Source organism: Phyllobates terribilis, unplaced genomic scaffold (assembly GCF_046119375.1).
Source record: "Phyllobates terribilis strain yellow unplaced genomic scaffold, ASM4611937v1 Scaffold_2__4_contigs__length_985480577, whole genome shotgun sequence".
Lineage (NCBI taxonomy): Eukaryota > Metazoa > Chordata > Amphibia > Anura > Dendrobatidae > Phyllobates > Phyllobates terribilis.
Genome location: NW_027362762.1, coordinates 947,103,007 through 947,236,744, shown reverse-complemented (window position 1 = coordinate 947,236,744; position 133,738 = coordinate 947,103,007). Strand labels below are relative to the sequence as shown.

General features: G+C 47.1%; 1 protein-coding gene across 4 annotated transcripts; it reads left to right on the top strand.

Annotated features, from left to right (window-relative positions):
- The first annotated feature begins 20,202 nt into the window (after positions 1–20,202).
- Positions 20,203–130,295, top strand: PDZK1 (PDZ domain containing 1). Of its 4 annotated transcripts, none has more exons than XM_073668524.1 (9): positions 20,203–20,301; positions 21,736–21,947; positions 23,775–24,048; positions 24,497–24,633; positions 26,379–26,577; positions 27,819–28,015; positions 28,173–28,406; positions 28,954–29,655; positions 129,843–130,295. In XM_073668524.1, exons 2-9 carry the CDS (start codon positions 21,738–21,740, stop codon positions 129,894–129,896), a joined length of 2,007 nt encoding a protein of 668 aa, XP_073524625.1. In that variant the 5' UTR covers positions 20,203–20,301; positions 21,736–21,737; the 3' UTR covers positions 129,897–130,295. The 4 variants fall into 4 exon arrangements, with proteins under 4 accessions (XP_073524625.1, XP_073524626.1, XP_073524623.1 ...); XM_073668525.1 differs by having other exon boundaries at positions 20,280–20,359; positions 26,382–26,577; XM_073668522.1 differs by having other exon boundaries at positions 20,280–20,359.
- The last annotated feature ends 3,443 nt before the right edge of the window (positions 130,296–133,738 follow it).

The following is a 133,738-nucleotide window of genomic DNA, read 5'->3' as shown; positions in this document are numbered from 1 at the left end:
TAACAGTGCCAACCACACCACAGTGCCTCATAATATTGCCAACCACACCACAGTGCCCTATAGCAGTGCCAACCACAGCATAGTGCCCTATAACAGTGCTAACCATAACAGTGAACAATAACAGTGCCAACCACAACAGTGAACAATAACAGTGTCAACCACACCACAGTGGCCCATAACATTGCCAACCACACCACAGTGGCCCATAACATTGCCAACCACACCACAGTGGCCCATAACATTGTCAACCACACCACAGTGCCCCATAACAGTGTCAACCACACCACAGTGACCAATAACAGTGCCAACCAGAGCACAGTGCCAACCAGAGCACAGTGCCCTATAACAGTGCCAACGACACCACAGTGCCCCATAACATTGCCAATCACACCACAGTGCCCCATAACATTGCCAACCACACGAGTGCCCTATGGACATATTTTCCGAAACCTGAAACTGTTAAAAGAAGTTACAAAAGACAGAACATGTGCACAGCAAGTCATTTTGACATTGCAGTGCATATGTTTATTATTATTTTTTTTGTTTGCTTGTTTTTTCAGGCGATTTCTAGATGGAATCATCCTAAGACATTATGTGCACATTCCCTTATAAGAGCTGTTCTATAGCAGACACGTTGGGCCTTTTACACATTATATGTTATGGTGCTCTCCAGTGGATGCTATTAGTGCTGCCTTCTGGTTTGTACTGTTGGTACTTGCTTAAAGCCAAGTACAAAGTCTGAGACTATATAGTTCTGTTTTATCTTAATTGGAAACATAAACTGAGAATTATCCTGTGGATCAAGGTCTGATAGATATTCTCTTCCACAATATAAAGTTATGTAACATCCCCATGTATCACATATGATACGATACCCATAAACCTCACACTAAAATACCAATATCCAGCAAAGTATAAATTGGAAATGCAGTGTCTGCTATATGTCCAGGTAGATCAGTGGTTAACAGGAATGATCCAACATCCTAGAGAAGACTAGTGATGAGCGAGTGGAATTTCCATCCCCTGACTACTTTGGTTTTACCATGTGGCAGCATTACATTCTCCAGAAGCAGAAAAGCAGCCCCAAATCATGACATTGCCTCCACCATGTTTCACTGTAGGTGTTTGGTACCTTACATCATTAAGTTTTCCAATTGGGCGGTATATATAGTGCTGCCATCACTGCCAGACAGATTGAACTTGGATTCATCCGACCACAACATCTTAGACCAATCTGTCTCTTTCCATTGGTGTTCTTTTTTCTTTGGCAAACTCAAGTGGGACCTTCCGGTTCTTTGCAGAGATCAAAGGCTTCTTGACGGGAACCCAGGCATTCAACCCTACTTCTTTTAGCCTTCGCACCACAGTTTGGTGACTCACGTTAACCCCATATTCTTCCTTCATTTTGTGTGAAATCTGTACAGCACTTTTATGGACATCAGATACTGACTTTTTATTAATAATATGATCAGCTCTGGAGGAAGTTTTCCGTGGTCGTCCACTTCTAGGTTTGTCAGCTGTTCCAGAACCTTCTTTTTCTTTCTTTAATCTACGTGACACTTGACTCTGAGAACAGGTGAATTCCATGGCTCCTCTTTTTGGCTTTTGCCTGACTTCACTCTCAGAATAATCAGCTTCCTGACATCTGGGGATAAATTTGTCTTTCCATGTTTTAAAGTAAAAACACACATAAAAAAATAATACAGTTATAGGCAAAATTAGACTACCCATGACAAAATACGCAAAACATTTTGCCCAGGAAATGTTGAAAACTAACACATAAAGGGTTAAAACAATGTCACACACAATTTTATTCCTTACAGATCTTTGGTTCCAACCACCGTGTCTTTGTGCGACGCAGAAAAGGTGAATGGATGGACTCTACATGCCTGGTTCCCACCGTGAAGCATGGAGGAGGAGGTGTGATGGTGTGGGGGTGCTTTGCTGGTGACACTGTTGGGGATTTATTCAAAATTGAAGGCATACTGAACCAGCATGGCTACCACAGCATCTTGCAGCGGCACGCTATTCCATCCGGTTTGCGTTTAGTTGGACCATCATTTATTTTTCAACAGGACAATGACCCCAAACACACGTCCAGGCTGTGTAAGGGCTATTTGACCAAGAAGGAGAGTGATGGGGTGCTACGCCAGATGACCTGGCCTCCACAGTCACCAGACCTGAACGAAATCGAGATGGTTTGGGGTGAGCTGGACCGCAGAGTGAAGGCAAAAGGGCCAACAAGTGCTAAGCATCTCTGGGAACTCCTTCAAGATTGTTGGAAGACCATTTCCGGTGACTACCTCTTGAAGCTCATCAAGAGAATGCCAAGAGTGTGCAAAGCAGTCATCAAAGCAAAAGGTGGCTACTCTGAAGAACCTAGAATATAAGACATATTTTCAGTTGTTTCACACTATTTTGTTAAGTATATAATTCCACATGTGTTAATTCATAGTTTTGATGCCCTTCATCCTGGTATATACAGTTGTGCTCAAAAGTTTACGTACCCTGAATTTTTGCTTTCTTAGCTTTGTTTCAGAGAATATGAATGATAACAAAAAAACTTTTTCTCCACTCATGGTTATTGGTTGGGTGAAGCCATTTATTGTCAAACTACTGTGTTTTATCATTTAAAATCTTAATGACAACCAAAAACATCTGTAGCACCCCGAGGGTTCGGCCGCTACAGGGGTATTGCACCTCTGCCAGAGGTGTGATATTCCACTCCCAGGTAAGGATGGAGTATGGACCAGGGCTCAGTTAGCTGCATACAGCACACACACCCCATTTCCGAGGGACAGCTCAGCGGTGCTCCCACTAGACAGAAGTGCAGGCACGACCGACTATGTCCCTGTCTGGAGTGGGGAGGGGGAGGAAAACCCAGTGCTGTAGGGGCAGATAGGGGTTGGTTCCTGAGCGTAGGTAGGAGCCCATTGGTTGCTGGTCACCTGGGCTCATGGTCAGAGGGAGGTATAAAAGGCGGGCACCATCTTAGATCTAGGTTCGTTCAGTCAGAGGAGAAGACAGGGAGTAGAGGCTCTGTAGGAGCTCTACTCCAGGATGGAATAGTGAGAGGCCGAGGAGGAGGTGAAAGGGGAGCTGAGATTTTGGCTCATCTCAGCTCCAAGAGAACGGAACAGAAAGGAACAGGAAGGAACGGAAAGGGAGAAGAGACAGAGAAACAGAAGGGCTCAGGAACAAGAAGGTGAAAGGGACCCTAAGAACCCACGAGAATCCAGGGTGAAGGGTCAGGCAGATTAAGGGTACTGGATCCCAAGTTGGTGGAGGAGAAACTACCCTCAGCCAAAGACCGGTCGTCGTGATCATCTATTGGTGCGACACCTCATCAAACCTGCTAGGAAGGCACCATATAGGACAGCGGGGAATGGGGCCCACGTTTAACCGCACAAGTCCGCGGCAGCTGGACAAAAGTGGGTCACTGGTGAGGCAGGCCAGAGAAAGGATTAAAGGGGGTCCTGTGCCATGCTCCTGAACTGCCTGGGAGTTGACCGAGCCCCACACCTGGTGGACGCAGCACGGCTCGGGCGGTCACTGCTGACAGAAGTGACCCGGAACAAATGAACTGTGAGTAAAGACCCTGGACTGTAACTTGTTGTCTGTGTGCTCCTTTGCTCCTCCAGCACTATCAGCACTGGGACTCTCACTACCATCACTCCCAACGTCCATTATACTGCCCTGGGGCCGCACTCTTCCCGTGGGGAGACACACTACCCTAGCTGCACACCTCATCAGCCCCAGCGGTCAGCATGCAGCGGCGGTTCTTAATAGCCGCAATCCACGGGTGGCGTAGTCGGACATTATCATCAGTACGTAGCAGACTACCATTGGTCTGACCACCCTGAGCCGCGGGACCGGGCCGCCACTACTACTCCCAGCGTCTCCCTATTGCCCGGTTCCGCGTGCCCCACGGCCCAGGGGGCGAGTCACATCCAAATGATCAAAAGTTCACATACCCCAGTTCTTAATACCGTGTATTGCCCCCTCTAACATCAATGACAGCTTGAAATCTTTTGTGGTAGTTGTGGATGAGGTTCTTTATTTTCTCAGATGGTAAAGCTGCCCATTTTTCTTGGCAAAAAGCCTCCAGTTCCTGTAAATTCCTGGGCTGTCTAGCATGAACTGCGCACTTGAGATCTCCCCAGAGTGGCTCAACGATATTGAGGTCAGCAGACTGAGATGGCCACTCCAGAATCTTCACTTTGTTCTGCTGTAGCCAATGACAGGTCGACTTGGCCTTGTGTTTTGGATCGTTGTCGTGTTGGAATGTCCAAGTTTGTCCCATGCGCAGCTTCCGGGCTGTTGAGTGCAAATTTGCCTCCAGCATTTGCCGATAACGTGTTGCATTCATCTTTCCTTTAACTTTTACCAAGTTTCCTGTGCCTTTGTAGCTCACACATCCCCAAAACATCAGCGATCCACCTCTATGCTTTACTGTAGGAATGGTGTTCTTTTCATCATAGGCCTTGTTGACCTCTCTCCAAATGTAACATTTATGGTTGTGGCCAAAAAGTTAAATTTTGGTCTCATCACTCCAAATTACCTTGTTCCAGAAGTTTTGAGGCTTGTCTCTGTGCTGTTTGGCGTATTGTAGGCGAGCTACTTTGTGGCATTTGCGCAGTAATGGCTTTCTTCTGGCGACTCTACCATACAGCCCATTTTTCTTCAAGTGCCTCCTTATTGTGCATCTTGAAACAGCCACACCGCTAGTTTTCAGCGAGTCCTGAATTTCAGCTGATGCTATTTGTGGGTTTTTCTTTGCATCCCGAACAATTTTCCTGGCAGTTGTGGCCAAAATGTTTGTTGGTCTACCTGACCGTGGTTTGGTTTTTACAGAGCCCCTGATTTTGCATTTGTTAATCACAGTTTGAACGCTGCTGACTGGCATTATCAATTCCTTGGATATTTTTTTGTATCCCTTTCCTGTGTTATACAGTTCAACTACCTTTTCCCTTAGATCCGTTGACAATTCTTTCGCTTTCTCCATCACTCACAATCCAGAAACATCAATGGCTGGATGAAAGATACAAGAGTCTGTCTGGATCCAAGAAACTCACTCAGCTTTTATGCACACACACTGATTACAAGCAAACAGGTCACAGGTGAGAATCTTACCTTTAGTAGCCATTCAAACCCATTTGTGCAAAATTTTATACATGTTATCAGGCCAAAATCACCAGGGTATGGGAACTTTTGATCAGGGTCATTTGGATGTTTTTGGTTGTCATTAAGATTTAAAAAGACAAAACACAGTAGTTTGACAATAAATGGCTTCACCCAACCAATAACCATGAATGGAGAAAAAGTTTTTTGTTATCATTCATATTCTCTGAAACAAGGTCAAGAAAGAAAAAATTCTGCCAGGGTATGTAAACTTTTGAGCACAACTGTATGTCCCTCATCCTGGTACAGGTGCATCTCACAAAATTAGAATATCATCAAAAAGTTAATTTATTTCAGTTCTTCAATGCAAAAAGTGAAACTCATATATTATATAGAGTCATTACAAACAGAGTGATCTATTTCAAGGGTTTATTTCTGTTAATGTTGATGATTGTGGCTTACAGCCAATGAAAACACAAGAGTCATTATCTCAGTAAATTAGAATACTTTATAACACCAGCTTGAAAAATGTTTTTAAAATCTGAAATGTTGTCCTACTGTAATGTCTGTTCAGTAAATGCCCTCAATACTTGGTCGGCTCCTTGTGAATCAATTACTGCATCAATGCGACTTGGCATGGTGGCGATCAGCCTGGGCCCTGCTGAGGTATTATGGAAGCCCAGGTGGCTTTGATAGCAGCCTTCAGCTCGTCTGCATTGTTGGGTCTGGTGTCTCTCATCTTCCTCTTGACAATACCCCATAGATTCTCTATAATAGATTCTCTATGGGGTTAAGGTCAGGCGGGTTTGCGGCCAATCAAGCTCAGTGATACTGTTGTATGTAAACCAGGTATTGGTACTTTTGGCAGTGTGGACAGGGGCCAAGTCCTGCTGGAGAATGACATTTCCATCTCCAAAAAGCTTGTCGGCAGAGGGAAGCATGAAGTGCTCTAAAATGTCCTGGTAGACGGTCTTGATAAAACACAGTGGACCTACAGCAGCAGATGACATGGCTCCCCAAACCATCACTGATTGTGGAAACTTCACACTAGACCTCCAGCAGCTTGGATTGTGGCCTCTCCACTCTTTCTCCAGACTCTGGGACCTTGTGGAGTGTGTCAATGACTGCCTTCTGGACATCTGTCAAGTCAGCAGTCTTCCCCATGATTGTGGCGCCTACTGAAACAGACTAAGGGACCTTTTTAAACGCTTAGGAAGCCTTTGCAGGTGTTTTTTGTTAATTATTATAATTTACTGAGATAAGGACTTGTGTTTTCATTGGCTGTAAGCCATAATCATCAACATTAACAGAAGTAAACACTTGAAATAGATCCCTCTGTGTGTAATGACTCTATATAATAGATCCCTCTGTGTGTAATGACTCTATATAATAGATCCCTCTGTGTGTAATGACTCTATATAATAGATCCCTCTGTGTGTAATGACTCTATATAATAGATCCCTCTGTGTGTAATGACTCTATATAATAGATCACTCTGTGTGTAATGACTCTATATAATAGATCCCTCTGTGTGTAATGACTCTATATAATAGATCCCTCTGTGTGTAATGACTCTATATAATAGATCCCTCTGTGTGTAATGACTATATAATAGATCACTCTGTGTGTAATGACTCTATATAATAGATCCCTCTGTGTGTAATGACTCTATATAATAGATCCCTCTGTGTGTAATGACTCTATATAATAGATCCCTCTGTGTGTAATGACTCTATATAATAGATCCCTCTGTGTGTAATGACTATATAATAGATCACTCTGTGTGTAATGACTCTATATAATAGATCCCTCTGTGTGTAATGACTCTATATAATAGATCCCTCTGTGTGTAATGACTCTATATAATAGATCCCGCTGTGTGTAATGACTCTATATAATAGATCACTCTGTGTGTAATGACTCTATATAATATAGGAGTTTCACTTTTTGTATTGATGAACTGAAATAAATTAACTTTTTGATGATATTTTAATTTTGTGAGATGCACTTGTATATACAGTTGAAACCAGAAGTTTCCATACACTAAATAAAAGACACATCTGCATGTTTTTCTCAATATCTGACATGAAGTCAGAATAAACCTTTCCTGTTTTAGGTCAATCAGGATTACCATCATTTTTAATATTTGCCAAATGCCAGAACAATGAGGGAGAGAGAATGTTTTTAAAATATTTTAGTTTGAAATAAAAATTATCTTTGAATCCGAATATCAAGTTCCATCATCGTCCTCCAGGAGCGCATATTGCTGGGAAAAACATTTACAAAGTATACGCATGACAATCAAACTGCTGGGCCAGAAGAGTTAACAGAAGTGGGTTTCTCCACCACCAGTGATTATACTGCTGGGCCAAAAAAGATAACATGAGTAAGCCAGCAGACCACCAGGTTATACAGATCAGGTCATCTGTTTTATAGGGTTTAAAAAAGAAATTTCTACTACCAGATATTACATAATTATGTCATGGAACAATCAGGAATTACATTCTACTACCCTCAACAAGAGATCACTTTCATAGTGATCGGGGGTATCGGAGTGCTCATATTCCCACATATGATATTTATAAATTATAATGGGAAATCCCTTTAAGTGCTGACATGGAAGGTCACATTAGGCAACTGTTTAGATATAAAGGGGTAAAAGGGCAATTTTAAAGGTCAAGATAACCTTTTTATCTCCTGAGAATGAGTCATCGTTGTATTGGCGTCAAGTCTCCAGTTTTTCAACTTTTACAGTCCGTTTCGGCTCTACTTTCATATTCCTTTCTCTGAACCAAGCCCTCATGAGGCAAATGTAGTCCAAAATCTGAAACTGTGTACTCCGTTTGGCCTCCTTTTCAAGGGTGTCTGGTAGTAGACTATTTGTGGGACATTTCATGAAGGTTCCTTGGTGAATTGGGAATGTTCTGTGGATGGAAAACCAATTGTTCGGAGGTGATATTATTGGGTAACAAAACCCAGCACTGTAATGAGGGAGTAAATTTGGCCTTTGCTATGAGACCCCTCTCTATGTACGCCACTTCCGGTACCCCTCCATCATAAGCAAGAACAGGGAGAACTGCCTCAGCTCAACATTGTGAGACCCTGACCAAACGGCTCCTCATATATCAGCTTCCTGGAATCCCTGAAAGTATAACATGGGTTACTAGATTTGGGGGTTCATCTCCCTGAGTGTTACTGTGTATGGTCATTGCCGGTTTAGCGTTATCAGCTGCTTTTACTGACTATGTAATCCCGTGTTTCTTGAGTTCAAACTCATTACCTCCAAGTAGCATTGACCATAAACACATAATATATTAACCCATGTGACCCCAATGTGGCCAAATAATTAGGAAATAATACCTTAGGGTGTGATAAAAAGCAACCATAAAGCTCAAGGTTTATGCTTTTATTATGCATGGACAGATCTGCAGTGTATATGTGTATCACGTACTGTACTGAATGCACATAACTGATATAGACAGTCATTCTGAAGAACTGCAGAAACCGAGGGCAATGGATCTCAAGAAGAAAGGACTCATCAGAGACCATGTGACACAAGATCAAATATTGGGAATAAAATACCCATAAGTCTTCTGTGACCGTGCACTTCACTATATGAGATCTTGTTTTTTATTTCAAGACAAACTGTAGATTTTTTAGTGGCAATATTGTCAAACACTTATGTATGCGTTAAACTCGTATGAACTTTTTTTTATGGGACTTATAGATTAAAATAAAACAACTATTAACCTGTTGTTACGTTTACTAAGATACAGAATATGTCCACACTATTTACTGGTTTGTGATATTTATTTTTAAAAAAGTGTATTAAAATTTTGATTTTGTAATTGTTTTTTTAATTTATATAGAGATAAACTGATATACAGAGATGTATCTCTATGTACCAGTACATAGTGCCCGTAAAGAAGAAAAATACTATTTAGATCTTTAGGCAAAGAAGATTTTCCTATACTTAGAAGTGCAGCCTGTGTATCACCGTTAAACATTCTGTCTGCCACGCTGTTAAACAAAAAAAATCTTACTATTGTTATCAGCTCAGCCTATAGCTCACTGTTAATATTTCCACCTGCCATGCTACAGGTTGTGAGTTGGAATCCTGAGAATGGCCACACTTCAAGAAAAGCTAACAATTATTTAACCATGAATATTTAGCTAATTAATTAAATACAGGGCGGTCCAAAAGTAGGTGGACAGAACGTGTAATAAGGTTATGAAGGGGGAGATTTATCAAACACTAAATTGCAGCCATCTGTCTGGATCATCCTCCAATAAACCATGAATTCGATGTGGACGATAAGCTTTCCACCCAATAGATTTCAGGATTTGCATGATAGAAGCTCGTGAAATTCCCAATTCCAAAGAGGCTCTTCTGGTGACTTTTTTGGACTCAGCAACAAGTTGTTTATTATCTTCTGTACAGACGGTTTTGGGTCGCGCAGTTTTTGGAGCATTAAGGATTGAGCCAGTTGCATTGAATTTGTCACGAATGCGGTGAATGGTTTGTCTCTTTGGGGCTCGAGTACCAAATGTTTCAACCCAATTTGCTCTAACGGTTTCAGCATTTTGAGATTTCCAATACTCTGTTAAAATCCATTTTCTTTGATCTGTATTTAAATTATTTGCCATTATGTGTTATCTGAATTATCTGAAAAGAAAACAGATTTGGGGGAGATCTATCTGTGAAAACTAGATCTGTGAAACTGGCTCAGTTGCCCTTAGCAACCAATCAGATTCCACCTTTCATTTTCCAAAGAGTCTGTGAGGAATGAAAAGTGGAATCTGATTGGCTGCTAAGGGCAACTGAGCCAGTTTCACTTTACACCATGTTTGATAAATCTCCCCCTTCATAACCTTATTACACTCTCTGTCCACCTACTTTTGGACCACCCTGTATATCTACTGAGTAGTGATGAGCGAGCACTAAAATTCTCGGGTACTAGTTGCTCGGGTCGAGCAAATTGGAATGCTCGAGTGCTCGGTCAGAGTAACGAGCCCAATGTAAGTCTATGGGAAACTCGAGCATTTTTCTGTCGGCCCCCCCGGCGGTCTGCAGAGGGCCTAAAAATTGCCTAAATCAATGGGAACAGTGCTTAAATGACATGGGAACAGCATGGGGAAGACCCCTGGAAGCATCTCTGACTCCCAGGTCACTGCTGTTAACGTTGTCAGAGTATTACGCCACTTTTACGGACTCACAATATAACATACAAAAACTAAACCAAAATGGATTTTCCTGGGAAAAATGTTAAGGAACTTTTGCATTGCTTTCAACGGTGAAAAATACATTCACCAGTAAATGATATTTTAACATTTTACTAGCTTATCTTGCCATGTGGTGTGTGAGACATGATCAGACACATCCTCTTTCATTTATGATGGAGGGACTCTGAAAGTCACAAAAACTATTTTTATAGGCCATCAGGCGGCCCATACTATTCTTAAAAGGGCCAGCAGTCGGCTATGCTTTATTTTTCCCATTATTAAAGAGTGTGTCTCCTATACTATTAATTGGATGCACCTCAATACCCCTTTGAAGAGACATAGAGGAGGGCCACAGTAAAAAATATGTTCTCATTATAAAGGAGTGGGTTTCCTATAGTGGTAATGCCCATGCAGTGACTGCTAAATTTAGGAAAAACCTCAATAACAATTTAAAGACACACAGAGCAGGGCCACAGTAACATGATGTTCACATTAGAAAGGAGCAGGTCTGCTATACAGTTATCGGGTATGCAGGGAGTACAACGGCTGCCAAAATTTAGGAAAAACCCCAATAACAATTTAAAGACACATAGAGCTGGGCCTCAGTAATGACATATTCCCATTAGAAAGGAGCGGGTCTGCTATCCAGTTATAGGGTATGCAGTGATTCAAGCGGCTGCCAAAAATTTGGAGGAACTCCAATGCCCCTTGCAAGAGACGTAGAGGTCAGAGGGTCTCCTGAAAACAATGTTCCCATTATTAGGAAGTGGGTCTCCCACACTGTTTGCCTATGCAGTGAACGCAATGGCAGCCAAAAATTTGGAGGAACTCCAATGCCCCTTGCAAGAGATGTAGAGGTCAGAGGGCCTCCTGAAAACAATGTTCCCATTATTAGGAAGTGGGTCTCCCATACTGTTTGCCTATGCAGTGAATGCAACGTAGATATGGTGACATGCTAGATATGGTGGTGATATGGTGGTAGAGGATGAGGAGGACAAGAGCAAATAGACAAAATCAGGAAGCTTATACTCATATCTGGGTGTGAAGACAGAGGTGCATGGGAATAGTTAGACCTCCCAAAAAAAGACGCTGTATTTGAGTTTATATTACTCTGCTATCATTCGGTGGTGTTGAGAAGTCTTGCCCAATCCAGCCCTTGTTCATTTTTATAAGAGTCAGCCTGTCAGAATTTTTAGTTGACAGGCGGATGCACCTATCAGTTATAATTCCACCAGCGACACTAAAAACCCGCTCTGACAAAACGCTAGCGGAAGGGCAGACCAGGACCTCCAAGGCGTAGAGAGCCAGTTCATGCCACGTATACAGCTTGGATAGCAAGTAATTATAAGGCACAGAGGAATCATGGAGGACGTTGGTAAGGTCAGCAAGGTCCTCCCTCACCATCTTCCGAAACGTTTCCCTCCTTGTGAGAGTACCCCGCGCCTCAGGGCCTGTGCGATGGGAGTGTCTGAAAAAACTCTCCCAGAACTTTGACAGTGTTCCCCTGCCTCTGCTGGATTGGATTTGTGTCTCTCTCGCCTGTACTCCTTGCTTGTCCAACGAACTGTGACCTCTGCCGCCAGCGTTTTCAGATGGGAATTTTTTTAATAATTCTGCAACAAGGGCATTCTGGTACTGCCATATTTTATTAGGCCTGTCCGGCATGGGAATAAGAGACAGAAAGTTCTCCTTGTACCGGGTCTAGAAGTGTCACCAACCAGTAATGACTGTCACCCAAAATTTGGACAACGTGAGGGTCATGGGAAAAGCAGCGTATCATAAACTCAGCCATGTGTACCAGACTGCTAACAGGCAAGACTTCCATGTCCTCACCAAGAGGATGACTGACCATGATCTCCTCCTCATCCTCCTCCTCCTCCCTGTCCTCAGGCCATCCACGCTGAACAGACGGTATGACAGTTGTGCAGGTAGTACCGTCTATTGCATAGGAAACTAGCTTCTGTTCTTCCTTGTCCTCTTCCTCATTGTCACCCAATCCACTTTGGGATGAGATGAGGTTGGGCTGTGTGGAATCACCCTGTATGGCTCCTTGCCCAATCTCATCGTGCTCCGCCTGCAATGCATCCTCTTTAATTGTGAGCAGAGAGCATTTCAAAAGACAGAGAAGCGGGATGGTGACGCTAATTATGGCGTCATCGCCGCTCACCATCTTGGTGGAGTCCTCAAAGTTTTGGAGGATGGCACAGATGTCTGAAATCTATGTCCACTCCTGAGGTCTTATGTGTGGAGTCTGACCTGAATACCGATGGCCTTGTTAATGCTAGTAGTCAAGAACTGCCCTTTTCTTCTCATAAATCCTTCCCAACATCTGCAATGTAGAATTCCAACATGTGGAGACATCGCACACCAGTTGGTGAGCTGGAAGCTGCAAATGCTGCTGAATCATGGCAAAGGCGGCGGAAGCGGTAACTGACTTTCTAAAATGGGCACCCACGTGGCGTACTTTGACAAGCAGATCCAGGTAGGTTCTGAGAAACCACTGAACCACGAGGTTAAGCACATGGGCCAGGCATGGTACGTGCGTGAGCTCGCCTCAAAGCCGCCACCAGGTTTCGGCCATAGTCACACACGACCATGCCTGGCTGTCAGCCACAGATCTGCCTGCTCTTTCAGAGCGGTCCACAACTCTTCAGTGTGGTGCGGTTTGGCACCTAAGCATATTAGCTTCAGCACAGCCTGTTGCCGCTTAGCCGAGGCAGTGCTGCAGTGCTTCCAGCTTCTGAATAATGTGGTCATTTTGGAGATGGAGGCTGAAGAGGAGGAGGAGCAGTAGAATGTGGTTGCAACCCTAATTGATCCAGGGCCCGCAATCCTCGGCGTCGGGAGGACATGTTCCGTCCCAAGGTCCGACTGGGTTCTGGCTTCCACTATATTAAGCCAGTGTGCCATCAGTGAGATGTACCTTCCCTCCACACAAGTAGTTGTCCACATGTCCTTGGTTAGGTGGACTTTCCCAGTAATTGCGTTGTTGAGGGCACGGCTAATGTTGTGGGATACGTGCTCGTGTAAAGCGGGGACGGCACACTGGGAGAAATAGTGGCGGCTGGTGACCGAGTACCGAGGGACGGCCGCCGCCATAAGGTTGCGGAAAGCTTCCGTCTCCATGAGCCTAAAAGACAACATTTCCAGCTCAAGTTTTCGCGAAATGTGTGAATTTAGTAGTGTGGCCTGTGGGCCGTTGGCTGCGTATTTGCACTTGCGTTCCAAGGACTGTGGTAGGGACAACTGAATACTGTGCTGGGACAAGGACGTGGACGTGATTGCTGATGGTGCTAGTTGAGAGTGTGCAACGACACGTGCAGGGCGGGAAGCATCTTCGCATGCGCCATGGACAGGGGACTGGCTTACACGCACAACAGCAGAAGAAGCAGTGGTGTCATCCGCAAACACCGTTTCTGGACCCTGGGGTTCAGCCCACTTAGTCAGGTGCTTTGCTGCCATGTGTCTGATCATGCTGGTGGTTGTCAGGCTGCTAGTTTTGCTACTCCTGCTGATGCTGGCCTGGCAGGTGGTGCAAATGGCCCTTTTGGGGTTATCTGCAGAGTCTTTAAAAAACAACCAGACTCGGGAAGACCTAACAGTTGTATTGGCAACTTCCATCGTGCTGGCGTAACAGTAAAAGCTTTCCAGCCTTGTGACTGTGGCCACCACACTGCTGCTTCCTTCCTGCTGTGATGTTACGCCTCTCTCCCCCTGTGTGCTGCTGTCCTCACTCTGCATGTCCCCCTGCCAGGTTGGGCCAGTTACTATATCATCCACCACCTCGTTTTCCACTTCCGCACCCTGGTTCTCCTCCTTACTGTCTGGCAATTGTGTCTCATCATCATCATCCACCTCTTGTGACAGTAATTGCACTTTCCCACTGTTGCCTTTGTAGCGCCCCTGCGGGTTCAGTCGCCACAGAGGTACTGCATCTCACCCAGAGGTGTGGTATCTCACTCTCAGGTAAGGAAGGAGTACTGCCCGGGACCCTAACACCTGCATCCAACACTACACTACTCCAGACCAGCAGGAGGGGCAAGATGCGTCGCTTTCCTGCTGAACCCTGTCCCTGGCTGGAGTGGGGGAAACCAAGAGAGGGGGAACCATGTAGTGGGTGTGGGTGGAGGAAGTAAATCAGGGGAGCACTTGTTAGGAATCGTATAAAGAGGTAAGCCATCTTGGGAGTTCAGTCAGAGGAGTTCAGTCAGAGGAGGACAGTGAGAGGAGCAGGAGCTCTGTAGGAGCTCTGCTCAGGAGGAGGGCCTAGCCAGAGAGGCCCAAGACTGAAGAGAGAGAGGAGCAGGAGAAAGGCTCCAGGAACGTGGAAGGGACCCCAGGGGTACGGGTAGTGCTGGAGGCCACCCGTACGCCCGAATCTGCCAGGAGGTGGAGGGGTCAGGTCGCACAGAGGGGACCGGTCCCTAAACTAGCGGAGTTCTTTAAGCCTCAACTAGGAAACCGGAGGCTGCAGTATTTCAGGTACTGCAGCCACAAGCCACATCTGTTTTACCAAGAAGGTGGACATAGAGGACCCAGGGGACAGAGAAGACGTCGCCCGGCAAGGTCCGCGGTCACTGGATTGGGACACTAGGTGTGAGGTACAGGGAGACGGCCAGAAGGAACACACAGAAGGGGGTCCCGTTATGTACTCCGGAGGTACCTGAGGGTTGGCTGAGCCCCTGCCCGGTGAACGCAGCACGACGTGGGAAGTTATGATCTGCAGTTGTAACCAGGAGCAAAGTCAGAACTGTGAGTAAATCCGGAAGACTGCACCCCACTCTTTCTCTGTCAATTATTACTGCTGCGCCATCACCCTCTGCACTACACAGCAACATCTTTAACATCTACACTGCCCTGGAGCTAAGCTCTACCTGTGGAGAGCTAAACCAACTCTGCTGCACTGACATCAGCTCCAGAGGACCTGCTCCGCAGCGGCGGCTCTCTCTAGCCGCATACCACAGGTGGCGTCACGAACTGTATATAAAAACTATAAATCCCCTGTAAATAACCCCTTTTGATTGACCGCCCTGGGTCATGGACCGGGTCACCGCCACTGTGACATCTCCCCTAGCAATGACCAGCCCGGCACCGAGTACCCCACTGCCCAGGGGGCGCGTCACCTTCGTGTGACCGTGGCTGCTCAAATATTTGGGCATTGCTACACACGTTCTCCTCTTGACTCGCTTGAAACTGGGCAGGTGAGAGGCCCGAATCTACAAATGGAAACGTGAACAGCTCTTCTGTGTGTCCAAGTGTGGGATCAGTTGTCTCCGGGCAATTGGCATGGTGGAAGGAAGAAGGATCAGGGTCCAGACTCACGGCTACTGAGACTTGACAGTGTGGAAGACAGGGTGTTGGTGGTCACAGAGACCTCGTGTGAATAGCTTCAATGACACACTGCAACAAAATGAAAATGGAGGCCAATATTTTCCATGTTCAATTCAAATTTCTGGATTTTTATTGCTGTAATATGGAAAAGATCTGGCTGTATTCTGCAGTGCTAACAAGCAAATGGAGCAGAAAGATGGTGTACTCTGGATTGCTTTTTAAGCAAATAACCAGGATTAAGATAAAAAAAAATTAGCCCTGGCCACTGATACCTGGGGCTATGTCTACAAATATTTGTCACAGTAGGATCAGTCAGAATTTGAACGTGCAATGGACCCTCTTGTGCTGGATCATGCACTGCAGTCTGCCACATACACTGCCTGCCTAACTCCTGCTATCACCACTGAATATATGCAGCTGGATTAGTCCTCAGGACTGTTAGTTCAGTTGGATATATGTATATGTTGTGGAATACCTATACTAACTATAAACAAGCAAATCTCTCCCTGACTCAGCAGCAGCTCCTCTCCCTACTCTGCCTGATTCCGGGGTAGACTGTGACGAGCATGGCGGCGCCAGATTTTATATAGACCTGATGACGCTGTGCGGCCAGCCAATAACTGTAATGCCCACAACCAACATGGCTACGGCATTACAGTGCGTGGCAAGCAATCCCTGCATATTCATTGGCTCTCTAAAGAGCGCCAAACATGCAGGGGGGAGACCAGAGCTCCCGCCCGAGCAACCTGGAAATACTCGCGAGTATCGAGTAGTGGCGAGCACGTTCGCTCATCACTACTACTGAGCACAGAAATATACAGTAGGCTCCTCCCCCACCATCATGAATCAGAGAATTACACTGGTAGAAAGCTGATTCAACACCTCTTGAGTGAAAAACATGCAGTACTACCAGCCTAAGTATTGCCTCGATCTTCCTTGCTGGGACCCGCGACCACTGCACATGTGATATGCCTGGAACACTAATGTCTATATTCCTTTATTAAAGGGCTCATTGTGTCATTGTATAAGGTACTGGGGTAATTATTTATGAGTATTTGTGTGTCATTTTATTGTACCCCAACTGTCAGCACCTTTATATCAAATATAACAAAATCAATTAATTCAAAATGAAATAAATGTGATCCATCATCAAACTAGTTAAAAGAAAAATCTTCAGCCTTAATTTCGGACAAAAATCCATAACAGACAAAAATATAGGACCGATGACGGGTTTCGAACAGTACACTTATGTCCTTAGATCTAGTTCAATTAATTCAACTAACTCACTGATCAAGGTCGGGCGTCATAACCAGGAAAATCTGGAAGATACCAAGTTGTACTGAAATTGATAGCTACCTACTTTTTTATTACTACATTTTTACTTTATTTTTTATTATATGTCTCGTCAGATGGGTTTTACTGGTGACCTGATGCAACTAGAGCCAGTGCTGCTCTACTCATGATTGTTTTTTTTTATATTTTTTAAGCTATTTATACATTATGCATATTTTTATACCTTTTTATATTTTCTCTATATTTTTTTTAAATTATACTGTATATATTTTTAGCTTCCAATACCCTATCAAGAGTTTTTATACTTTTTTTGTTTTTCTATCCTTTTATACTTGCTCTCGTTTTTTTATATTATGGTGAGTGAGCATGTTTGCCACTCGAGTGACATCTGGGCGCTCAGGTATGTATCGAGTATCACGGGTGCTCGAGCGCCATGCTGGAGCGCCAACATGGCTAAGGCATTACTGTGTATGGCAGGCAATCCCTGCATGTTTATTGGCTGTCTAACAGCTGCAAAACAAGCGGGGCGGGAACTCGAGGATGGCGCTCAATCACCAGCGATACTCGCTGCGTACCCGATCACCCCGATGTCACTCGAGTGGCGAGCACGCTCGCTCACCACTAATTATAAATGCTTCCAATTTATATCATTATATTTCTTTTTAGCTTTCTATACATTATGAATATTTTTTTATATATATTTTTTTCTTATACATTATGTTTTATTATATTAAAAAAATAAACTAGATGCCAGATCTCAAAGTATGAAAATGTTATTAGTTAATTATTTTTTCATATGTATTTTACATGGTTGAGTGTCACAGATTGCCAGCGCTCTCAGTGTTTCTGCTAAGTGCAATCATGTCTCCCATCTTTGTATATACAGTACAGACCAAAAGTTTGGACACACCTTCTCATTTAAAGATTTTTCTGTATTTTCATGACTATGAAAATTGTACATTCACACTGAAGGCATCAAACCTATGAATTAACACATGTGGAATTATATACTTAACAAAAAAGTGTGAAATAACTGAAAATATGTCTTATATTCTAGGTTCTTCAAAGTAGCCACCTTTTGCTTTGATGACTGCTTTGCACACTCTTGGCATTCTCTTGATGAGCTTCAAGAGGTAGTCACCGGAAATGGTTTTCACTTCACAGGTGTGCCCTGTCAGGTTTAATAAGTGGGATTTCTTGCCTTATAAATGGGGTTGGGACCATCAGTTGTGTTGTGCAGAAGTCAGGTGGATACACAGCTGATAGTCTACTGAATAGACTGTTAGCTGCTTTTTTCTTGCCATAATCCAAATTCTAAGTAAAGAAAAACAAGTGGCCATCATTACTTTAAGAAATGAAGGTCAGTCAGTCCGAAAAATTGGGAAAACTTTGAAAGTGTCCCCAAGTGCAGTTGCAAAAACCATCAAGCGCTACAAAGAAACTGGCTCACATGAGGACCACCCCAGGAAAGGAAGACCAAGAGTCACCTCTGCTTCTGAGGATAAAGGCCCCGTCACACTTAGTGACGCTGCAACGATCCCGACAACGATATGACCTGTCAGGAATCGTTGCTGCGTCGCTATGTGGTCGCTGGTGAGCTGTCAAACGGGCAGGCTCACCAACGATCAGGGGAGCAGCGACATCGTGGAAAGAATCTTTCCACGATGCCCTGCTCCGGTTACCAGCCTGCTTAACAGGAGCAGGCTGGTAACCATGATAAACATCGGGTTACTAGGGGCACACGCGCACCTAGTAACCCGTTGTTTATCATGGTTACCACTCTGCTACGGTGAGTGGGAGGTTACCGCTCACTTTAGCAGGCTCGTAACCATGATAAACATCGGGTTACTAGGTGCGCGTGTGCCCCTAGTAACCCGATGTTTATCATGGTTACCAGCCTGATCGCTGCTCCCGCTGGTCACACACAGCGATGTGTGCTGACCAGCGGGAGGGCAACAACCAAAAAATGGTCCAGGACACTTTGCAGCGATCAGCGACCTCACAGCAGGGGCCTGATCGCTGCAAAGTGTCACACATAGCGACATCGCTGGTGAGGTCGCTGTTGCGTCACCAAAACCGTGACACAGCAGCGATCTCACTATGTGAGACGGGGGCTTAAGTTTATCCAAGTCACCAGCCTCAGAAATCGCAGGTTAACAGCAGCTCAGATTAGAGACCAGGTCAATGCCACACAGAGTTCTAGCAGCAGACACATCTCTACAACAACTGTTAAGAGGAGACTTTGTGCAGCAGATCTTCATGGTAAAACAGCTGCTAGGAAACCACTGCTAAGGACAGGCAACAAGCAGAAGAGACTTGTTTGGGCTAAAGAACACAAGGAATGGACATTAGAACAGTGGAAATCTGTGCTTTGGTCTGATGAGTCCAAATTTGAGATCTTTGGTTCCAACCACCGTGTCTTTGTGTGACGCAGAAAAGGTGAACGAATGGACTCTACATGCCTGGTTCCCACCGTGAAGCATGGAGGAGGAGGTGTGATGGTGTGCGGGTGCTTTGCTGGTGACACTGTTGGGGATTTAATCAAAATTGAAGGCATACTGAACCAGCATGGCTACCACAGCATCTTGCAGCGGCAAGCTATTCCATCCGGTTTGCGTTTAGTTTGACTATCATTTATTTTTCAACAGGACAATGACCCCAAACACACCTCCAGGCTGTGTAAGGGCTATTTGACCAAGAAGGAGAGTGATGGGGTGCTACGCCAGATGACCTGGCCTCCACAGTCACCAGACCTGAACCCAATCGAGATGGTTTGGGGTGAGCTGGACCGCAGAGTGAAGGCAAAAGGGCCAACAAGTGCTAAGCATCTCTGGGAACTCCTTCAAGATTGTTGGAAGACCATTTCCGGTGACTACCTCTTGAAGCTCATCAAGAGAATGCCAAGAGTGTGCAAAGCAGTCATCAAAGCAAAAGGTGGCTACTTTGAAGAACCTAGAATATAAGACATATTTTCAGTTGTTTCACACTTTTTTGTTAAGTATATAATTCCACATGTGTTAATTCATAGTTTTGATGCCTTCAGTGTGAATGTACAGTTTTCAAAGTCATGAAAATACAGAAAAATCTTTAAGTAAGGTGTGTCCAAACTTTTGGTCTGTACTATATATATATATATATATATATATATATATATATATATATATATATATATATATATATATAGTGCTGTACTATGCAGCACTAACAGTAAAAGAGTAAAAGTCCTGACAGGAGATAAAATTCCCTGGTTATCCACTAATGCGGAGTTAAATAGATCATCTTTTAATTCAACCTTTGCCCAACCAAAGTCCAGCTGATCCGTGCCAACTCAAGGTAAGACTTAATCCTCAGCGAGAGGACAGCCAGCCGACCTCCCCACTACATCTGACAGGTAACGTTTGGGTGGATGTGTGTGCAGAATATATAAAAGGGGTTTATTATTTATATGGGATTTTATATTGGAGCACAATCTGCAAGTAGCAGCAAGGGTGACGGAATAACTCCAACGACTCCGTGTGTAACTCATTGCAGGCTTTGGAAACGTTTTCTCCTAAATGCGTGCAGCAGATCATCAGCCTTTTTGGTTTGGTGACTTTTCTAGATTGTGGGCAGCACTATACTTGGTATTTTGTGATCTTTATGACTTTTCTTAAAAGAGAACTTGAGCAAAACCTAAAACCAAAAACGTTTAACTCAAGTTAAAGGCAAATTTGCATCTTAGACAATAACTGCATATCCTTAAGATCTGCCATATATCTCTGATAGAAGAGAGGTCCAACTCTATCTCAAGAACATGGCTCCCTTTTGAAAGTTCCACCTCTAGAACAAGAGTCCTCAAACCCCTGTCAATCTTGGGAAGATGGACGCCAAATCAAGGCTGAAAATGAATGGATAGGTGGGCGCAGATGTTCCCGTCACTCCATTAAATTTTGTAGGTGTCATCTATTCCCGGCCGCCTCTCCATTCCTTCACTGCCTGGATGCGATGGCCTCCTCACCAAGATCAATCGCTCAGGTGGGACAGTACCAAAAGATAGATGTGAATCCTGAAGGTGGAATTTGCATCCATCAGACATTTCCTGAGGTTATGGCATAAATGTCTATGGTTGGAATACCTCTTTAAGCATCTCGACCCTATGAAAAATTCATAAGACGCTAAGATATAGGGTGCTGTTATATGAGATCCTGCTGTAGCTGCCCCTTTCCTGCCAGTGAAAGTCACCAGGGATTAAATCTTACAAAATGTTCAACATCACCTTGCAACTAAAATTTGCTCAAAATCATGACAAAACCCTAAAGTTTAGCACTGATTATGCAAAAAAAGAGCAGCAAAAAAAGCTTCACTGTTACTTTGGGGGGGAAGGAGGTCACTTGATTATGACCTGTTCCCCTTGAAATCAGCCTCGTAGTCACCAGGACAGCCAAAACACCCAACATGTACAATCCGCAGAGGAGCACCCAAAGTAGAACTTTCCAGGCTCCCAAATAAAGGCTTATCGGAACTTTCAGTTTGGGGTGGAATTGTCCTTTGACATATTGTTGAGTTAGAAGGAAAAAAAATCTCTTGTGACCTCTGGACAAGGAAGAAAGTTCTTTGGGGAAAAAAGGAACCTGCAGCCTTTTTTTATTGATGGGTTAGATATGATAATAGCGGCCATACTGATTATAACCCAGTCCAGAATTACTGGACAATGACGCCTACACCGATAGTTGCCTTTGTTTTCCATGTCCCCGGTCTATAATATATATGCATATTCCTCTACCACAGACATGGCCCTGGATGCCAAGCCCCGTGAGTGCTCCTTAACCAAAAAGGATGGAAAAGGCTACGGGTTTTTCTTGCGCGTCGAGCAGGATGTACCCGGTCACCTCGTCCGGTCGGTGGAGAGTGGAAGCATCGCAGATAAAGCTGGGTTAAAAGATGGAGACCGAGTCCTGAACGTCAATGGGAAGTTTGTGGATGACATGGAACACGCTAAGGTAACGGAGACTTTCCTAAACTTGATATATGGATGAACGTAGCTCCATTGGTCTGACAGTCTGGTAGCTATGGAGATGGGGCCTAACTACCACAGTCTTTTCAATGGGGATGTCAAGCAGACTTTCCCTGCCATTCAGTGCTTCCTTGATAACTCAGGTCTTAAATATTTGACAGGACAGGAAAGGGGTAAAGTGGCTGTATTAGGCTTGGGTGAGTCTTATTACTTTTTACGATCCAAAGCCAATTAAAATAAAATGAGAAATATTCTTAAAAATCTACTTATGTGTTTCCATGGTTACAGACTACAAACAAACCCGGTGTAGTCAGATCCTCTAACCGGGTCCTTTACATGGATCAACGGTTAGAAAATAGTAGAGGACAGATTATATGGAGGGGGACATTCCCTGGCATCCACGCCACCTTGGGGATGTAGAGGGCATCCACTGCCCATTCTTTCCTACCTATTAACATTTTCTTTCCAAAAATCAGCATATTTATAGGGGTAAAAAAAAAGTTATCACCTATCCAGCAGATCAGTGACAACAACTTGTTGATCGGTGAAGGTACGACCGTTGGGACCGGCACCGATCGGCATGATAGGAACTTTTATCCCTTTAAGAATGAGGAGCAGTGCGTGTGCTTCTCTGTCACTTCATTCATTCCCAATGGGTCTGCTGAGCGCTGCACTCTAGGGAGCGGCGGTAGGAAATGTCCACTTTTGGATGCGGTTTGCATTAAACCGACCCCTTCTGGACTCCAGTTTGCAGGATAATTTCTCAACACTTTTGGCCAATACGAGTTAACCAGTTTCAGCAGAGACGTGGTGGAGCGGAGGTTGCAACACACATACGGGTCTCTTTTTTAAAGCCTAAGGGACGTGCTGTCTTGGAAGCCTCTAATTTACACGGAGGCATTATATACAAGGTGAAATAGAAGCACCTGACTGTACGGTCCGACTACACAGTTTTTTTTGTAGTCTGTAACCATGGGGACACATGGGTCTGTACAGGAGCTGTAGCCACAGATAGGAAGCAGTCAGCTGGCCATTATATGGACATGATTCTATCCAAACCTAGAGAAAACGGAAATGCTCTTCCAATACTAGAACAAAGGAAACCTGACAGGACATAGGCATTGCTCTTCGGGAAGATGTATGGACATAAAAATACCTAATTTTTGGCAATACAGTGTAGAGAGAACAAGAGGGGAATGTGCAGATGTAACAGAGCTGGAGTCAATCTGCACGTTAATAGCGTTCTAAAGCCATGCGGCCGCCGCGCTAACAGGCTTTCAGTCATAGAGGCGTGGCTTCAGTTACCGTTCAGTACATAGCAAGAGATGTCTGTAACCACGCCCCGCCTCTGACTGACAGCCGACTCTGCAATACAGAGCCATCATATTCCAGAGCACTTTACAGACATCATCATCACTCTCCCCATCGGGGCTCACAATCTACATTCCCCCTATCAGTATGTCTTTGGAGCGTGGGAGAAACCGGAGAACCCAGAGGAAACCCACGCAAATATGGGGAGAACATATAAACTCTTTGCAGATGTTGTCCTTGGTGAGATTTCAACCCAGGACCCCAGTGCTGACCAATGAGACACCGTGCTGCCATGCTGTTGGATGTGACTAGAGAATAAGTTGACCCATTGAAGGGTGAGCAAGCTTGGGAATGCTAGATTATGCAAAACTACAACTCCCACCATTGCAGCTGTCACGGTTTGTTTGGGAGTTGTAGTTTCCCAGGGCTAGAGAGCCAGAGGTTGTTTTTTCATGCCCTGCAGCAGTGCCATGATGGTGATTCTGGGTTTGACCATCCACAGGTGGTGGAGATAATTCAGGCCAGTGGATCGTCTGTGACTTTGACAGTTCAGGATGAAGTTTCTTACTTAAATTCCAAGAAGGGTCAAGCGGATCCATCTGGAAATAAAGCTCCATCTGAGAATAAAGCACCGTCTGAGAATAAAGCACCGTCTGAGAATAAAGCACTGTCTGAGAATAAAGCACCATCGGGAGAAGCAGCGACGCTAAAGCCAAGGCTCTGCTACTTGGTGAAAGGCAAAGCTTCTTTTGGATTCTCCTTAAAGACGCAAAAAGGTAAAAAGTCACAAAGTGTCCAGGGATAAAGAAAAATTAAGACTTTTTTCCTAAGACAGCGCCACATCCGTCCGTGAGTTGTGTCTGATATTGCAGCTTGACTACATTGAAGTGAATGGAGTTGGGCTGCAATATCACATACAACCTGTGGACAGCAGGGCAATGTTTTTTGGACAAAAGCAGCCATTTTTTTTTTTTTTAATCCACGGCGAACCATTATTATCCATATAAAGGCTAACTAGACTGTACTATGGCATGCCACTCTCTCAGGACGCAGATTAGCCTATTCAACCGGTTGGGTGTTGCGCCAAACTTTTCAAAGTTGGGTTTTCCAGGCTAAAACGAACTGCTTCCCATTGCCATAATTCTAGAACTGTGATATTATACATTTTTTCGGCTTTATTTAAAAAATCCGGACATGTTTCTCATGGGATTTCTTGCACTTTAGGCACCAAAGGCTTTTACCTGGACACTCTGGCAGCAGACGGCGTGGCTGTTAAAGCCGGCATCAAGGAAGGTGACCGTTTAATTGAAATAAATGGCAAGAACATTGAATTTGACTCGTACGATCAACTGGTCAAAAAGGTAAGATCATACCTGGGGGATACAGCTATTGGGCAGAGGCAGCGGTCACACATGGGTCCTGGTGCTTGATCAACAGGACCGGATCCAGGTTTATACGGGCAGTCCCAGTAGGAACCTCTTTCCCTTTCAATTTTTTTTATTCTTCGCCTTTTAATTTTTTTCCATCGATAGAGCTGTATCAGGGCTTGCTTTTTGTGGTACTAGCTGTAGTTTCTATCATTAATACATATTTTTTTTATTTCTACAATTTTTTCAAGCATGGTCGACACAGGGGCCTCCAGTAGACCCTCCCAGCTGCCATGACATTGTCATCGGCACCTCACAATCATGTTGCAAGCTGGTTCAGGGGCGTTGGAATGGAGACCTCCTCACATATCCAAATCCTTAAATGAAGAGGTTACACTGCTGCGCTCCTAGATCAATCCTATCGCAACGGTTAGACTCTGGTGCTGGCTGTATAACACAGCCCATTCCATAAATGCAGTGCGCACATCCATCGTACATGTACGGCGGAAGTCACAAATTGAAACCTGGGCAGAGTGGTCTTCCCCTCAGGCACCGTGGGACCTAACACTTGTCCAGATTCACCGGGTTCTGCCCTACTGAGATACCCAACGACACCATTTGTATATACTGTGAATGCAAAATTCAGTATATTTAGATACCACCCCCAAGGAGCGCTCACTTTTGGGCAAGCTTTAGCTAAAGGCCAACCATTTTTTGGTCAGATTAGCAGGACTGTCATAGCAAATTCAGGACTGTTGGCAAGTAAGGCTTTATACACGGCAGGTGATCACAAGCCCTGTGTTACAGATTTTTTATTTTATGTCACTAAGGGATCAGAAAACTGCTGTCACAATGTAATAGTTTTTTTTCCTGCAGTGTCCACTAGAAGGAGCTCATGGGCACTAATACTAGTTATATAAATCCATTGTTGGACTCATTAGGTGAGGCTGATCCTCTATGCCCAAGGTCAGGGTGGCCACACGGGTCACAGGTAGCCGTGCAGCAACTAGTGGAGCACGCAGATCTGACAGCTGAGGGACTAGAGACCACAGGTAGATAAGTGGAATGCTGGAAACCGCAGGCATGTAGGTGAGAAACGTGCAGGCAGTCAGAATTTTATTGTTAACCCTATAACTATGATATGGGTTATTGAATAGTTTCCTCCAGTTTTTGGCAGAAGACTGAACTTTTACTTTTTTTTTTTTAAGTGCCATTTTTGAGCTCAAAAAAATGGCAACTTTCTTTTAGCACTTCCCAATTATAAAAAGTGTTAAGAAAAGGACAGAAGTTTATTGGGAAAGTGTGTGTTGTATGGCACAAAGATTGGCACAATTCTACTTTTCTTTTTTCATTTTCTGACTATAAGACAGTCTAAAAGGTGCCATAAACTTGGTGCAAGTCACCAAACTTTTTCACAATAGTGTTTGAAAAAGTTTATATGTTAAAAAAAAGTTCGACTACTTTCTAATTGGTGTTTTAATTTGTCATAATCTTTACTACCTCCGCTTGCGGTCAGTGAATGGGTCACTGTCATGACCATGATCTGATTATACTCAGCTGACAACACCAAGTTTCACTACGAGAGCGCATTCTCGTACGGGACATTATAAGAGTTTTCAGTGGCTCAACGTACAAATATATTAGAAATTCGCAGAATGTCTAATTGAGCTTTAGTTACAGCTGAACCGACCATCCTGACAACATGACGGCTGATCTGATCTCTATACATCTGTTTCCAGCAGATCAAGGATTCCGGAGATTCTGTCATGTTCCTGGTGGTCGATAAAGAAGTCACTGATTACTTCCATCAAAACAAGAAAAAAATCACAGCAGACGAGGCGAATCTGCAGCTTCTACCGAACCCTCCGAGGATCGTGGGGCTGGACAAGGAAGCAGATGGCTACGGATTTTATCTGAGACAGGAGAAAAATCATAGAGGTAAGGAAGGGTCATTCATGGCAATGCGACCGGTGGATCCACTGAACAATATAGGAATCACTTTACTGTGACTCACACGAGTGATGCTAGGGTACAAGAAAAGATGGCTGGGGTGGTGCGCTCAGGGTAGAAAATGGAGGACCTCTTCTGAAAGGTCTCTCATAGTTTTTACGGTAATTCCCCATTAAACACTATTGCTTTCCTAGAATTATGTGTTGTGCTGTCCCTCTGTTTTTCTTCCTGGAAATATATAAATAAATGGTCCCAACACAATCTAACACTGGCAGCAATGATTGGAAAATGTAGGGACCATTCCCTTCACAAGAGGAACAGTAACGATTTTAACAATGGTAATTTTTCAGACATTTCGAGGAGGTGTAACTGAGGAACACACTTCTAATTTTGGTGGGGGAGTCGGCAGAGAGAGTGGTCTACCGAAAAAATGTTCGACCAACAGCTATTTGATGGCCAGCTTAAAAAGGACCTGTCACTTGTTCATAAAAAATTGAGCTAAAAACTTTGTAAAAATCCTTGAGATCCCCTGGCTCTGGCGAATTTTTCCATTTTTTGCTACGTCTCTCCATTGCAGAAATATTAACATTTGTTTCTTTTCAAGCGTATTATGTGAAATCTCTGGGCATTTCTTCAGTGTCGTCTCTAGGGGGGGGTGTGCTTTCGCCCTTTCCCTCCCCAAAGACGCGCCAAACACAGCTCGGCAGAGTCTATGACTGCTAGATCAGCTGCTGAGCTGTGATTGGTAGTGTTTGGGAGGGAGAGGTGAAAGCACACGCCTCCAGAGAAGACTCCGAAGAAACACCCATCTGAACTACAAGCAGAAATTTCACATACTGGCTCCAAAAGCAACAAATGTGAATAACTCTGCAATGGAGCGACACAGAGCAAAACAGGAAAAAACGACAGAATCAGGGAAACTCAGGGAACTTTACAAAATATTTAACTCAATTTTTTTGAGCAAGTGGTAGGTCTCCTTAAGATAATGAACCTTTATAAAAAGGAAATACAATGTCAAGAGACAGAGGGACTAGCTGAAGATGAGACTGTCTTCTGCTAATCCCAACTCTTCAAGGAGAACAGCACTCGACTTAGCCCTTCTGCCCCCCTCAGCTTAGTGGTTGGTGATGGTGGTTTCAGCACATGTCAAAAAATTGTTGGTTACCAGAGTAAAATCACCTATCACTCAACAGTATCCATATAAATTGTGACTACCATGTTCCTCTCAGGTCACTTCATTGTAGAAATTGACCAGAAAAGCTCAGCACACAAAGCTGGCCTTAAGGAATATGACCGCATTGTCGCTGTGAATGGAGAATCCGTGGAGGCTTTCGAGCACGAGCAGGTGGTGGAAGCCATCCAGAAGGGGGGAAACAAGACCACCCTGCTGATCTCAAACAAAGCGACAGATGAAATGTACACCAAGGTGAGTGTCCGGTGTGAAGGAGGTGGATTTATTATCAGGGACTCAAATTTTTTTTTCTATGGGACCCAAAAAGTGTATTAAAACACAAATAAACCCCCCTAATGTCATACCAGGAGCCCAGAAGAAGAGTATAATGTTCTGACCATTTGCTTTTCAGGCTGGCATTTCCGCATTTCTATATCTGAAAACATCAAAGACTCCGACACCAGTAAAAACAGAAACTCCAAAACCAACAGAAACGCTTGCCAAGCCAGCATTGGCGTCAACACCGGTTAAACCTTCTTCTGATCCAAAACAAAAGCCCAGACTATGCCGAGTGACGAAGGGCAGCTCAGGTTTTGGTTTTAACCTCAATGCTATAAAAGATATCCCAGGACAATTCCTTAAGCAGGTAAATCATTGCAGATGGTGGTGGGGATGATAGTACTGAAGAGCATTGCCAATGGTGTCAACGCAAAGCTAGGGTTAGGGATTATGCTGGGCTTTAGCATTGATACATTGGGAATGAAAACTGGGTTAAGAGAATTTCTACAAGAGTGGGATATATTACTGGCTTTAGTGGCCATTTCGTTTTTGCCAGTGCTCATATCACTCCAGCTGTTTGATACTTTAGTGTTTTATAGGCTTAGGCATGTCTTTCACATGGTCTCGATTCTTTTGAGTTATCAAGAAGGGTTCCTGGGCATTTGTCACATTTTTTTTATTGAACAGATGGGTAACACTCTGCACTCATAGTGGCTCACATTTGGATCGAAAGCCCTTTCATTTAAAAAACATGGCTTCATTATTCCGGAAGCAGGTCCACTCTTGACCAGTCCCATATACTTTCCAAATCCAGTTTTCGATAGGGATCTGTTTATACTTAGTATTTGGTTAAATTCTACCCGGATGCTGACCATATTCCAAATTTTAAGAACATATCTTGGTTTTATTTAAAGGTTATCAAGGGTGGTCCTGCAGATGGAGCTGGAATCAAAGAAGATGACTTCTTGGTTGAAGTCAATGGTGTCAACGTGGAGAAGATAGCTTATGATGACGTTGTGTTGAAAATCAAAGAAGCAGGAGGGAACGTTACATTATTGGTGGTTTCACAAGAGGGTTATGAGCACTTTAAGTCGCAAAACATCCAAATAACTTCATCAATGGCTGACCCTCTACCAGAAACCAAAAATCCTCCTCCTACAAATTCCACCCAAAATAATCCACCCAGCAAAGCTGAACCTGCACCGGAAACAAAAAATCCTCCTCCAACAAGTTCCACCCAAAATAATCTACCAAGCAAAGCTGAACCTGCAACAGAAACCAAAAATCCTCCTCCAACAAGTTCCACCCAAAATAATCCACCAAGTAAAGCTGAACCTGCACCAGACACCAAAAATACTCCTCCAACAAGCTCCACCCAAAATAACCCATCAAGCAAAACTGAACCTGCACCGGAAACCAAAAATTCTCCTCCTACAAGTTCCACCCAAAACAATCCCACAAGCAAAGATGAACCTGCACCGGAAACAAAAAATCCTAATCCTATAAGTTCCACCCAAAATAATCCACCGAGCAAAGCTGAACCTGTAGCAGAGACAAGCGCCAACGAAAAAACTCCACCTAGCAAAGCAAGATCAGCTCCAGAACCAGTCGAAACGGTGAGATGCAATATTAACATGGTTTGTAAGGATTAAAAAACAAACATCTATGCAGCGCAACATATTCTCCTGCAATAAGGAAGTACATTTTCCTAAAAATAAGGAAAGAAAATTTAATTGTGGCCACATAAGGCTTAAGAAAGGCATCCACATAGCTGAAATCTTTTATAGAATTAATCTTGGCAACTTCCTCATACTGAAAGTCACATAGAGTAACCGCTCTTACCGTGAAGAATGATAACTGCTCTTACAGTAGAGAATACTATAGTGTGACCGCTCTTAGAGTGGAAAGCTCTATAGTGTGACCGCTCTAAAAGTACAGAGCTCCATAGTGTGACAGCTTTTACACTACAGAGTACCACAGTGTGATCGCTCATACAGGACAGAGCTCTATAGTGTGACCGATTTTACAGTACAGAGTACCACAGTGTGATCGCTCATACAGTACAGAGCTCTATAGTGTGACCGCTCTTACAGTACAGAGCTCTATAGTGTGACCGCTCATACAGTACAGAGCTCTATAGTGTGACCGTTCTTACAGTACAGAGCTCTATAGTGTGACAGCTCTTACAGTACAGAGCTCTATAGTGTGACCGCTCTTACAGTACAGACCTCCATAGTGTGACCGCTCTTACAGTACAGAGCTCCATAGTGTGACCGCTTTTACAGTACAGAGCTCCAGTCTGACCGCTGATACAGCACAGAGCTCCATAGTGTGACCGTTTTTACAGTAGAGCTCCAGTGTGACCGCTCTTACAGTACAGAGCTCTATAGTGTGACCGCTCTTACAGTACAGAGCTCCATAGTGTGACCGCTCTTACAGTACAGAGCTCTATAGTGGGACCGCTCTTACAGTACAGAGCTCTATAGTGTGACCACTCTTACAGCACACAGTTCTATAGTGTGACCACTCTTACAGTACAGAGCTCTATAGTGTGACCGCTCTTACAGTACAGTGCTCTATACTGTGACCGCTCTTACAGTACAGAGCTCCATATTGTGACCGCTCTTACAGTACAGAGCTCTATAGTGTGACCGCTCTTACAGCACAGAGCTCTATAGTGTGACCGGAATTACAGTACAGAGCTCTATAGTGTGACCGCTCTTACAGTACAGTGCTCTATAGTGTGACCGCTCTTACAGTACAGATCTCCATAGTGTGACCGCTCTTACAGTACAGAGCTCCATAGTGTGACAGCACTTACAGTACAGAGCTCCATATTGTGACAGCTCTTACAGTACAGAGCTCCATAGTGTGACCGCTCTTACAGTACAGAGCTCTATAGTGTGGACGCTCTTACAGTACAGAGCTCCACAGTGTGACCGCTCTTACAGTACAAAACACTATAGTGTTACCGCTCTTACAGTACAGAGCTCCACAGTGTGACCGCTCTTACAGTAGATAGCTCTATAGTGTGACCGCTCTTACAGTACAGAGCTCTATAGTGTGACCGCTCTTACAGTACAGAGCTCTATAATGTGACAGCTCTTACAGTACAGAGTTCTATAGTGTGACCGCTCTTACAGTACAGAGCTCTATAGTGTGACCGCTCTTACAGTACAGAGCTCCATAGTGTGAACGCTCTTACAGTACAGAGCTCTATAGTGTGACTGCTCTTACAGTACAGAGCTCCATAGTGTGACCGCTCTTACAGTACAGAGCTCTATAGTGTGACCGCTCTTACAGTACAGAGCTCTATAGTGTGACCGCTCTTACAGTACAGAGCTTTATAATGTGACCGCTCTTACAGTACAGAGCTCCATAGTGTGACCGCTCTTACAGTACAGAGCTCTATAGTGTGACCGCTCTTACAGTACAGAGCTCCATAGTATGACCGCTCTTACAGTACAGAGCTCTATAATGTGATCGCTCTTACAGTAAAGAGCTCCACAGTGTGACAGCTCTTATAGTACAGAGCTCCATAGTGTGACCGCTCTTACAGTACAGAGCTCCATAGTGTGACCGCTCTTACAGTACAGAGCTCCAAAGTGTGACCGTTCTTACAGTACAGAGCTCCATAGTGTGACCGTTTTTACAGTAGAGCTCCAGTGTGACCGCTCTTACAGTACAGAGCTCTATAGTGTGACCGCTCTTACAGTACAGAGCTCTGTAGTGTGACTGCTCTTACAGTACAGAGCTCCATAGTGTGACCGCTCTTACAGTACAGAGCTCCATAGTGTGATCGCTCTTACAGTACAGAGCTCTATAGTGTGAACGCTCTTACAGTACAGAGCTCCACAGTGTGACCGCTCTTGCAGTACAGAGCTCCACAGTGTGACCGCTCTTACAGTACAAAAGACTATAGTGTGACCGCTCTTACAGTACAGAGCTCCATAGTGTGACCGCTCTTACAGTACAGAGCTCCATAGTGTGACCGCTCTTACAGTACAGAGCTCTATAATGTGACAGCTCTTACAGTACAGAGTTCTATAGTGTGACCGCTCTTACAGTACAGAGCTCCACAGTGTGATCACTCTTACAGTACAGAGCTCTATAGTGTGACTGCTCTTACAGTACAGAGCTCCATAGTGTGACCGCTCTTACAGTACAGAGCTCTATACTGTGACCGCTCTTACAGTACAAAACACTATAGTGTGACCGCTCTTACAGTACAGAGCTCCATAGTGTGACCGTTCTTACAGTCCAGAGCTCCATAGTGTGACCGCTCTTACAGTACAGAGCGCTATAGTGTGACCGCTCTTACAGTACAGAGCTCCATAGTGTGATCGCTCTTACAGTACAGAGCTCTATAGTGTGACCACTCTTACAGTACAGAGCTCTATAGTGTGACCGCTCTTACAGTACAGAGCTCCACAGTGTGACCGCTCTTACAGTACAAAACACTATAGTGTGACCGCTCTTACAGTACAGAGCTCCATAGTGTGACCGATCTTACAGTACAGAGCTCCATAGTGTGACCGCTCTTACAGTACAGAGTTCTATAGTTTGACCACTCTTACAGTACAGAGCTCCATAGTGTGATCGCTCTTACAGTACAGCGCTCTATAGTGTGACTGCTCTTACAGTACAGAGCTCTATAGTGTGACCGCTCTTACAGTACAGAGCTCCATAGTGTGACCGCTCATACAGTACAGAGCTCTATAGTGTGACCGCTCTTACAGTACAGAGCTCCACAGTGTGACCTCTCTTACAGTACAGAGCTCTATAGTGTGACCGCTCTAACAGTACAGAGCTCTATCGTGTGACCGCTCATACAGAACAGAGCTCCACAGTGTGACCGCTCTTACAGTACAGAGCTCCACAGTGTGACAGATCATATATTACAGAGCTCCATAGTGTGACCTCTCTTACAGTACAGAGCGCCATAGTGTGACCGCACTTACAGTACAGAGCTCCATAGTGTGACCGCTCTTACAGTACAGAGCTCTATAGTGTGACCGCTCTTACAGTACAGAGCTCTATAGTGTGACCGCTCTTAGTGTACAGAGCTCTATAGTGTGACAGCTCTTACAGTACAGAGCTCCGCAGTGTGTCCGCTCTTACAGTACAGAGCTCCATAGTGTGACCGCTCTTACAGTACAGAGCTCTATAGTGTGACCGCTCTTACAGTGCAGAGCTCCACAGTGTGACCGTTCTTACAGTACAGAGCTCCATAGTGTGACCGCTCTTACAGTACAGAGCTCTATAGTGTGACCGCTCTTACAGTACAGAGCTTTATAATGTGACCGCTCTTACAGTACAGAGCTCCATAGTGTGACCGCTCTTACAGTACAGAGCTCTATAGTGTGACCGCTCTTACAGTACAGAGCTCCATAGTGTGACCGCTCTTACAGTACAGAGCTCTATAATGTGACCGCTCTTACAGTAAAGAGCTCCACAGTGTGACAGCTCTTATAGTACAGAGCTCCATAGTGTGACCACTCTTACAGTACAGAGCTCCATATTGTGACCGCTCTTACAGTACAGAGCTCCACAGTGTGACCGTTCTTACAGTACAGAGCTCCATAGTGTGACCGTTTTTACAGTAGAGCTCCAGTGTGACCGCTCTTACAGTACAGAGCTCTATAGTGTGACCGCTCTTACAGTACAGAGCTCCATAGTGTGACCGCTCTTACAGTACAGAGCTCCATAGTGTGATCGCTCTTACAGTACAGAGCTCTATAGTGTGACCGCTCTTACAGTACAGAGCTCCACAGTGTGACCGCTCTTGCAGTACAGAGCTCCACAGTGTGACCGCTCTTACAGTACAAAAGACTATAGTGTGACCGCTCTTACAATGCAGAGCTCCATAGTGTGACCGCTCTTACAGTACAGAGCTCCATAGTGTGACCGCTCTTACAGTACAGAGCTCTATAATGTGACAGCTCTTACAGTACAGAGTTCTATAGTGTGACCGCTCTTACAGTACAGAACTCCACAGTGTGATCGCTCTTACAGTACAGAGCTCTATAGTGTGACTGCTCTTACAGTACAGAGCTCTATATTGTGACCGCTCTAACTGTACAGAGCTCTATAGTGTGACCGCTCTTACAGAACAGAGCTCCACAGTGTGACCGCTCTTACAGTACAGAGCTCCACAGTGTGACAGCTCATATAGTACAGAGCTCCATAGTGTGACCGCTCTTACAGTACAGAGCGCCATAGTGTGACCGCACTTACAGTACAGAGCTCCATAGTGTGACCGCTCTTACAGTACAGAGCTCTATAGTGTGACCGCTCTTAGTGTACAGAGCTCTATAGTGTGACCGCTCTTACAGTACAGAGCTCCATAGTGTGACCGCTCTTACAGTACAGAGCTCTATAGTGTGACCGCTATTACAGTGCAGAGCTCCACAGTGTGACCGTTCTTACAGTACAGAGCTCCATAGTGTGACCGCTCTTACAGTACAGAGCTCCATAGTGTGACCGTTCTTACAGTACAGAGCTCTATAGTGTGACCGCTCTTACAGTACAGAGCTTTATAATGTGACCGCTCTTACAGTACAGAGCTCCATAGTGTGACCGCTCTTACAGTACAGAGCTCTATAGTGTGACCGCTCTTACAGTACAGAGCTCCATAGTGTGACTGCTCTTACAGTACAGAGCTCTATAATGTGACCGCTCTTACAGTAAAGAGCTCCACAGTGTGACAGCTCTTATAGTACAGAGCTCCATAGTGTGACCACTCTTACAGTACAGAGCTCCATATTGTGACCGCTCTTACAGTACAGAGCTCCACAGTGTGACCGTTCTTACAGTACAGAGCTCCATAGTGTGACCGTTTTTACAGTAGAGCTCCAGTGTGACCGCTCTTACAGTACAGAGCTCTATAGTGTGACCGCTCTTACAGTACAGATCTCCATAGTGTGACTGCTCTTAAAGTACAGAGCTCTATAGTGTGACCGCTCTTACAGTACAGAGCTCTATAGTGTGACTGCTCTTACAGTACAGAGCTCTATAGTGTGACCGCTCTTACAGTACAGAGCTCCATAGTGTGACCGCTCATACAGTACAGAGCTCTATAGTGTGACCGCTCTTACAGTACAGAGCTCCACAGTGTGACCGCTCTTACAGTACAGAGCTCTATAGTGTGACCGCTCTAACAGTACAGAGCTCTATAGTGTGACCGCTCTTACAGAACAGAGCTCCACAGTGTGACCGCTCTTACAGTACAGAGCGCCACAGTGTGACAGCTCATATAGTACAGAGCTCCATAGTGTGACCGCTCTTACAGTACAGAGCGCCATAGTGTGACCGCATTTACAGTACAGAGCTCCATAGTGTGACCGCTCTTACAGTACAGAGCTCTATAGTGTGACCGCTCTTAGTGTACAGAGCTCTATAGTGTGACAGCTCTTACAGTACAGAGCTCCGCAGTGTGTCCGCTCTTACAGTACAGAGCTCCATAGTGTGACCGCTCTTACAGTACAGAGCTCCATAGTGTGACCGCTCTTACAGTACAGAGCTCTATAATGTGACAGCTCTTACAGTACAGAGCTCTATAGTGTGACCGCTCTTACAGTACAGAGCTCCACAGTGTGATCGCTCTTACAGTACAGAGCTCTATAGTGTGACTGCTCTTACAGTACAGAGCTCTATATTGTGACCGCTCTAACTGTACAGAGCTCTATAGTGTGACCGCTCTTACAGAACAGAGCTCCACAGTGTGACCGCTCTTACAGTACAGAGCTCCACAGTGTGACAGCTCATATAGTACAGAGCTCCATAGTGTGACCGCTCTTACAGTACAGAGCGCCACAGTGTGACCGCACTTACAGTACAGAGCTCCATAGTGTGACCGCTCTTACAGTACAGAGCTCTATAGTGTGACCGCTCTTAGTGTACAGAGCTCTATAGTGTGACAGCTCTTACAGTACAGAGCTCCGCAGTGTGTCCGCTCTTACAGTACAGAGCTCCATAGTGTGACCGCTCTTACAGTACAGAGCTCTATAGTGTGACCGCTATTACAGTGCAGAGCTCCACAGTGTGACCGTTCTTACAGTACAGAGCTCCATAGTGTGACCGCTCTTACAGTACAGAGCTCCATAGTGTGACCGTTCTTACAGTACAGAGCTCTATAGTGTGACCGCTCTTACAGTACAGAGCTTTATAATGTGACCGCTCTTACAGTACAGAGCTCCATAGTGTGACCGCTCTTACAGTACAGAGCTCTATAGTGTGACCGCTCTTACAGTACAGAGCTCCATAGTGTGACTGCTCTTACAGTACAGAGCTCTATAATGTGACCGCTCTTACAGTAAAGAGCTCCACAGTGTGACAGCTCTTATAGTACAGAGCTCCATAGTGTGACCACTCTTACAGTACAGAGCTCCATATTGTGACCGCTCTTACAGTACAGAGCTCCACAGTGTGACCGTTCTTACAGTACAGAGCTCCATAGTGTGACCGTTTTTACAGTAGAGCTCCAGTGTGACCGCTCTTACAGTACAGAGCTCTATAGTGTGACCGCTCTTACAGTACAGATCTCCATAGTGTGACTGCTCTTAAAGTACAGAGCTCTATAGTGTGACCGCTCTTACAGTACAGAGCTCTATAGTGTGACTGCTCTTACAGTACAGAGCTCTATAGTGTGACCGCTCTTACAGTACAGAGCTCCATAGTGAGACCGCTCATACAGTACAGAGCTCCACAGTGTGACCGTTCTTACAGTACAGAGCTCCATAGTGTGACCGTTTTTACAGTAGAGCTCCAGTGTGACCGCTCTTACAGTACAGAGCTCTATAGTGTGACCGCTCTTACAGTACAGAGCTCCATAGTGTGACCGCTCTTACAGTACAGAGCTCCATAGTGTGATCGCTCTTACAGTACAGAGCTCTATAGTGTGACCGCTCTTACAGTACAGAGCTCCACAGTGTGACCGCTCTTGCAGTACAGAGCTCCACAGTGTGACCGCTCTTACAGTACAAAAGACTATAGTGTGACCGCTCTTACAATGCAGAGCTCCATAGTGTGACCGCTCTTACAGTACAGAGCTCCATAGTGTGACCGCTCTTACAGTACAGAGCTCTATAATGTGACAGCTCTTACAGTACAGAGTTCTATAGTGTGACCGCTCTTACAGTACAGAGCTCCACAGTGTGATCGCTCTTACAGTACAGAGCTCTATAGTGTGACTGCTCTTACAGTACAGAGCTCTATATTGTGACCGCTCTAACTGTACAGAGCTCTATAGTGTGACCGCTCTTACAGAACAGAGCTCCACAGTGTGAGCGCTCTTACAGTACAGAGCTCCACAGTGTGACAGCTCATATAGTACAGAGCTCCATAGTGTGACCGCTCTTACAGTACAGAGCGCCATAGTGTGACCGCACTTACAGTACAGAGCTCCATAGTGTGACCGCTCTTACAGTACAGAGCTCTATAGTGTGACCGCTCTTAGTGTACAGAGCTCTATAGTGTGACCGCTCTTACAGTACAGAGCTCCATAGTGTGACCGCTCTTACAGTACAGAGCTCTATAGTGTGACCGCTATTACAGTGCAGAGCTCCACAGTGTGACCGTTCTTACAGTACAGAGCTCCATAGTGTGACCGCTCTTACAGTACAGAGCTCCATAGTGTGACCGTTCTTACAGTACAGAGCTCTATAGTGTGACCGCTCTTACAGTACAGAGCTTTCTAATGTGACCGCTCTTACAGTACAGAGCTCCATAGTGTGACCGCTCTTACAGTACAGAGCTCTATAGTGTGACCGCTCTTACAGTACAGAGCTCCATAGTGTGACTGCTCTTACAGTACAGAGCTCTATAATGTGACCGCTCTTACAGTAAAGAGCTCCACAGTGTGACAGCTCTTATAGTACAGAGCTCCATAGTGTGACCACTCTTACAGTACAGAGCTCCATATTGTGACCGCTCTTACAGTACAGAGCTCCACAGTGTGACCGTTCTTACAGTACAGAGCTCCATAGTGTGACCGTTTTTACAGTAGAGCTCCAGTGTGACCGCTCTTACAGTACAGAGCTCTATAGTGTGACCGCTCTTACAGTACAGATCTCCATAGTGTGACTGCTCTTAAAGTACAGAGCTCTATAGTGTGACCGCTCTTACAGTACAGAGCTCTATAGTGTGACTGCTCTTACAGTACAGAGCTCTATAGTGTGACCGCTCTTACAGTACAGAGCTCCATAGTGTGACCGCTCATACAGTACAGAGCTCTATAGTGTGACCGCTCTTACAGTACAGAGCTCCACAGTGTGACCGCTCTTACAGTACAGAGCTCTATAGTGTGACCGCTCTAACAGTACAGAGCTCTATAGTGTGACCGCTCTTACAGAACAGAGCTCCACAGTGTGACCGCTCTTACAGTACAGAGCGCCACAGTGTGACAGCTCATATAGTACAGAGCTCCATAGTGTGACCGCTCTTACAGTACAGAGCGCCATAGTGTGACCGCATTTACAGTACAGAGCTCCATAGTGTGACCGCTCTTACAGTACAGAGCTCTATAGTGTGACCGCTCTTAGTGTACAGAGCTCTATAGTGTGACAGCTCTTACAGTACAGAGCTCCGCAGTGTGTCCGCTCTTACAGTACAGAGCTCCATAGTGTGACCGCTCTTACAGTGCAGAGCTCCATAGTGTGACCGCTCTTACAGTACAGAGCTCTATAATGTGACAGCTCTTACAGTACAGAGCTCTATAGTGTGACCGCTCTTACAGTACAGAGCTCCACAGTGTGATCGCTCTTACAGTACAGAGCTCTATAGTGTGACTGCTCTTACAGTACAGAGCTCTATATTGTGACCGCTCTAACTGTACAGAGCTCTATAGTGTGACCGCTCTTACAGAACAGAGCTCCACAGTGTGACCGCTCTTACAGTACAGAGCTCCACAGTGTGACAGCTCATATAGTACAGAGCTCCATAGTGTGACCGCTCTTACAGTACAGAGCGCCACAGTGTGACCGCACTTACAGTACAGAGCTCCATAGTGTGACCGCTCTTACAGTACAGAGCTCTATAGTGTGACCGCTCTTAGTGTACAGAGCTCTATAGTGTGACAGCTCTTACAGTACAGAGCTCCGCAGTGTGTCCGCTCTTACAGTACAGAGCTCCATAGTGTGACCGCTCTTACAGTACAGAGCTCTATAGTGTGACCGCTATTACAGTGCAGAGCTCCACAGTGTGACCGTTCTTACAGTACAGAGCTCCATAGTGTGACCGCTCTTACAGTACAGAGCTCCATAGTGTGACCGTTCTTACAGTACAGAGCTCTATAGTGTGACCGCTCTTACAGTACAGAGCTTTATAATGTGACCACTCTTACAGTACAGAGCTCCATAGTGTGACCGCTCTTACAGTACAGAGCTCTATAGTGTGACCGCTCTTACAGTACAGAGCTCCATAGTGTGACTGCTCTTACAGTACAGAGCTCTATAATGTGACCGCTCTTACAGTAAAGAGCTCCACAGTGTGACAGCTCTTATAGTACAGAGCTCCATAGTGTGACCACTCTTACAGTACAGAGCTCCATATTGTGACCGCTCTTACAGTACAGAGCTCCACAGTGTGACCGTTCTTACAGTACAGAGCTCCATAGTGTGACCGTTTTTACAGTAGAGCTCCAGTGTGACCGCTCTTACAGTACAGAGCTCTATAGTGTGACCGCTCTTACAGTACAGATCTCCATAGTGTGACTGCTCTTAAAGTACAGAGCTCTATAGTGTGACCGCTCTTACAGTACAGAGCTCTATAGTGTGACTGCTCTTACAGTACAGAGCTCTATAGTGTGACCGCTCTTACAGTACAGAGCTACATAGTGAGACCGCTCATACAGTACAGAGCTCTATAGTGTGACCGCTCTTACAGTACAGAGCTCCACAGTGTGACCGCTCTTACAGTACAGAGCTCTATAGTGTGACCGCTCTAACAGTACAGAGCTCTATAGTGTGACCGCTCTTACAGAACAGAGCTCCACAGTGTGACCGCTCTTACAGTACAGAGCGCCACAGTGTGACAGCTCATATAGTACAGAGCTCCATAGTGTGACCGCTCTTACAGTACAGAGCGCCATAGTGTGACCGCATTTACAGTACAGAGCTCCATAGTGTGACCGCTCTTACAGTACAGAGCTCTATAGTGTGACCGCTCTTAGTGTACAGAGCTCTATAGTGTGACAGCTCTTACAGTACAGAGCTCCGCAGTGTGTCCGCTCTTACAGTACAGAGCTCCATAGTGTGACCGCTCTTACAGTACAGAGCTCTATAGTGTGACCGCTCTTACAGTGCAGAGCTCCACAGTGTGACCGTTCTTACAGTACAGAGCTCCATAGTGTGACCGCTCTTACAGTACAGAGCTCTATAGTGTGACCGCTCTTACAGTACAGAGCTTTATAATGTGACCGCTCTTACAGTACAGAGCTCCATAGTGTGACCGCTCTTACAGTACAGAGCTCTATAGTCTGACCGCTCTTACAGTACAGAGCTCCATAGTGTGACCGCTCTAACAGTACAGAGCTCTATAGTGTGACCGCTCTTACAGAACAGAGCTCCACAGTGTGACTGCTCTTACAGTACAGAGCGCCACAGTGTGACAGCTCATATAGTACAGAGCTCCATAGTGTGGCCGCTCTTACAGTACAGAGCGCCATAGTGTGACCGCATTTACAGTACAGAGCTCCATAGTGTGACCGCTCTTACAGTACAGAGCTCTATAGTGTGACCGCTCTTAGTGTACAGAGCTCTATAGTGTGACAGCTCTTACAGTACAGAGCTCCGCAGTGTGTCCGCTCTTACAGTACAGAGCTCCATAGTGTGACCGCTTTTACAGTACAGAGCTCTATAGTGTGACCGCTCTTACAGTGCAGAGCTCCACAGTGTGACCGTTCTTACAGTACAGAGCTCCATAGTGTGACCGCTCTTACAGTACAGAGCTCTATAGTGTGACCGCTCTTACAGTACAGAGCTTTCTAATGTGACCGCTCTTACAGTACAGAGCTCCATAGTGTGACCGCTCTTACAGTACAGAGCTCTATAGTGTGACCGCTCTTACAGTACAGAGCTCCATAGTGTGACCGCTCTTACTGTACAGAGCTCTATAATGTGACCGCTCTTACAGTAAAGAGCTCCACAGTGTGACAGCTCTTATAGTACAGAGCTCCATAGTGTGACCACTCTTACAGTACAGAGCTCCATATTGTGACCGCTCTTACAGTACAGAGCTCCACAGTGTGACCGTTCTTACAGTACAGAGCTCCATAGTGTGACCGTTTTTACAGTAGAGCTCCAGTGTGACCGCTCTTACAGTACAGAGCTCTATAGTGTGACCGCTCTTACAGTACAGATCTCCATAGTGTGACTGCTCTTAAAGTACAGAGCTCTATAGTGTGACCGCTCTTACAGTACAGAGCTCTATAGTGTGACCGCTCTTACAGTACAGAGCTCCATAGTGTGACCGCTCTTACAGTACAGAGCTCCATAGTGTGATCGCTCTTACAGTACAGAGCTCTATAGTGTGACCGCTCTTACAGTACAGAGCTCCACAGTGTGACCGCTCTTGCAGTACAGAGCTCCACAGTGTGACCGCTCTTACAGTACAAAAGACTATAGTGTGACCGCTCTTACAGTACAGAGCTCCATAGTGTGACCGCTCTTACAGTACAGAGCTCCATAGTGTGACCGCTCTTACAGTACAGAGCTCTATAATGTGACAGCTCTTACAGAACAGAGTTCTATAGTGTGACCGCTCTTACAGTACAAAGCTCCACAGTGTGATCGCTCTTACAGAACAGAGCTCTATAGTGTGACTGCTCTTACAGTACAGAGCTCTATAGTGTGACCGCTCTAACAGTACAGAGCTCTATAGTGTGACCGCTCTTACAGAACAGAGCTCCACAGTGTGACCGCTCTTACAGTACAGAGCTCCACAGTGTGACAGCTCATATAGTACAGAGCTCCATAGTGTGACCGCTCTTACAGTACAGAGCGCCATAGTGTGACCGCACTTACAGTACAGAGCTCCATAGTGTGACCGCTCTTACAGTACAGAGCTCTATAGTGTGACCGCTCTTAGTGTACAGAGCTCTATAGTGTGACAGCTCTTACAGTACAGAGCTCCGCAGTGTGTCCGCTCTTACAGTACAGAGCTCTATAGTGTGACCGCTCTTTCAGTACAGAGCTCCATAGTGTGACCGCTCTTACAGTACAGAGCTCTACAGTGTGACCGCTCTTACAGTACAGAGCTCCATAGTGTGACCGCTCTTACAGTACAGAGCTCTATAGTGTGACCGCTCTTACAGTGCAGAGCTCCACAGTGTGACCGTTCTTACAGTACAGAGCTCCATAGTGTGACCGCTCTTACAGTACAGAGCTCCATAGTGTGACCGCTCTTACATTACAGAGCTCTATAGTGTGACCGCTCTTACACTACAGAGCTTTATAATGTGACCGCTCTTACAGTACAGAGCTCCATAGTGTGACCGCTCTTACAGTACAGAGCTCTATAGTGTGACCGCTCTTACAGTACAGAGCTCCATAGTGTGACCGCTCTTACAGTACAGAGCTCTATAATATGACCGCTCTTACAGTAAAGAGCTCCACAGTGTGACAGCTCTTATAGTACAGAGCTCCATAGTGTGACCACTCTTACAGTACAGAGCTCCATATTGTGACCGCTCTTACAGTACAGAGCTCCACAGTGTGACCGTTCTTACAGTACAGAGCTCCATAGTGTGACCGTTTTTACAGTAGAGCTCCAGTGTGACCGCTCTTACAGTACAGAGCTCTATAGTGTGACCGCTCTTACAGTACAGATCTCCATAGTGTGACTGCTCTTAAAGTACAGAGCTCTATAGTGTGACCGCTCTTACAGTACAGAGCTCTATAGTGTGTCCGCTCTTACAGTACAGAGCTCCATAGTGTGACCGCTCTTACAGTACAGAGCTCCATAGTGTGATCGCTCTTACGGTACAGAGCTCTATAGTGTGACCGCTCTTACAGTACAGAGCTCCACAGTGTGACCGCTCTTGCAGTACAGAGCTCCTCAGTGTGACCGCTCTTACACTACAAAAGACTATAGTGTGACCGCTCTTACAGTACAGAGCTCCATAGTGTGATCGCTCTTACAGTACAGAGCTCCATAGTGTGACCGCTCTTACAGTACAGAGCTCTATAATGTGACAGCTCTTACAGTACAGAGTTCTATAGTGTGACCGCTCTTACAGTACAGAGCTCCACAGTGTGATCGCTCTTACAGTACAGAGCTCTATAGTGTGACTGCTCTTACAGTACAGAGCTCCATAGTGTGACCGCTCTTACAGTACAGAGCTCTATAGTGTGACCGCTCTTACAGTACAGAGCTCCACAGTGTGACCGCTCTTACAGTACAAAACACTATAGTGTGACCGCTCTTACAGTACAGAGCTCCATAGTGTGACCGTTCTTACAGTACAGAGCTCCATAGTGTGACCGCTCTTACAGTACAGAGCTCTATAATGTGACAGCTCTTACAGTACAGAGTTCTATAGTTTGACCGCTCTTACAGTACAGAGCTCCATAGTGTGATCGCTCTTACAGTACAGGGCTCTATAGTGTGACCATTTTTACAGTACAGAGCTCTATAGTGTGACCGCTCTTACAGTACAGAGCTCTATAGTGTGACCGCTCTTACAGTACAAAACACTATAGTGTGATCGCTCTTACAGTACAGAGCTCTATAGTGTGACCACTCTTACAGTACAGAGCTCTATAGTGTGACCACTCTTGCACTACAGAGCTCCACAGTGTGACCGCTCTTACAGTACAAAACACTATAGTGTGACCGCTCTTACAGTACAGAGCTCCATAGTGTGACCGCTCTTACAGTACAGAGCTCCATAGTGTGACCGCTCTTACAGTACAGAGTTCTATAGTTTGACCGCTCTTACAGTACAGAGCTCCATACTGTGATCGCTCTTACAGTACAGAGCTCTATAGTGTGACTGCTCTTACAGTACAGAGCTCTATAGTGTGACCGCTCTTACAGTACAGAGCTCCATAGTGTGACCGCTCATACAGTACAGAGCTCTATAGTGTGACCGCTCTTACAGTACAGAGCTCCACAGTGTGACAGCTCTTACAGTACAGAGCTCTATAGTGTGACCGCTCTAACAGTACAGAGCTCTATAGTGTGACCGCTCTTACAGAACAGAGCTACACAGTGTGACCGCTCTTACAGTACAGAGCTCCACAGTGTGACAGCTCATATAGTACAGAGTTCCATAGTGTGACCGCTCTTACAGTACAGAGCGCCATAGTGTGACCGCACTTACAGTACAGAGCTCCATAGTGTGACCGCACTTACAGTACAGAGCTCCATAGTGTGACCGCTCTTACAGTACAGAGCTCTATAGTGTGACCGCTCTTAGTGTACAGAGCTCTATAGTGTGACAGCTCTTACAGTACAGAGCTCCGCAGTGTGTCCGCTCTTACAGTACAGAGCTCCATAGTGTGACCGCTCTTACAGTACAGAGCGCCATAGTGTGACCGCATTTACAGTACAGAGCTCCATAGTGTGACCGCTCTTACAGTACAGAGCTCTATAGTGTGACCGCTCTTAGTGTACAGAGCTCTATAGTGTGACAGCTCTTACAGTACAGAGCTCCGCAGTGTGTCCGCTCTTACAGTACAGAGCTCCATAGTGTGACCGCTCTTACAGTACAGAGCTCTATAGTGTGACCGCTCTTACAGTGCAGAGCTCCACAGTGTGACCGTTCTTACAGTACAGAGCTCCATAGTGTGACCGCTCTTACAGTACAGAGCTCTATAGTGTGACCGCTCTTACAGTACAGAGCTTTATAATGTGACCGCTCTTACAGTACAGAGCTCCATAGTGTGACCGCTCTTACAGTACAGAGCTCTATAGTCTGACCGCTCTTACAGTACAGAGCTCCATAGTGTGACCGCTCTAACAGTACAGAGCTCTATAGTGTGACCGCTCTTACAGAACAGAGCTCCACAGTGTGACTGCTCTTACAGTACAGAGCGCCACAGTGTGACAGCTCATATAGTACAGAGCTCCATAGTGTGGCCGCTCTTACAGTACAGAGCGCCATAGTGTGACCGCATTTACAGTACAGAGCTCCATAGTGTGACCGCTCTTACAGTACAGAGCTCTATAGTGTGACCGCTCTTAGTGTACAGAGCTCTATAGTGTGACAGCTCTTACAGTACAGAGCTCCGCAGTGTGTCCGCTCTTACAGTACAGAGCTCCATAGTGTGACCGCTTTTACAGTACAGAGCTCTATAGTGTGACCGCTCTTACAGTGCAGAGCTCCACAGTGTGACCGTTCTTACAGTACAGAGCTCCATAGTGTGACCGCTCTTACAGTACAGAGCTCTATAGTGTGACCGCTCTTACAGTACAGAGCTTTCTAATGTGACCGCTCTTACAGTACAGAGCTCCATAGTGTGACCGCTCTTACAGTACAGAGCTCTATAGTGTGACCGCTCTTACAGTACAGAGCTCCATAGTGTGACCGCTCTTACTGTACAGAGCTCTATAATGTGACCGCTCTTACAGTAAAGAGCTCCACAGTGTGACAGCTCTTATAGTACAGAGCTCCATAGTGTGACCACTCTTACAGTACAGAGCTCCATATTGTGACCGCTCTTACAGTACAGAGCTCCACAGTGTGACCGTTCTTACAGTACAGAGCTCCATAGTGTGACCGTTTTTACAGTAGAGCTCCAGTGTGACCGCTCTTACAGTACAGAGCTCTATAGTGTGACCGCTCTTACAGTACAGAGCTCTATAGTGTGACCGCTCTTACAGTACAGAGCTCCATAGTGTGACCGCTCTTACAGTACAGAGCTCCATAGTGTGATCGCTCTTACAGTACAGAGCTCTATAGTGTGACCGCTCTTACAGTACAGAGCTCCACAGTGTGACCGCTCTTGCAGTACAGAGCTCCACAGTGTGACCGCTCTTACAGTACAAAAGACTATAGTGTGACCGCTCTTACAGTACAGAGCTCCATAGTGTGACCGCTCTTACAGTACAGAGCTCCATAGTGTGACCGCTCTTACAGTACAGAGCTCTATAATGTGACAGCTCTTACAGAACAGAGTTCTATAGTGTGACCGCTCTTACAGTACAGAGCTCCACAGTGTGATCGCTCTTACAGAACAGAGCTCTATAGTGTGACTGCTCTTACAGTACAGAGCTCTATAGTGTGACCGCTCTAACAGTACAGAGCTCTATAGTGTGACCGCTCTTACAGAACAGAGCTCCACAGTGTGACCGCTCTTACAGTACAGAGCTCCACAGTGTGACAGCTCATATAGTACAGAGCTCCATAGTGTGACCGCTCTTACAGTACAGAGCGCCATAGTGTGACCGCACTTACAGTACAGAGCTCCATAGTGTGACCGCTCTTACAGTACAGAGCTCTATAGTGTGACCGCTCTTAGTGTACAGAGCTCTATAGTGTGACAGCTCTTACAGTACAGAGCTCCGCAGTGTGTCCGCTCTTACAGTACAGAGCTCTATAGTGTGACCGCTCTTTCAGTACAGAGCTCCATAGTGTGACCGCTCTTACAGTACAGAGCTCTACAGTGTGACCGCTCTTACAGTACAGAGCTCCATAGTGTGACCGCTCTTACAGTACAGAGCTCTATAGTGTGACCGCTCTTACAGTGCAGAGCTCCACAGTGTGACCGTTCTTACAGTACAGAGCTCCATAGTGTGACCGCTCTTACAGTACAGAGCTCCATAGTGTGACCGCTCTTACATTACAGAGCTCTATAGTGTGACCGCTCTTACACTACAGAGCTTTATAATGTGACCGCTCTTACAGTACAGAGCTCCATAGTGTGACCGCTCTTACAGTACAGAGCTCTATAGTGTGACCGCTCTTACAGTACAGAGCTCCATAGTGTGACCGCTCTTACAGTACAGAGCTCTATAATATGACCGCTCTTACAGTAAAGAGCTCCACAGTGTGACAGCTCTTATAGTACAGAGCTCCATAGTGTGACCACTCTTACAGTACAGAGCTCCATATTGTGACCGCTCTTACAGTACAGAGCTCCACAGTGTGACCGTTCTTACAGTACAGAGCTCCATAGTGTGACCGTTTTTACAGTAGAGCTCCAGTGTGACCGCTCTTACAGTACAGAGCTCTATAGTGTGACCGCTCTTACAGTACAGATCTCCATAGTGTGACTGCTCTTAAAGTACAGAGCTCTATAGTGTGACCGCTCTTACAGTACAGAGCTCTATAGTGTGTCCGCTCTTACAGTACAGAGCTCCATAGTGTGACCGCTCTTACAGTACAGAGCTCCATAGTGTGATCGCTCTTACGGTACAGAGCTCTATAGTGTGACCGCTCTTACAGTACAGAGCTCCACAGTGTGACCGCTCTTGCAGTACAGAGCTCCTCAGTGTGACCGCTCTTACACTACAAAAGACTATAGTGTGACCGCTCTTACAGTACAGAGCTCCATAGTGTGATCGCTCTTACAGTACAGAGCTCCATAGTGTGACCGCTCTTACAGTACAGAGCTCTATAATGTGACAGCTCTTACAGTACAGAGTTCTATAGTGTGACCGCTCTTACAGTACAGAGCTCCACAGTGTGATCGCTCTTACAGTACAGAGCTCTATAGTGTGACTGCTCTTACAGTACAGAGCTCCATAGTGTGACCGCTCTTACAGTACAGAGCTCTATAGTGTGACCGCTCTTACAGTACAGAGCTCCACAGTGTGACCGCTCTTACAGTACAAAACACTATAGTGTGACCGCTCTTACAGTACAGAGCTCCATAGTGTGACCGTTCTTACAGTACAGAGCTCCATAGTGTGACCGCTCTTACAGTACAGAGCTCTATAATGTGACAGCTCTTACAGTACAGAGTTCTATAGTTTGACCGCTCTTACAGTACAGAGCTCCATAGTGTGATCGCTCTTACAGTACAGAGCTCTATAGTGTGACCATTTTTACAGTACAGAGCTCTATAGTGTGACCGCTCTTACAGTACAGAGCTCTATAGTGTGACCGCTCTTACAGTACAAAACACTATAGTGTGATCGCTCTTACAGTACAGAGCTCTATAGTGTGACCACTCTTACAGTACAGAGCTCTATAGTGTGACCACTCTTGCACTACAGAGCTCCACAGTGTGACCGCTCTTACAGTACAAAACACTATAGTGTGACCGCTCTTACAGTACAGAGCTCCATAGTGTGACCGCTCTTACAGTACAGAGCTCCATAGTGTGACCGCTCTTACAGTACAGAGTTCTATAGTTTGACCGCTCTTACAGTACAGAGCTCCATACTGTGATCGCTCTTACAGTACAGAGCTCTATAGTGTGACTGCTCTTACAGTACAGAGCTCTATAGTGTGACCGCTCTTACAGTACAGAGCTCCATAGTGTGACCGCTCATACAGTACAGAGCTCTATAGTGTGACCGCTCTTACAGTACAGAGCTCCACAGTGTGACAGCTCTTACAGTACAGAGCTCTATAGTGTGACCGCTCTAACAGTACAGAGCTCTATAGTGTGACCGCTCTTACAGAACAGAGCTACACAGTGTGACCGCTCTTACAGTACAGAGCTCCACAGTGTGACAGCTCATATAGTACAGAGTTCCATAGTGTGACCGCTCTTACAGTACAGAGCGCCATAGTGTGACCGCACTTACAGTACAGAGCTCCATAGTGTGACCGCACTTACAGTACAGAGCTCCATAGTGTGACCGCTCTTACAGTACAGAGCTCTATAGTGTGACCGCTCTTAGTGTACAGAGCTCTATAGTGTGACAGCTCTTACAGTACAGAGCTCCGCAGTGTGTCCGCTCTTACAGTACAGAGCTCCATAGTGTGACCGCTCTTACAGTACAGAGCTCTATAGTGTGACCGCTCTTACAGTGCAGAGCTCCATAGTGTGACCGCTCTTACAGTACAGAGCTCTATAGTGTGACCGCTCTTACAGTACAGAGCTTTATAATGTGACCGCTCTTACAGTACAGAGCTCCATAGTGTGACCGCTCTTACAGTACAGAGCTCTATAGTGTGACCGCTCTTACAGTACAGAGCTCCATTGAGTGACCGCTCTTACAGTACAGAGCTCTATAATGTGACCGCTCTTACAGTAAAGAGCTCCACAGTGTGACAGCTCTTATAGTACTGAGCTCCATAGTGTGACCACTCTTACAGTACAGAGCTCCATATTGTGACCGCTCTTACAGTACAGAGCTCCACAGTGTGACCGTTCTTACAGTACAGAGCTCCATAGTGTGACCGTTTTTACAGTAGAGCTCCAGTGTGACCGCTCTTACAGTACAGAGCTCTATAGTGTGACCGCTCTTACAGTACAGATCTCCATAGTGTGATTGCTCTTAAAGTACAGAGCTCTATAGTGTGACCGCTCTTACAGTACAGAGCTCTATAGTGTGACCGCTCTTACAGTACAGAGCTCCATAGTGTGACCGCTCTTACAGTACAGAGCTCCATAGTGTGATCGCTCTTACAGTACAGAGCTCTATAGTGTGACCGCTCTTACAGTACAGAGCTCCACAGTGTGACCGTTCTTGCAGTACAGAGCTCCACAGTGTGACCGCTCTTACAGTACAAAAGACTATAGTGTGACCGCTCTTACAGTACAGAGCTCCATAGTGTGACCGCTCTTACAGTACAGAGCTCTATAATGTGACAGCTCTTACAGTACAGAGTTCTATAGTGTGACCGCTCTTACAGTGCAGAGCTCCACAGTGTGATCGCTCTTACAGTACAGAGCTCTATAGTGTGACTGCTCTTACAGTACAGAGCTCTATAGTGTGACCGCTCTAACAGTACAGAGCTCTATAGTGTGACCGCTCTTACAGAACAGAGCTCCACAGTGTGACCGCTCATATAGTACAGAGCTCCATAGTGTGACCGCTCTTACAGTACAGAGCGCCATAGTGTGACCGCACTTACAGTACAGAGCTTCATAGTGTGACCGCTCTTACAGTACAGAGCTCTATAGTGTGACAGCTCTTACAGTACAGAGCTCCGCAGTGTGTCCGCTCTTACAGTACAGAGCTCTATAGTGTGACCGCTCTTTCAGTACAGAGCTCCATAGTGTGACCGCTCTTAGTGTACAGAGCTCTATAGTGTGACAGCTCTTACAGTACAGAGCTCCGCAGTGTGACCGCTCTTACAGTACAGAGCTCTACAGTGTGACCGCTCTTACAGTACAGAGCTCCATAGTGTGACCGCTCTTACAGTACAGAGCTCTATAGTGTGACCGCTCTTACAGTGCAGAGCTCCACAGTGTGACCGTTCTTACAGTACAGAGCTCCATAGTGTGACCGCTCTTACAGTACAGAGCTCCATAGTGTGACCGCTCTTACAGTACAGAGCTCTATAGTGTGACAGCTCTTACAGTACAGAGCTTTATAATGTGACCGCTCTTACAGTACAGAGCTCCATAGTGTGACCGCTCTTACAGTACAGAGCTCTATAGTGTGACCGCTCTTACAGTACAGAGCTCCATAGTGTGACCGCTCTTACAGTACAGAGCTCTATAATGTGACCGCTCTTACAGTAAAGAGCTCCACAGTGTGACAGCTCTTATAGTACAGAGCTCCATAGTGTGACCACTCTTACAGTACAGAGCTCCATATTGTTACCGCTCTTACAGTACAGAGCTCCACAATGTGACCGTTCTTACAGTACAGAGCTCCATAGTGTGACTGCTCTTAAAGTACAGAGCTCTATAGTGTGACCGCTCTTAAAGTACAGAGATCTATAGTGTGACCGCTCTTACAGTACAGAGCTCCATAGTGTGACTGCTCTTAAAGTACAGAGCTCTATAGTGTGACCGCTCTTACAGTACAGAGCTCTATAGTGTGACCGCTCTTACAGTACAGAGCTCCATAGTGTGACCGCTCTTACAGTACAGAGCTCTATAGTGTGACCGCTCTTACAGTACAGAGCTCCATAGTGTGACCGCTCTTACAGTACAGAGCTCTATAGTGTGACCGCTCTTACAGTACAGAGCTCCATAGTGTGACCGCTCTTACAGTTCAGAGCTCTATAGTGTGACCGCTCTTACAGTACAGAGCTCCATAGTGTGACCGCTCTTACAGTACAGAGCTATATAGTGTAAACGCTCTTACAGTGCAGAGCTCCACAGTGTGACCGTTCTTACAGTACAGAGCTCCATAGTGTGACCGCTCTTACAGTACAGAGCTCCATAGTGTGACCGCTCTTACAGTACAGAGCTCTATAGTGTGACCGCTCTTACAGTACAGAGCTCCATAGTGTGACCGCTCTTACAGTACAGAGCTCCATAGTGTGACCACCCTTACAGTACAGAGCTCTATAGTGTGACCGCTCTTACAGTACAGAGCTCCATAGTGTGACCGCTCTTACAGTACAGAGCTCCATAGTGTGACCGCTCTTAGCGTACAGAGCTCTATAGTGTGACAGCTCTTACAGTACAGAGCTCCACAGTGTGACCATTCTTACAGTACAGAGCTCCATAGTGTGACCGCTCTTAGCGTACAGAGCTCTATAGTGTGACAGCTCTTACAGTACAGAGCTCCATAGTGTGATTGCTTTTACAGTACAGAGCTCTAGAGTGTGACTTCTCTTATAGGACAGAGCTCCATAGTGTGACCGCTCTTACTGTACAGAGCTCTATAGTGTGACTGCTCTTACAGTACAGAGCTCCATAGTGTGACTGCTCTTACAGTACAGAGCTCTATAGTGTGACCGCTCTTACAGTACAGAGCTCTATAGTGTGACAGCTCTTACAGTACACAGCTCCACAGTGTGACCTCTTTTACAGTACAGAGCTCCATAGTGTGACCGTTCTTAGAGGACAGAGCTCAATAGTTTGACCGCTCTTACAGTACAGAGCTCTATAATGTGACGGCTCTTACAGTACAGAGCTCCACAGTGTGATCACTCTTACAGTACAGAGGTCTATAGTGTGACCGCACTTACAGTACAGAGCTCCATAGTGTGACCGCTCTTACAGTACAGAGGTCAATAGTGTGACCGCTCTTAGTGTACAGAGCTCTATAGTGTGATAGCTCTTACAGTACAGAGCTCCATAGTGTGATCGCTCTAAGTGTACAGAGCTCTATAGTGTGACAGCTCTTACAGTACAGAGCTCCACAGTGTGATCGCTTTTACAGTAGAGCTCCAGTGTGACCGCTCTTATAGGACAGAGCTCCATAGTGTGACCGCTCTTACAGTACAGAGCTCCACAGTGTGACCGCTCTTACAGTACAGAGCTCCAGTGTGATCGCTCACACAGTACAGAGCTCCAGTGTGACCGCTCTTAGAGTACAGAGCTCCACAGTGTGACCGCTCTTACAGTACAGAGCTCTATATTGTGACCGCTCTTACAGTACAGAGCTCCATAGTGTGACCGCTCTTACAGTACAGAGCTCCATAGTGTGACCGCTCTTACAGTACAGAGCTCTATAGTGTTACCGCTCTTACAGTACAGAGCTCCATAGTGTGACCGCTCTTACAGTACAGAGCTCTATAGTGTGACCGCTCTTACAGTACAGAGCTCCACAGTGTGATCACTCTTACAGTACAGAGCTCTATAGTGTGACCGCTCTTACAGTACAGAGCTCCACAGTGTGATCTCTCTTACAGTACAGAGCTCCATATTGTGACCGCTCTTACAGCACAGAGCTCTATAGTGTGACCGCTCTTACAGTACAGAGCTCCATAGTGTGACTGCATTTACAGTACCGAGCTCTATAGTGTGACCGCTCTTACAGTACAGAGCTCTATAGTGTGACCGCTCTTACAGTACAGAGCTCCATAGTGTGATCGCTTTTACAGTAGAGCTCCAGTGTGACCGCTCTTATAGGACAGAGCTCCATAGTGTGACTGCTCTTACAGTACAGAGCTTCATAGTGTGACCGCTCTTACAGTACACAGCTCCACAGTGTGACCGCTTTTACAGTAGAGCTCCAGTGTGACCGCTCTTATAGGACAGAGCTCCATAGTGTGACCGCTCTTACAGTACAGAGCTCCATAATGTGACTGCTCTTACAGTACAGAGCTCCAGTGTGATCGCTCACACAGTACAGAGCTCCAGTGTGACCGCTCTTACAGTACAGAGCTCCACAGTGTGACCGCTCTTACAGTACAGAGCTCCATAATGTGACCTTTCTTACAGTACAGAGCTCTATAGTGTGACGGCTCTTACAGTACAGAGCTCCATAGTGTGACCGCTCTTACAGTACAGAGCTCCATAGTGTGACCGCTCTTACAGTAGAGCTCCAGTGTGACCGCTCTTACAGTACAGAGCTCCACAGTGTGACCGCTCTTACAGTACAGAGTTCTATAGTGTGACCGCTCTTACAGTACAGAGCTCCATAGTGTGACCGCTCTTACAGTACAGAGCTCCAAAATGTGACCGCTCTTACAGTACAGAGCTCTATAGTGTGACCGCTCTTACAATACAGAGCTCTATAGTGTGATCGCTCTTACAGTACAGTGCTCTATAGTATGACCGCTCTTACAGTACAGAGCTCCACAATGTGACCGCTCTTACAGTACAGAGCTCTATAGTGTTACCGTTCTTACAGTACAGAGCTCCAAAATGTGACCGCTCTTACAGTACAGAGCTCTATAGTGTGACCGCTCTTACAATACAGAGCTCTATAGTGTGATCGCTCTTACAGTACAGTGCTCTATAGTATGACCGCTCTTACAGTACAGAGCTCCACAATGTGACCGCTCTTAGAGTACAGAGCTCTATAGTGTGACCGCTGTTACAGTTCAGAGCTCTATAGTGTGATCGCTCTTACAGTGCAGAGCTCTATAGTGTGACCGCTCTTACAGTACAGGGCTTCATAGTGTGACCACTCTTACAGTACAGAGCTCTAAAGTGTGACCGCTCTTACAGTACAGAGCTCCATAGTGTGACCGCTCTTACAGTACAGAACTCTATAGTGTGACCGCTCTTACAGTACAGAGCTCTAAAGTGTGACCGCTCTTACAGTACAGAGCTCCATAGTGTGACCGCTCTTACAGTACAGAGCTCCACAGTGTGACCGCTCTTACAGTACAGAGCTCTATAGTGTGACCGCTCTTACAGTACAGAGCTTCATAGTGTGACTGCTCTTACAGTGCAGAGCTCTATAGTGTGACCGCTCTTACAGCACAGAGCTCCATAGTGTGACCGCTCTTACAGAATAAAGCTCCAAAGTGTGACCGCTCTTTCAGTACAGAGCTCTATAGTGTGACCGCTCTTACAGTACAGAGCTCTATAGTGTGACCTCTCTTACAGTACAGAGCTCTAAAGTGTGACCGCTCTTACAGTACAGAGCTCTATAGTGTGACCGCTCTTACAATACAGAGCTCCATAGTGTGACCGCTCTTACAGTACAGAGCTCCACAGTGTGACCGCTCTTACACCACAGAGCTCCATAGTGTGACCGCTCTTACAGAATAAAGCTCCACAGTGTGACCGCTCTTACAGTACAGAGCTTCATAGTGTGACCGCTCTTACAGTACAGAGCTCTATAGTGTGACCGCTCTTACAGTACAGAGCTCCATAATGTGACAGGCTCTTACAGTACAGAGCTCTATAGTGTGACCGCTCTTACAGTACAGAGCTCCATAGTGTGACCACTCTTACAGTACAGAGCTCCATAGTGTGACCGCTCTTACAGTACAGAGCTCCATAGTGTGACCGCTCTTACAGTACAGAGCTCTATAGTCTGACCGCTCTTACAGTACAGAGCTCTATAGTGTGACCGCTCTTACGGTACAGAGCTCCATAGTGTGACCACTCTTACAGTACAGAGCTCCATAGTGTGACCGCTCTTACAGTACAGAGCTCCATAGTGTGACCGTTCTTACAGTACAGAGCTCTATAGTGTGACCGCTCTTACAGTACAGAGCTCTATAGTGTGACCGCTCTTACAGTACACTGCTCCATAGTGTGACCACTCTTACAGTACAGAGCTCCATAGTGTGACCGCTCTTACAGTACAGAGCTCTATAGTGTGACCGCTCTTACAGTACAGAGCTCTATAGTGTGACCGCTCTTACAGTACACAGCTCTATAGTGTGACCGCTCTTACAGTACAGAGCTCCATAGTGTGACCGCTCTTACAGTACAGAGCTCTATAGTGTGAACGCTCTTACAGTACAGAGCTCCATAGTGTGACCGCTCTTACAGTACAGAGCTCTATAGTGTGAACACTCTTACAGTACAGAGCTCTATAGTGTGACCGCTCTTACACTACAGAGCTCCATAGTGTGACCGCTCTTACAGTACAGAGCTCTATAGTGTGACCGCTCTTACAGTACAGAGCTCTATAGTGTGACCGCTCTTACAGTACACAGCTCTATAGTGTGACCGCTCTTACAGTACAGAGCTCCACAGTGTGACCGCTCTTACAGTACAGAGCTCCACAGTGTGACAGCTCTTACAGTATAGAGCTCTATAGTGTGACCGCTCTTACAGTACAGAGCTACATAGTGTGACCGCTCTTACAGTACAGAGCTCCGCAGTGTGACCGCTCTTACAGTACAGAGCTCCATAGTGTGACCGCTTTTACAGTACAGAGCTCTATAGTGTGACCGCTCTTACAGTACAGAGCTCTATAGTGTGACCGCTCTTACAGTACAGAGCTCTATAGTGTGACCGCTCTTACAGTACAGAGCTCCACAGTGTGACCGCTCTTACAGTACAGAGCTCTATAGTGTGACCGCTCTTACAATACAGAGCTCTATAGTGTGATCGCTCTTACAGTACAGTGCTCTATAGTATGACCGCTCTTACAGTACAGAGCTCCACAATGTGACCGCTCTTAGAGTACAGAGCTCTATATTGTGACCGCTGTTACAGTTCAGAGCTCTATAGTGTGATCGCTCTTACAGTGCAGAGCTCTATAGTTTGACCGCTCTTACAGTACAGGGCTTCATAGTGTGACAACTCTTACAGTACAGAGCTCTAAAGTGTGACCGCTCTTACAGTACAGAGCTCCATAGTGTGACCGCTCTTACAGTACAGAACTCTATAGTGTGACCGCTCTTACAGTACAGAGCTCTATAGTGTGACCGCTCTTACAGTACAGAGCTTCATAGTGTGACTGCTCTTACAGTGCAGAGCTCTATAGTGTGACCGCTCTTACAATACAGAGCTCCATAGTGTGACCGCTCTTACAGTACAGAGCTCCACAGTGTGACCGCTCTTACACCACAGAGCTCCATAGTGTGACCGCTCTTACAGAATAAAGCTCCACAGTGTGACCGCTCTTACAGTACAGAGCTTCATAGTGTGACCGCTCTTACAGTACAGAGCTCTATAGTGTGACCGCTCTTACAGTACAGAGCTCCATAATGTGACAGGCTCTTACAGTACAGAGCTCTATAGTGTGACCGCTCTTACAGTACAGAGCTCCATAGTGTGACCACTCTTACAGTACAGAGCTCCATAGTGTGACCGCTCTTACAGTACAGAGCTCCATAGTGTGACCGCTCTTACAGTACAGAGCTCTATAGTCTGACCGCTCTTACAGTACAGAGCTCTATAGTGTGACCGCTCTTACGGTACAGAGCTCCATAGTGTGACCACTCTTACAGTACAGAGCTCCATAGTGTGACCGCTCTTACAGTACAGAGCTCCATAGTGTGACCGTTCTTACAGTACAGAGCTCTATAGTGTGACCGCTCTTACAGTACAGAGCTCTATAGTGTGACCGCTCTTACAGTACACTGCTCCATAGTGTGACCACTCTTACAGTACAGAGCTCCATAGTGTGACCGCTCTTACAGTACAGAGCTCTATAGTGTGACCGCTCTTACAGTACAGAGCTCTATAGTGTGACCGCTCTTACAGTACACAGCTCTATAGTGTGACCGCTCTTACAGTACAGAGCTCTATAGTGTGAACGCTCTTACAGTACAGAGCTCCATAGTGTGACCGCTCTTACAGTACAGAGCTCTATAGTGTGAACACTCTTACAGTACAGAGCTCTATAGTGTGACCGCTCTTACACTACAGAGCTCCATAGTGTGACCGCTCTTACAGTACAGAGCTCTATAGTGTGACCGCTCTTACAGTACAGAGCTCTATAGTGTGACCGCTCTTACAGTACACAGCTCTATAGTGTGACCGCTCTTACAGTACAGAGCTCCACAGTGTGACCGCTCTTACAGTACAGAGCTCCACAGTGTGACAGCTCTTACAGTATAGAGCTCTATAGTGTGACCGCTCTTACAGTACAGAGCTACATAGTGTGACCGCTCTTACAGTACAGAGCTCCGCAGTGTGACCGCTCTTACAGTACAGAGCTCCATAGTGTGACCGCTTTTACAGTACAGAGCTCTATAGTGTGACCGCTCTTACAGTACAGAGCTCTATAGTGTGACCGCTCTTACAGTACAGAGCTCTATAGTGTGACCGCTCTTACAGTACAGAGCTCCACAGTGTGACCGCTCTTACAGTACAGAGCTCTATAGTGTGACTGCTCTTACAATACAGAGCTCTATAGTGTGATCGCTCTTACAGTACAGTGCTCTATAGTATGACCGCTCTTACAGTACAGAGCTCCACAATGTGACCGCTCTTAGAGTACAGAGCTCTATATTGTGACCGCTGTTACAGTTCAGAACTCTATAGTGTGATCGCTCTTACAGTGCAGAGCTCTATAGTTTGACCGCTCTTACAGTACAGGGCTTCATAGTGTGACAACTCTTACAGTACAGAGCTCTAAAGTGTGACCGCTCTTACAGTACAGAGCTCCATAGTGTGACCGCTCTTACAGTACAGAACTCTATAGTGTGACCGCTCTTACAGTACAGAGCTCTAAAGTGTGACCGCTCTTACAGTACAGAGCTCCATAGTGTGACCGCTCTTACAGTACAGAGCTCCACAGTGTGACCGCTCTTACAGTACAGACCTCTATAGTGTGACCGCTCTTACAGTACAGAGCTTCATAGTGTGACTGCTCTTACAGTGCAGAGCTCTATAGTGTGACCGCTCTTACAGCACAGAGCTCCATAGTGTGACCGCTCTTACAAAATAAAGCTCCACAGTGTGACCGCTCTTTCAGTACAGAGCTCTATAGTGTGACCGCTCTTACAGTACAGAGCTCTATAGTGTGACCTCTCTTACAGTACAGAGCTCTAAAGTGTGATCGCTCTTACAGTACAGAGCTCTATAGTGTGACCGCTCTTACAATACAGAGCTCCATAGTGTGACCGCTCTTACAGTACAGAGCTCCACAGTGTGACCGCTCTTACAGCACAGAGCTCCATAGTGTGACCGCTCTTACAGAATAAAGCTCCACAGTGTGACCGCTCTTACAGTACAGAGCTTCATAGTGTGACCGCTCTTACAGTACAGAGCTATATAGTGTGACCGCTCTTACAGTACAGAGCTCCATAATGTGACAGGCTCTTACAGTACAGAGCTCTATAGTGTGACCGCTCTTACAGTACAGAGCTCCATAGTGTGACCACTCTTACAGTACAGAGCTCCATAGTGTGACCGCTCTTACAGTACAGAGCTCCATAGTGTGACCGTTCTTACAGTAAAGAGCTCTATAGTGTGACCGCTCTTACAGTACAGAGCTCTATAGTGTGACCGCTCTTACAGTACAGAGCTCCATAGTGTGACCACTCTTACAGTACAGAGCTCCATAGTGTGACCGCTCTTACAGTACAGAGCTCTATAGTGTGACCGCTCTTACAGTACAGAGCTCTATAGTGTGACTGCTCTTACAGTACAGAGCTCTAAAGTGTGACCGCTCTTACAGTACAGAGCTCCATAGTGTGACCGCTCTTACAGTACAGAGCTCTATAGTGTGACCGCTCTTACAGTACAGAGCTCCATAGTGTGACCGCTCTTACAGTACAGAGCTCTATAGTGTGAACACTCTTACAGTACAGAGCTCTATAGTGTGAACGCTCTTACACTACAGAGCTCCATAGTGTGACCGCTCTTACAGTACAGAGCTCTATAGTGTGACCGCTCTTACAGTACAGAGCTCTATAGTGTGACCGCTCTTACAGTACACAGCTCTATAGTGTGACCGCTCTTACAGTACAGAGCTCCACAGTGTGACCGTTCTTACAGTACAGAGCTCCACAGTGTGACAGCTCTTACAGTACAGAGCTCTATAGTGTGACCGCTCTTACAGTACAGAGCTACATAGTGTGACCGCTCTTACAGTACAGAGCTCCGCAGTGTGACCGCTCTTACAGTACAGAGCTCCATAGTGTGACCGCTTTTACAGTACAGAGCTCCATAGTGTGACCGCTCTTACAGTACCGAGCTCTATAGTGTGACCGCTCTTACAGTACAGAGCTCCACAGTGTGACCGCTCTTACAGTACAGAGCTCTATAGTGTGACCGCTCTTACAGTACAGAGCTCCATAGTGTGACCGCTCTTACAGAATAAAGCTCCATAGTGTGACCGCTCTTACAGTACAGAGCTCCATAGTGTGACGGCTCTTACAGAATAAAGCTCCATAGTGTGACCGCTCTTACAGTACAGAGCTCCATAGTGTGACCGCTCTTACAGTACAGAGCTCTATAGTGTGACCGCTCTTACAGTACAGAGCTCCACAGTGTGACCGCTCTTACAGTACAGAGCTCTATAGTGTGACCGCTCTTACAGTACAGAGCTCCATAGTGTGACCGCTCTTACAGAATAAAGCTCTATAGTGTGACCGCTCTTACAGTACAGAGCTCTATAGTGTGACCGCTCTTACAGTACAGAGCTCCATAGTGTGACCACTCTTACAGTACAGAGCTCCATAGTGTGACCGCTCTTACAGTACAGAGCTCTATAGTGTGACCGCTCTTACAGTACAGAGCTCTATAGTGTGACTGCTCTTACAGTACAGAGCTCTATAGTGTGACCGCTCTTACAGTACAGAGCTCCATAGTGTGACCGCTCTTACAGTACAGAGCTCTATAGTGTGACCGCTCTTACAGTACAGAGCTCCATAGTGTGACCGCTCTTACAGTACAGAGCTCTATAGTGTGAACACTCTTACAGTACAGAGCTCTATAGTGTGAACGCTCTTACACTACAGAGCTCCATAGTGTGACCGCTCTTACAGTACAGAGCTCTATAGTGTGACCGCTCTTACAGTACAGAGCTCTATAGTGTGACCGCTCTTACAGTACACAGCTCTATAGTGTGACCGCTCTTACAGTACAGAGCTCCACAGTGTGACCGCTCTTACAGTACAGAGCTCCACAGTGTGACAGCTCTTACAGTACAGAGCTCTATAGTGTGACCGCTCTTACAGTACAGAGCTACATAGTGTGACCGCTCTTACAGTACAGAGCTCCGCAGTGTGACCGCTCTTACAGTACAGAGCTCCATAGTGTGACCGCTTTTACAGTACAGAGCTCCATAGTGTGACCGCTCTTACAGTACAGAGCTCTATAGTGTGACCGCTCTTACAGTACAGAGCTCCACAGTGTGACCGCTCTTACAGTACAGAGCTCTATAGTGTGACCGCTCTTACAGTACAGAGCTCCATAGTGTGACCGCTCTTACAGAATAAAGCTCCATAGTGTGACCGCTCTTACAGTACAGAGCTCCATAGTGTGACCGCTCTTACAGTACAGAGCTCCATAGTGTGACCGCTCTTATAGTACAGATCTCCAGTCTGACCGCTGATACAGTACAGAGCTCCATAGTGTGACCGCAAATACAATACAGAGCTCCAAAGTGTGACCGCTTTTACAGTAGAGCTCCAGTGTGACCGCTTTTACAGTACAGAGCTCTATAGTGTGACCGCTCTTACAGTACAGAGCTCTATAGTGTGACCGCTCTTACAGTACAAAGCTCTATAGTGTGACCGCTCTTAGTGTACAGAGCTCTATAGTGTGACGGCTCTTAGTGTACAGAGCTCTATAGTGTGACCGCTCTTACAGTACAGAGCTCCATAGTGTACCAACTCTTACAGTACAGAGCTCTATAGTGTGACCGCTCTTACAGTACAGAGCTCTATAGTGTGACCGCTCTTACAGGACAGAGCTCCATAGTGTGTCCGCTCTTACAGGACAGAGCTCCATAGTGTGACCGCTCTTACAGGACAGTGCTCCATAGTGTGACCGCTCTTACAGGACATTGCTCCATAGTGTGACCGCTCTTACAGGACAGAGCTCCATAGTGTGACCGCTCTTACAGTACAGAGTTCAACAGTGTGACCGCTCTTACAGTACAGAGCTCCATAGTGTGACCGCTCTTACAGTACACAGCTCTATAGTGTGACCGTTCTTACAGTACAGAGCTCCATAGTTTGACCGCTCTTACAGTACAGAGCTCTATAGTGTGACCGCTCTTACAGTACAGAGCTCTATAGTGTGACTGCTCTTACAGTACAGAGCTCTATTGTGTGACCGTGCTTACAGTACAGAGCTCTATAGTGTGACCGTTCTTACAGTACAGAGCACTATAGTGTGACCGCTCTTACAGTACAGAGCTCTATAGTGTGACCGCTCTTACAGTACAGAGCTCTATAATGTGACAGCTCTTACAGTACAGAGCTCCACAGTGTGACCGCTCTTACAGTACAGAGCTCCATAGTGTGACCGCTCTTACAGTACACAGCTCTATAGTGTGACCGTTCTTACAGTACAGAACTCCATAGTGTGACCGCTCTTACAGTACAGAGCTCTATAGTGTGACCGCTCTTACAGTACAGAGCTCTATAGTGTGACCGCTCTTACTGTACAGAGTTCTATAGTGTGACCGCTCTTACAGTACAGAGCTCCACAGTGTGACCGCTCTTACAGTACAGAGCTCTATAGTGTGACCGCTCATACAGTACAGAGCTCTATAGTGTGACCGCTCTTACAGAATAAAGCTCCACAGTGTGACCGCTCTTTCAGTACAGAGCTCTATAGTGTGACCGCTCTTACAGTACAGAGCTCTATAGTGTGACCTCTCTTACAGTACAGAGCTTTAAAGTGTGACCGCTCTTACAGTACAGAGCTCTATAGTGTGACCGCTCTTACAATACAGAGCTCCATAGTGTGACCACTCTTACAGTACAGAGCTCCACAGTGTGACCGCTCTTACAGCACAGAGCTCCATAGTGTGACCGCTCTTACAGAATAAAGCTCCACAGTGTGACCGCTCTTACAGTACAGAGCTTCATAGTGTGACCGCTCTTACAGTACAGAGCTCTATAGTGTGACCGCTCTTACAGTACAGAGCTCCATAATGTGACAGGCTCTTACAGTACAGAGCTCTATAGTGTGACCGCTCTTACAGTACAGAGCTCCATAGTGTGACCACTCTTACAGTACAGAGCTCCATAGTGTGACCGCTCTTGCAGTACAGAGCTCCATAGTGTGACCGCTCTTACAGTACAGAGCTCTAGAGTGTGACCGCTCTTACAGTACAGAGCTCTATAGTGTGACCGCTCTTACAGTACAGAGCTCCATAGTGTGACCACTCTTACAGTACAGAGCTCCATAGTGTGACCGCTCTTACAGTACAGAGCTCCATAGTGTGACCGTTCTTACAGTAGAGCTCTATAGTGTGACCGCTCTTACAGTACAGAGCTCTATAGTGTGACCGCTCTTACAGTACAGAGCTCCATAGTGTGACCACTCTTACAGTACAGAGCTCCATAGTGTGACCGCTCTTACAGTACAGAGCTCTATAGTGTGACCGCTGTTACAGTACAGAGCTCTATAGTGTGACCGCTCTTACAGTACACAGCTCTATAGTGTGACCGCTCTTACAGTACAGAGCTCCATAGTGTGACCGCTCTTACAGTACAGAGCTCTATAGTGTGACCGCTCTTACAGTACAGAGCTCCATAGTGTGACCGCTCTTACAGTACAGAGCTCTATAGTGTGAACACTCTTACAGTACAGAGCTCTATAGTGTGACCGCTCTTACACTACAGAGCTCCATAGTGTGACCGCTCTTACAGTACAGAGCTCTATAGTGTGACAGCTCTTACAGTACAGAGCTCTATAGTGTGACCGCTCTTACAGTACACAGCTCTATAGTGTGACCGCTCTTACAGTACAGAGCTCCACAGTGTGACCGCTCTTACAGTACAGAGCTCCACAGTGTGACAGCTCTTACAGTACAGAGCTCTATAGTGTGACCGCTCTTACAGTACAGAGCTACATAGTGTGACCGCTCTTACAGTACAGAGCTCCGCAGTGTGACCGCTCTTACAGTACAGAGCTCCATAGTGTGACCGCTTTTACAGTACAGAGCTCCATAGTGTGACCGCTCTTACAGTACAAAGCTCTATAGTGTGACCGCTCTTACAGTACAGAGCTCTATAGTGTGACCGCTCTTACAGTACAGAGCTCCACAGTGTGACCGCTCTTACAGTACAGAGCTCTATAGTGTGACCGCTCTTACAGTACAGAGCTCCATAGTGTGACCGCTCTTACAGAATAAAGCTCCATAGTGTGACCGCTCTTACAGTACAGAGCTCCATAGTGTGACCGCTCTTACAGTACAGAGCTCCATAGTGTGACCGCTCTTATAGTACAGATCTCCAGTCTGACCGCTGATACAGTACAGAGCTCCATAGTGTGACCGCAAATACAATACAGAGCTCCATAGTGTGACCGCTTTTACAGTAGAGCTCCAGTGTGACCGCTTTTACAGTACAGAGCTCTATAGTGTGACCGCTCTTGCAGTACAGAGCTCTATAGTGTGACCGCTCTTACAGTACAGAGCTCTATAGTGTGACCGCTCTTAGTGTACAGAGCTCTATAGTGTGACCGCTCTTACAGTACAGAGCTCCATAGTGTACCAACTCTTACAGTACAGAGCTCTATAGTGTGACCGCTCTTACAGTACAGAGCTCTATAGTGTGACCGCTCTTACAGGACAGAGCTCCATAGTGTGACCGCTCTTACAGGACAGAGCTCCATAGTGTGACCGCTCTTACAGGACAGTGCTCCATAGTGTGACCGCTCTTACAGGACAGTGCTCCATAGTGTGACCGCTCTTACAGGACAGAGCTCCATAGTGTGACCGCTCTTGCAGTACAGAGCTCTATAGTGTGACCGCTCTTACAGTACAGAGTTCCACAGTGTGACCGCTCTTACAGTACAGAGCTCCATAGTGTGACCGCTCTTACAGTACACAGCTCTATAGTGTGACCGTTCTTACAGTACAGAGCTCCATAGTGTGACCGCTCTTACAGTACAGAGCTCTATAGTGTGACCGCTCTTACAGTACAGAGCTCTATAGTGTGACCGCTCTTACAGTACAGAGCTCTATTGTGTGACCGCTCTTACAGTACAGAGCTCTATAGTGTGACCGTTCTTACAGTACAGAGCTCTATAGTGTGACCGCTCTTACAGTACAGAGCTCTATAGTGTGACCGCTCTTACAGTACAGAGCTCTATAATGTGACAGCTCTTACAGTACAGACTCCACAGTGTGACCGCTCTTACAGTACAGAGCTCCATAGTGTGACCGCTCTTACAGTACACAGCTCTATAGTGTGACCGTTCTTACAGTACAGAGCTCTATAGTGTGACCGCTCTTGCAGTACAGAGCTCTATAGTGTGACCGCTCTTACAGTACAGAGCTCTATAGTGTGACCGCTCTTACAGTACAGAGCTCCACAGTGTGACCGCTCTTACAGTACAGAGCTCTATAGTGTGACCGCTCATACAGTACAGAGCTCTATAGTGTGACCGCTCTTACAGTACAGAGCTCTAAAGTGTGACAGCTCTTACAGTACAGAGTTCTATAATGTACCCGCTCTTACAGTACAGAGCTCTATAGTGTGACCGCTCTTACAGTACAGAGCTCCATAGTGTGACCGCTCTTACAGTTCAGAGCTCCATAATGTGACCACTCTTACAGCAGAGACTTTATAGCGTGACCGCTTAAAGTAGAGCACCTCAGTGTGACCGCTCTTACAGTACAGAGCTCCATATTGTGACCGCTTTTACAGTACAGCGCTCCATAGTGTGACCGCTCTTACAGTACAGACCTCCATAGTGTGACCGCTCTTATAGTACAGATCTCCAGTCTGACCGCTGATACAGTACAGAGCTCCATAGTGTGACCGCAAATACAGTACAGAGCTCCACAGTGTGACCGCTTTTACACTAGAGCTCCAGTGTGACCGCTTTTACAGTACAGAGCTCTATAGTGTGACCGCTCTTACAGTACAGTGCTCTATAGTGTGACCGCTCTTAGTGTACAGAGCTCTATAATGTGACCGCTTGTCAGGAAAACGACACCCACTTTTGGGTCAGACCTTGCAGCTCTCTGGCGCCCCCTTATCTTGCTGGTCAAACATGGTATTGACCGAGGATAAGCACGGGTGCAGCTGCTCTAGTTTATGTCGACTATTGCGGCACGTGATGTGACAGGACGTATATATACCACCAGTTCCTTCCAGGAACGTATATATACCTCCGACCAGCCACCCTCAAACCGCAATATCACATAAATACTGGTATACTGCCACCACCGATCGCTTAACAGGTGGATCGGGTACCTGGTAGGTAACGTGAATTAGCGGGTGAGGAACGTGTTTGCTCGACATAGGACAAGAAGGACGAAACTGGTAAATAATTAATGATTTACTCCCAAAAGGGGGGCAGTGTTTACAAAATATATACAAGATATTATAAAGGAGACAATTTACATGTATGCATAAACAGTTATTTAAAATAAAAGGGATAAGTAATAGCAAAACCTGCGCCACGAGGTGATGGTCTCAGATTCTGTGGGGGGGACGGCTCCCCGGAAATTAGACGTGATTCTTCCGCGCAGCGTGGCGTCCGTGCGTCTGGCGTCCCTGAGAAGAATGACCTGAAAATGGCCGATTTGCTTTTTAGTAACAGGGCCAAATTATTAGGAACCACCCATTTTGTCTACCTCACACGGGGGCTCGGTTTCGTGAAACCACCCAGCTGCATAGAACATAGAAACCTTCAGATTTCATATCTTGGTGTGGGGGGGTCCCACATCCAAGATGGAGACATCATGTTGGCCATCACTAATTTTCATGCAGATGGATATTAAACAGGACCTCTCTATGATGCTCAGAAGCTAAGAAACCAATTCCTCGATTTCTGGGGGTATCCCAGTTATGAAAAATATATCATTGTAACCAGGAAAATGTGAACATTCCAAAACTCTGGTCCCTGGGTTAGTGACCGTCATGTGCGTTTTTAAATTCTACATTAACTGTTTGTCCAGCTAAACAATAGAATTTTGGAGGGAATAACTATTTTGAACTAGAAGCTGCTCTGCACTGAGGCTTTACGACGATAATAACAATTCTTAGGGTGGGGGCCAGCACTGCAGTTCTATGTCTTCTCTTACAAAAGGATAGGGGGTGGGGGGATTTTCTTTTTTAAAACATCTCTCATTTTTAAAATTAGGGAAAAAATACCTTTTGCCTGACACCTCCCCCTTTTAGACTGCGCTATGGAGGTAGGACCTTCTGGTACTCCTCCAAGCGTATGTCTGGAGGCTCCCCTCGCCGGGACAACCCATCGGCATTGCCATGCTCGCGGCCCTTGCGGTGTTGAACGGTAAAGTCGTACTGCTGGAGGGTGAGACTCCAGCGTAACAACCTTCCGTTGGCACCTGACATGGTGTGCAGCCAACTCAGGGGGTTGTGGTCAGTCACGACAGTGAAGGGGCGCCCGTACAAGTAAGGCTGTAAGCGGTTGAGGGCCCATACAATGGCCAGGCACTCCTTCTCTATGGTGGAATAGGCCACTTCCCTCGGCAGCAGTTTCCGGCTTAGGTACAACACGGGGTGTTCTTGGTTCCCGGAGTCGACCTGGCTGAGTACAGCACCGAGGCCAAACTCACTGGCGTCGGTCTGTACTAACAGTGGCCGTGTGCCGTCGACCGCCTTTAGCACAGGGGATCTGCTCAAGGCAGTGTTCAACGCCCTAAAGGCCACCTCGCATTCATCTGTCCATTTGACGGAATGGGGTAGGCTCTTCCTGGTGAGGTCTGTCAAGGGCTTCGCAAGGCTACTATAGTCCTGTACAAAGCGTCTATAGTACCCTGCGGTGCCCAAGAAGGACTGCACCTGCTTCTTGGTCCTGGGGGTGGGCCAGGACACGATAGCGTCCACCTTTCCAGGCTCTGGCTTCAGAGTACCCCCACCTACCCGGTGCCCCAGGTAGTGGACCTCGTTCATGCCCATCTGGCACTTTCCCGCCTTGATGGTCAAGCCCGCCTGGTGAATGCGCCCGAGCACCTGCTGCAGATGCTCGAGGTGATCCTCCCAGGTGGGACTGAAGATGGCAATGTCATCCAGGTACGCCACTGCGTACCTCTCCAGTCCATGGAGCAGGTGGTTGACCATTCGCTGGAACGTGGCAGGGGCATTTTTCATGCCGAAGGGCATGACCGTGGATTCATACAATCCGAAGGGGGTGATAAAGGCGGACTTCTCCTGGGCCCCCGGGGCTCAAGGGAATCTGCCAATATCCCCGACTCAAATCCATAATGGAGAGATAGCTCGCACTGGCTAACCGCTCCAGCAGCTCCTCAATGCGTGGCATTGGTTGTGCATCAGAGGCTGTGATAGCGTTGAGCCCCCTGTAGTCCACACAGAACCGGGTGGTCCGGTCCTTCTTTGGCACCAGGACTACAGGTGAGGCCTACGCGCTCTTGGACCGCTTAATCACCCCCAACTGCAGCATCTCCTCGACCTCCTGGCGCATGACATGCTGCACCTCGTCGGAGATTCGATAGGCTGTCCGCAGGAGTGGGGCATGATTCCCGGTGTCCACTTCATGAACCGCCACTTCAGTCCTGCCAGGCAGGTTGGTGAACACTGCTTGGAAGGGTTTCAGCACTGCTTGCATCTGAGACCTCTGGTCTGCGGATAGCAAGTCGCTTAGCTCTACATCCTCTAGGGTCCCGCTGGCCTTCGCTTGGGCGAGCATGTCCAAGAGGGGGTCATCCTCCCCATCCTCGGGCAGGTTGCAGACCGGTAGGACGCAGGTTCCACGTTCTTGATGAGCCTTCATCATATTAACGTGAAACGCCTTCCGCCTACCCTGCTCGTGGTCAAGTGTGATCACGTAGGTGACCGGGTTGAGCTGTTGGTGAATGACGTACGGGCCTTCCCAGGCCGCCTGAAGCTTGTCCTTTGGTACGGGGACCAGCACCCATACCTTCTGACCCACCTGGTAGGTCCGTTCTCGAGCGTTCTGGTCGTACCAATGCTTCTGGTCAGCCTGGGCTTGCGCCATGTTGTCATGCACCAACTGCGTCAAGGTCTGCATCTTGTCACGGAAGTGCATGACATACTCCACGATGGACACTCCTGGGGAGCTCGGCTTTTCTTCCCAGAATTCCCTTATCAACTCAAGGGGTCCTCGGACACGCCTGCCATACAGGAGCTCAAAGGGGGAGAACCCCGTCGAGGCCTGTGGAACCTCTCTGTAAGCAAATAGCAGGTGTGGGAGGTAACGCTCCCAGTCGCGACCCTGGGTTTCAACCAGCATTTTTAACATCTGTTTGAGGGTACCGTTGAATCGCTCACACAAACCATTGGTCTGTGGGTGATACGCGCTCGAAACCAAATGCTGCACCTGCATTTTCTTACATAGAGCCTCCATTAAGCGTGACATGAACTGAGTCCCCTGGTCGGTAAGCATCTCCCTGGGAAATCCTACTCGCGAAAAGATGGCCAAGAGGGCGTCCGCCACCTTATCTGTCCTAATTGAGGACAGGGCTACTGCCTCCGGATACCGGGTAGCATAGTCTACCACGGTAAGGATGAAACGTTTTCCAGATCTGCTGGGCATGGCCAGTGGTCCCACAATGTCCACAGCAATCCTCTGGAAAGGCTCCTCTATCACTGGCAAAGAGATCAGGGGGGCTTTGGGGGCCGGCCCTGACTTTCCCACTCTTTGACACGTGGTACAGGAGCGACAGTAGTTCACCACATCCGTCCTCATTTTGGGCCAATAAAAGTGATGGGACAGCCGGGCCTTGGTTTTGCTGACCCCCAAGTGTTCAGCGAGTGGAATCTCATGGGCGATCCGCAACAACTCATCCCTGAATTGGTAGGGGACGACCAGCTGTCTTTGCCTCAGCCACTCCTGTTGGGGTGTACAGGGAACTGTCTCCCGGTACAACCTCCCTTGGTCCCAGAATACCCTCTCCTTATCCGACTCGGAGGTGGGTTTCTCAGCGAGGCTCCTTAACGTCTCCAGGCTAGCATCTGAGTGCAGAGCTGCCTGAAACTCCTGGCTGGAGGAAGCCAGAAGTGAGGTTAAGGCCACGTCCTCACTGGGACCCTCTGGGACCGGCTCTGGGTCCATACCTGATCCTGTTATTCCTCTGTCCGAGGAGGGTCCAGAAGGCAGGGCGCTACTTGTGTTCTGGGCACTCTGACTGCGGGTAACAGCGGCTATATAGGCCGTCTCCCCGGGGAATAACACCGTCTCCTTAGCCTGCGAGGCCATGAGAACTACTTCTCCATCATCCTCCATTACCTCAGGCACAGTGCTACGTATGGGGCAGCGACTATCAGCCAGGTCATCTTCTGTTGTGACACTGGTCACTGGCACAGCACCACCTGCTTCATGGTCCTCGTGCCTCTCCCCATTACCCTTGGCACTGACCTTTGCTCCTGCTAGGGGATCCTCAGCAATATCACCCCGCAGAGTGACATGGCTGAGTTCTCCTGCACCTTCCAATACAACATCATCATCATCATCATCATCATCATCAGGTAAAGCATTGACATTCACAGTATCAGCATTAACCTTACCAACCGTATCAGATCTGGGAGGGGTGTTAGGGACATAATAAGCAAGCATCCTCCCCAAATCAGTTCCCAACAAAACATTTGCAGGTAGGTTTTTGGATACTCCCACTTCCTTCACCCCACTCCCCGCACCCCAATCAATAAAAACCCGGGCCATGGGCAAAGGGCATCGGACGCCCCCAATCCCGGTGACAGTCAGGGTCTTTCCCGGAATAAGCTCTTCAGTGGACACCAGTTCGGGTCGGATGAGGGTTCGTTCGGCCCCAGTGTCCTTGAGGCCTACAGTGAGAGTGTCCCCCACCCTGAAAGACTGAAAGTTTTCACAGGCCCTCCCAACCGGCCCACCCACCAAAAGAACTGAAGCATTAGGCCCTGGGGCCTTGGATGGGGGATTCTTCCTCTGCTTCTCTGGGCAAGTGGCGCTGAGATGACCAGTCTGGTTGCAGAAATAACACCTGCGGGCATCAGATGGAGGCCGGGCATTGGTAACGGGAAAAAGGCCTCCGGACGGTCGGCTGGCAGGGGTAGGGATGGTGGTTGATGGCTTACCCCCTTTCCAGCTGGCGACGACCGGCTTCCGCACCTCTGGTCTCCGGTTGGCCTCGTAGGTGTCTGCGATCTGCGCTGCTTTATTGGCATCTGGTGGCTCTCGATCCATCACGAACTGCCGTACCTCAGTCGGACACAGATGCAGGAACTGGTCTTTCACCATCAGATCCTTTAGCTGCTCAAAGGTGGTCGCTGACAGTCCTTGGATCCACTGCTCAAAGTTGGTCCGGAGCCCATGCACCACATCGCTGTAACTGTCGTGCGGTCCACGCTGGAGGCTCCGGAACTTTTTACGGTACACCTCAGGGGTCAGTTGGAACCTCTGGATTAGGGCCTGCTTAATGGCATCATAGTTCCCATCGAGGCTTGGAGGAAGAGCCACAAACACATCCAGAGCTTTGCCTTGCAGCCCTGGAGTTAAATATCGCGCCCACTGTTCCTCAGGCAGCTGGAATTGTCTGCATGTCTTTTCAAAACCCCTCAGAAAGGTGTCGAGGTCGCCGTCCTTTTCCATCACAGGAAAATGCTGTGGACGGGGCTTAAACAGGGTCGCATTGTGGGTCTCACCGTTCCGTGAGGTGGATGCTGGGATCCCGAGTTGGGCCATCTGCAGTTCATGGGCCCTCTGAGCTTGGGCCTCCGCTCGCCGCTCAGCAGCCTCTCGCTGGGCTCTCTCGGACTCTCGCTCGGCTCTCTCGGCCTCTCGCTCGGCTCTCTCGGCCTCCGCTCGCTCGGCCTCTCGCTGGGCTCTCTCGGCCTCCTGGTGCTGTTGAATTACTCTCAGCCGTCCTTCATGATCCTCTGCAGGAAGTTGCTGTAGAGCCATCTGCAGATAGGGGTCCACGCTGCCCTGGTCGCTGACGCGGCGTGCTTCTACAGGTGGGACACCTGCAGCAGTACTGTCCATATCTCGGCTGACCTCTGGCCCTGCTGAGGTCTGGAGAAGGGCTTGCTCAGTCTCCAGTTGCGCCAGTGCAGCAGCCATTTGTTCTCTGTTTTTGTCGCGGTGGTCAATGCCTCTGGTTATACATATTCCAATAAGAGTGTCCTTTTTCTGCTGGCAGTACCAGGACTCCCCAACTACGACCATGATCACCAAAATAAAAATAGAAAAGAAAAACCGAAGAAGGGTAGGGGTAACTGCTACACATACAGTATTGTCTCAGATCTAATAAACACTGAGTTCGATCTTCAAAACTTTTGTGCAGGGTACAGGTAAGAACCGTGCAAGCTTTTAGTGAGAGGAATGATTGCTCAAACCCGATCACTAATGTCCTATGATCCCACCGCTGCCACCAATTTGTCAGGAAAACGACACCCACTTTTGGGTCAGACCTTGCAGCTCTCTGGCGCCCCCTTATCCTGCTGGTCAAACACGGTATTGACCGAGGATAAGCACGGGTGCAGCTGCTCTAGTTTATGTCGACTATTGCGGCACGTGATGTGACAGGACGTATATATACCACCAGTTCCTTCCAGGAACGTATATATACCTCCAACCAGCCACCCTCGAACCGCAATATCACATAAATACTGGTATACTGCCACCACCGATCGCTTAACAGGTGGATCGGGTACCTGGTAGGTAACGTGAATTAGCGGGTGAGGAACGTGTTTGCTCGACATAGGACAAGAAGGACGAAACTGGTAAATAATTAATGATTTACTCCCAAAAGGGGGGCAGTGTTTACAAAATATATACAAGATATTATAAAGGAGACAATTTACATGTATGCATCAACAGTTATTTAAAATAAAAGGGATAAGTAATAGCAAAACCTGCGCCACGAGGTGATGGTCTCAGATTCTGTGGGGTGGACGGCTCCCCGGAAATTAGACGTGATTCTTCCGCGCAGCGTGGCGTCCGTGCGTCTGGCGTCCCTGAGAAGAATGACCTGAAAATGGCCGATTTGCTTTTTAGTAACAGGGCCAAATTATTAGGAACCGCCCATTTTTTCTACCTCACACGGGGGCTCGGTTTTGTGAAACCACCTAGCTGCATAGAACATAGAAACCTTCAGATTTCATATCTTGGTGTAGGGGGGTCCCACATCCAAGATGGAGACATCATGTTGGCCGTCACTAATTTTCATGCAGATGGATATTAAACAGTACCTCTCTATGATGCTCAGAAGCTAAGAAACCAATTCCTCGATTTCTGGGGGTATCCCAGTTATGAAAAATATATCATTGTAACCAAGAAAATGTGAACATTCCAAAACACTGGTCCCTGGGTTAGTGACCGTCATGTGCATTTTTAAATTCTACATTAACTGTTTGTCCAGCTAAACAATAGAATTTTGGAGGGAATAACTATTTTGAACTAGAAGCTGCTCTGCACTGAGGCTTTACGATGATAATAAAAATTCTTAGGGTGGGGGCCAGCACTGCAGTTCTATGTCTTCTCTTACAAATGGATAGGGGGTGGGGGGGTTTCTTTTTTAAAACATCTCTCATTTTTTAAATTAGGGAAAAAATACCTTTTGCCTGACACCGCTCTTAGTATACAGAGCTCTATAGTGTGACCGCTCTTACAGTACAGAGCTCCATAGTGTACCAACTCTTACAGTACAGAGCTCTATAGTGTGACCGCTCTTAGAGTACAGAGCTCTATAGTGTGACCGCTCTTACAGGACAGAGCTCCATAGTGTGACCGCTCTTACAGTACAGAGCTCTATACTGTGACCGCTCTTACAGTACAGAGCTCTATAGTGTGACAGCTCTTACAGTACAGAGCTCTATAGTGTGACCGCTCTTACAGTACAGAGCTCCATAGTGTGACTGCTCTTACAGTACTGAGCTCTATAGTGTGACCGCTCTTACAGTACAGAGTTCCACAGTGTGACCGCTCTTACAGTACAGAGCTCCATAGTGTGACCGCTCTTACAGTACAGAGCTCCATAGTGTGACCGCTCTTACAGTACAGAGCTCTATAGTGTGACCGCTCTTGCAGTACAGAGCTCTATAGTTTGACCGCTCTTACAGTACAGAGCTCTATAGTGTAACCGCTCTTACAGTACAGAGCTCCACAGTGTGACCGCTCTTACAGTACAGAACTCTATAGTGTGACCGCTCATACAGTACAGAGCTCTATAGTGTGACCGCTCTTACAGTACAGAGCTCTAAAGTGTGACACCTCTTACAGTACAGAGTTCTATAATGTGACCGCTCTTACAGTACAGAGCTCTATAGTGTGACCGCTCTTACAGTACAGAGCTCCATAGTGTGACCGCTCTTACAGTACAGATCTCCATAGTGTGACCGCTCTTAACAGTTCAGAGCTCCATAGTGTGACCGCTCTTACAGTACAGAGCTCTATAGTGTGACCGCTCTTGCAGTACAGAGCTCTAAAGTGTGACACCTCTTACAGTACAGAGTTCTATAATGTGACCGCTCTTACAGTACAGAGCTCTATAGTGTGACCGCTCTTACAGTACAGAGCTCCATAGTGTGACCGCTCTTACAGTACAGATCTCCATAGTGTGACCGCTCTTAACAGTTCAGAGCTCCATAGTGTGACCGCTCTTACAGTGCAGAGCTCTATAGTGTGACCGCTCTTACAGTACAGAGCTCCATAGTGTGACCGCTCTTACAGTTCAGAGCTCCACAGTGTGACCGCTCTTACTGTATAGAGCCCCATAGTGTGACCGCTCTTACTGTACAGAGCTCCATAGTGTGACCGCTCTTACTGTACAGAGCTCCATAGTGTGACCGCTCCTACAGTACAGAGCTCCACAGTGTGACCGCTCTTAGTGTACAGAGCTCTATAGTGTGACCGTTCTTACAGTACAGAGCTCCACAGTGTGACCGCACTTACAGTATAGAGCTCTATAGTGTGACTGCTCTTACCGTACAGAGCTCTATAGTGTGACCGCTCTTACAGTACACAGCTCTATAGTGTGACCGCTCTTACAGGACAGAGCTCCAGTGTGATCGCTCTTACAGTACAGAGCTCTATAGTGTGACAGCTCTTACAGTACAGAGCTCTATAGTGTGACCGCTCTTACAGTACAGAGCTCTATAGTGTGACCGCTTCTACAGTACAGAGCTCTATAGTGTGACCGCTCTTACAGTACAGAGCTCTATAGTGTGACCGCTCTTACAGTACAGCGCTCCATAGTGTGACCGCTCTTACAGTACAGAGCTCTATACGGTGACCGCTCTTACAGTACAGAGCTCTATAGCGTGACCGCTCTTACAGAATAAGACTCCATAGTGTGACCGCTCTTACAGAATAAGGCTCCATAGTGTGACCGCTCTTACAGAATAAGGCTCCATAGTGTGACCGCTCTTACAGTATGGAGCTCCACAGTGTGACCGCTCTTACAGTGGAGAGCTCTATAGTGTGACTGCTCTTACAGTATGGAGCTCCACAGTGTGACCGCTCTTACAGTACAGAGCTCTATAGTGTGACCGCTCTTACAGTACGGAGCTCTATAGTGTGACCGCTCTTACAGTACAGAGCTCTAAAGTGTGACAGCTCTTACAGTACAGAGTTCTATAATGTGACAGCTCTTACAGTACAGAGCTCTAAAGTGTGACAGCTCTTACAGTACAGAGTTCTATAATGTGACCGCTCTTACAGTACAGAGCTCTATAGTGTGACCGCTCTTACAGTACAGAGATCCATAGTGTGACCGCTCTTACAGTACAGATCTCCATAGTGTGACCGCTTTTAACAGTTCAGAGCTCCATAGTGTGACCGCTCTTACAGTGCAGACCTCTATAGTGTGACCGCTCTTACAGTACAGAGCTCCATATTGTGACCGCTCTTACAGTTCAGAGCTCCACAGTGTGACCGCTTACAGTACAGAGCCCCATAGTGTTACCGCTCTTACTGTACAGAGCCCCATAGTGTGACCGCTCTTACAGTACAGAGCTCCACAATGTGACCGCTCTTAGAGGACAGAGCTCTATAGTGTGACCGCTCTTAGTGTACAGAGCTCTATAGCGTGAACATTCTTACAGTACAGAGCTCCACAGTGTGACCGCTCTTACAGTACAGAGCTCTATAGTGTGACCGCTCTTACAGTACAGTGCTCTATACTGTGACCACTCTTACAGTACAGAGCTCCGTAGTGTGACCGCTCTTACAGTACAGACCTTCATAGTGTGACCGCTCTTACAGTACAGAGGTCTATAGTGTGACCGCTCTTACAGTACAGAGCTCTATAGTGTGACCGCTCTTACAGTACAGAGCTCCATAGTGTGACCGCTCTTACAGTACAGAGCTCTATAGTGTGACCGCTCTTACAGTACACAGCTCTATAGTGTGACCGCTCTTACAGGACAGAGCTCCAGTGTGATCGCTCTTACAGTACAGAGCTCTATAGTGTGACAGCTCTTACAGTACAGAGCTCTATAGTGTGACCGCTCTTACAGTACAGAGCTCTATAGTGTGACCGCTCTTACAGCACAGAGCTCCATAGTGTGACCGCTCTTACAGTACAGAGCTCTATAGTGTGACCGCTCTTACAGTACAGCGCTCCATTGTGTGACCGCTCTTACAGTACAGAGCTCTATAGTGTGACCGCTCTTACAGTACAGAGCTCCACAGTGTAACTGCTCTTACAGTACAGAGCTCTACAGTGTGACCGCTCTTACAGTACAGAGCTCCATAGTGTGACCGCTCTTACAGTACAGAGCTCTATAGTGTGACTGCTCTTACAGTACAGAGCTCCATAGTGTGATCGCTCTTACAGTACAGAGCTCCACAGTGTGACCGCTCTTACAGTACAGAGCTCTATAGTGTGACCGCTCTTACAGAATAAGGCTCCATAGTGTGACCGCTCTTACAGAATAAAGCTCCATAATGTGACCGCTCTTACAGTACAGAGCTCTATAGTGTGACCGCTCTTACAGTACGGAGCTCTATAGTGTGACCACTCTTACAGTACAGAGCTCCACAGTGTGACCGCTCTTACAGTACAGAGCTCCACAGTGTGACCGCTCTTACAGTACACAGCTCTATAGTGTGACTGCTCTTGAAGTACAGAGCTCCATAGTGTGACCGCTCTTACAGTACAGAGCTCTATAGTGTGACCGCTCTTACAGTACAGAGCTCCACAGTGTGACCGCTCTTAGAGTACAGAGCTCTATAGTGTGACAACTTTTACAGTACAGAGCTCTATAGTGTGACCGCTCTTACAGTACAGAGCTCTATAGTGTGACCGCTCTATCAGTACAGAGCTCCATAGTGTGACCGCTTTTACAGTACAGAGCTCCATAGTGTGACCGCTCTTACAGTACGGAGCTCCATAGTGTGACCGCTCTTACAGTACAGAGCTCTATAGCGTGACCGCTCTTACAGTAGTGAGCACCACAGTGTGACCGCTCTTACAGTACAGATCTCTATAGTGTGACCGCTCTTACAGTAGAGAGCTCTATAGTGTGACCGCTCTTACAGTATGGAGCTCCACAGTGTGACCGCTTTTACAGAATAAGGCTCCATAGTGTGACCCCTCTTACAGTAGAGAGCTCTATAGTGTGACCGCTCTTACAGTATGGAGCTCCACAGTGTGACCGCTCTCACAGTACAGAGCTCTATAGTGTGACCGCTCTTACAGTACAGAGCTCTATAGTGTGACCGCTCTTACAGTACAGAGCTCCATAGTGTGACCGCTCTTACAGTACAGAGCTCTATAGTGTGACTGCTCTTACAGTACAGAGTTCCATAGTGTGACCGCTCTTACAGTACAGAGCTCCATAGTGTGACCGCTCTTACAGTACAGAGCTCTATAGTGTGACCGCTCTTACAGAATAAGGCTCTATAGTGTGACCGCTCTTACAGAATAAGGCTCCATATTGTGACCGCTCTTACAGTGGAGAGCTCTATAGTGTGACTGCTCTTACAGTATGGAGCTCCACAGTGTGACCGCTCTTACAGTACAGAGCTCTATAGTGTGACCGCTCTTACAGTACGGAGCTCTATAGTGTGAACGCTCTTACAGTACAGAGCTCCACAGTGTGACCGCTCTTACAGTACACAGCTCTATAGTGTGCCTGCTCTTACAGTACAGAGCTCCATAGTGTGACCGCTCTTACAGTACAGAGCTCTATAGTGTGACCGCTCTTACAGTACAGAGCTCCACAGTGTGACCGCTCTTACAGTACAGAGCTCTATAGTGTGACTGCTTTTACAGTACAGAGCTCTATAGTGTGACCGCTCTTACAGTACAGAGCTCTATAGTGTGACCGCTCTAACAGTACAGAGCTCCATAGTGTGACCGCTCTTACAGTACAGAGCTCTATAGTGTGACCGCTCTTACAGTAGTGAGCACCACAGTGTGACCGCTCTTACAGAATAAGGCTCCATAATGTGACCGCTCTTACAGTAGAGAGCTCTATAGTGTGACCGCTCTTACAGTATGGAGCTCCACAGTGTGACCGCTCTCACAGTACAGAGCTCTATAGTGTGACCGCTCTTACAGTACAGAGCTCCATAGTGTGATCGCTCTTACAGTATGGAGCTCCACAGTGTGACAGCTCTTACAGTACAGAGCTCTATAGTGTGACCGCTCTTACAGTACAGAGCTCTATAGTGTGACCGCTCTTACAGTATGGAGCTCCACAGTGTGACCGCTCTTACAGTAGAGAGCTACATAGTGTGACCGCTATTACAGTAGAGAGCTACATAGTGTGACCGTTCTTACAGTACAGAGCTCTATAGTGTGACCGCTCTTACAGTACAGAGCTTCATAGTGTGACCGCTCTTACAGTACAGAGCTCTATAATGTGACAGCTCCTACAGTACAGAGCTCCATAGTGTGACCGCTCTTAGTGTACAGAGCTCTATAGTGTGACCGCTCTTACAGTACAGAGCTCTATAGTGTGACGGCACTTACAGAACAGAGCTCCACAGTGTGACCGCTCTTACAGTAAAGAGCTCCACAGTGTGACAGCTCTTATAGTACAGAGCTCCATAGTGTGACCGCACTTACTGTACAGAGCTCCATAGTGTGACCGCTCTTACAGTACAGAGCTCTATAGTGTGACCGCTCTTATAGGACAGAGCTCCATAGTGTGACCGCTCTTACAGTACAGAGCTCTATAGTGTGACCACTCTTACAGTACAGAGCTCCACAGTGTGACCGCTCTTACAGTACAGAGCTCTATAGTGTGACAACTTTTACAGTACAGAGCTCTATAGTGTGACCGCTCTTACAGTACAGAGCTCTATAGTGTGACCGCTCTAACAGTACAGAGCTCCATAGTGTGACCGCTCTTACAGTACAGAGCTCCATAGTGTGACCGCTCTTACAGTACAGAGCTCTATAGTGTGACCGCTCTTACAGTAGTGAGCACCACAGTGTGACCGCTCTTACAGTACAGAGCTCTATAGTGTGACCGCTCTTACAGTAGAGAGCTCTATAGTGTGACCGCTCTTACAGTATGGAGCTCCACAGTGTGACCGCTTTTACAGAATAAGGCTCCATAGTGTGACCGCTCTTACAGAATAAGGCTCCATAGTGTGACCGCTCTTACAGTAGAGAGCTCTATAGTGTGACCGCTCTTACAGTATGGAGCTCCACAGTGTGACCGCTCTCACAGTACAGAGCTCTATAGTGTGACCGCTCTTACAGTACAGAGCTCTATATTGTGACCGCTCTTACAGTACAGAGCTCCATAGTGTGACCGCTCTTACAGTACAGAGCTCTATAGTGTGACCGCTCTTACAGTACAGAGCTCTATTGTGTGACCGCTCTTACAGTACAGAGCTCCATAGTGTGACCGCTCTTACAGTACAGAGCTCCACAGTGTGACCGCTCTTACAGTACAGAGCTCTATAGTGTGACCGCTCTTACAGAATAAGGCTCCATAGTGTGACCGCTCTTACAGTGGAGAGCTCTATAGTGTGACTGCTCTTACAGTATGGAGCTCCACAGTGTGACCGCTCTTACAGTACAGAGCTCTATAGTGTGACCGCTCTTACAGTACGGAGCTCTATAGTGTGACCGCTCTTACAGTACGGAGCTCTATAGTGTGAACGCTCTTACAGTACAGAGCTCCACAGTGTGACCGCTCTTACAGTACACATCTCTATAGTGTGACTGCTCTTACAGTACAGAGCTCCATAGTGTGACCGCTCTTACAGTACAGAGCTCTATAGTGTAACCGCTCTTACAGTACAGAGCTCCACAGTGTGACCGCTCTTACAGTACAGAGCTCTATAGTGTGACCGCTCTTACAGTACACAGCTCTATAGTGTGACCACTTTTACAGTACAGAGCTTTATAGTGTGACCGCTTTTACAGTACAGAGCTTTATAGTGTGACCACTCTTACAGTACAGAGCTATATAGTGTGACCGCTCTAACAGTACAGAGCTCCATAGTGTGACCGCTCTTACAGTACAGAGCTCTATAGTGTGACCGCTTTTACAGTACAGAGCTTTATAGTGTGACCGCTCTTACAGTACAGAGCTCTATAGTGTGACCGCTCTAACAGTACAGAGCTCCATAGTGTGACCGCTCTTACAGTACAGAGCTCTATAGTGTGACCGCTCTTACAGTAGTGAGCACCACAGTGTGACCGCTCTTACAGAATAAGGCTCCATAGTGTGACCGCTCTTACAGTAGAGAGCTCTATAGTGTGACCGCTCTTACAGTATGGAGCTCCACAGTGTGACCGCTCTCACAGTACAGAGCTCTATAGTGTGACCGCTCTTACAGTACAGAGCTCTATAGTGTGACCGCTCTTACAGTACAGAGCTCTATAGTGTGACCGCTCTTACAGTATGGAGCTCCACAGTGTGACCGCTCTTACAGTAGAGAGCTACATAGTGTGACCGCTCTTACAGTAGAGAGCGACATAGTGTGACCGTTCTTACAGTATAGAGCTCTATAGTGTGACCGCTCTTACAGTACAGAGCTTCATAGTGTGACCGCTCTTACAGTACAGAGCGCTATAATGTGACAGCTCTTACAGTACAGAGCTCCATAGTGTGACCGCTCTTAGTGTACAGAGCTCTATAATGTGACCGCTCTTACAGTACAGAGCTCTATAGTGTGACGGCACTTACAGAACAGAGCTCCACAGTGTGACCGCTCTTACAGTAAAGAGCTCCACAGTGTGACAGCTCTTATAGTACAGAGCTCCATAGTGTGACCGCACTTACTGTACAGAGCTCCATAGTGTGACCGCTCTTACAGTACAGAGCTCTATAGTGTGACCGCTCTTATAGGACAGAGCTCCATAGTGTGACCGCTCTTACAGTACAGAGCTCTATAGTGTGACCGCTCTTACAGTACAGAGCTCCACAGCGTGACCGCTCTTACAGTACAGAGCTCTATAGTGTGACCGCTCTTACAGTACGGAGCTCTATAGTGTGACCGCTCTTACAGTACGGAGCTCTATAGTGTGAACGCTCTTACAGTACAGAGCTCCACAGTGTGACCGCTCTTACAGTACACATCTCTATAGTGTGACTGCTCTTACAGTACAGAGCTCCATAGTGTGACCGCTCTTACAGTACAGAGCTCTATAGTGTAACCGCTCTTACAGTACAGAGCTCCACAGTGTGACCGCTCTTACAGTACAGAGCTCTATAGTGTGACCGCTCTTACAGTACACAGCTCTATAGTGTGACCACTTTTACAGTACAGAGCTTTATAGTGTGACCGCTTTTACAGTACAGAGCTTTATAGTGTGACCACTCTTACAGTACAGAGCTATATAGTGTGACCGCTTTTACAGTACAGAGCTTTATAGTGTGACCGCTCTTACAGTACAGAGCTCTATAGTGTGACCGCTCTAACAGTACAGAGCTCCATAGTGTGACCGCTCTTACAGTACAGAGCTCTATAGTGTGACCGCTCTTACAGTAGTGAGCACCACAGTGTGACCGCTCTTACAGAATAAGGCTCCATAGTGTGACCGCTCTTACAGTAGAGAGCTCTATAGTGTGACCGCTCTTACAGTATGGAGCTCCACAGTGTGACCGCTCTCACAGTACAGAGCTCTATAGTGTGACCGCTCTTACAGTACAGAGCTCTATAGTGTGACCGCTCTTACAGTACAGAGCTCTATAGTGTGACCGCTCTTACAGTATGGAGCTCCACAGTGTGACCGCTCTTACAGTAGAGAGCTACATAGTGTGACCGCTCTTACAGTAGAGAGCTACATAGTGTGACCGTTCTTACAGTATAGAGCTCTATAGTGTGACCGCTCTTACAGTACAGAGCTTCATAGTGTGACCGCTCTTACAGTACAGAGCGCTATAATGTGACAGCTCTTACAGTACAGAGCTCCATAGTGTGACCGCTCTTAGTGTACAGAGCTCTATAATGTGACCGCTCTTACAGTACAGAGCTCTATAGTGTGACGGCACTTACAGAACAGAGCTCCATAGTGTGACCGCTCTTACAGTAAAGAGCTCCACAGTGTGACAGCTCTTATAGTACAGAGCTCCATAGTGTGACCGCACTTACTGTACAGAGCTCCATAGTGTGACCGCTCTTACAGTACAGAGCTCTATAGTGTGACCGCTCTTATAGGACAGAGCTCCATAGTGTGACCGCTCTTACAGTACAGAGCTCTATAGTGTGACCGCTCTTACAGTACAGAGCTCCACAGCGTGACCGCTCTTACAGTACAGAGCTCTATAATGTGACCGCTCTTACAGTACAGAGCTCCATAGTGTGACCACTCTTACAGTACAGAGCTCTATAGTGTGACCGCACTTACAGTACAGAGCTCCATAGTGTGACCGCTTTTACAGTACAGAGCTCTATAGTGTGACCGCTCTTACAGTACAGAGCTCCATAGTGTGACAGCTCTTACAGCACAGAGCTCCATAGTGTAACCGCTCTTACAGTAAAGAGCTCCATAGTGTGACCGCTCTTATAGGACAGAGCTCCATAGTGTGACTGCTCTTACAGTACAGAGCTTCATAGTGTGACCGCTCTTACAGTACAGAGCTCCATAATGTGACCGCTCTTACAGTACAGAGCTCTATAGTGTGACCGCTCTTACAGTACACAGCTCCACAGTGTGACCGTTTTTACAGTAGAGCTCCAGTGTGACCGCTCTTATAGGACAGAGCTCCATAGTGTGAACGCTCTTACAGTACAGAGCTCCATAGTGTGACCGCTCTTACAGTACAGAGCTCCATAATGTGACCGCTCTTACAGTACAGAGCTCTATAGTGTGACCGCTCTTACAGTACAGAACTCTATAGTGTGAACGCTCTTACAGTACACAGCTCCATAGTGTGACTGCTCTTACAGTACAAAGCTCTATAGTGTGACCGCTCTTACAGTACAGAGCTCTATAGTGTGACCGCTCTTACAGTACAAAGCTCTATAGTGTGACCACTCTTACAGTACAGAGCTCCACAGTGTGACCGCTCTTACAGCACAGAGCTCCATAGTGTGACCTCTCTTAAACACAGACTTTATAGCGTGACCACTTACAATACAGAGCACCACAGTGTGACCGCTCTTACAGTACAGATCTCTACAGTGTGACCGCTCTTACAGTACACAGCTCTATAGTGTGACCGCTCTTACAGTACAGAGCTCTATAGTGTGACCGATCTTACAGTACAGAGCTCCATAGTGTGATCGCTCTTACAGTGCAGAGCTCTATAGTGTGACCGCTCTTAGTGTACAAAGCTCTATAGTGTGACCGCTCTTACAGTACAGAACTCCACAGTGTGACCCTTCTTACAGTACAGAGCTCCATAGTGTGACCGCTCTTATAGGACAGAGCTCCATAGTGTGACCGCTCTTACAGTACAGAGCTCTATAGTGTGACCGCTCTTACAGTACAGAGCTCCACAGTGTGACCGCTCTTACAGTACAGAGCTCTATAATGTGACCGCTCTTACAGTACAGAGCTCCATAGTGTGACCACTCTTACAGTACAGAGCTCTATAGTGTGACCGCACTTGCAGTACAGAGCTCTATAGTGTGACCGCTCTTACAGTACAGAGCTCTATAGTGTAACCGCTCTTACAGTACAGAGCTCCATAGTGTGACTGCTCTTACAGTACAGAGCTCCATAATGTGACCGCTCTTACAGTACAGAGCTCCAGTGTGATCGCTCACACAGTACAGAGCTCCAGTGAGACCGCTCTTACAGTACAGAGCTCCACAGTGTGACCGCTCTTACAGTACAGAGCTCTATAGTGTGACCGCTCTTACAGTACACAGCTCTATAGTGTGACCGCTCTTACAGTACAGAGCTCTATAGTGTGACCACTCTTACAGTACAGAGCTGTATAGTGTGACCGCTCTTACAGTACAGAGCTGTATAGTGTGACCGCTCTTACAGTACAGAGCTCTATAGTGTGACCGCACTTACAGTACAGAGCTCTATAGTGTGACTGCTCTTACAGTACAGAGCTCTATAGTGTGACAGCTCTTACAGTACAGAGCTCTATAGTGTGACCGCTCTTACAGTACAGAGCTCTATAGTGTGACAGCTCTTACAGTATGGAGCTCCACAGTGTGACAGCTCTTACAGTAGAGAGCTACATAGTGTGACCGCTCTTACAGTAGAGAGCTACATAGTGTGACCACTCTTACAGTACAGAGCTCTATAGTGTGACCGCTCTTACAGTACAGAGCTTCATAGTGTGACCGCTCTTACAGTACAGAGCTCTATAATGTGACTGCTCTTACAGTACAGAGCTCTATAATGTGACAGCTCTTACAGTACAGAGCTCCATAGTGTGACCGCTCTTAGTGTACAGAGCTCTATAGTGTGACGGCACTTACAGTACAGAGCTCCACAGTGTGACAGCTCTTATAGTACAGAGCTCCATAGTGTGACCGCACTTACTGTACAGAGCTCCATAGTGTGACCGCTCTTACAGTACAGAGCTATATAGTGTGACCGCTCTTATAGGACAGAGCTCCATAGTGTGACCGTTCTTACAGTACAGAGCTCTATAGTGTGACCGCTCTTACAGTACAGAGCTCCATAGTGTGACCACTCTTACAGTACAGAGCTCTATAATGTGACCGCTCTTACAGTACAGAGCTCCATAGTGTGACCACTCTTACAGTACAGAGCTCTGTAGTGTGACCGCACTTACAGTACAGAGCTCCATAGTGTGACCGCTTTTACAGTACAGAGCTCTATAGTGTGACCGCTCTTACAGTACAGAGCTCCATAGTGTGACAGCTCTTACAGTACAGAGCTCCATAGTGTGACCGCTCTTACAGTACAGAGCTCCATAGTGTGACCGCTCTTATAGGACAGAGCTCCATAGTGTGACTGCTCTTACAGTACAGAGCTTCATAGTGTGACCGCTCTTACAGTACAGAGCTCCATAATGTGACCGCCCTTACAGTACAGAGCTCTATAGTGTGACCGCTCTTACAGTACACAGCTCCACAGTGTGACCGTTTTTACAGTAGAGCTCCATTGTGACCGCTCTTATAGGACAGAACTCCATAGTGTGAACGCTTTTACAGTACAGAGCTCCATAGTGTGACCGCTCTTACAGTACAGAGCTCCATAATGTGACCGCTCTTACAGTACAGAGCTCTATAGTGTGACCGCTCTTACAGTACAGAACTCTATAGTGTGAACGCTCTTACAGTACACAGCTCCATAGTGTGACTGCTCTTACAGTACAAAGCTCTATAGTGTGACCGCTCTTACAGTACAGAGCTCTATAGTGTGACCGCTCTTATAGTACCGAGCTCTATAGTGTGACCGCTCTTACAGTACAGAGCTCTATAGTGTGACCGCTCTTACAGTACAGAGCTCTATAGTGTGACCGCTCTTACAGTACAGAACTCTATAGTGTGAACGCTTTTACAGTACACAGCTCCATAGTGTGACTGCTCTTACAGTACAAAGCTCTATAGTGTGACCGCTCTTACAGTACAGAGCTCTATAGTGTGACCGCTCTTAAAGTACAGAGCTCTATAGTGTGACCGCTCTTACAGTACAGAGCTCTATAGTGTGACCGTTCTTACAGTACAGAGCTCCATAGTGTGACCACTCTTACAGTACAGAGCTCCACAGTGTGACCGCTCTTACAGCACAGAGCTCCATAGTGTGACCTCTCTTAAACAGAGAGTTTATAGCGTGACCACTTACAATACAGAGCACCACAGTGTGACCGCTCTTACAGTACAGATCTCTACAGTGTGACCGCTCTTACAGTACACAGCTCTATAGTGTGACCGCTCTTACAGTACAGAGCTCTATAGTGTGACCGCTCTTACAGTACAGAGCTCCATAGTGTGACCACTCTTACAGTACATAGCTCCATAGTGTGATCGCTCTTACAGTGCAGAGCTTTATAGTGTGACCGCTCATAGTGTACAAAACTCTACAGTGTGACCGCTCTTACAGTACAGAACTCCACAGTGTGACCGTTCTTACAGTACAGAGCTCCACAGTGTGACCGCTCTTACAGTACAGAGCTCTATAATGTGACCGCTCTTACAGTACAGAGCTCCATAGTGTGACCGCTCTTATAGGACAGAGCTCCATAGTGTGACCGCTCTTACAGTACAGAGCTCTATAGTGTGACCGCTCTTACAGTACAGAGCTCCACAGTGTGACCGCTCTTACAGTACAGAGCTCTATAATGTGACCGCTCTTACAGTACAGAGCTCCATAGTGTGACCACTCTTACAGTACAGAGCTCTATAGTGTGACCGCACTTGCAGTACAGAGCTCTATAGTGTGACCGCTCTTACAGTACAGAGCTCTATAGTGTAACCACTCTTACAGTACAGAGCTCCATAGTGTGACCGCTCTTACAGTACAGAGCTCCACAGTGTGACCGTTCTTACAGTACAGAGCTCCATAGTGTGACCGCTCTTACAGTACAGAGCTCCATAATGTGACCGCTCTTACAGTACAGAGCTCCAGTGTGATCGCTCACACAGTACAGAGCTCCAGTGAGACCGCTCTTACAGTACAGAGCTCCACAGTGTGACCGCTCTTACAGTACAGAGCTCTATAGTGTGACCGCTCTTACACTACAGAGCTCTATAGTGTGACCGCTCTTACAGTACACAGCTCTATAGTGTGACCGCTCTTACAGTACAGAGCTCTATAGTGTGACCACTCTTACAGTACAGAGCTGTATAGTGTGACCGCTCTTACAGCACAGAGCTCTATAGTGTGACCTCTCTTACAGTACAGAGCTCTATAGTGTGACCGCACTTATAGTACAGAGATCTATAGTGTGACCGCTCTTACAGTACAGAGCTCTATAGTGTGACCGCTCTTACAGTACAGAGCTCCATAGTGTGACCGCTCTTACAGTACAGAGCTCTATAGTGTGACCGCTCTTACAGTACAGAGCTCTATACTGTGACCGCTCTTACAGTACAGGTCTATAGTGTGACCGCTCTTACAGTACAGAGCTCTATAGTGTAATCGCTCTTACAGTACAGAGCTCTATAGTGTGACCGCTCTTACAGTACAGAGCTCTATACTGTGACCGCTCTTACAGTACAGAGCTCCATAGTGTGACCGCTCTTACAGTACAGAGCTCTATAGTGTGACCGCTCTTACAGTGCAGAGCTCCATAGTGTGACCGCTCTAACAGTACAGAGCTCCATAGCGTGATCGCTTTTACAGTACAGAGCTCTATAGCGTGACCGCTCTTACAGTACAGAGCTCCATAGTGTGACAGCTCTTACAGTACAGAGCTCCATAGTGTGACCGCTCTTACAGTACAGAGCTCCATAGTGTGACCGCTCTTACAGTACAGAGCTCCATAGTGTGACCGCTCTTATAGGACAGAGCTCCATAGTGTGACTGGTCTTACAGTACAGAGCTTCATAGTGTTACCGCTCTTACAGTACAGAGCTCCATAATGTGACCGCTCTTACAGTACAGAGCTCTATAGTGTGACCGCTCTTACAGTACACAGTTCCACAGTGTGACCGTTTTTACAGTAGAGCTCCAGTGTGACCGCTCTTACAGTACAGAGCTCCATAGTGTGACCGCTCTTACAGTACAGAGCTCCATAGTGTGACCGCTCTTATAGGACAGAGCTCCATAGTGTGACTGCTCTAACAGTACAGAGCTTCATAGTGTGACCGCTCTTACAGTACAAAGCTCCATAATGTGACCGCTCTTACAGTACAGAGCTCTATAGTGTGACCGCTCTTACAGTACAGAACTCTATAGTGTGAACGCTCTTACAGTACAGAGCTTCAGAGTGTGACTGCTCTTACAGTACAAAGCTCTATAGTGTGACCGCTCTTACAGTACAGAGCTCCATAGTGTGACCGCTCTTACAGTATAGAGCTCCACAGTGTGACCTTTCTTACAGTACAGAGCTCTATAGTGTGACCGCTCTTACAGTACAGAGCTCTATAGTGTGACCGCTCTTACAGTACAGAGCTCCAAAGTGTGACCACTCTTACAGTACAGAGCTCTATAGTGTGACTGCTCTTACAGTACAGAGCTTCATAGTGTGACCGCTCTTACAGCACAGAGCTCCATAGTGTGACCGCTCTTACAGAATAAAGCTCCATAGTGTGACCGCTCTTACAGTACAGAGCTCTATAGTGTGACCGCTCTTACAGTACAGAGCTTCATAGTGTGACTGCTCTTACAGTACAGAGCTACATAGTGTGACCTCTCTTACAGCAGAGACTTTATAGCATGACCACTTACAATACAGAGCACCACAGTGTGACCGCTCTTACAGTACAGAGCTGCAAAGTGTGACCGCTCTTACAGTACAGAGCTTCACAGTGTGACCACTCTTACAGTACAGAGCTCCATAGTGTGACCGCTCTTACAGTACAGAGCTCCATAGTGTGACCGCTCTTACTGTACAGAGCTCTATAGTGTGACCGCTCTTACAGTACAGAGCTCTATAGTGTGACCGCTCTTACTGTACAGAGCTCTATAGTGTGACCGCTCTTACAGTACAGAGCTCCATAGTGTGACCACTCTTACAGTACAGCGCTCCATAGTGTGACCGCTCTTACAGTACAGAGCTCCATAGTGTGACCGCTCTTACTGTACAGAGCTCTATAGTGTGACCGCTCTTACAGTACAGAGCTCTATAGTGTGACCGCTCTTACTGTACAGAGTTCTATAGTGTGACCGCTCTTACAGTACAGAGCAACGCAGTGTGACCGCTCTTACAGTACAAAACTCTATAGTGTGACCGCTCTTACAGTACAGAGCTCCAAAGTGTGACCGCTCTTACTGTACAGAGCTCTATAGTGTGACCGCTCTTACAGTACAGAGCTCTATAGTGTGACCGCTCTTACTGTACAGAGCTCTATAGTGTGACCGCTCTTACAGTACAGAGCTCCATAGTGTGACCACTCTTACAGTACAGAGCTCCATAGTGTGACCGCTCTTACAGTACAGAGCTCCATAGTGTGACCGCTCTTACTGTACAGAGCTCTATAGTGTGACCGCTCTTACAGTACAGAGCTCTATAGTGTGACCGCTCTTACTGTACAGAGTTCTATAGTGTGACCGCTCTTACAGTACAGAGCTCTATAGTGTGACCGCTCTTACAGTACAGAGCTCTATAGTGTGACCGCTCTTACTGTACAGAGCTCTATAGTGTGACCGCTCTTACAGTACAGAGCTCTATACTGTGACAGCTCTTACTGTACAGAGCTCTATAGCGTGACCGCTCTTACAGTACAGAGCTCTATAGTGTGACCGCTCTTACAGTACAGAGCTCTATAGTGTGACCGCTCTTATAGTACACAGCTCTATAGTGTGACCGCTCTTACAGTACAGAGCTCCACAGTGTGACCGCTCTTACAGTACAGAGCTCTATAGTGTGACCGCTCTTATAGTACACAGCTCTATAGTGTGACCGCTCTAACAGTACAGAGCTCCATAGTGTGACCGCTCTTACAGTACAGAGATCTATAGCGTGACCGCTCTTACAGTACAGAGCTACATGGTGTGACCGCTCTTACAGTACAGAGCTCCGCAGTGTGACCGCTCTTACAGTACAGAACTCTATAGTGTGACCGCTCTTACAGTACAGAGCTCCACAGTGTGTCCGCTCTTACAGTACAGAGCTACATGGTGTGCCCGCTCTTACAGTACAGAGCTCCACAGTGTGACCGCTCTTACAGTACAGAGCTCCATAGTGTGACCGCTGTTACAGTACAGAGCTCTATAGTGTGACCGCTCTTACAGTACAGAGCTCTATAGTGTGACCGCTCTTACAGTACAGAGCTCCGCAGTGTGACCGCTCTTACAGTACAGAACTCTATAGTGTGACCGCTCTTACAGTACAGAGCTCTATAATGTGACAGCTCTTACAGTACAGAGCTCCATAGTGTGACCGCTCTTACAGTACAGAGCTACATAGTGTGACCGCTCTTACAGTACAGAGCTCCGCTGTGTGACCGCTCTTACAGTACAGAACTCTATAGTGTGACCGCTCTTAAAGTACAGAGCTCTATAGTGTGACCACTCTTACAGTACAGAGATCCATAGTCTGACCACTCTTACAGTACAGAGCTCCATAGTGTGACCGCTCTTACAGTACAGAGCTCCATATTGTGACCTCTTTTACAGAACAGCGCTCCATAGTGTGACCGCTCTTACAGTACAGAGCTCTATAGTGTGACCGTTCTTACAGTACAGAGCTCTATAGTGTGACCGCTTTTACAGTACAGAGTTGTATAGTGTGACCGCTCTTAGTGTACAGAGCTCTATAGTGTGACCGCTCTTAGTGTACAGAGCTCTATAGTGTGACCGCTCTTACAGTACAGAACTCTATAGTGTGACCGCTCTTACAGTACAGAGCTCTATAGTGTGACCGCTCTTACAGTACAGAACTCTATAGTGTGACCGCTCTTACAGTACAGAGCTCTATAGTGTGACCGCTCTTACAGTACAGAGCTCTATAGTGTGACCGCTCTTACTGTACAGAGCTCTATAGCGTGACCGCTCTTACAGTACAGAGCTCTATAGTGTGACCGCTCTTACAGTACAGAGCTCTATAGTGTGACCGCTCTTATAGTACACAGCTCTATAGTGTGACCGCTCTTATAGTACAGAGCTCCACAGTGTGACCGCTCTTACAGTACAGAGCTCTATAGTGTGACCGCTCTTATAGTACACAGCTCTATAGTGTGACCGCTCTTACAGTACAGAGCTCCATAGTGTGACCGCTCTTACAGTACAGAGATCTATAGCGTGACCGCTCTTACAGTACAGAGCTACATGGTGTGACCGATCTTACAGTACAGAGCTCCATAGTGTGACCGCTGTTACAGTATAGAGCTCCACAGTGTGACCCCTCTTACAGTACAGAGCTCTATAGTGTGACCGCTCTTACAGTACAGAGCTACATGGTGTGACCGCTCTTACAGTACAGAGCTCCGCAGTGTGACCGCTCTTACAGTACAGAACTCTATAGTGTGACCGCTCTTACAGTACAGAGCTCTATAATGTGACAGCTCTTACAGTACAGAGCTCCATAGTGTGACCGCTCTTACAGTACAGAGCTACATGGTCTGACCGCTCTTACAGTACAGAGCTCCATAGTCTGACCGCTCTTACAGTACAGAGCTCCATAGTGTGACCGCTCTTACAGTACAGAGCTCCATATTGTGACCTCTTTTACAGAACAGCGCTCCATAGTGTGACCGCTCTTACAGTACAGAGCTCTATAGTGTGACCGTTCTTACAGTACAGAGCTCTATAGTGTGACCGCTCTTACAGTACAGAACTCTATAGTGTGACCGCTCTTACAGGACAGAGCTCCATAGTGTGACTGCTCTTACAGTACAGAGCTCTATAGTGTGACCGCTCTTACAGTACAGAGCTCCATAGTGTGACTGCTCTTACAGTACCGAGCTCTATAGTTTGACCGTTCTTACAGTACAGAGCTCTATAGTGTGACCGCTCTTACAGTACAGAGCTCCATAGTGTGACCGCTCTTACAGTACAGAGCTCTATAGTGTGACCGCTCTTACAGGACAGAGCTCCATAGTGTGACTGCTCTTACAGTACAGAGCTCTATAGTGTGACCGCTCTTACAGGACAGAGCTCCATAGTGTGACTGCTCTTACAGTACAGAGCTCTATAGTTTGACCGTTCTTACAGTACAGAACTCTATAGTGTGACCGCTCTTACAGGACAGAGCTCCATAGTGTGACTGCTCTTACAGTACAGAGCTCTATAGTGTGACCGCTCTTACAGTACAGAACTCTATAGTGTGACCGCTCTTACAGTACAGAGCTCTATAGTTTGACCGTTCTTACAGTACAGAGCTCTATAGTGTGACCACTCTTACAGTACAGAGCTCCATAGTGTGACCGCTCTTATAGTACAGAGCTCTATAGTGTGACCGCTCTTACAGTACAGAACTCTATAGTGTGACCGCACTTACAGTACAGAGCTCTATAGTTTGACCGTTCTTACAGTACAGAGCTCTATAGTGTGGCAGCTCTTACAGTACAGAGGCCCATAGTGTGACCGCTCTTACAGTACAGAGCTCCATAGTGTGACCGCTCTTACAGTACAGAGTTCCACATTGTGACCGCTCTTACAGTACAGAGCTCTATAGTGTGACTGCTATTACAGTACAGAGCTCTATAGTGTTACCGCTCTTACAGTACACAGCTCTATAGTGTGACCGCTCTTACGGTACAGAGCTCTATAGTGTGACCCCTCTAACAGTACAGAGCTCTATAGTGTGACCGCTCTTACAGTACAGAGCTCTATAGTGTGACCGCTCTTACAGTACAGAGCTCCATAGTGTGACCGCTCTTACAGTACAGAGCTCTATAGTGTGACCGCTCTTACAGTACAGAGCTCTATAGTGTGACTGCTCTTACAGTACAGAGCTCTATAGTGTGACCGCTCTTACAGTACAGAGCTCTATAGTGTGACCGCTCTTACAGTACAGAGCTCAATAGTGTGACTGCTCTTACAGTACAGAGCTCTATAGTGTGACCGCTCTTACAGTACAGAGCTCTATAGTGTGACCGCTCTTACAGTACAGAGCTCTATAGTGTGACCACTCTTACAGTACAGAGCTCCATAGTGTGACCGCTCTTACAGTACAGAGCTCCATAGTTTGACCGCTCTTACAGTACAGAGCTCTATAGTGTGACCGCTCTTACTGTACAGAGCTCTATAGTGTGACCGCTCTTACAGTACAGAGCCCCATAGTGTGACCACTCTTACTGTACAGAGCTCCATAGTGTGACCGCTCTTACAGTACAGAGCTCCACAGTGTGACCGCTCTTACAGGACAGAGCTCTATAGTGTGACCGCTCTTAGTGTACAGAGCTCTATAGTGTGACCGCTCTTACAGTAGAGAGCTCTATAGTGTGACCGCTCTTACAGTAGAGAGCTCTATAGTGTGACCGCTCTTACAGTACAGAGCCCCATAGTGTGACCGCTCTTACAGTACAGAGCTCCATAGTGTGACCGCTCTTACAGTACAGAGCTCTATAGTTTGACCGTTCTTACAGTACAGAGCTCTATAGTGTGACCACTCTTACAGTACAGAGCTCCATAGTGTGACCGCTCTTATAGTACAGAGCTCTATAGTGTGACCGCTCTTACAGTACAGAACTCTATAGTGTGACCGATCTTACAGTACAGAGCTCTATAGTTTGACCGTTCTTACAATACAGAGCTCTATAGTGTGACCGCTCTAACTGTACAGAGCTCCATAGTGTGACCGCTTTTACACTACAGAGCTCCATAGTGTGACCGCTCTTACAGTACAGAGCTCCATAGTGTGACCACTCTTACAGTACAGAGCTCTATAGTGTGACCGCTCTTACAGTACAGAGCTCTATAGTGTGACCGTTCTTACAGTACACAGCTACAGTGTGACCGCTCTTACAGTACAGAGCTCTATACTGTGACCGCTCTTACAGTACACAGCTACAGTGTGACCGCTCTTACAGTACAGAGCTCTATAGTGTGACCGCTCTTACAGTACAGAGCTCTAGAGTGTGACCGATCTTACAGTACAGAGCTCCATAGTGTGAACGCTCTTACAGTACAGAGCTCTATAGTGTGACCGCTCTTACAGTACAGAGCTCTATAGTGTGACGGCTCTCACAGTACAGAGCTCTATAGTGTGACCGATCTTACAGTACAGAGCTCCATAGTGTGACCGCTCTTACAGTACAGAGCTCCACAGTGTGACCGATCTTACAGTACAGAGCTCCATAGTGTGACCGATCTTACTGTACAGAGCTCTATAGTGTGACCGATCTTACAGTACAGAGCTCTATAGTGTGACCGCTCTTACAGTACAGAGCTCCACAGTGTGACCGATCTTACAGTACAGAGCTCTATAGTGTGACCGATCTTACAGTACAGAGCTCTATAGTGTGACCGCTCTTACAGTACAGAGCTCCATAGTATGACCGATCTTACAGTACAGAGCTCCATAGTGTGACCGCTCTTACAGTACAGAGCTCCACAGTGTGACTGCTCTTACAGTACAGAGCTCCAGAGTTTTACCGCTCTTACAGTACAGAGCTCTATAGTGTGACCGCTCTTACAGTACAGAGCTCTATAGTGTGACCGCTCTTACAGTACAGAGCTCTATAGTGTGACCGCTCTTACAGTACAGAGCTACAGTGTGACCGCTCTTACAGTACAGAGCTCTATAGTGTAACCGCTCTTACAGTACAGAGCTCTATAGTGTGACCGCTCTTACAGTACAGAGCTCTATAGTGTGACCGCTCTTACAGTACAGAGCTCCACAGTGTGACCGCTCTTACAGTACAGAGCTCCACAGTGTGACTTCTCTTACAGGACAGAGCTCTATAGTGTGACCGCTCTTACAGTACAGAGCTCCATAGTGTGACCGCTCTTATAGTACAGAGCTCTATAGTGTGACCGCTCTTACACTACAGAACTCTATAGTGTGACCGCTCTTACAGTACAGAGCTCTATAGTTTGACCGTTCTTACAATACAGAGCTCTATAGTGTGACAGCTCTAACAGTACAGAGCTCCATAGTGTGACCGCTCTTACACTACAGAGCTCCATAGTGTGACCGCTCTTACAGTACAGAGCTCCATAGTGTGACCACTCTTACAGTACAGAGCTCTATAGTGTGACCGCTCTTACAGTACAAAGCTCTATAGTGTGACCGCTCTTACAGTACAGAGCTCTATAGTGTGACCGATCTTACAGTACAGAGCTCTATACTGTGACCGCTCTTACAGTACACAGCTACAGTGTGACCGCTCTTACAGTACAGAGCTCTATAGTGTGACCGCTCTTACAGTACAGAGCTCTAGAGTGTGACCGATCTTACAGTACAGAGCTCCATAGTGTGAACGCTCTTACAGTACAGAGCTCTATAGTGTGACCGCTCTTACAGTACAGAGCTCTATACTGTGACGGCTCTCACAGTACTGAGCTCTATAGTGTGACCGATCTTACAGTACAGAGCTCCATAGTGTGACCGCTCTTACAGTACAGAGCTCCACAGTGTGACTGATCTTACAGTACAGAGCTCCATAGTGTGACCAATGTTACTGTACAGAGCTCTATAGTGTGACCGATGTTACAGTACAGAGCTCTATAGTGTGACCGCTCTTACAGTACAGAGCTCCACAGTGTGACCGATCTTACAGTACAGAGCTCTATAGTGTGACCGATCTTACAGTACAGAGCTCTATAGTGTGACCGCTGTTACAGTACAGAGCTCCATAGTATGACCGATCTTACAGTACAGAGCTCCATAGTGTGACCGCTCTTACTGTACAGAGCTCCACAGTGTGACTGCTCTTACAGTACAGAGCTCCAGAGTTTTACCGCTCTTACAGTACAGAGCTCTATAGTGTGACCGCTCTTACAGTACAGAGCTCTATAGTGTGACCGCTCTTACAGTACAGAGCTCTATAGTGTAACCGCTCTTACAGTACAGAGCTACAGTGTGACCGCTCTTACAGTACAGAGCTCTATAGTGTAACCGCTCTTACAGTACAGAGCTCTATAGTGTGACCGCTCTTACAGTACAGAGCTCTATAGTGTGACCGCTCTTACAGTACAGAGCTCCACAGTGTGACCGCTCTTACAGTACAGAGCTCCACAGTGTGACTGCTCTTACAGTACAGAGCTCTATAGTGTGACCGCTCTTACAGTACAGAGCTCTAAAGTGTGACCGCTCTTACAGTACAGAGCTCTATTGTGTGACCGCTCTTACAGTACAGAGCTCTAAAGTGTGACCGCTCTTACAGTACAGAGCTCCATAGTGTGACCGCTCTTACAGTACAGAGCTCCATAGTTTGACCGCTCTTACAGTACAGAGCTCTATAGTGTGACCGCTCTTACAGTACAGAGCTCTATAGTGTGACCGCTCTTACAGTACAGAGCTCTATAGTGTGACCGCTCTTACAGTACAGTGCCCCATAGTGTGACCGCTCTTACTGTACAGAGCTCCATAGTGTGACCGCTCTTACAGTACAGAGCTCCACAGTGTGACCGCTCTTACAGTACAGAGCTCTATAGTGTGACGGCTCTTAGTGTACAGAGCTCTATAGTGTGACCGTTCTTACAGTACACAGCTCCATAGTGTGACTGCTCTTACCGTACGGAGCTCTATACTGTGACCACTCTTACCGTACAGAGCTTCACAGTGTGACCGCTCTTACAGTACAGAGCTCTATAGTGTGACCTCTCTTACAGTACAGAGCTCCACAGTGAGACCACTTTTACAGTACAGAGCTCCACAGTGTGACCGCTCTTACAGTACAGAGCTCTATAGTGTGACCGCTCTTACAGTACAGAGCCCCATAGTGTGACCGCTCTTACTGTACAGAGCTCCATAGTTTGACCGCTCTTACAGTACAGAGCTCCACAGTGTGACCGCTCTTACAGGACAGAGCTCTATAGTGTGACCGCTCTTAGTGTACAGAGCTCCATAGTGTGACCGCTATTACAGTACAGAGCTCTATAGTGTGACCGCTCTTACAGAATAAAGCTCCAGTGTGACCGCTCTTACAGCAGAGACTTTATAGCGTGACCGCTCTTACAATACAGAGCTCTATAGTGTGACCGCTCTAACAGTACAGAGCTCCATAGTGTGACCGCTCTTACACTACAGAGCTCCATAGTGTGACCGCTCTTACAGTACAGAGCTCTATAGTGTGACCACTCTTACAGTACAGAGCTCTATAGTGTAACCGCTCTTACAGTACAGAGCTCTATAGTGTGACCGCTCTTACAGTACAGAGCTCTATAGTGTGACCGATCTTACAGTACAGAGCTCTATACTGTGACCGCTCTTACAGTACACAGCTACAGTGTGACCGCTCTTACAGTACAGAGCTCTATAGTGTGACCGCTCTTACAGTACAGAGCTCTAGAGTGTGACCGATCTTACAGTACAGAGCTCCATAGTGTGAACGCTCTTACAGTACAGAGATCTATAGTGTGACCGCTCTTACAGTACAGAGCTCTATAGTGTGACGGCTCTCACAGTACAGAGCTCTATAGTGTGACCGATCTTACAGTACAGAGCTCCATAGTGTGACCGCTCTTACAGTACAGAGCTCCACAGTGTGACCGATCTTACAGTACAGAGCTCCATAGTGTGACCGATCTTACAGTACAGAGCTCTATAGTGTGACCGATCTTACAGTACAGAGCTCTATAGTGTGACCGCTCTTACAGTACAGAGCTCCACAGTGTGACCGATCTTACAGTACAGAGCTCTATAGTGTGACCGATCTTACAGTACAGAGCTCTATAGTGTGACCGCTCTTACAGTACAGAGCTCCATAGTGTGACCGATCTTACAGTACAGAGCTCCATAGTGTGACCGCTCTTACAGTACAGAGCTCCACAGTGTGACTGCTCTTACAGTACAGAGCTCCAGAGTTTTACCGCTCTTACAGTACAGAGCTCTATAGTGTGACCGCTCTTACAGTACAGAGCTCTATAGTGTGACCGCTCTTACAGTACAGAGCTACAGTGTGACCGCTCTTACAGTACAGAGCTCTATAGTGTAACCGCTCTTACAGTACAGAGCTCTATAGTGTGACCGCTCTTACAGTACAGAGCTCTATAGTGTGACCGCTCTTACAGTACAGAGCTCCACAGTGTGACCGCTCTTACAGTACAGAGCTCCACAGTGTGACTGCTCTTACAGTACAGAGCTCTATAATGTGACCGCTCTTACAGTACAGAGCTCCATAGTGTGACCGCTCTTACAGTACAGAGCTCTATTGTGTGACCGCTCTGACAGTACAGAGCTCTAAAGTGTGACCGCTCTTACAGTACAGAGCTCCATAGTGTGACCGCTCTTACAGTACAGAGCTCCATAGTTTGACCGCTCTTACAGTACAGAGCTCTATAGTGTGACCGCTCTTACAGTACAGAGCTCTATAGTGTGACCGCTCTTACAGTACAGAGCTCTATAGTGTGACCGTTCTTACAGTACAGTGCCCCATAGTGTGACCGCTCTTACTGTACAGAGCTCTATAGTGTGACCGCTCTTACAGTACAGAGCTCCATAGTGTGACCGCTCTTACTGTACAGAGCTCCATAGTTTGACCGCTTACAGTACAGAGCTCCACAGTGTGACCGCTCTTACAGGACAGAGCTCTATAGTGTGACCGCTCTTAGTGTACAGAGCACCATAGTGTGACCGCTCTTACAGTACAGAGCTCTATAGTGTGACCGCTCTTACAGAATAAAGCTCCAGTGTGACCGCTCTTACAGCAGAGACTTTATAGCGTGACCGCTCTTACAATACAGAGCTCTATAGTGTGACCGCTCTAACAGTACAGAGCTCCATAGTGTGACCGCTCTTACACTACAGAGCTCCATAGTGTGACCGCTCTTACAGTACAGAGCTCCATAGTGTGACCACTCTTACAGTAGAGCTCTATAGTGTGACCGCTCTTACAGTACAGAGCTCTATATTGTGACCGCTCTTACAGTACAGAGCTCTATAGTGTGACCGATCTTACAGTACAGAGCTCTATAGTGTGACCGCTCTTACAGTACAGAACTCTATAGTGTGATCGCTCTTACAGTACAGAGCTCTATAGTGTGACCGCTCTTACAGTACAGAGCTCCATAGTGTGACCGCTCTTACAGTACAGAGCTCTATAGTGTGACCGCTCTTACAGTACAGAGCTCCATAGTGTGACCGCTCTTACAGTACAGAGCTCAACAGTGTGACTGCTCTTACAGTACAGAGCTCTATAGTGTGACCGCTCTTACAGTACAGAGCTCCATAGTTTGACCGCTCTTACAGTACAGAGCTCTATAGTGTGACCGCTCTTACAGTACAGAGCTCTATAGTGTGACCGCTCTTACAGTACAGAGCCCCATAGAGTGACCACTCTTCCTGTACAGAGCTCCATAGTGTGACCGCTCTTACAGTACAGAGCTCCACAGTGTGACCGCTCTTACAGGACAGAGCTCTATAGTGTGACCGCTCTTACAGTACAGAGCTCCATAGTGTGACCGCTCTTACAGTACAGAGCTCCATAGTTTGACCGCTCTTACAGTACAGAGCTCTATAGTGTGACCGCTCTTACAGTACAGAGCTCTATAGTGTGACCGCTCTTACAGTACAGAGCTCTATAGTGTGACCGCTCTTACAGTACAGTGCCCCATAGTGTGACCGCTCTTACTGTACAGAGCTCCATAGTGTGACCGCTCTTACAGTACAGAGCTCCACAGTGTGACCGCTCTTACAGTACAGAGCTCTATAGTGTGACGGCTCTTAGTGTACAGAGCTCTATAGTGTGACCGTTCTTACAGTACACAGCTCCATAGTGTGACTGCTCTTACCGTACGGAGCTCTATACTGTGACCACTCTTACCGTACAGAGCTTCACAGTGTGACCGCTCTTACAGTACAGAGCTCTATAGTGTGACCTCTCTTACAGTACAGAGCTCCACAGTGAGACCACTTTTACAGTACAGAGCTCCACAGTGTGACCGCTCTTACAGTACAGAGCTCTATAGTGTGACCGCTCTTACAGTACAGAGCCCCATAGTGTGACCGCTCTTACTGTACAGAGCTCCATAGTTTGACCGCTCTTACAGTACAGAGCTCCACAGTGTGACCGCTCTTACAGGACAGAGCTCTATAGTGTGACCGCTCTTAGTGTACAGAGCTCCATAGTGTGACCGCTATTACAGTACAGAGCTCTATAGTGTGACCGCTCTTACAGAATAAAGCTCCAGTGTGACCGCACTTACAGCAGAGACTTTATAGCGTGACCGCTCTTACAATACAGAGCTCTATAGTGTGACCGCTCTAACAGTACAGAGCTCCATAGTGTGACCGCTCTTACACTACAGAGCTCCATAGTGTGACCGCTCTTACAGTACAGAGCTCTATAGTGTGACCACTCTTACAGTACAGAGCTCTATAGTGTAACCGCTCTTACAGTACAGAGCTCTATAGTGTGACCGCTCTTACAGTACAGAGCTCTATAGTGTGACCGATCTTACAGTACAGAGCTCTATACTGTGACCGCTCTTACAGTACACAGCTACAGTGTGACCGCTCTTACAGTACAGAGCTCTATAGTGTGACCGCTCTTACAGTACAGAGCTCTAGAGTGTGACCGATCTTACAGTACAGAGCTCCATAGTGTGAACGCTCTTACAGTACAGAGATCTATAGTGTGACCGCTCTTACAGTACAGAGCTCTATAGTGTGACGGCTCTCACAGTACAGAGCTCTATAGTGTGACCGATCTTACAGTACAGAGCTCCATAGTGTGACCGCTCTTACAGTACAGAGCTCCACAGTGTGACCGATCTTACAGTACAGAGCTCCATAGTGTGACCGATCTTACAGTACAGAGCTCTATAGTGTGACCGATCTTACAGTACAGAGCTCTATAGTGTGACCGCTCTTACAGTACAGAGCTCCACAGTGTGACCGATCTTACAGTACAGAGCTCTATAGTGTGACCGATCTTACAGTACAGAGCTCTATAGTGTGACCGCTCTTACAGTACAGAGCTCCATAGTGTGACCGATCTTACAGTACAGAGCTCCATAGTGTGACCGCTCTTACAGTACAGAGCTCCACAGTGTGACTGCTCTTACAGTACAGAGCTCCAGAGTTTTACCGCTCTTACAGTACAGAGCTCTATAGTGTGACCGCTCTTACAGTACAGAGCTCTATAGTGTGACCGCTCTTACAGTACAGAGCTACAGTGTGACCGCTCTTACAGTACAGAGCTCTATAGTGTAACCGCTCTTACAGTACAGAGCTCTATAGTGTGACCGCTCTTACAGTACAGAGCTCTATAGTGTGACCGCTCTTACAGTACAGAGCTCCACAGTGTGACCGCTCTTACAGTACAGAGCTCCACAGTGTGACTGCTCTTACAGTACAGAGCTCTATAATGTGACCGCTCTTACAGTACAGAGCTCCATAGTGTGACCGCTCTTACAGTACAGAGCTCTATTGTGTGACCGCTCTGACAGTACAGAGCTCTAAAGTGTGACCGCTCTTACAGTACAGAGCTCCATAGTGTGACCGCTCTTACAGTACAGAGCTCCATAGTTTGACCGCTCTTACAGTACAGAGCTCTATAGTGTGACCGCTCTTACAGTACAGAGCTCTATAGTGTGACCGCTCTTACAGTACAGAGCTCTATAGTGTGACCGTTCTTACAGTACAGTGCCCCATAGTGTGACCGCTCTTACTGTACAGAGCTCTATAGTGTGACCGCTCTTACAGTACAGAGCTCCATAGTGTGACCGCTCTTACTGTACAGAGCTCCATAGTTTGACCGCTTACAGTACAGAGCTCCACAGTGTGACCGCTCTTACAGGACAGAGCTCTATAGTGTGACCGCTCTTAGTGTACAGAGCACCATAGTGTGACCGCTCTTACAGTACAGAGCTCTATAGTGTGACCGCTCTTACAGAATAAAGCTCCAGTGTGACCGCTCTTACAGCAGAGACTTTATAGCGTGACCGCTCTTACAATACAGAGCTCTATAGTGTGACCGCTCTAACAGTACAGAGCTCCATAGTGTGACCGCTCTTACACTACAGAGCTCCATAGTGTGACCGCTCTTACAGTACAGAGTTCCATAGTGTGACCACTCTTACAGTAGAGCTCTATAGTGTGACCGCTCTTACAGTACAGAGCTCTATATTGTGACCGCTCTTACAGTACAGAGCTCTATAGTGTGACCGATCTTACAGTACAGAGCTCTATAGTGTGACCGCTCTTACAGTACAGAACTCTATAGTGTGATCGCTCTTACAGTACAGAGCTCTATAGTGTGACCGCTCTTACAGTACAGAGCTCCATAGTGTGACCGCTCTTACAGTACAGAGCTCTATAGTGTGACCGCTCTTACAGTACAGAGCTCCATAGTGTGACCGCTCTTACAGTACAGAGCTCAACAGTGTGACTGCTCTTACAGTACAGAGCTCTATAGTGTGACCGCTCTTACAGTACAGAGCTCCATAGTTTGACCGCTCTTACAGTACAGAGCTCTATAGTGTGACCGCTCTTACAGTACAGAGCTCTATAGTGTGACCGCTCTTACAGTACAGAGCCCCATAGAGTGACCACTCTTCCTGTACAGAGCTCCATAGTGTGACCGCTCTTACAGTACAGAGCTCCACAGTGTGACCGCTCTTACAGGACAGAGCTCTATAGTGTGACCGCTCTTACAGTACAGAGCTCTATAGTGTGACCGCTCTTACAGTACAGAGCTCTATAGTGTGACCGCTCTTACAGTAGAGAGCTCTATAGTGTGACCGCTCTTACTGTACAGAGCCCCATAGTGTGACCGCTCTTACAGTACAGAGCTCCATAGTGTGACCGCTCTTACAGTACAGAGCTCCACATTTTGACCGCTCTTACAGTACAGAGCTCTATAGTGTGACCGCTATTACAGTACAGAGCTCTATAGTGTGACTGCTCTTACAGTACACCGCTCTATAGTGTGACCGCTCTTACAGTACAGAGCTCTATAGTGTGACCCCTCTAACAGTACAGAGCTCTATAGTGTGACCGCTCTTACAGTACAGAGCTCTATAGTGTGACCGTTCTTACAGTACAGAGCTTCACAGTGTGACCGCTCTTACAGTACAGAGCTCTATAGTGTGACCGCTCTTACAGTACAGATCTCTATAGTGTGACCGTTCTTACAGTACAGAGCTCCACAGTGTGACCGCTCTTACAGTACAGAGCTCCACAGTGTGACCGCTCTTACAGTACAGAGCTCTATTGGGTGACCGCTCTTACAGTACAGAGCTCTATAGTGTGACCGCTCTTACAGTACAGAGCTTCACAGTGAGACCACTCTTACAGTACAGAGCTCCACAGTGTGACCGCTCTTACAGTACAGAGCTCTATAGTGTGACCGCTCTTACAGTACAGAGCTCTATAGTGTGACCGCTCTTACAGTACAGAGCCCCATAGTGTGACCGCTCTTACAGTACAGAGCTCTAGAGTGTGACCGTTCTTACAGAATAAAGCTCCAGTGTGACCGCTCTTACAGCAGAGACTTTACAGTGTGACCGATCTTACAGTACAGAGCTCCATAGTGTGAACGCTCTTACAGTACAGAGCTCTATAGTGTGACCGCTCTTACAGTACAGAGCTCTATAGTGTGACGGCTCTCACAGTACAGAGCTCTATAGTGTGACCGATCTTACAGTACAGAGCTCCATAGTGTGACCGCTCTTACAGTACAGAGCTCCACAGTGTGACCGATCTTACAGTACAGAGCTCCATAGTGTGACCGATCTTACTGTACAGAGCTCTATAGTGTGACCGATCTTACAGTACAGAGCTCTATAGTGTGACCGCTCTTACAGTACAGAGCTCCACAGTGTGACCGATCTTACAGTACAGAGCTCTATAGTGTGACCGATCTTACAGTACAGAGCTTTATAGTGTGACCGCTCTTACAGTACAGAGCTCCATAGTGTGACCGATCTTACAGTACAGAGCTCCATAGTGTGACCGCTCTTACAGTACAGAGCTCCACAGTGTGACTGCTCTTACAGTACAGAGCTCCAGAGTTTTACCGCTCTTACAGTACAGAGCTCTATAGTGTGACCGCTCTTACAGTACAGAGCTCTACAGTGTGACCGCTCTTACAGTACAGAGCTCTATAGTGTGACCGCTCTTACAGTACAGAGCTACAGTGTGACCGCTCTTACAGTACAGAGCTCCATAGTGTGAACGCTCTTACAGTACAGAGCTCTATAGTGTGACCGCTCTTATAGTACAGAGCTCTATAGTGTGACGGCTCTCACAGTACAGAGCTCTATAGTGTGACCGATCTTACAGTACAGAGCTCCATAGTGTGACCGCTCTTACAGTACAGAGCTCCACAGTGTGACCGATCTTACAGTACAGAGCTCCATAGTGTGACCGATCTTACTGTACAGAGCTCTATAGTGTGACCGATCTTACAGTACAGAGCTCTATAGTGTGACCGCTCTTACAGTACAGAGCTCCACAGTGTGACCGATCTTACAGTACAGAGCTCTATAGTGTGACCGATCTTACAGTACAGAGCTCTATAGTGTGACCGCTCTTACAGTACAGAGCTCCATAGTGTGACCGATCTTACAGTACAGAGCTCCATAGTGTGACCGCTCTTACAGTACAGAGCTCCACAGTGTGACTGCTCTTACAGTACAGAGCTCCAGAGTTTTACCGCTCTTACAGTACAGAGCTCTATAGTGTGACCGCTCTTACAGTACAGAGCTCTATAGTGTGACCGCTCTTACAGTACAGAGCTCTATAGTGTGACCGCTCTTACAGTACAGAGCTACAGTGTGACCGCTCTTACAGTACAGAGCTCCACAGTGTGACCGCTCTTACAGTACAGAGCTCTATAGTGTGACCGCTCTTACAGTACAGAGCTCTATACTGTGACCGCTCTTACAGTACACAGCTACAGTGTGACCGCTCTTAGAGTACAGAGCTCCACAGTGTGACCGCTCTTACAGTACAGAGCTCTACAGTGTGACCGCTCTTACAGTACAGAGCTCCACAGTGTGACCGCTCTTACAGTACAGAGCCCTATAGTGTGACCGCTCTTACAGTACAGAACTCTATAGTGTGAACGCTCTTACAGTACACAGCTCTATAGTGTGACCGTTCTTACAGTACACAGCTCTATAGTGTGACCGCTCTTACAGTACAGAGCTCTATAGTGTGACCGCTCTTACAGTACAGAGCTCCATAGTGTGACCGTGACGCGCCCCCTGGGACATATTCCTTTTTGAGGGGAATACCCGGCACCGGATCAGATGGGGGGTTGTAGTCTCCGAGCGGCTGTGACCCGGCCCCGTGCCCAGGGCGTCAAGCTCAGTGTTATGTGGCAGTCCTACAGATGTTATTAAGAGTTCTTTTGTGTCGACTACGCCACCCGTTGTGATGCGGTCACTGTGGCCGCCGCTGCAGCAGGGTCCGCTGAGGCTGATGGTGTAGGTGCAGCTTGTGATGGTATAACCCCCAACGGGTGGGGTATAGCCTCAGGGGGGACAGGCGCAGAGGATGGGGGTTGTGGTGGTGTAGTGCAGACGGCAGTGAAGACAGAGTCGGGTTGTGCAGTTAAGGGTGTTTACTTACTGCAGATGTTGTACTGGTCACTCCAGCTGCTAGTGACCACCCGAGCCGTGCTGCGCCCACCAGGTCCTGGATCCAGCCAACCCCCAAACAAGTCCGGAGCGTGGCCCTGAGCTCTCTTTCTGTCCCGTTCTCTGGCCGTCCCCACCAGTAATCCACCTAGGTCCAGCTCCCTCGGGCCTTCTGTTGGGACACCCTTGGCCCTGGGTTCCCTGACCCTTCATGTGGTGTGCCTTCGGGGTGGATGTGATGGGTGACCGTGGCAGACACTGCCCACGGTCTCCGGTCTCTGGCTGGGGAATGTTTTAACCCCCACCAGCTTGGGTTCCGGTACCCTGATGCCGACTCTTCACCCGGTGCTTTGAGTTGGGATCTCAGAGTCCTTTTCTTCTGTGCTCTGGGTCTCTCTCTTTTCTCCTCTCTCACTCTGGGTCTTTGTCTTTCTTCTCTCCTCTGCTCCTGACTTGTTCTCTGCAGCTGACTGACTCTCTGCATCTGATCCTCTGCATCTGACCCTGATCTTAGTTGGTGCCCACCTTATATACACCCTCTATGTGTGAGCTCAGGTGACCAGCACTCAATGAGCTCCTATCTTTACCCAGGCTGCTCCCCCTATCTGCCCCTACACTACAAGGGATGTACCACCCCCCTCCCACTCCAGCCAGGAACAGACTCGGTCGTACCTGCACATTTCTAAGTGGGAGTACCGTCGGCCTGTTCCTCGGAAATGGGATGTGTGTAGTGCATGCAGCCTACCGAGCTCAGTTCCACACTCCATCCTTACCCGGGAGTGGAATATCACACCTCTGGGTTGAGGTGCAATACCCCTGTAGCAGCCGAATCCTCAGGGTGCTACAACCGCTCTTACAGTACAGAGCTCTATAGTGTGACCGATCTTACAGTACAGAGCTCCATAGTGTGACCGCTCTTACAGTACAGAGCTCTATAGTGTGACCGCTCTTACAGTACAGAGCTCTATAGTGTGACCGCTCTTACAGTACAGAGCTCCATAGTGTGACCGCTCTTACAGTACAGAGCTCCATAGTGTGACCGCTCTTACAGTACAGAGCTCCATAGTGTGACCGCTCTTACAGTACACAGCTCTATAGTGTGACCGCTCTTACAGTACAGAGCTATATAGTGTGACTGCTCTTACAGTACAGAGCTCCATAGTGTGACCGCTCTTACAGTACAGAGCTCCATAGTGTGACCGCTCTTACAGTACAGAGCTCCATAGTGTGACCGCTCTTACAGTACAGAGCTCCACAGTGTGACCGTTCTTGCAGTACAGAGCTCTATAGTGTGACCGCTCTTACAGTACAGAGCTGTATAGTGTGACCGCTCTTACAGTACAGAGCTCTATAGTGTGACCGCTCTTACAGTACAGAGCTCCATAGTGTGACCGCTCTTACAGTACAGAGCTCTATAGTGTGACCGTTCTTACAGTACAGAGCTCCATAGTGTGACCGCTCTAACAGTACAGAGCTCTATAGTGTGACCGCTCTTACAGTACAGAGCTCTATAGTGTGACCGCTCTTACAGTACAGAGCTCCATAGTGTGACCGCTCTTACAGTACAGAGCTCCATAGTGTGACCGCTCTTACAGTACACAGCTCTATAGTGTTACTGCTAGTGTTGAGCCACCCCCGTAGTGTTCGAGTTCGGTTCGGTTCGTCGAACACCCGTGTGTTCGCCGAACTGTTCGTCGAACTGTTCGTCGAACACCTTCGAACACCGTTAAAACCAATGGCAGGCAAACAAAAACACATAGAAACACATAGAAAACACCTTCAAAGGTGTCCAAAAGCTGACAAACTGCTCAGAAGACACAACTAACACATGGAAAAGTGACAAGTACATATAGTCATGCGAAAAGAAAAGAGGTGGAGGAGTAAAAGGAGGGGGAGACACAGATATAGGCATGTCATGCCCTTCTAAAATCCAAAAAGTGAGAAGCCGAGACGGCCAGTCCGCTCCTGCCCGTGCCACCTCCGTGTCGCCGGGTTTGTGCCAGAGCCGCGGTGAACCCTGACGGCCAGCCCCCCTCTCCCAATACTGGTGCCTGTCCGCTGGTGGGTCGAGAGAGCCCCCCTGTGGTGGAGGCAGCTCTAAGCTTTTTAATTTAAATTGTCCCTCTAATTTGAATGAATACACTTTAAATCCATTTACAAGGATCTATTGGAGGGCAAGTCTCATGCCAGCAGCCGCGTAATTCCAGCTCCAGTAGCGTCCACTAAAGCTGCTGCAGTTAAAAAGCTTTTATAAGGATCGAGCTCGACTGTCCACCGCAAGGCATCCTAGTGCCAGTCCCAGCCCCTATGCCTTGGGGTGCCTCCTGATGCTCTTCACTAAGTATCCCGTGGTCCCGAAGCATTTCCTTTGAAAAAATTAAGTGTCCAAACTACAGGTGGTGTAGCTTGCTTAACAGCCGGGATAATCCGCTGACTAGCAGACACTGCTACTAGGCACAAAGTATTTCCTGGGCTAGATGCAGTTAAAAATTTGTAAGTAGATACTCTCGTTGGATGCTGAGAAAGCATTCCATAGAGTCTCCTGGCACGCCATATATGATTCTCTTAAAAAGCTTGGGGTAGGGGTCTAGGGGACCCTTTTATAACCAAAATCACGGCCCTGTATCACAATACGTCACCTAGGCTGAAGATAAATGGAACTGTAGCACCGAGGGCTCGGTTGCTACAGACGTATTGCACCTCACCCAGAGGTGTGATATCTCACTCTCAGATAAGGATGGAGTGTGGATCAGGACCCGACACCTGCATGCATTACACCACATTGCCGTGGGGCAGGGCGACCAATATGCCCCTGAGATGGGCACGACAGTCCCTGTCCCTGGCTGGAGTGGGGGGAGGGAACACTGAGGAAGGGGAACCCTGCAGTGCAGGAGCAGGGAGGAAGCAGTTCCTGGGTGCATTGAGAAGGGAGTATAAAAGGTGGGCACCATCTTAGTTCAGTGCAGAGAAGTCTGAGCAGAAGTGGCAGGGAGCAGGGGCTCTGCATGAGCTCTGCTCCGGAGGCGGGCCTAGTAACAGAGGCCCAGGCCTGCAAGAGGGAGAAGGAAGGAAGAGGAGCGGAGAAGGCTCCAGGAACGAGGAATGAAGGGATCCCAGGGGTGCGGACGGGCGAGTCGCCACCGCACGCCCGAATCCACCTGCGTGGAGGGGTCAGGCCAAAGGGGGAGACCGGTTCCCGAACTAGTGGAGGCAGGAAACGACCCTCAGCTAGAAACCGGAGGCTCTGACATTTTATGTGGCGCAGCCCCTTGCTCCACCCGCTAGGAAGGCACCACATAGGGTCAGGGAAACTGGCGCCAAGTTTACCAAGAGGAGGCCCGAGGCAGCCGGACAGAAGTGTTGGTAAGAAAGGCCAGACAAAGGACACACAAAGGGGGTCCTGTGAAGCGCTCCAAAGTTATCTGGGAGTTGTCTGAGCCCCTCACCTGGTGAGCACAGTACGACGTGGGCAGCCGTTACCTGCAGACGTGGTCTGGATAATAAGAACTGTGAGTAAAGGCCCTGGACTGCATCACTGACTCCGTGTCGTTACTGCTGCTGCCCTGCACCATCACCCCCATCCTCCGCATACACTGCCCTGAGGCTATACTCCTCCCGTGGGGAGTTATGCTACGCTCTGCTGCACCCACAACACCAGCCTTAGCGGTCTGCCCTGTAGCGGCGGTTCACTCTGACCGCAATCCACGGGTGGCGTAGTCGGACATTTAAACATCAAAACCACATAAATAGTTCCGCCACTGGTTTGACCGCCCTGAGCCACGGAACCGGATCGCCGCCACGAAGACTACAACCACCAGCATCCACCAAAAAGGGTCCGGCTCCGGGTGTCCCAAGGCCCAGGGGGTGCGTCAGAACATTTTCATCACCTTTCACAATCACCAATGGGACAAGGCAGGGATGTCCTCTGTCCCCTCTCTTATACATCCTAGTGACGGAGCACCTGCTCTCATCAATTCGCCATAACCCCAATATTAGGTGGATTGAGGTGGGAGGCACCGAGTACAAGTGCTCTCTATTTGCTGATGATGTCCTAGTATATATCACTCAATCACATATATCCATCCCTGCTGTTATGGCTGAAATAGATCACTTTGTTACATGGTAAAATTTTAAAATCAATGCAGCGAAGTCTGAGGCCCTCGATGTCTCCCTCCCTAAATCCATATAGGATTCCATCCAGTCCAACTTTCCCTTTGCCTGGCCCTCACAGGGTATCAAATACTTAGGAATTCCTATTCATAGAGACCTCTCCCATCTATGTTATCTTAATTTTGGGCCCTTTATTGAACAATTCCATACAGACCACGGTTGGCAAGTTAGAACTGTAAGATTCACTACGTGAACCACTGGTGTTTTGTGGAAAAGCACATGTAAGATTCTGCAACAGTCTCTGCTGATACTCCTGCATGCGTGCATCCCTTTCTATGGCAGGAATAATTTCTGCAAATTTACTTTTGTACCGGGGATCTAACAGTGTGGCAACCCAGTAGTCAGGATTATTTCTAATTCTCACAATTCGAGGGTCATGTTGCAGGTAGTGCAGCAAGAAGGCACTCATGTGTGTTGCGCATCCAGGAGCACCAAGTCCCTGTTGTGTTGGTGGCGAGGTAACAATCATGCTTCCTTCCTCTGTCCTCTCCCCCCAACCTCGCACAACAGAAATGTGATCAAGGTCTCCCTCATCTGATGAGTCTTCCATCAGTTCGTCCTCCACTTCTTCCTGGGCTCCTGCACCTTCCTCACTAGTTTGGCTGCTACCATGCGCCCTGGTAAAATCATCTCCCCCACCCTCACATGCCTGCCGCCCTGGTGCTGCCGACCGTCTGGACCTTGCAGATGTTAGCCCTTCCGCATACAACTCCTCCTCCTCTACTTCCTCCACCTCCTCTTGTGCCACCACCTGACTCCGAATTCTGTTTAACATGTGCTCCAGCATGTAAATCACCGGAATAGTCATGCTGATAATGGCATCGTCAGCACTAAACATCTTCGTCGCCATTTCAAAACTGTGCAGAAGGGTGCATAGGTCCCTGATCTGAGACCACTCCTCCAGCGTGATTTGCCCCACCTCTGAATCTCGTTGGCCCAGGCTATACGTCAGAACGTATTGCACCAGGGCTTGTCGGTGCTGCCACAGTCGCTGCAACATGTGCAGAGTTGAATTCCACCGGGTAGGCACATCGCATTTTAGCCGGTGAAGTGGCAGGCCCAACGACTTCTGTAGAGATGTAAGTCGCTGAGCTGCGGGATGCGAACGGCGGAAGTGAGCACACAGCGACCGTGCCCTCTGCAGAAGGCCATCTAGTCTGGGATAGTGGGCTAAAAATTGCTGGACAACCAGGTTCAACACGTGAGCCATACAAGGCACGTGTGTGACATTGCCCCGGCGAAGGGCCGCACCCAGGTTTGCAGCATTGTCGCACACGGCCTTCCCTGGTTTCAGGTCCAGTGGAGACAACCATTCATGAAATTGGTTCTCCAGAGCTGACCACAACTCCTCAGCTGTGTGACTCACATTTCCCAGACATTTCAATGTAAAAACCGCCTGATGACGTTGAGCCCTACTGCCAGCATAGTAAGGAGGTGTGCAGGATCCCTTCTGCGCAGTTAGAAAGCTTGTGGCATGACCAGACAGGCTTTGGGTGCAGGTGGAAGACCGAGAGGAGGTTGAGGAGGCAGAAGCAGTGGAGGAAAAATGACATAAAGAGGATTGACGCACAACTCGTGGGGACGGCAAGACTTGGACAGCAGCCCCTTGTCCTGCTGTCACCATAGTTACCCAGTGCCCAGTCAGCGACATGTAACGCCCCTGTCCATGCCTACTCGTCCAAGTGTCTGTGGTGAAATGCACCCTGTCACACACAGAGTTTCTCAAAGAAGCGGTGATGTTGTGTGCGACATGCTGGTGGAGCGCAGGCACACCTTTCTTTGAGAAGTAGTGCCGACTGGGCATCTGGTACTGGGGCACTGCGACGGACATAAGGTCTCGAAAATCCTCTGTGTCCACCAGGCGGAAGGCAGCATTTCTGTAGCCAAGAGCTTGCAGATGGTGAAATTCAACCTCTTAGCTTTCTCATGGCTAGGAGGAAATGGTCTTTTACTTGTCCACATCTGAGGGACCGAGGGCTGGCTATTGTGCTTAGACGGGGTTGATAAGGGTGTCCCCGGCAAACTGCCGGTCTGTGAGGAAGATGCAGGCGGACATGTTAGGTTGCCTTGATCCAAAGGTGGTGCTATCGATGTCGGACAGCGCTCAAGACCAGCTGGTGTTACCACCTCCAAAGAAAATGATGACCTGCCAATCACGCTGGCTGTTGCGGGTAAAGAGGTGGCAGGTCTGCGCCCCAAAACAGGTGTGACTGCTGTCCCCCCAGTCACAGAGGATGAAGAGGCCGCGGATGCACAAGATATGGCAGACGGTGGTTGGCCCGGCCGGCTAGACCGCATTGTAGCACACTGAGCTTCCCACTGCAACTTATGCTTCATGTCCATGTGCCGGTTCATGCATGAAGTACTCAAACTATGTATTTTTTGGCCTCTACTTAGCTTTTGCTGACAAATGTTACAGATAACACGAGTTGGGTCATCTTTATCGATCTGAAAAAATGCCCAGGCTATGCAAGGCTTAGCACCCATGCGACCTGAAGAGCCACCACGACTTGTGGTGAGAGGCAGAGTTGTGTTTGAGGATGCAGTTGTTGACGTGCTTCCAGTACTACGTCTCTGCCCAGGAAGGCGCAACCTGACCTCGTCGTCACTAGCATCTTCCTCCACCTCCTCTGCTGACCTCATCTCTTGGCTGACTGTGGGTTGACAGTAAGTGGGATCTCCGACCTCATCATCATCACCCTGTGCGTTATCACACCCGTCGTCCTCAGAGCCAACCTGTTCCTGCCCTGACAAAAAACTAAAGTTGTCGCTCCAATCAGGTATTTGAGTCTTATCATCGTCTTCCTCATTGTCTCCACCAACAGGAGTTACAGTTTGGGAATGAGGGTCTACATTATGGTCAGAACCTTCTGCGTCTGGTCCTGGATCCGACTCATAAAGATTCTGGGCATCAGTGCAGATCATTTCCTCGTCTGGATTCACAGAAGCGCTGGAGTCGACCTCTGATTCCCAGGCTATAGTATGAGTAAACAGCTCTGCAGACTCAACCATCTGTTCTACCTCATACTCAGACGGGCAGCTGGAGATTTGGGAGCTGTGAGGAAGCAAGTGCGATTTGGGTGACACCTTTGAGGACTGGAGTATTTGTGATGTTGAAGTTGATGTGGAGGAGAGCCCACTTAAAGGAGCACTTGATATCCGTTGAAGCACCTGCTGTTTATGTGCCTCATCTGGAATTTGTAGCGATTGGTGTGGCCGTAAGAAAGGGATCTTATCACATTGTCCGCTAAAAGAAGTAGACATTTTAGTTTGGCTGGAAGATGGTCTTTCTTCTGCACCTACCCCACGGACACAACCTTTTTTCCCCTTCCCAACACGCCTATTCCCCTTTCCACCAGCAGCAGGCCTTTTTCCACTCATTTTGGTGGTTAACTAATTCACAACTCTGGAGTTGTTTGCACAAAAAAACAATGGATGGTAACCGAGCAGAGCTGAGTGGCCAAACTGTGGTATTAGGCCAAAACTATTGGCTGGGTTAGATGCAGAAAAAAATTATTTTTAATTTGCAACCTGATGGAGGTCAGTATAGATGGACTAATAGACCAAGTCCCACACACCGCTAGAAGCCCAAATATTTTTTCAGAGCTAGATGCAGAAAAAAATTATATTCAATTTGCAACCTGCTGGACGTCAGTATAGAAGGACTAATAGAACAAGTCCCACACACTGCTAGAAGCCCAAATATTTTTTCAGAGCTAAATGAAGAAAAAAATTATTTTTAATTTGCAACCTGATGGAGGTCAGTATAGATGGACTAATAGACCAAGTCCCACACACTGCTAGAAGCCCAAATATTTTTTCAGAGCTAAATGAAGAAAAAAATTATTTTTAATTTGCAACCTGATGGAGGTCAGTATAGATGGACTAATAGACCAAGTCCCACACACTGCTAGAAGCCCAAATATTTTTTCAGAGCTAGATGCAGAAAAAAATTATTTTTAATTTGCAACCTGATGGAGGTCAGTATAGATGGACTAATAGACCAAGTCCCACACACTGCTAGAAGCCCAAATATTTTTTCAGAGCTAAATGAAGAAAAAAATTATTTTTAATTTGCAACCTGATGGAGGTCAGTATAGATGGACTAATAGACCAAGTCCCACACACTGCTAGAAGCCCAAATATTTTTTCAGAGCTAGATGCAGAAAAAAATTATTTTTAATTTGCAACCTGATGGAGGTCAGTATAGATGGACTAATAGACCAAGTCCCACACACCGCTAGAAGCCCAAATATTTTTTCAGAGCTAGATGCAGAAATTTTTTTTATTCAATTTGCAACCTGATGGAGGTCAGTATAGATGGACTAATAGACCAAGTCCCACACACTGCTAGAAGCCCAAATATTTTTTCAGAGCTAGATGCAGAAAAAAATTATTTTTAATTTGCAACCTGATGGAGGTCAGTATAGATGGACTAATAGACCAAGTCCCACACACTGCTAGAAGCCCAAATATTTTTTCAGAGCTAGATGCAGAAAAAAATTATTTTTAATTTGCAACCTGATGGAGGTCAGTATAGATGGACTAATAGAACAAGTCCCACACGCTGCTAGAAGCCCAAATATTTTTTCAGAGATAAATGAAGAAAAAAATTATTTTTAATTTGCAACCTGATGGAGGTCAGTATAGATGGACTAATAGACCAAGTCCCACACACTGCTAGAAGCCCAAATATTTTTTCAGAGCTAGATGCAGAAAAAAATTATTTTTAATTTGCAACCTGATGGAGGTCAGTATAGATGGACTAATAGACCAAGTCCCACACACCGCTAGAAGCCCAAATATTTTTTCAGAGCTAGATGCAGAAAAAAATTATATTCAATTTGCAACCTGCTGGAGGTCAGTATAGAAGGACTAATAGAACAAGTCCCACACACTGCTAGAAGCCCAAATATTTTTTCAGAGCTAAATGAAGAAAAAAATTATTTTTAATTTGCAACCTGATGGAGGTCAGTATAGATGGACTAATAGACCAAGTCCCACACACTGCTAGAAGCCCAAATATTTTTTCAGAGCTAAATCAAGAAAAAAATTATTTTTAATTTGCAACCTGATGGAGGTCAGTATAGATGGACTAATAGACCAAGTCCCACACACTGCTAGAAGCCCAAATATTTTTTCAGAGATAGATGCAGAAAAAAATTATTTTTAATTTGCAACCTGATGGAGGTCAGTATAGATGGACTAATAGACCAAGTCCCACACACTGCTAGAAGCCCAAATATTTTTTCAGAGCTAAATGAAGAAAAAAATTATTTTTAATTTGCAACCTGATGGAGGTCAGTATAGATGGACTAATAGACCAAGTCCCACACACTGCTAGAAGCCCAAATATTTTTTCAGAGCTAAATGAAGAAAAAAATTATTTTTAATTTGCAACCTGATGGAGGTCAGTATAGATGGACTAATAGACCAAGTCCCACACACTGCTAGAAGCCCAAATATTTTTTCAGAGCTAGATGCAGAAAAAAATTATTTTTAATTTGCAACCTGATGGAGGTCAGTATAGATGGACTAATAGACCAAGTCCCACACACCGCTAGAAGCCCAAATATTTTTTCAGAGCTAGATGCAGAAAAAAATTATATTCAATTTGCAACCTGCTGGAGGTCAGTATAGAAGGACTAATAGAACAAGTCCCACACACTGCTAGAAGCCCAAATATTTTTTCAGAGCTAAATGAAGAAAAAAATTATTTTTAATTTGCAACCTGATGGAGGTCAGTATAGATGGACTAATAGACCAAGTCCCACACACTGCTAGAAGCCCAAATATTTTTTCAGAGCTAGATGCAGAAAAAAATTATATTCAGTTTGCAACCTGATGGAGGTCAGTATAGATGGACTAATAGAATGATGCTATGCCCAAAAGATTTTACTTCACTAGGTGCAGTAAAAAAATTGGTATTCTATACACAGGTGGTATATCTTGCAACACAGATAGGCTACTCCACTGACTAACACACTCTGCAATAGGCCAAAAAGGATTAGCTTTGCTAGATTCAGCCAAATGCTGTGAAAAAAACTTGCACAGCACTGGCACAGACCTGCCTGGCAAAAACTGATAGGAACTGATGTAACCTAGTCCTGAAAAGGACTCCAATTACAATTAGTCTTTACTCCCACAATCTATCTATTTAAGAGCACAGACCTGCCTGATAAAAGTCGTAGGAAATGCTGTAACCTAGTCCTTAAAAGGACTGCAATCACAACTATTCCCTACTCCCAAGCTATCTGTATATTTGTGCGAAAATTGGCTTGAAATTAACAAGGTATAGCGCACACAGCAACAGCGGTGCCGTCTAACACGCAGCTGCAGCAGTGAGAAAATGGTGGCGACGGGGAAAATGGCTTGGTCTTATAGGGCAAGGACATGTGACATACACTGCCAATCACACATGCCCTTGCTTGTGTGAAAAAAAGCACTTCGCTCCGTGTGTGCGCTGCTGATAGGCTGACAGATTGCACCTCCCCACTGCAAATGCGGGAAAGAGAAAAAAAAATGGAGATCTTCATTGTTCCTGCAGAGATCCATCCCCTGCCCCTCCCCCCGCCCCGCTGTACACTCAAACTGCGTATTAACATTAATTTTCATCATTACTGAGAAAAAATCCACTTATGATTTTGGTGCACGAACAGTTATCGAACATAACCTCGAACAGCCGAATTTTTCTCAAATTGTTCGTGTTCGCCGACCGGCTCGAACACCGCCCAAAACAGCTCGAATTTGAGATTGGCGAACAGTTCGAGTAGAACAACGCTCATCTCTAGTTACCGCTCATACAGTACACAGCTCTATAGTGTGACCGCTCTTACGGTACAGAGCTCTATAGTGTGACCACTCTTACAGTACAGAGCTCCACAGTGTGACCGCTCTTACAGTACAGAGCTCCACAGTGTGACCACTCTTACAGTACAGAGCTCTATAGTGTGACCGCTCTTACAGTACAGAGCTCCACAGTGTGACCGCTCTTACAGTACAGAGCTCTATAGTGTGACAACTCATACAGTACACAGCTCTATAGTGTGACCGCTCATAAAGTACACAGCTCCACAGTGTGACAGCTCTTACAGTACAGAGCTCCATAGTGTGACCACTCTTACAGTACAGAGCTCTATAGTGTGACCGCTCTTACAGTACAGAGCTCCGTAGTGTGACCGCTCTTACAGTACAGAGCTCCGTAGTGTGACCGCTCTTACAGTACAGAGCTCCGTAGTGTGATCGCTCTTACCGTACAGAGCTCCATAGTGTGACCGCTCTTACAGTACAGAGCTCCAGTGTGACCGCTCTTACAGTACAGAGCTCTATAGTGTGACCGCTCTTACAGTACAGAGCTCTATAGTGTGACCGCTCTTACAGTACAGAGCTCTATAGTGTGACCACTCTCACAGTACAGAGCTCTATAGTGTGACCAATCTTACAGTACAGAGCTCCATAGTGTGACCGCTCTTACAGTACAGAGCTCCACAGTGTGACCGATCTTACAGTACAGAGCTCTATAGTGTGACCGATCTTACTGTACAGAGCTCTATAGTGTGACCGATCTTACAGTACAGAGCTCTATAGTGTGACCGATCTTACTGTACAGAGCTCCACAGTGTGACCGATCTTACAGTACAGAGCTCCATAGTGTGACCGATCTTACAGTACAGAGCTCTATAGTGTGACCGATCTTACAGTACAGAGCTCCATAGTGTGACCGCTCTTACAGTACAGAGCTCTATAGTGTGACCGCTCTTACAGTACAGAGCTCTATGGTGTGACCGCTCTCACAGTACAGAGCTCTATAGTGTGACCGATCTTACAGTACAGAGCTCCATAATGTGACCGCTCTTACAGTACAGAGCTCCACAGTGTGACCGTTCTTGCAGTACAGAGCTCTATAGTGTGACCGATCTTACAGTACAGAGCTCTATAGTGTGACCGATCTTACAGTACAGAGCTCTATAGTGTGACCGATCTTACAGTACAGAGCTCCATAGTGTGACCGCTCTTACAGTACAGAGCTCTATAGTGTGACCGCTCTTACAGTACAGAGCTCCATAGTGTGACCGCTCTTACAGTACAGAGTTCTATAGTGTGACCGTTCTTACAGTACAGAGCTCCATAGTGTGACCGCTCTTACAGTACAGAGCTCTATAGTGTGACTGCTCTTACAGTACAGAGCTCTATAGTGTGACCGCTCTTACAGTACAGAGCTCCATAGTGTGACCGCTCTTACAGTACAGAGCTCCATAGTGTGACCGCTCTTACAGTACACAGCTCTATAGTGTGACCGCTCATACAGTACACAGCTCTATAGTGTGACCGCTCTTACAGTATAGAGCTCTATAGTGTGACCGCTCTTACGGTACAGAGCTCTATAGTGTGACCGCTCTTACAGTACAGAGCTCTATAGTGTGACCACTCTTACAGTACAGAACTCCACAGTGTGACCGCTCTTACAGTACAGAGCTCCACAGTGTGACCGCTCTTACAGTACAGAGCTCTATAGTGTGACCGCTCTTACAGTACAGAGCTCCACAGTGTGACCGCTCTTACAGTACAGAGCTCCACAGTGTGACCGCTCTTACAGTACAGAGCTCTATAGTGTGACAACTCATACAGTACACAGCTCTATAGTGTGACCGCTCATAAAGTTCACAGCTCCACAGTGTGACCGCTCTTACAGTACAGAGCTCCATAGTGTGACCACTCTTACAGTACAGAGCTCTATAGTGTGACCGCTCTTACAGTACAGAGCTCCGTAGTGTGACCGCTCTTACAGTACAGAGCTCCATAGTGTGACCGCTCTTACAGTACAGAGCTCCGTAGTGTGACCGCTCTTACAGTACAGAGCTCCATAGTGTGACCGCTCTTACAGTACAGAGCTCCAGTGTGACCGCTCTTACAGTACAGAGCTCTATAGTGTGACCGCTCTTACAGTACAGAGCTCTATAGTGTGACCGCTCTTACAGTACAGAGCTCTATAGTGTGACCGCTCTCACAGTACAGAGCTCTATAGTGTGACCGATCTTACAGTACAGAGCTCCATAGTGTGACCGCTCTTACAGTACAGAGCTCCACAGTGAGACCGATCTTACAGTACAGAGCTCTATAGTGTGACCGATCTTACTGTACAGAGCTCTATGGTGTGAACGATCTTACAGTACAGAGCTCTATAGTGTGACCGATCTTACTGTACAGAGCTCCACATTGTGACCGATCTTACAGTACAGAGCTCTATAGTGTGACCGATCTTATAGTACAGAGCTCTAAAGTGTGACCGATCTTACAGTACAGAGCTCCATAGTGTGACCGCTCTTACAGTACAGAGCTCTATAGTGTGACCGCTCTTACAGTACAGAGCTCTATAGTGTGACCGCTCTCAAAGTACAGAGCTCTATAGTGTGACCGATCTTACAGTACAGAGCTCCATAATGTGACCGCTCTTACAGTACAGAGCTCCACAGTGTGACCGATCTTACAGTACAGAGCTCTATAGTGTGACCGATCTTACTGTACAGAGCTCTATAGTGTGACCGATCTTACAGTACAGAGCTCTATAGTGTGACCGATCTTACTGTACAGAGCTCCACAGTGTGACCGATCTTACAGTACAGATCTCTATAGTGTGACCGATCTTACAGTACAGAGCTCTATAGTGTGACCGCTCTTACAGTACAGAGCTCCATAGTGTGACCGATCTTACAGTACAGAGCTCCATAGTGTGACCGCTCTTACAGTACAGAGCTCCAGAGTGTTACCGCTCTTACAGTACAGAGCTCTATAGTGTGACCGCTCTTACAGTACAGAGCTCTATAGTGTGACCGCTCTTACAGTACAGAGCTACAGTGTGACCGCTCTTACAGTACAGAGCTCCACAGTGTGACCGCTCTTACAGTACAGAGCTCTATAGTGTGACAACTCATACAGTACACAGCTCTATAGTGTGACCGCTCATAAAGTACACAGCTCCACAGTGTGACCGCTCTTACAGTACAGAGCTCCATAGTGTGACCACTCTTACAGTACAGAGCTCTATAGTGTGACCGCTCTTACAGTACAGAGCTCCATAGTGTGACCGCTCTTACAGTACAGAGCTCCGTAGTGTGACCGCTCTTACAGTACAGAGCTCCGTAGTGTGATCGCTCTTACAGTACAGAGCTCCATAGTGTGACCGCTCTTACAGTACAGAGCTCCAGTGTGACTGCTCTTACAGTACAGAGCTCTATAGTGTGACCGCTCTTACAGTACAGAGCTCTATAGTGTGACCGCTCTTACAGAACAGAGCTCTATAGTGTGACCGCTCTCACAGTACAGAGCTCTATAGTGTGACCGATCTTACAGTATAGAGCTCCATAGTGTGACCGCTCTTACAGTACAGAGCTCCAGAGTGTGACCGATCTTACAGTACAGAGCTCTATAGTGTGACCGATCTTACTGTACAGAGCTCTATAGTGTGACCGATCTAACAGTACAGAGCTCTATAGTGTGACCGATCTTACTGTACAGAGCTCCACAGTGTGACCGATCTTACAGTACAGAGCTCTATAGTGTGACCGATCTTACAGTACAGAGCTCCATAGTGTGACCGCTCTTACAGTACAGAGCTCCACAGTGTGACCGATCTTACAGTACAGAGATCTATAGTGTGACCGATCTTACTGTACAGAGCTCTATGGTGTGACCGATCTTACAGTACAGAGCTCTATAGTGTGACCGATCTTACTGTACAGAGCTCCACATTGTGACCGATCTTACAGTACAGAGCTCTATAGTGTGACCGATCTTATAGTACAGAGCTCTAAAGTGTGACCGATCTTACAGTACAGAGCTCCATAGTGTGACCGCTCTTACAGTACAGAGCTCTATAGTGTGACCGCTCTTACAGTACAGAGCTCTATAGTGTGACCGCTCTCACAGTACAGAGCTCTATAGTGTGACCGATCTTACAGTACAGAGCTCCATAATGTGACCGCTCTTACAGTACAGAGCTCCACAGTGTGACCGATCTTACAGTACAGAGCTCTATAGTGTGACCGATCTTACTGTACAGAGCTCTATAGTGTGACCGATCTTACAGTACAGAGCTCTATAGTGTGACCGATCTTACTGTACAGAGCTCCACAGTGTGACCGATCTTACAGTACAGAGCTCTATAGTGTGACCGATCTTACAGTACAGAGCTCTATAGTGTGACCGCTCTTACAGTACAGAGCTCCATAGTGTGACCGATCTTACAGTACAGAGCTCCATAGTGTGACCGCTCTTACAGTACAGAGCTCCAGAGTGTTACCGCTCTTACAGTACAGAGCTCTATAGTGTGACCGCTCTTACAGTACAGAGCTCTATAGTGTGACCGCTCTTACAGTACAGAGCTACAGTGTGACCGCTCTTACAGTACAGAGCTCCACAGTGTGACCGCTCTTACAGTACAGAGCTCTATAGTGTGACAACTCATACAGTACACAGCTCTATAGTGTGACCGCTCATAAAGTACACAGCTCCACAGTGTGACCGCTCTTACAGTACAGAGCTCCATAGTGTGACCACTCTTACAGTACAGAGCTCTATAGTGTGACCGCTCTTACAGTACAGAGCTCCGTAGTGTGACCGCTCTTACAGTACAGAGCTCCATAGTGTGACCGCTCTTACAGTACAGAGCTCCGTAGTGTGACCGCTCTTACAGTACAGAGCTCCGTAGTGTGATCGATCTTACAGTACAGAGCTCCATAGTGTGACCGCTCTTACAGTACAGAGCTCCAGTGTGACTGCTCTTACAGTACAGAGCTCTATAGTGTGACCGCTCTTACAGTACAGAGCTCTATAGTGTGACCGCTCTTACAGTACAGAGCTCTATAGTGTGACCGCTCTTACAGTACAGAGCTCTATAGTGTGACCGCTCTCACAGTAGAGCTCTATAGTGTGACCGATCTTACAGTACAGAGCTCCATAGTGTGACCGCTCTTACAGTACAGAGCTCCACAGTGTGACCGATCTTACAGTACAGAGCTCTATAGTGTGACCGATCTTACTGTACAGAGCTCTATAGTGTGACCGATCTTACAGTACAGAGCTCTATAGTGTGACCGATCTTACTGTACAGAGCTCCACAGTGTGACCGATCTTACAGTACAGAGCTCTATAGTGTGACCGATCTTACAGTACAGAGCTCCATAGTGTGACCGCTCTTACAGTACAGAGCTCTATAGTGTGACCGCTCTCACAGTACAGAGCTCTATAATGTGACCGATCTTACAGTACAGAGCTCTATAGTTTGACCGCTCTTACAGTACAGAGCTCTATAGTGTGACCGCTCTCACAGTACAGAGCTCTATAGTGTGACCGATCTTACAGTATAGAGCTCCATAGTGTGACCGCTCTTACAGTACAGAGCTCCACAGTGTGACCGATCTTACAGTACAGAGCTCTATAGTGTGACCGATCTTACTGTACAGAGCTCTATAGTGTGACCGATCTTACAGTACAGAGCTCTATAGTGTGACCGATCTTACTGTACAGAGCTCCACAGTGTGACCGATCTTACAGTACAGAGCTCTATAGTGTGACCGATCTTACAGTACAGAGCTCCATAGTGTGACCGCTCTTACAGTACAGAGCTCCACAGTGTGACCGATCTTACAGTACAGAGCTCTATAGTGTGACCGATCTTACTGTACAGAGCTCTATGGTGTGACCGATCTTACAGTACAGAGCTCTATAGTGTGACCGATCTTACTGTACAGAGCTCCACATTGTGACCGATCTTACAGTACAGAGCTCTATAGTGTGACCGATCTTACTGTACAGAGCTCCACATTGTGACCGATCTTACAGTACAGAGCTCTAAAGTGTGACCGATCTTACAGTACAGAGCTCCATAGTGTGACCGCTCTTACAGTACAGAGCTCTATAGTGTGACCGCTCTTACAGTACAGAGCTCTATAGTGTGACCGCTCTCACAGTACAGAGCTCTATAGTGTGACCGATCTTACAGTACAGAGCTCCATAATGTGACCGCTCTTACAGTACAGAGCTCCACAGTGTGACCGATCTTACAGTACAGAGCTCTATAGTGTGACCGATCTTACTGTACAGAGCTCTATAGTGTGACCGATCTTACAGTACAGAGCTCTATAGTGTGACCGATCTTACTGTACAGAGCTCCACAGTGTGACCGATCTTACAGTACAGAGCTCTATAGTGTGACCGATCTTACAGTACAGAGCTCTATAGTGTGACCGCTCTTACAGTACAGAGCTCCATAGTGTGACCGATCTTACAGTACAGAGCTCCATAGTGTGACCGCTCTTACAGTACAGAGCTCCAGAGTGTTACCGCTCTTACAGTACAGAGCTCTATAGTGTGACCGCTCTTACAGTACAGAGCTCTATAGTGTGACCGCTCTTACAGTACAGAGCTACAGTGTGACCGCTCTTACAGTACAGAGCTCCACAGTGTGACCGCTCTTACAGTACAGAGCTCTATAGTGTGACAACTCATACAGTACACAGCTCTATAGTGTGACCGCTCATAAAGTACACAGCTCCACAGTGTGACCGCTCTTACAGTACAGAGCTCCATAGTGTGACCACTCTTACAGTACAGAGCTCTATAGTGTGACCGCTCTTACAGTACAGAGCTCCGTAGTGTGACCGCTCTTACAGTACAGAGCTCCATAGTGTGACCGCTCTTACAGTACAGAGCTCCGTAGTGTGACCGCTCTTACAGTACAGAGCTCCATAGTGTGATCGATCTTACAGTACAGAGCTCCATAGTGTGACCGCTCTTACAGTACAGAGCTCCAGTGTGACTGCTCTTACAGTACAGAGCTCTATAGTGTGACCGCTCTTACAGTACAGAGCTCTATAGTGTGACCGCTCTTACAGTACAGAGCTCTATAGTGTGACCGCTCTTACAGTACAGAGCTCTATAGTGTGACCGCTCTCACAGTACAGAGCTCTATAGTGTGACCGATCTTACAGTACAGAGCTCTATAGTGTGACCGATCTTACTGTACAAAGCTCTATAGTGTGACCGATCTTACAGTACAGAGCTCTATAGTGTGACCGATCTTACTGTACAGAGCTCCACAGTGTGACCAATCTTACAGTACAGAGCTCTATAGTGTGACCGCTCTTACAGTACAGAGCTCTATAGTGTGACCGCTCTTACAGTACTGAGCTCTATAGTGTAACCGCTCTTACAGTACAGAGCTCTATAGTGTGACCGCTCTTACAGTACTGAGCTCTATAGTGTACCCGCTCTTACAGTATAGAGCTCTATAGTGTGACCGCTCTTACAGTACAGAGCCCTATAGTGTGACCACTCTTACAGTACAGAGCTCTATAGTGTGACCGCTCTTACAGTACAGAGCTCTATAGTGTGACCGTTCTTACAGTACAGAGCTCTATAGTGTGACCGCTCTTACAGTACAGAGCTCTATAGTGTGACCGCTCTTACAGTACAGAGCTCTATACTGTGACCGCTCTTACAGTACACAGCTACAGTGTGACCGCTCTTACAGTACAGAGCTCCACAGTGTGACCGCTCTTACAGTACAGAGCTCCATAGTGTGACCGCTCTTACAGTACAGAGCTCTATAGTGTGACCGTTCTTACAGTACAGAGCTCCATAGTGTGACCGCTCTTACAGTACAGAGCTCTAAAGTGTGACCGCTCTTACAGTACAGAGCTCTATAGTGTGACCGCTCTTACAGTACAGAGCTCTATAGTGTGACCGCTCTTACAGTACAGAGCTCCATAGTGTGACCGCTGTTACAGTACAGAGCTCTATAGTGTGACTGCTCTTACAGTACAGAGCTACATAGTGTGACCGCTCTTACAGTACAGAGCTCCACAGTGTGACCGCTCTTACAGTACAGAGCTCCATAGTGTGACCGCTCTTACAGTACAGAGCTCTATAGTGTGACCGCTCTTACAGTACAGAGCTCCATAGTGTGACCGCTCTTACAGTACAGAGCTCCACAGTGTGACCGCTCTTACAGTACAGAGCTCCATAGTGTGACCTCTCTTACAGTACAGAGCTCCATAGTGTGACCGCTCTTACAGTACAGAGCTCTATAGTGTGACCGCTCTTACAGTACAGAGCTCTATAGTGTGACCGCTCTTACAGTACAGAGCTCCATAGTGTGACCGCTCTTACAGTACAGAGCTCTATAGTGTGACCGCTCTTACAGTACAGAGCTCTATAGTGTGACCGCTCTTACAGTACACAGCTCCATAGTGTGACCGATCTTACAGTACAGAGCTCTATAGTGTGACCGCTCTTACAGTACAGAGCTCTATAGTGTGACCGCTCTTACAGTACAGAGCTCTATAGTGTGACCGCTCTTACAGTACAGAGCTCTATAGTGTGACCGCTCTTACAGTACACAGCTCCATAGTGTGACCGATCTTACAGTACAGAGCTCTATAGTGTGACCGCTCTTACAGTACAGAGCTCCATAGTGTGATCGCTCTTACAGTACGGAGCTCCATAGTGTGACCGCTCGTACAGTACAGCGCTCTATAGTGTGACCCCTCCAGCAGTACAGAGCTCTATAGTGTGACCGCTCTTACAGTACAGAGCTCTATTGTGTGACCGCTCTTACAGTACACAGCTCCATAGTGTGACCGCTCTTACAGTACACAGCTCCATAGTGTGACCGCTCGTACAGTACAGAGCTCTATAGTGTGACCGCTCTTACAGTACAGAGCTCTATAGTGTGACCGCTCTTACAGTACAGAGCTTTATAGTGTGACCGCTCTTACAGTACAGAGCTCCATAGTGTGACCGATCTTACACTACACAGCTCTATAGTGTGACCGCTCTTACAGTACAGAGCTCTATAGTGTGACCGCTCTTACAGTACAGAGCTCTATAGTGTGACAGCTCTTACAGTACAGAGCTCCAGTGTGACCGCTCTTACAGTACAGAGCTCTATAGTGTGACCGCTCTTACAGTACAGAGCTCTATTGTGTGACCGCTCTTACAGTACACAGCTCCATAGTGTGACCGCTCTTACAGTACAGAGCTCCATAGTGTGACCGCTCTTACAGTACAGAGCTCTATAGTGTGACCGCTCTTACAGTACAGAGCTCCATAGTGTGACCGCTCTTACAGTACAGAGCTCTATAGTGTGACCGCTCTTACAGTACAGAGCTCTATAGTGTGACAGCTCTTACAGTACACAGCTCCATAGTGTGACCGATCTTACAGTACAGAGCTCTATAGTGTGACCGCTCTTACAGTACAGAGCTCTATAGTGTGACCACTCTTACAGTACAGAGCTCTATTGTGTGACCGCTCTTACAGTACACAGCTCCATAGTGTGACCGCTCTTACAGTACAGAGCTCCATAGTGTGACCGCTCTTACAGTACAGAGCTCTATTGTGTGACCGCTCTTACAGTACAGAGCTCTATAGTGTGACCGCTCTTACAGTACAGAGCTCTATAGTGTGACCGCTCTTACAGTACAGAGCTCCATAGTGTGACCGCTCTTACAGTACAGAGCTCTATAGTGTGACCGCTCTTACAGTACAGAGCTCTATAGTGTGACCGCTCTTACAGTACAGAGCTCCATAGTGTGACCGCTCTTACAGTACAGAGCTCTATAGTGTGACCGCTCTTACAGTACAGAGCTCTATAGTGTGACCGCTCTTACAGTACAGAGCTCTATAGTGTGACCGCTCTTACAGTACAGAGCTCCATAGTGTGACCGCTCTTACAGTACAGAGCTCTATAGTGTGTCCGCTCTTACAGTACAGAGCTCTATAGTGTGACCGCTCTTACAGTACACAGCTCCATAGTGTGACCGATCTTACAGTACAGAGCTCTATAGTGTGACCGCTCTTACAGTACAGAGCTCCATAGTGTGACCGCTCTTACAGTACGGAGCTCCATAGTGTGACCGCTCGTACAGTACAGCGCTCTATAGTGTGACCCCTCCAGCAGTACAGAGCTCGATAGTGTGACCGCTCTTACAGTACAGAGCTCTATTGTGTGACCGCTCTTACAGTACACAGCTCCATAGTGTGACCGCTCTTACAGTACACAGCTCCATAGTGTGACCGCTCGTACAGTACAGAGCTCTATAGTGTGACCGCTCTTACAGTACAGAGCTCTATAGTGTGACCGCTCTTACAGTACAGAGCTTTATAGTGTGACCGCTCTTACAGTACAGAGCTCCATAGTGTGACCGATCTTACAGTACACAGCTCTATAGTGTGACCGCTCTTACAGTACAGAGCTCTATAGTGTGACCGCTCTTACAGTACAGAGCTCCAGTGTGACCGCTCTTACAGTACAGAGCTCTATAGTGTGACCGCTCTTACAGTACAGAGCTCTATTGTGTGACCGCTCTTACAGTACACAGCTCCATAGTGTGACCGCTCTTCCAGTACAGAGCTCCATAGTGTGACCGCTCTTACAGTACAGAGCTCTATAGTGTGACCGCTCTTACAGTACAGAGCTCCATAGTGTGACCGCTCTTACAGTACAGAGCTCTATAGTGTGACCGCTCTTACAGTACAGAGCTCTATAGTGTGACCGCTCTTACAGTACAGAGCTCTATAGTGTGACCGCTCTTACAGTACACAGCTCCATAGTGTGACCGATCTTACAGTACAGAGCTCTATAGTGTGACCGCTCTTACAGTACAGAGCTCTATAGTGTGACCGCTCTTACAGTACAGAGCTCTATAGTGTGACAGCTCTTACAGTACAGAGCTCTATAGTGTGACCGCTCTTACAGTACAGAGCTCCATAGTGTGACCGCTCTTACAGTACGGAGCTCCATAGTGTGACCGCTCGTACAGTACAGCGCTCTATAGTGTGACCCCTCCAGCAGTAGAGCTCTATAGTGTGACCGCTCTTACAGTACAGAGCTCTATTGTGTGACCGCTCTTACAGTACACAGCTCCATAGTGTGACCGCTCTTACAGTACAGAGCTCTATAGTGTGACCACTCTTACAGTACAGAGCTCTATTGTGTGACCGCTCTTACAGTACAGAGCTCCATAGTGTGACCGCTCTTACAGTACGGAGCTCCATAGTGTGACCGCTCGTACAGTACAGCGCTCTATAGTGTGACCCCTCCAGCAGTACAGAGCTCCATAGTGTGACCGCTCTTACAGTACAGAGCTCTATTGTGTGACCGCTCTTACAGTACAGAGCTCCATAGTGTGACCGCTCTTACAGTACACAGCTCCATAGTGTGACCGCTCTTACAGTACAGAGCTCTATAGTGTGACCGCTCTTACAGTACAGAGCTCCATAGTGTGACCGCTCTTACAGTACAGAGCTCTATAGTGTGACCGCTCTTACAGTACAGAGCTTTATAGTGTGACCGCTCTTACAGTACAGAGCTCCATAGTGTGACCGATCTTACAGTACACAGCTCTATAGTGTGACCGCTCTTACAGTACAGAGCTCTATAGTGTGACCGCTCTTACAGTACAGAGCTCTATAGTGTGACCGCTCTTACAGTACACAGCTCCATAGTGTGACCGCTCTTACAGTACAGAGCTCTATAGTGTGACCGCTCTTACAGTACAGAGCTCTATAGTGTGACCGCTCTTACAGTACACAGCTCCATAGTGTGATCGCTCTTACAGTACAGAGCTCTATAGTGTGACCGCTCTTACAGTACAGAGCTCCATAGTGTGACCGCTCTTACAGTACAGAGCTCTATAGTGTGACCGCTCTTACAGTACAGAGCTCTACATTGTGACCGCTCTTACAGTACAGAGCTTTATAGTGTGACCGCTCTTACAGTACACAGCTCCATAGTGTGACCGATCTTACAGTACACAGCTCTATAGTGTGACCGCTCTTACAGTACAGAGCTCTATAGTGTGACCGCTCTTACAGTACAGAGCTCCAGTGTGACCGCTCTTACAGTACGGAGCTCCATAGTGTGACCGCTCGTACAGTACAGCGCTCTATAGTGTGACCCCTCCAGCAGTACAAAGCTCTATAGTGTGACCCCTCCAGCAGTACAGAGCTCTATAGTGTGACCGCTCTTACAGTACAGAGCTCTATTGTGTGACTGATCTTACAGTACACAGCTCCATAGTGTGACCGCTCTTACAGTACAGAGCTCTATAGTGTGACCGCTCTTACAGTACAGAGCTCCATAGTGTGACCGCTCTTACAGTACAGAGCTCCATAGTGTGACCGCTCTTACAGTACAGAGCTCTATAGTGTGACCGCTCTTACAGTACAGAGCTCTATAGTGTGACCACTCTTACAGTACAGAGCTCCACAGTGTGATCGCTCTTACAATACAGAGCTCCATATTGTGACCGCTCTTACAGTACAGAGCTCTATAGTGTGACCGCTCTTACAGTACAGAGCTCCATAGTGTGACCGCTCTTACAGTACCGAGCTCTATAGTGTGACCGCTCTTACAGTACAGAGCTCTATTGTGTGACCGCTCTTACAGTACACAGCTCCATAGTGTGACCGCTCTTACAGTACAGAGCTCTATAGTGTGACCGCTCTTACAGTACAGAGCTCTATAGTGTGACCGCTCTTACAGGACAGAGCTCTATTGTGTGACCGCTCTTACAGTACAGAGCTCTATAGTGTGACCGCTCTTACAGTACAGAGCTCCATAGTGTGACCGCTCTTACAGTACAGAGCTCTATAGTGTGACCGCTCTTACAGTACAGAGCTCTATAGTGTGACCGCTCTTACAGTACACAGCTCCACAGTGTGACCGCTCTTACAGTACAGAGCTTTATAGTGTGACTGCTCATACAGTACAGTACTATAGTGTGACTGAACTTATAGTAGGAGATCCTAAGTCTCACTGCTGTTACAGTAAAGAATCCTCCTTCCTCTAGTTGTTGTGGATGTCTCTTATTATAGTCCTGGGTATACATATAGTTTATTATACAGATCTTTGTACTGACATTTTATTTTTTATTAATATATCTAAGTTTATGTCATCTCTACCCATTTTTTTTTATTTATTGATGTAAATATGCTGTGGGCTGTAATACCGAGAATGGCCACATGACCATATGTGGAGCTATGGTGTGACGGTTCTGTACACTCTATACATCCAACAACTGATGATGATGATTTATCCCGCACAACCTCCTTTTGTTACACAATTCAGTATCATCTGTAAAAGTCGATATTTATTGTGCACTTTTGCAGAACTTGGTGGATATTTTTGAACTTTCTCCTCCAGATAGTTTGAGAGTTAGCATCTGAAGCGTAACATTACTCCCTTCAATTTCCTCCAGGCCAATATGGTGGAGGAAGATAATAGTGTGGGGAGGGGGGAAAAGCTTTCTAGTTAGTAGGAAGGGAAAGCTAAGGCTGTAGATAGGGAGGAAAGCATATGATGCTGTAAAAAGCTGTTGTAGGAGAAATCACTCCAGGAATGAAGCTGTGCTGATACATGAGAAGTAGTAAAGAAAGAAGCATACCGGACACACAGACCTTACCTCCAGCCTATATTACTGGGAGCAACACTCCTACAGTTTAGACTGCTTGATTCTCTACACATTGTTGGCTGCAGAATGAGTTAACTGAGAACCTGTCAGTGAGCTGCTTCTTACTGGAAAGTTTGTGAATCTTGTCTTTCTCTTTGTAAACTCCTCTCGTCTGATTCATAACCACATCAAAGTTCAGCCTTAAGTTTAATGTGGTCGATGGTCATAACCCAGGACAGGAAAGTTCAGAAATGGTGCACGTATACTTTGGCGGGTGTAATAGCGACATTTACTACCTCCGATTTATGGCGTGATTTACATCGTGGGATCAATCAATATATTTTTACTGTACTGTTTTAATTATGCAGGAAACTAAAACCCCAGAGGAGTCTCTGAAAAACGATGACGACACCGCTCTGTAGACACCAAGACCAGAAGAGGTCCCATCTATGGCCAAACACGAAAAACACAGGAGGTTGCCGGCTCCATCAATGATACTCTGCAACTAAATTCGAGATCCAAGGTTCCGTGCCAGGGGGGCAGGGAGAGAAGCTCGCAATATTATTCCTTGGCCCCGGGTTGATTATTTATGGCCTTTTGGTAATAATTAACCTCCGGAGAATTGTGGCAGTAAAATATTTCACTTTTACGACTTGTTTTGCATCTCTGAGGCTCGGGAGGTCGAGATCACTGGAGTCGGTGAGAGACGAGATGGAATCGGCTCTCGGCGATGGGGGGGGTCATACATCCAACGAGGCCGCAGCTACGGGCGATATCTGTCCACAGTAAAAGTTGTTAATAAAATAAACGTTAATTGGTGACTCCGTCTAGATGTTTGTGCACATGCCCTCGCTTCCCTCACCCCCCAGCTCTTGCTGCACATGCCAGTCTAACATGTCCAGGGGCTGTGCCACTTTCATGATCTATAACTTTGCAGTTCTTCTTTATCAGCATTATATCAGTTCTATAGGTGCTGGAACTTCCATGTGTTGCTATTGCATCTGTCCAATGGCCTGCCTCTCTGTAATGCCGAAATGCAGTTAAAAAGAAGAATAGAAGCAGGAAGACAAAACCGCATCACCACATTCCTTGGAAAGAAAAAGACACATACTCATTTCCTGTACAAAGAAAGCCACACCTCCACTTCCTGTAGAGACACAAAACCCTGCCCTCACTTTCTGTAAAGACAAAGTCCCCACTCTCACTTCCTGTAGAGACAAAGTCCCAGCCTCACTTCCTGTAGAGACACAGCCCCACCCTCACTTCCTGTAGAGACAAAGCCCCACCCTCACTTCCTGTAGAGACAAAGCCCCACCCTCACTTCCTGCAGAGACAAAGCCCCACCCTCACTTCCTGCAGAGACAAAGCCCCACCCTCACTTGTTGTAGAGACAAAGCCCTAGCCTCAATTCTTGTAGCGATAAAGCCCCAGTCTCACTTCTTGTGGAGACACAAAGTCCCACCTTCGCTTCTTGTAGAAACAAAGCCCCAGCCTCAGTTGTTGTAGAGACAAAGCTCTAGCCTCACTTCCTGTAGAGACAAAGCCCCAGCCTCACTTCCTGTGGAGACAAAGCCCCAGCCTCACTTCCTGTGGAGACACAAAGCCCCAGCCTCACTTCCTGTGGAGACACAAAGCCCCAGCCTCACTTCCTGTGGAGACACAAAGCCCCAGCCTCACTTCCTGTGGAGACACAAAGCCCCAGCCTCACTTCCTGTACAGAGAGAAAACCCCACCCTCACCTTCTTGTAGAGCAATGTTCTCCAACTTTAGTCCTCAAGAGCCACAAACAGTGTGGGATTTCCCTAGTATTGTACAAGTGATGGAAATATCTCCTGGGCAATACTAGGGAAATCCTGAAACCCTAACCTGTTGGTGGCCCTTGAGGACTGGAGTTAGGGAACATTGTCATAGAGAGACAAAGCCCCAGCTACAGTTCCTGTAGAGTGACAAAACCCCACCCTCTCCTACATGTAAGGAGACAAAGTCCACCCTCGTTTCCTGTAGAGACAAAGCCCCACCTTCACTTCCTGTACAGAGATGAAGCCCCACCTTCACTTCCTGTACAGAGACGAAGTCCCACCTTCACTTCCTGTACAGAGACAAAGTCCCACCTTCACTTCCTGTACAGAGACAAAGTCCCACCCTCACTTCCTGTAGAGACAAAGCCCCACCCTCACTTCCTATAGTGAGACAAAGCCCCACCCTCACTTCCTATAGTGAGACAAAGCCCCACCCTCACTTCCTATAGTGAGACAAAGCCCCACCCTCACTTCCTATAGTGAGACAAAGCCCCACCCTCATTTCCTATAGTGAGACAAAGCCCCACCCTCACTTTCTGTAGAGACAAAGCCCCACCCTCACTTCCTGTACAGAGACAAAGTCCCACCTTCACTTCCTGTACAGAGACAAAGTCCCACCCTCACTTCCTGTAGAGACAAAGCCCCACCCTCACTTCCTATAGTGAGACAAAGCCCCACCCTCACTTCCTATAGTGAGACAAAGCCCCACCCTCACTTCCTATAGTGAGACAAAGCCCCACCCTCACTTCCTATAGTGAGACAAAGCCCCACCCTCATTTCCTATAGTGAGACAAAGCCCCACCCTCACTTTCTGTAGAGACAAAGCCCCACCCTCACTTCCTGTAGAAACAAAGCCTCACTCTCACTTCCTGTAGTGAACAAAGCCTCACTCTCACTTTCTGTAGAGACAAAGCCCCACCCTCACTTCCTGTAGAAACAAAGCCTCACTCTCACTTCCTGTAGTGAACAAAGCCTCACTCTCACTTCCTGTAGTTAACAAAGCCTCACTCTCACTTTCTGTAGAGACAAAGCCCCACCCTCACTTCCTGTAGAAACAAAGCCCCACCCTCACTTCCTATAGTGAGACAAAGCCCCACCCTCACTTCCTATAGTGAGACAAAGCCCCACCCTCACTTTCTGTAGAGACAAAGCCCCACCCTCACTTCCTGTAGAAACAAAGCCTCACTCTCACTTCCTGTAGTGAACAAAGCCTCACTCTCACTTCCTGTAGTGAACAAAGCCTCACTCTCACTTCCTGTAGTGAACAAAGCCTCGCTCTCACTTCCTGTTCAGAGACAAAGCCCCACCCTCACTTTCTGTACAGAGACAAAGCCCCACCTTCACTTCCTGTACAGAGATGAAGCCCCACCTTCACTTCCTGTACAGAGACAAAGTCCCACCTTCACTTCCTGTACAGAGACAAAGTCCCACCCTCACTTCCTGTAGAGACAAAGCCCCACCCTCACTTCCTATAGTGAGACAAAGCCCCACCCTCACTTCCTATAGTGAGACAAAGCCCCACCCTCACTTCCTATAGTGAGACAAAGCCCCACCCTCACTTCCTATAGTGAGACAAAGCCCCACCCTCATTTCCTATAGTGAGACAAAGCCCCACCCTCACTTTCTGTAGAGACAAAGCCCCACCCTCACTTCCTGTACAGAGACAAAGTCCCACCTTCACTTCCTGTACAGAGACAAAGTCCCACCCTCACTTCCTGTAGAGACAAAGCCCCACCCTCACTTCCTATAGTGAGACAAAGCCCCACCCTCACTTCCTATAGTGAGACAAAGCCCCACCCTCACTTCCTATAGTGAGACAAAGCCCCACCCTCACTTCCTATAGTGAGACAAAGCCCCACCCTCATTTCCTATAGTGAGACAAAGCCCCACCCTCACTTTCTGTAGAGACAAAGCCCCACCCTCACTTCCTGTAGAAACAAAGCCTCACTCTCACTTCCTGTAGTGAACAAAGCCTCACTCTCACTTTCTGTAGAGACAAAGCCCCACCCTCACTTCCTGTAGAAACAAAGCCTCACTCTCACTTCCTGTAGTGAACAAAGCCTCACTCTCACTTCCTGTAGTTAACAAAGCCTCACTCTCACTTTCTGTAGAGACAAAGCCCCACCCTCACTTCCTGTAGAAACAAAGCCCCACCCTCACTTCCTATAGTGAGACAAAGCCCCACCCTCACTTCCTATAGTGAGACAAAGCCCCACCCTCACTTTCTGTAGAGACAAAGCCCCACCCTCACTTCCTGTAGAAACAAAGCCTCACTCTCACTTCCTGTAGTGAACAAAGCCTCACTCTCACTTCCTGTAGTGAACAAAGCCTCACTCTCACTTCCTGTAGTGAACAAAGCCTCGCTCTCACTTCCTGTTCAGAGACAAAGCCCCACCCTCACTTTCTGTACAGAGACAAAGCCCAACCCTCACTTCCTATAGTGAGATAAAGCCCTACTCTCACTT

Excerpts from the sequence above, each read along its gene's own strand:
- PDZK1 (XM_073668524.1), top strand. The coding sequence starts at position 21,738 with ATGGCCCTGGATGCCAAGCCCCGTGAGTGCTCCTTAACCAAAAAGGAT. Across the intron at positions 24,634-26,378 it reads ACGATCAACTGGTCAAAAAG|CAGATCAAGGATTCCGGAGA; the intron begins GTAAGATCATAC and ends ATCTGTTTCCAG. Across the intron at positions 28,016-28,172 it reads CAGATGAAATGTACACCAAG|GCTGGCATTTCCGCATTTCT; the intron begins GTGAGTGTCCGG and ends TTTGCTTTTCAG.